At 44.0% G+C, this 121896-nt stretch overlaps 2 protein-coding genes across 3 annotated transcripts; one reads left to right on the top strand and one right to left on the bottom strand.

The window, feature by feature from the left end:
• The first annotated feature begins 587 nt into the window (after positions 1 to 587).
• On the top strand, positions 588 to 21091 carry TTC9B (tetratricopeptide repeat domain 9B). Its single transcript, XM_089659113.1, has 3 exons — positions 588 to 1039; positions 11323 to 11505; positions 20108 to 21091. Exons 1-3 carry the CDS (start codon positions 679 to 681, stop codon positions 20200 to 20202), a joined length of 639 nt encoding a protein of 212 aa, XP_089515239.1. The 5' UTR covers positions 588 to 678; the 3' UTR covers positions 20203 to 21091.
• Positions 21092 to 34201: 13110 nt separating this feature from the next.
• MAP3K10 (mitogen-activated protein kinase kinase kinase 10) lies at positions 34202 to 121546 on the bottom strand. 2 transcript variants are annotated; one of them, XM_089659111.1, is made up of 12 exons: positions 121465 to 121546; positions 121241 to 121325; positions 118249 to 119324; positions 79066 to 79246; positions 72273 to 72421; positions 66766 to 66941; positions 64802 to 65042; positions 56135 to 56257; positions 52564 to 52702; positions 41702 to 41814; positions 39648 to 40367; positions 34202 to 35123 (listed from the first exon to the last, which is right to left on the bottom strand). In XM_089659111.1, the coding sequence occupies exons 3-12, from the start codon at positions 118988 to 118990 to the stop codon at positions 34729 to 34731; spliced, it is 2979 nt and encodes a 992-aa protein (XP_089515237.1). In that variant the 5' UTR covers positions 118991 to 119324; positions 121241 to 121325; positions 121465 to 121546; the 3' UTR covers positions 34202 to 34728. The 2 variants fall into 2 exon arrangements, with proteins under 2 accessions (XP_089515237.1, XP_089515238.1); XM_089659112.1 differs by lacking the exon at positions 121465 to 121546 and adding an exon at positions 121419 to 121437.
• Positions 121547 to 121896: the final 350 nt, after the last annotated feature.

Below are 121896 nucleotides of genomic sequence, written 5' to 3'. Positions count from 1 at the left end.
AATGTTCATCTTCAAAATGCTTGTCAGAATGTCCCATAGTTAAAGGGGTCAAAACAACAAAGGAATGAGGAAAATAATTAAAGGAGAAGGATGGAATTTTCTTCTTGAATGGACAGAATTCATCTGGTTGTTCCCCATCCATTCTCCTATACTGCCCTGGGAAAATGGCATCTGAATGGTCACTAGGGGCAACAGAGACAAGTCGGTTCTTTTCTCAGACACTTTGATAAATAGTGTTGCCCTTTTTATATGGCTTTTTCTATATTAACAATAAAAAAGATTTTGGACTCTTTTATCTGATTTTGGTCTGGCGCTCCTTTCTGTATTTTTATACTTTGATAAATGAGGCGGGTCGTGTTTTTGGTGAAATAAAATCGCATCATTCCCTATTGGACTATAAAGCTGTTACCAGACGATTCTCTTTATCAATTGGTAATGAGTTTTTACCGCTGCCAGGAAATGTTAATTGGCGCCGGATCCCTCTCTGTGGACCGATCACCTTCACCATGACACTTGCCTGCTGGAAATCCCTGACTTGGAGCAATGCTCAAGGGGTTAAGGAGACTAAACTGGGGCTGTGTGGTACCCAGAATGCAGCGGGGGATGGACTGATGCTCTCGCTCGTCTCTCCTCCTCCTCCTCCTCCAGCATCCTCAGCATCTCTGCCATTCATCCCTTATGCACAGAACGTACATCCAGAGAGAACAGGCGCTGGGATACCCCCAGCATGGGCCAGCAGTGAGGGCCATGGGGGACCAAAGCACCGTAGGTGGGGGGAGACAGCCGGCCGCCCCTGAACCCGAGGTGGAGGCCAGGATCCAGAAAGCGGTGGAGTTCAAGACGGAGGGGAACCGCTGCTACAAGGACAAAAAATTCCGGGATGCCATAGGCAAGTATCACCGGGCCCTGCTGGTGCTGAAGGGTGTCCACGAAGACGGGGAAGAGAGGAAGGCCAACGGCGGAGCCGGCAGCAGGTTGACGGAGGCTCAGAAGGTGCGGGTGGAGGCCACGGAGATCGAGTGTTATGACAGCCTGACTGGTAGGTGGTGGAGGCATGGAAGAGGGATGCAGCTGTGGACAGGCGGGCGGGGGAGGAGGGCTCATTGATGTGGAAGTGACAAGAGATTAACCCTGTGCATTGTTCTGGGGGTCCTACACCCTCGTTAACCCTCCGTGTTCCAAAAATGTCACCGCCTGCTGATCCGTGCGGCCGGAGGGTGTAGCACCCTGCAGCGGGACAGGCAGACCCATCACGGGTCATAACCCCCCCAGCCTGACCGGCCCCCTGAGCGGTTCTGGGACGGCGGTACAAATCACGCGTCCCTAGGGTCTTACTATGTGGCCCTGCAGAGGGAGGGGCCCATCCCGCGTTCACAGCTGCCATCTGTCTGGATCACCCTGCAGTGGGCGGAGAAATCATTCTGTAGAAGCGCCCCCAGCCAGCCATGACATTTAGCTTCCCAAAATTTAGGACAATGGAAGATCATTTCTGATTGGCCGCTGCGGGTTATTGCGTTTCTCCTAAAAAAAAAAAAAAATTCAGTATACGTCTCGTCGCATTTTTCTGTCTGTAGCTCACCCCACACGTTACAATCTGATTGCACCGATATCTGTTTTGGGCCACATTCACAATTTAGTGTGTATGAAAAAAAAAACACTTGCGTCACCATTCATTGTTAGGTTGCTTTCACATCGCTTCGTTGTACGCTGTAAAAACGCATATGCATTTTTGACGCTTTTTTGGTTGCCTGACGTCAGCACCTGTGAAAAAAGGACGTTGCTCCAAAATATGCACCAAAAAAACACAACCGCCGGTGCATTTTTAATGCATTTCAGAGGAGAGGTGCGTCTTTGGTGCGGTTTTAGGCCTGGTTGTGTTGCAATCTGCTGGAGGGAAAAAAAAGTCCCTGACCCTTTCCAAAAACGCATAGATGTGAACGGGAACCATAGGAAACCATGTTATATGGACTGTAGTGAGTTTCTGCAAAACGCAGGAAGTACTAAAAACGCATGTGAACCAGGTTTTCAACAAACACCAAACGCACCAAAAATGCAGCATTTTTTAGCCTGGTTCCTACTGTGCGGGATGGCTGTGGGTGCGGGAGTCGCATCTGTTTCTGCATCCACTAGCACTGCAGCCAAATCGCACTGCTATTACGAGATGTGTGTGGCTGACATTCATTCTGAATCGCATCGCAGCGCATTTTGCGGGTGATGGAACCACAGGGAAATCGCAAGGTCAAAAATGCTATTCTATTTACCCTGTGGCACCCCTTTTTTTGGGAGAAAAACGCAGGCACTGCAGCCCATTCAAATGAGGTGGCTTTTGAGCATGCGCAAATGCGGTCCATTCTAGTGTGAAACAAGGCCTAAGTCCCCGGTCACACTGGATGCAGTGTGCCATGCATGCAATGTGCAAATCGCATGCCAAGTCGCAGCCTATTGTCCACAATTACAGCAGTCACATCAGTGCGGTGCGACTTGGTTGGAGCCTCACCGATTTCTAAAGTACATGCACTACTTTTGGTGCGATTTGCATTGATATCTGTGTCAGATGTCTTGCAAATCGCACCTGAAATCAGCATGTCATCTGACATTGAAACTGTGCAACTTCACTGTAAGTCGCATTATTTCAAAGTCGGGTTTGGTGTGATCGGGGTGTAATGCCGGCCATAGACAGTTAGAAAATTGGCCAATTTTCGCGCTGTTAGTGGGTTAATTGGTCGGCCGTTTTTTGGGTTTTTTGCAGTTTTTTTTCTGGTCATGTTGGAAAATTCACGGAGGATTTTGACGATCGCCCGATTTTCCCGGCAATGATGGGCAAATCGGCCGATCGTTTTACCGATAAAAAATCACCGCATGAACCGTGACCTGCAAGAGACAGAAGTTATGGGGTGAACTTTATGATTTAGTCCGCCGATTTTTTTATCATTGGTGGTAATGTCGGTCGAACGAACGAACAATTTATTTTTTTTCCGAATAATTGGCCGATGTTCAACCCGTCTATGGCCTGCATAAGGCTTCATTCACACTTGAACGTTTTGTAGCTTGAAGCTCCAAGAAAAACGCAAACTGTAAAAACCAATTGTTCTCTATGGTGCCTGTTCACATCTGATCGCATGAACAGGCGCCAGAGAGAATTATTGATTTTTGAAGTTTGAGCGTTTTTGGAGCTTCGAGCTCCAAAAACGCACTAGAATGCGCCAAAAACGCATAAAAAATGCGCATACAAAAAATGCATCCGGAACGTGTCTGGACTGCGTTTCTATAGTATGAACCGGCCCTTACCTAGTCACTTCAAGCCGACTGACAGTGAAGTCGCACGATTTCAAAGTCGAGTAACATGCTGATTTCAGGTGCGATTTTTAAGACATCTGACACAGAAGTCTATGTAAATCGCACCAAAAGCCGTGCAAGTACTAATTTAGAAATCTGTGCGACTCCGACCAAGTCGGAACCGCACCAATATGACCGCTCTAATTGTGGACAATAGGGTGCAGCTTGGCATGCGATTTGCAAGTTGCATGGCATGCAAACCACATGCCAATATGCATCCAGTGTGACCGGGGACTTAGGCCTTGGGACAATAGGGTGCAGCCTGGCATGCGATTTTCAAGTCATATGGCATGCCAAGTCGCACCCAGTGCAACCGGGGTCTTAATGAATGAATAACATTCGGCCTGGAGCTAGAGCGAGTGTGTGAATAGGAACTGAGATGCAAATAAAAAAAAAATATTTGAACCATAAGGTTCCATTCACACTTAGCGATTTGGAATCGCTGGCAGAATCGGCACAATTCCACCCGCAATTCCAAAACATGGTGACCTGCATTTGGATGCCATTATACTTAACGATATGCCAAACGCGGTGCGATTTTGCCGTGTTTGTCACTCCAGAGAATCGCGTGGAAATCGCTGCACAACGTGCCTTAAAACGCTCGTCGTTCAAAAAAGGAGCACGAGCCTCTTTTTGAGGGAGAAATGTCCACGGGGCAGCATTGATGTCAATGGGTGACAAACGCATGTAAATCGCAGTTCAAAAATCGTGAGAGCGAACGCTCGTTCCTGCTGTGTGAGATCTAAACTGGACCTTAAAAAGAGGGTTTCATGTAAAAAAAAAAAAAAACAGCAAAGGTTGTCCATTGCGTACAAAAAGCAGCACGAATGCGTTTTTATGCAGCGCAACGCACATCACTGAGTGTCACACCAGCAAACAGAGCAATGTATTGTAAGATCGCATCACACCAAACCCACACAGTGCACAACCAGGCCGTCCAGCATGGCAGGAGGCCCGATCTCTCTGCTGCAGTTCAGTAACAGCCAGCCTGTGACTGGACAATGACAGGAGAAGCAGCGCAGTGATGAGCTCATCTCCCTGTCACTCTGCTCTCTCCTCCTATCAGCATGCTCCTCCTTAGCCTATAAGCACTACAGCACAGCTGATTGGCTGCCTGTGCTGCTTTTCCCTCCCCTAGTTTGAGCTCTGCTATAAAAGGCATAGCTAGATGGAAAAAGTTCCAATTTGATTTAATCCCTAACGTAGACCCCCAAATTACCCCCCCAGCACAACCACCACCATCACCACAACCACCATCACCAACACCACAACCACCACAACCACCATCACAACCATCACCACCACCACAACCACCATCACCACCACAACCACCATCACAACCATCACCACTACCACAACCACCATCACCACCACAACCACCATCACAACCACCATCACAACCATAACCACCACCACAACCACCATCACCACCACAACCACCATCACAACCACCAACACCACAACCACCACAACCACCATCACAACCATCACCACCACCACAACCACCATCACCACCACAACCACCATCACAACCATCACCACCACCACAACCACCATCACAACCATCACCACTACCACAACCACCATCACCACCACAACCACCATCACAACCACCATCACAACCATAACCACCACCACAACCACCATCACCACCACAACCACCATCACAACCACCACCATCACCACAGCCACCACCATCACCACCACCACAACCACCGTCACCACCACAACCACCACCACCACAACCACCATCATCACAACCACCATCACAGCCACCACCACCACAACCACCAGCACAACCACCATAACCACCACAACCACCATCACAACCACCATCACCACCACCACCACAACAACCATCACCACCACAACCACCATTACAACCACCACCACCACAACCACCAACACAGCCACCACCATCACCACCACAACAACCATCACCACCACCACAACCACCATCACCACCATCACCACAACCACCACTACCACCACCACCACAACCACCATAACCACCACCATCACAACCACAACCACCATCACAACCACAACCACTACCACAACCACCATCACCACCACCACTAACACCACCACACCCACCACAACCACTAACACCACCACACCCACCATCACCACCACAACCACTAACACCACAACCACCATCACCACCACAACCACTAACACCACCACAACTACAACCACCATCACCACAACCTCCACCACCACAACCTCCACCACCACAACCACCATCACCACAACCTCCACCACCACAACCTCCATCACCACAACCACCATCACCACCACCACAACCTCCACCACCACAACCACCACAACCTCCACCACCACAACCACCATCACCACCACCACAACCACCACAACCTCCACCACCACAACCTCCACCACCAGCCTTCACAAATTCCAATGTGTAATGTGTTGATTCCATTGATTTCCTATCATTCTCAGCTCCATCTAGTGTTCATAATGCGGTATTTGTCTGATTGAGGTATTTCAGGAAAAGATGTATGCTATAGCCACTAGGTGGCGCTGATAACCATAGGAAAGCAGCATATTGAGTAAAATGACCAGAATGCATGAGGACTTGTGACATCTGTCCAACTAATTCATCCCTAAGAGCCCATTCACACTTGTGTGACTTGTCACGCAACTTTGGGGTCCAAATTCGCATGACAAGTCGCACCCCATGTTTCCCAAGGAGTGCCATTCATCTCTGTGTGACTTCAAGTCACAGCGACTTGAAAGTAGTTCCTCAGACTTCACTGTAAACGCTCTAAAGTCACCTGAAAGTCGCACCTGAATTATATTTATGCAACTTTGTAGGGCACAAACAATCATCCTTGGTCAAAGCCAAAGTCGCAACAAAGTCGCACTCAACCCGGGTTCACACCAATGCAGTGCGGGAAGCGCTACGAATCCTGTGCGTTTGCCGCACCGCACCGCATTGCAATCACCTCACGTTTGTGCGATCTGGTGCAATAATAAATTAATGATACCCTGAAACATCGCTAAACGCAATGTGATTGTTGGAAATCGCATCGCATGAGAACACCCATCCATGTGATTCAGGTGCGGATTTAAAAAAGGGTCCTGCACCTTTTTGGTGAGGATGTGATTTGACCCATACAAAACATATGCCCCAAACGCACCGCACAGACATTGGCATGTAATTCGCACAGGAATGCGGTGCGATTGCTGTGTGACTTACATATGGTGTCCCGCACCGCAGAGTGTGAACCCGGGATCAAAGTCGCATCAAAGTTGAGTCAAAGTCCTGTAAAGTGGCAATGAAAGTCGCATGATCTTGAAGTCGCACAAGTCTGAATGGAGCCTTAAGCTGATGATTTGATTATAATTTACATTTGTGGTTAATGTGATTGGAGGGGGGAAACACTAAGCCACGTTTTTACTGTACCCTTAAGCTGCACAGGCAGTGGCCGTGGACGTACATTTCCCACAATTTATTGTTCCACTGCTCAGCAAAATGTATCCCCACCAGGGGCGGACTGACAACTCATGGGGCCCCCGGGTATTACGGGATCATGGGGCCCTTGTGTCCTTGCCCACACTCAAAAAAGCCTATAAAAAAGGTACCAGGGGCATCTCATGGGGCCCCCTACTGACCCCGGGCCCTCGGGCAGTGCCGAGTTTCCAAATGGTTAGTCCGCCCCTGATCCCCACTTTAGTGCTCAGCCGGCATTGCCGCCCACAGAACATGACCCATTCAACTGCATGAGGTTGTGCTGCAACCGCCCCACAGCAGAGTGCGATGCATTTGTGTCTCGGTGGTGCAAGATAAGGCACAAACACCCTCTGAAGAGCAATCCACTGTAGATCACTCTTCAGAGTGCAACACAAGTGTAAATGAGCTATAAGGGACCTGGGGGGGACAAATCAATATCTCCAGAGCATTAGCAGGTAAGAATCTGCAGAAATCCTTGCAGAGTATATAGATGACCTGGAGGAGATTTTATTTCGACACAACTTTCAGATACGATGATCAGAGCGCTCCGGGGTGTGTGAGGGCTTCACTTCTTTGTTTTGTTTCGTGTTGGACCCAGGGGTGGACTGACAACTTATGGGGCCCCCGGGCAATAGAGGACCATGGGGCCCATGTGCCCTTGCCCAAACTAAAAAAAAACTATGAAAAAGGTACCAGGGGCATCTCATGGGGCCCCCTACTGACCCCGGGCCCTCGGGCAATGCCCGAGTTTCCAAATGGTCAGTCCGCCCCTGGTTGGACCCGTCTGCTGATTTCTGCATATTAGAACATCCATGGGACTGGTAGGGGGCAGCTTCTGGACGTTTTCAGGGTTAAAAGAGGTAAGAACATAAGGCGCCTCCTCCTGTCAAACGCCCTCTGAAGAGCAATCAACAGCAGATAGCTCTTCAAAGGGCAACTCAAGTGTAAATGAGCCATAAGGGACCTGAAAAGGCACACATCAATATCTCCAGAACAACTGCAGGTGAGAATCGGTAGAAATCCTTCCAGGGTATATAGTTGATCTGGAGATTTTTTTTCCCTGTCTCCAGACCATTAGCAGGTGAGAATCTGCAGAAACCCTTGCAGGGTATAAAGTAGACCTGGAGGAAATTTGTTTCTGTATCTCCAGACCATTAGCAGGTGAGAATCTGCACAAATCTAATAGACACAATGGACTTCAGCCCAATTATACGAGTGAAGGGATCTCTCCTCCAATATTATGCTGCTGCTGACACTATATGATTCCCCACATACACAGAGAAAACGTTAACAATCTGCAGAAATCCTTGTAATGTACAGTTGTGTCCAAAATTATTCAACCCCCAATGCTGTAAAGGGGTTTAGGGACTATAGTGTACATTTGGAATTGTATTCAGAATCAAATCCTACAAGGACGTTGTAACTACCCAAATGCAACTAAAATGACATCAATTGTTTATGTAATACAGTAGTAAATGGTTCTTATGTGGTTTCTTCATTGCCACAATTATTCAACCCCTTAAAGACTACCACTCTGAAGAACAGAGGTTCATACAGGTGCTTTCCATCAGGTATTGAAAACACCTGTGGATGTCACCGAGCAGCAATCAAGCATAATAAGCACCAATTAGGCAGCTTTAAAATGACTGTGATACTCAGCTCCTTCTAGACATTTACTGGTGTGGTTACAAACATGGTGAAGGCAAGAGAATGGTCCAGGAAGACAAGAGAAGAGGTGATTTCTCTTCACAGGAAGGGCAATGGCTATAAGAAGATTGCAAAGATGTTAAACATACCAAGAGACACCTTAGGAAGCATCATTCGCAAATTCAAGGCAAAGGGCACTGTTGAAACGCTACCTGGTCGTGGCAGAAAGAAGATGCTGACTTCGACTGCTGTGCGCTACCTGAAGCGTAGAGTGGAGAGAAGTCCCCGTGTGACTGCTGAGGAACTGAGAAAAGATTTGTCAGATGTGGGTACAGAAGTTTCAGCCCAGACAATAAGACGCACACTGCGTAATGAAGGCCTCCGTGCCAGAACTCCCAGGCGTACCCCCTTGCTGTCTCCAAAGAATAAGAAGAGTCGACTGCAGTATGCCAAAAGCCATGTGGACAAACCACAAAAGTTGTGGGATAGTGTTCTGTGGACTGATGAAACAAAATTAGAACTGTTTGGGCCCATGGATCAACGCTATGTTTGGAGGAGGAAGAACAAGGCCTATGATGAAAAGAACACCTTGCCTACTGTGAAGCATGGTGGAGGGTCAATCATGCTTTGGGGCTGTTTTGCTTCTGCAGGTACAGGGAAGCTTCAGCGTGTGCAAGGTACCATGAATTCTCTTCAGTACCAGGAGATATTGGATGGAAACGTGATGCAGTCCGTCACACACCTGAGGCTTGGGAGACGTTGGACCTTTCAACAGGACAATGATCCCAAGCATACCTCCAAGTCCACTAGAGCATGGTTGCAGAGGAAAGGCTGGAACATTTTGGAGTGGCCATCGCAGTCACCAGACTTAAATCCGATTGAGAACCTCTGGTGGGACTTAAAGAAAGCAGTTGCAGTGCGCAAGCCTAAGAATGTGACTGAACTGGAGGCCTTTGCCCATGAAGAATGGGCGAAGATACCCGTAGATCGCTGCAAGACACTTGTGTCAAGCTATGCTTCACGTTTAAAAGCTGTTATAACTGTAAAAGGATGCTGTACTAAGTACTAAGATTGAATGTCACTTGGGGGTTGAATAAAACTGATAATGCTGTGAGCACAGAAAAGACATTTGTGGTTATTTCATTATAACTGTTATGTTATATTTGTCTGACCTACAAGTGCCTCTTTAATGTAAATGTAAGCAAGATGACTGAATGATCAAAAGCAATGTCAAACTGGCCAAAACACTCAATTTCAGTGGGGGTTGAATAATTTTGGACACAACTGTATATAGTAGACCTGGAGGAGATTTTTTTTTCTGTATCTCCAGACCATTAGCAGGTAAGAACCTGCAGAAATCCTTTCAATATAAATAGTAGACCTGGAGGATTTTTTCTTTACCTCCAGAACATTAGCAGGTGAGGCTCTGCAGAAATCCTTGCAATGTATATAGTTGAGCTGGAGATTTTTTTCTGTATCTCCAGACCATTAGCAGGTAAGAATCTGCAGAAATCCTTGCAGGGTAAATAGTAGACCTGGAGGAGATCTGTTTCCTCATCTCCAGACCATTAGCAGGTGAGAATCGGCAGAAATCCTTTCAATATAAATAGTAGACCTGGAGATTTTTTTCTTTACCTCCAGAACATTAGCAGGTGAGAATCTGCAGAAATCCTTGCAGGCAGGGGTGGACTGACCATTCGGAAAGTCTGGTACTGCCCGAGGGCCCGGGGTCAGTAAGGGGGCCTCATGAGATGCCCCTGGTACCTTTTTTATAGGCTTTTTTGGGTATGGTTTGAGTGTGGGCGAGGACACAGGGGCCCCATGATCCCCTATTGCCCAGGGGCCCCATGAGTTGTCAGTCCACCCCTGCTTGCAGGGTATATAGTAGACCTGGAGGAGATTTTTTTCTGTATCTCCAGACCATTAGCAGGTGAGTATCTGTAGAAATCCTTTCAGGCAGAGGCAGACTGAGCATTCAGAAACTCAGGCACTGCCCAAGGGCCGGGGTCAGTAAGGGGCCCCATGAGATGCCCCTGGTATCTTTCATAGGCTTTTTTGGGTATGGTTTGAGTGTGGGCGAGGACACAGGGGCCCCATGATCCCCTATTGCCCGGGGGCCCCATGAGTTGTCAGTCCACCCCTGCTTGCAGGGTATATAGTAGACCTGGAGGAGATTTTTTTCTGTATCTCCAGACCATTAGCAGGTGAGAATCTGCAGAAATCCTTTCAATATATATAGTAGACCTGGAGGAGATGTTTTTCTTTACCTCCAGAATATTAGCAGGTGCGAATCTGCAGAAATCCTTGCAGGGCAGGGGCGGACTGACCATTTGAGCACTCGTGCACTGCCCGAGGGCCCGGGGTCAGTAGGGGGCCCCATGAGATGCCCCTGGTACCTTTTTTATAGGCTTATTTGAGTGTGGGCAAGGACACAGGGGCCCCATGATCCCCTATTGCCCTGGGGCCCCATGAGTTGTCAGACCGCCCCTGTTGCAGGGTATATAGTAGACCTGGAGGAGACTTTTTTCTGTATCTCCAGACCATTAGCAGGTGAGAATCTGCAGAAATCCTTGCAGGGTATATTTTATTTCCGATATGGGGATGATAGCGCTCAGGGGAATGCGGTGGGATGGATTCTTTGTTCTCTGTTCCGTTGGGCCCGTCTGCTGATTTGTGCATGTTCCGATGTGCCTGGGAGTGGTGGTGGGGGGGGGGGGGTGTTTATGACATCACATCATATAAATATCTCTTTGTCTCCGCCGCGCGTCACCTGGCGGTGGGGGGTGCTGGTTCTCCTTTGTGTTTGTTCCATGATGAAGCTGTGGCTTGGTCTCATTCTCCCCTGACAATTGCTGTCTCCTCAGCCTGTTTACTGCAGTCAGAGTTGGTGAATTATGAGCGAGTCAAAGAATACTGCCTGAAGGTGCTGGAGAAACAGAACAGCAACTTCAAAGCCACGTACCGGGCCGGCATCGCCTTCTACCACCTGGGGGACTACGGCAATGCCCTGCTCTATCTCAAAGAAGCACGCAGCCGAGAGCCAACAGGTAAGACACCTGATAGTACCGCCCCCCAATGAATATCTGGGAGGGAGAAGGGCAATTAATCTTGAATCCTGAAAATAAAGCATGTGCTTCAATAATCAGCATACTGTGACTTACCGCCCTACATAGCACCTTATTACCCATACAAGAGTGCTGGGACATGCCGCAGTTCACCAATGACAGCATAGGCTGGGATTCTGGAACAATGTGGCTGTATTTATAAGACATTTATAAAGCCTTAAAGCAACATCTACATTTGTTCTGTGCAAATGGGGGCAAAAACGAATGTTATGAGGCTTTTTTCTCTTCGGGTCGAATGTTTTATAAAGAATAGAATAAATCGGGATAATACCGCCTTGTGGCCACTAGATGGAGCGTGATGGGAGTACAAATATCCTCATCTGCAGCGCCATCTAGCAGCCATAAGCTGTATTTTCTTGCATCATTTTTTCAGATAATGGAGCTGATATTAGGGGGAAAAAACTGAAAACTGTGTCAAATACTTACTTATAAAATAATTTTCTTTTCCTGGCGCCAATTCATGGCAGCATAAATGTGGTAGTACGTTGCCATGTTGGAGCCAGGAAAAACTACTTATTTCCTATGATTGTCAGCTCCATCTAGTGGCCATAAGCAGTATTTTCTCGATTCATGGCAGGATACTACCACATGTATGCTGCCATGTTGGCGCCAGGAAAAAATACTCATTTCCTATGATTGTCAGCTCCATCTAGTGGCCATAAGCAGTATTTTCTTAATTCATTTTTTTTTAGATTATTCTCAGCAGATGGTGGAGCTGAAATTAGGGGAAAAAAACTGAAAATTGTATCAAATATTTATTTATCAGATAATTTTATTTTCCTGGCACCAATGCATGGCAGCGTAGTACCATATGTACGCTGCCATGTTGGCGCCAGGAAAAACTACTTATTTCCTATTATTGTCAGCTCCATCTAGTGGCCATAAGCAGTATTTTCTTGATTCATGGCAGGATACTACCACATGTACGCTGCCATGTTGGCGCCAGGAAAAACTACTTATTTCCTATGATTGTCAGCTCCATCTAGTGGCCATAAGCAGTATTTTCTCAATTCATGGCAGGATACTGCCACATGCATGCTGCCATGTTGGCGCCAAGAAAAACTACTCATTTCCTATGATTGTCAGCTCCATCTAGTGGCCATAAGCAGTATTTTCTTGATTCCTGGCAGGATACTACCACATGTATGCTGCCATGTTGGCGCCAGGAAAAACTACTCATTTCCTATGATTGTCAGCTCCATCTAGCGGCCATAAGCAGTATTTTCTTAATTCTTTTTTTTTTTAGATTATTCTCAGCAGATGGTGGGGCTGAAATTAGGGGGCAAAACAGAAAATTGTATCAAATATTTATTTATCAGATAATTTTATTTTCCTGGCACCAATCTATGGCAGCGTAGTACCACATGTACGCTGCCATGTTGGCGCCAGGAAAATCTACTTATTTCCTATGATTGTCAGCTCCATCTAGTGGCCATAAGCAGTATTTTCTCGATTCATGGCAGGATACTACCACATGTATGCTGCCATGTTGGCGCCAAGAAAAACTACTTATTTCCTATGATTGTCAGCTCCATCTAGCGGCCATAAGCAGTATTTTCTTAATTCATTTTTTTTTAGATTATTCTCATCAGATGGTGGAGCTGAAATTAGGGGAAAAAACAGAAAATTGTATCAAATATTTATGAATCAGATAATTTTCTTTTCCTGGCACCAATCCATGGCAGTGTAGTACCACATGTATGCTGCCATGTTGGCGCCAGGAAAAACTACTTATTTCCTATGATTGTCAGCTCCATCTAGTGGCCATAATGCAGTATTTCCTTGAATCATTTTTTCAGATTATCCTCAGCAGATAATGGAGCTGATATTAGGGGGAAAAAATCAGAAGATTGTATGAAATACTTACGGTAATTTTCTTTTCCTGGTGCCAACCCATGGCAGCATAAATGTGGTAGTATGCTGATATGTTGGTGCCCAGGAAACAGAAAATTGTATTAAATACCTACCGTCACTTTTTTTCCTGATGTCAATTCATGGCAGGATACTACCACATGTATGCTGCCATGTTGGTGCCAGGAAAAAAATCTTATTTCCTATGATTGCCAGCTCCATCTAGTGGCCATAATGCATTATTTTCTGGATTCATTTTTTTCTATGATCTGTGGGTGACGGGGGGGGGGGGGGGGGCAGTGAACCAGGTAAGTATAAATCCTTTTCTTTAGGGCCTGGCTTTAACTAAAAAGAAATTGTGATCTAGTGACCGTGTTAGGGCTCATTCACACTGGCAGTAAAAACAAGCAGTTGAGCCATGTTTTTTTTTCCTCGACTCTCAACTTAACCCAACATCGTGGCCGGGGAGGGGGTTGTACATTTGCCCCAGCCCTGATGCTTTTCACAAAAAATAGGACCCCCTGGAGATGATCGCCACACGCGACCCATTCCTGCAGCTTGCACTGTGTGGTGGCGGTGAGGGCTTTTCAGGGATTAAATGGGAGGTGAGGAAAACAGCCTCCCTGCTACATGTCAACTGCCCTCTGAAAAGTCATCCACCATGATCACTGTTCAGAGGGGTGGCAAGTTCTGCTGCTAATGTAAACGAACCCTTAAAAAAAACCTAACTACAATATATAATATTTAGGGCCCATTTAGGGCTGTGTTTTTACATGTTTTGCAGCAGGCTTAGACGCATGTATCCAACATCCCCATAATAAAACCATTATCTGTTCCGATGTCAGCATTGAAGTGCATTTTTAGGAATATGACATGTCCGCTGCATTTTTCTGTGTTTTGTTGGGAGGTAAATTGAAGTGAACAGCAGCACATCATAAATGCATATAACAAGGGCTGCTGTTAGAAACCATGGGGCCCCATACAGTCAACCTGACAGCCCCCCCCCTTAAAAATAAAAAAAGGGGGGGAAAAGCTATGAATGAACACAATGTGCGATCAGTACTGATCACTCATTGTGTTCATTCAGGTAAGGAAGGGGCTGGTAAATGTGACATCTTTAAAGGACCCTTCCCCCACTCTCGCTGTGAGGATGTGTTAACCATTTCTGTGGGCACCACGAATGTCTGCCATATTGTTTGTAATATTATTATCTCCCGTGATTGTCAACTCCATAGAGTGGCCATAATGCAGTGTTTTTATTGTGGCGTTTCAGAACAATACAGCATTATAGCCAGTAGATGGAGCTGACGATCATAGGAGACAAATTACAAACAATGTGGCATTAATTTATTGCGTCTGTGCGAATGATGAAAGTGACACTAAAAGACATCTTTGTTCTTCAAAAAAAAAACATCTATACACATCACTTACTTACATAGTTACATAGTTAGTCTGGCTGAAAAAAGACAAAAGTCCATCCAGTTCAACTATTTATAAAAAAAAAAAAGTTATAATCCTACACCCACAGTTGATCCAGAGGAAAACAAAAAACCCAGCAAAGCATGATCCAATTTACTCCTGCACAGGGGCGGACTGACCATTCGAGCACTCGGGCACTGCCCGAGGGCCCGGGGTCAATAGGGGGCCCCATGAAATGCCCCTGTTACCTTTTTCATAGGCTTTTTTGAGTCTGTGCAAGGACACAGGGGCCCCATGATCCCCTATTGCCCAGGGGCCCCATGAGTTGTCAGTCTGCCCCTGCTCCTGCAGGGAAAAATTCCTTCCTGATCCCCCGAGAGGCAATCAGATATTCCCTGGATCAACTTTACCTATAAATGTTAGTATCCAGTGATATTCTGTGTATCCAAGAAAGAATCCAGGCCTACTTAAAGTGATTCTTAAAGTTTTATTTTTTTTTAAGGAAAAAATAACAAACATGTCTATACTCACCCGCTGTGTGCAGTGGTTTTGCAGAGCAGCCCAGATCCTCCTCTTCTCAGATTCCCCGTAGGCTCTCCTGGCCCCTCCCTCATGTCGGGTGCCCCCACAGCAAGCAGATTGCTATGGGGGCACCAGCTGCTCCTATGTCCATTCGCACACAGAGCCACGGCTCGGCCCCACTTTCTTTTCTCATTGGCTCACTGGCTGTGATTGACAGCAGTGGAAGCCAATGGCTCCCACTTCCGTCTCAGTCAATGAGAAGAGGGAGTCCCGGGATAACCAAGACTCCAGTGCACATCGCTGGATCGAGAGGGGGGGGTTAGATGGCTATTGGGGGGGGGGAGGGGGGCTGGGGGGATGCTGCTCACAGAAGATTTTTTACCTTCATGCATAGAATACATGAAGGTAAAAAAACTTGAGCCTTTAGAAGCACTTTAAAGTACAATGTAAAAATGATCCCTTGCAGTCGGGCTGTGCACACACTTCGAGGGATATTTGCTCATTCAGGTCTAGGGGACTTGTTAAAGATTTACTTACCCAATCCTCTACTCCTCCTGCTAGCCTGGTCTCTGCAGTGCCTTCTCCCCAACGCCCCAGTGGTTTGAGGTCCAGATATGTAGCCCGACTGCATAGGATCATTTTCAAATTTCCCGGAGTTGGGTTTGAGCTCCCTAACCTCTCCTTATCCCCCTCACTTGTGGCTGCTTGGAATGAGCAGTGCATATTAGTAGCAGACATGTGTACTGCTCAATGCACACTACAAATCTCATAGTCTGTAATCCATAGTACATGTCAGGAGCGAGCAAGAGAGGGTGGCTATTATCCTACATACAATGGGTCTACAGGGAATGAAGGTTGTCAACTTACAAGGTGTGGGGAACCTCAACTTGTGGTCCTTGACAGCTCCAAAAGGCCATGCATAATATTCAGTATACGAGGGAAGGCTATCAGAGACTGCAGACATACTAGAGGAGACAGTCAGAGACCTCAGACGTCCTAGAGGAGATGATCAGAGACCTCAGCTATCCTAGAAGAGACGATCAGAGACTGCAGACATCCTAGAGGAGATGATCAGAAACTGCAGACATCCTAGAGGAGACGATCAGAGACCTCAGATATCCTAGAAGAGATGATCAGAGACCTCAAACATCCTAGAGGAGATGATCAGAAACTGCAGACATCCTAGAGGAGACGATCAGAGATTGCAGACATCCTAGAAGAGATGATCAGAGACATCAGACATAGTAGAGGAGATGATCAGAGACCTCAGACATACAGTCAGGTCCATAAATATTGGGACATGGACACAATTCTAACATTTTTGGCTCTATACACCACCACAATGGATTTAAAATGAAACAAACAAGATGTGCTTTAACTGCAGACTGTCAGCTTTAATTTCAGGGTATTTACATCCAAATCAGGTGAACGGTGTAGGAATTACAACACTTTGCATATGTGCCTCCCACTTGTTAAGGGACCAGAAGTAATGGGACAATTGGCTTCTCAGCTGTTCCATGGCCAGGTGTGTGTTATCCCTCATTATCCCAATTACAATGAGCAGATAAAAGGTCCAGAGTTCATTTCAAGTGTGCTATTTGCATTTGGAATTTGTTGCTGTCAACTCTCAAGATGAGATCCAAAGAGCTGTCACTATCAGTGAAGCAAGCCATCATTAGGCTGAAAAAACAAAAGAAACCCATCAGAGAGATAGCAAAAACATTAGTCGTGGCCAAAACAACTATTTGGAACATTCTTAAAAAGAAGGAACGCACCGGTGAGCTCAGCAACACCAAAAGACCCGGAAGACCACGGAAAACAACTGTTGTGGATGACCGAAGAATTCTTTCCCTGGTGAAGAAAACACCCTTCACAACAGTTGGCCAGATCAAGAACACTCTCCAGGAGGTAGGTGTATGTGTGTCAAAGTCAACAATCAAGAGAAGACTTCACCAGAGTGAATACAGAGGGTTCACCACAAGATGGAAACCATTGGTGAGCCTCAAAAACAGGAAGACCAGATTTTGAGTTTGCCAAACGACATGTAAAAAAGCCTTCACAGTTCTGGAACAACATCCTATGGACAGATGAGACCAAGATCAACTTGTACCAGAGTGATGGGAAGAGAAGAGTATGGAGAAGGAAAAGAACTGCTCATGATCCTAAGCATACCACCTCATCAGTGAAGCATGGTGGTGGTAGTGTCATGGCGTGGGCATGTATGGCTGCCAATGGAACTGGTTCTCTTGTATTTATTGATGATGTGACTGCTGACAAAAGCAGCAGGATGAATTCTGAAGTGTTTCGAGAATATTATCTGCTCATATTCAGCCAAATGCTTCAGAACTCATTGGATGCCGCTTCACAGTGCAGATGGACAATGACCCAAAGCATACTGCAAAAGCAACCAAAGAGCTTTTTAAGGGAAAGAAGTGGAATGTTATGCAATGGCCAAGTCAATCACCTGACCTGAATCCGATTGAGCATTTCACTTGCTGAAGACAAAACTGAAGGGAAAATGCCCCAAGAACAAGCAGGAACTGTAGACAGTTGCAGTAGAGGCCTGGCAGAACATCACCAGGGATGAAACCCAGCGTCTGGTGATGTCTATGCGTTCCAGACTTCAGGCTGTAATTGACTGCAAAGGATTTGCAACCAAGTATTAAAAAGTGAAAGTTTGATGTATGATTATTATTCTGTCCCATTACTTTTGGTCCCTTACCAAGTGGGAGGCACATATGCAAACTGTTGTAATTCCTACACCGTTCACCTGATTTGGATGTAAATACTCTCAAATTAAAGCTGACAGTCTGCAGTTAAAGCACATCTTGTTTGTTTCATTTCAAATCCATTGTGGTGGTGAATAGAGCCAAAAATGTTAGAATTGTGTCGATATCCTATATTTATGGACCTGACTGTACTAGAGGAGATGATCAGAGACCTCAGACATCCTAGAGGAGATGATCAGAGACCTCTGACATACTAGAGGAGACAATCAGATACCTCCAACATACTAGAAGAGATGATCAGAGACTGCAGACATACTAGAGAAGACAATCAGAGACCTAAAAATCACTAAAGGAGATGATCAGAGACCTAAAAATCACTAAAGGAAATGATCAGAGACCTCTGACATACTAGAGGAGACAATCAGAGACCTCTGACATCCTAGAGGAGATGACCAGAGACCTCTGACATCCTAAAGGAGACGATCAGAGACCTCAGACATCCTATAGGAGAGGATCAGAGACCTCAGACATCCTATAGGAGAGGATCAGAGACTGCAGACATAATAGAGGAGATGATCAGAGACCTCAGACATATTAGAGGAGACTATCAGAGACTTCAGACGTCCTGGAGGAGACGATCAGAGACTGCAGACATACTAGAGGAGATGATCAGAGACCTCAGACACACTAGAGATGATCAGAGACCTCAGACATACTAGAGGAGATGATCACAAACTGCAGACACACTAGAGGAGATGATCAGAGACCTCAGACTCACTAAAGGAGATGATCAGAGACCTATGACATACTAGAGGAGATTATCAGAGACCTCTGACATACTAGAGGAGATGATCAGAGACCTCAGACATACTAGAGGAGACGATCAGAGATCTCAGATATCCTAGAGGAGATAATCAGAGACTGCGGACATACTAGAGGAGATGATCAGAGACCTCTGACATACTAGAGGAGATAATCAGAGACCTCAGAGACATACTAGATGAGATGATCAGAAACCTCAGACATCCTAGCGGATATGATCAGAGACCTAAGACTCACTAAAGGAGATGATCAGAGACCTATGACATAAGACCTCTGACATACTAGATGAGATGATCAGAAACCTCAGACATCCTAGAGGAGATGATCAGAGACTGCAGACATCCTAGGGGAGACTATCAGAGACCTCAAACATCCCAGAGGAGATGTTGAGAGACTGCAGACACACTAGAGGAGATGACCAGAGACTGCAGACACACTAGAGGAGATGACCAGGGACCTCAGACACACTAGAGATGATCAGAGACTGCAGACACACTAGAGGAGATGACCAGAGACCTCAGACACACTAGAGATGATCAGAGACTGCAGACATACTAGAGGAGATGATCAGAGACCTCAGACACACTAGAGGAGATGACCAGAGACCTCAGACACACTAGAGATGATCAGAGACTGCAGACATACCAGAAGAGACGATCAGAGACTGCAGACATACTAGAGGAGAAGATCAGAGATCTCAGACACACTAGAGGAGAAGATCAGAGACTTCAGACATACTAGAGGAGACGATCAGTGATTGCAGACATGAAACAAGGGTGGTTGGAGTCAGAGGACACACTGCAGGTGACAGTCAGAGACTGTAGACATGCTACATGAGATTGCTGGTGATCATTATCATTATAGTCTCTTTCCAAAGGAGTGCTTCCACTATTGGCTGATGGGGTTGGCAAAGGGCCACATGTGGCCCTCGGGCCTCGCGGGTGCCAAAGTCTTAGAGGGTGATTTTTTGAGATGGAGTTGGGGTATAGGAGGGAAACTCCCACACTCCCAAAATATACAGTACATTATCCATAATGAACTCCATCCTGAGATTTTCCATATATACACAACACAACTACATCTCCACTTAGGGATTGGCTTGTGTGTGTCCATCCTAACTAATGGAATTTTTACTCCTTTTTTTTATTATACCTAAAACCAATACTTTCCTTTTCCCCCAGATACCAATGTTCTCCGATACATCCAGCTGACAGAGATGAAAGTGCAGCGGTCATGCCAACGGGAGAGGAAAGGATTGAAGGAGGTGATTGGATAGCTCATCCCGGCACCCAATCTCGACCTCCACCAGACTCGTATCTCACGATCCTGTGAGCCAAGGGATGGTGGCTGATACTGAGCATCGCCCGGCACAAACCTCACCAGTCTCCCTCCTACAAGGAGACGGCAATATAGAAAAAGAATAAAAATGCAGCTCTGGCACTTTATATAAATTATATGAATCATTTTATATATTTGCCTCTCGACTACCTATAATGTGTCAATGCATGCAGCACACGTATGTGTATATATGTATCTAGAACATCGATAAATATATATATATATATATATATATATATAGACATACTCATGACTGGAGAGAACGGGTCATGCTCAGTATTGCTCTGGATGCAGCATGTTGATTTTAAGAATGCCCCAACTTTACGCTGTCATTCTTCCTATCAGCCTATGAGAAAAATGAACCTCCCCACGGTGACACATCGACCCCTGCTGGTCGCTGCCATAATAGCATCATGGATGCCAATGAGTTACTCAATCCAATAACCTGACCTGGAGAGTGTACTACCAACACTAAACCCCTCTACAATCTAATGATTCAGAATCCATCATACATACCCACACGTACGCTCGGAGAACCCCTCAATACGAAATATCGCATCGTCTTCAATTTCAAGGTTTCGCATAGGAATGATGAAGACCTTTGCAGAAAAGTGGATGTACATGTGATGCCTGATCCAATATATCGCCTCCGCACCTTACGACTGCCGCATCGAACGCTCTGCACTTTCAGCATCAGCAGGAACCATATCCAAGACAGACATGCTCCCCCATGCCATACTAAGTGAAATCCTAGCTCGTTCTTCGGTCTCAGAATTATAAGGATGTTGTGTAGGACTTTCTTTTTTGTAAATAAAGAATAAACAAAGCCTGTGTCTGCATTTGATTCGTTACCAGCCAAAAAAAAATCAAGTGATGGCCGATTGCCACAAAACATTACAGCTCAACTCCAGGATAAGCAAATATTATTGAAATACATTCATTATATGCATTGTTCCTGGAATCCTGGTGTGCTTTGTGCATTTCCTCCAGATCTGTCCAGTGTGAACCTTTTCCTTCCTGTAATAAAGACCGCTCACTGCTACTCTCTCTTTTTGTGCAGAGTGGCTGGTCTTTTCTCCGCCCCTTCCTATAGTTTTCTGCATGTAGCTGTTAGTGGGTGTGTCTGCTAGGCCCCTCCCACAGCTCTGCTCTATGCACAGCCTACCATGTGTACAGTACAGTGAGGATGTCACTGCTACTTTTACAAGGTAATAAATAGGTTTGCAAAGGGGTTCTAACATTACAGTCTGATAGGGCTGTATACATGCTATGGCCGTGATACTTTACATTGTGTCGTCAGCATTTTTAACTTGGGCTGCAGAGTTTGACAGACGGCAACACTTGTAAAACTAGCCCATTGAGATCAGTGAGGCCACGCCACAACCGCAAGCCAAACGCTTGGATCGCAGTTGCGGCATGGTCCTACTATGTAAAATTGCCTGAGATCACTTTTCAGAGGGCAGTAAGCACTGCTGTCTGTCTGTCTGAAAGATACCGAAAGGTTATTTCTTGTTTAAATGAATTCTAACCTCAATCCTCAACTCTCATACAGTAAGCTCTATTTTAATGCAGTTATAATAGTTATCAAACCTTTGAAATCTGTAGCTTACAATGGAGGTTCTTGTTCAAGCACTTTCTGTTGTGGAGTGACAACAATCTTCCAGTTGTGCTCCTACATTGCCATCCTCTCACATGAGTGCTTGGTGTCAACATGCATTGCAAAGGAATGGCCCACCGCTGTCACCATAATGAAGCTGATGTCCAGCCAGCACTGTAGTTGGGATTTTTGGGAAAGAAGCTAAGTGAGATTAGCAGCACTGAGATGCAAAAAAAAAAAAAGATTAAAAAACATGGGGTTTGTTTAATGCACAGTTACATAGTTAGTCTGGCTGAAAAAGACAAAAGTCCATCCAGTTCAACCATTAAAAAAAAGAAAAAAGTTATAATCCTATACCCACGGTTGATCCAGAGGAGGCAAAAAAACCCAGCAAAGAACGATCCAATTTGCTCCTGCAGGGGAAAAAAATTCCTTCCTGATTCCCCGAGAGGCAATCGGATATTCCCTGGATCAACCTCACCTATAAATGTTATATCCAGTTATATTCTGTGTATCTAGGAAAGAATCCAGGACTTTTTTAAAGCAATCCACTGAGCTGGCCAGAACCAACTCTTGAGGGAGTCTATTCCACATTTTCACAGCTCTTACTCTGAAGAAACCTTTCCGTGTTTGGAGATTAAATTTCTTTTCCTCTAGACATAAAGAGTGCCCCCTTGTCCTCTGTGATGACCTCAGGGTGAATAACTCTACACTGTGTTCACTATATGAACCACTGATGTATTTATACATGGTGATCATATCCCCCCTTATGTATTATACATGGAGATCATATCCCCCCCTTATGTATTATACATGGAGATCATATCCCCCCTTATGTATTATACATGGAGATCATATCCCCCCTTATGTATTATACATGGAGATCATATCCCCCCCTTATGTATTATACATGGAGATCATATCCCCCCTTATGTATTATACATGGAGATCATATCCCCCCTTATGTATTATACATGGAGATCATATCCCCCCTTATGTATTATACATGGAGATCATATCCCCCTTATGTATTATACATGGAGATCATATCCCCCCTTATGTATTATACATGATGATCATATCCCCCCTTATGTATTATACATGGAGATCATATCCCCCCTTATGTATTATACATGGTGATCATATCCCCCTTATGTATTATACATGGTGATCATATCCCCCCTTATGTATTATACATGGAGATCATATCCCCCCTTATGTAATATACATGGAGATCATATCCCCCCTTATGTATTATACATGGAGATCATATCCCCCCTTATGTATTATACATGGAGATCATATCCCCCCTTATGTATTATACATGGTGATCATATCCCCCTTATGTATTATACATGGTGATCATATCCCCCCTTATGTATTATACATGGAGATCATATCCCCCCTTATGTAATATACATGGAGATCATATCCCCCCTTATGTATTATACATGGAGATCATATCCCCCCTTATGTATTATACATGGAGATCATATCCCCCCTTATGTATTATACATGGAGATCATATCCCTCCTTATGTATTATACATGTTGATCATATCCCCCCTTAATCTCCTCTTCTCAAGAGAGAATAAATTCAGTTCCTCTAATCTTTCCTCATAGCTGAGCTCCTCCATGCCTCTTATCAGTTTGGTTGCCCTTCTCTGTACTTTCTCCAGTTCCCCAATGTTCTTTTTTTTGAATTGGTGTCCAAAACTGAACTGCATATTCCAGATGAGGTCTTACTAATGATTTGTACCGGGGGAAATTATATCTCTCTCTTTCTGGAGTCTATACCTCTTTTAATACAAGAGAGGATTTTGCTCGATTTAGAAACCGAAGCTTGGCATTGCATGCCATTATTAAGCTTGTGACCTACCAGAACTCCCAGATCCTTCCCCACCATTGATTCCCCCAGTTGTACCCCCCCCTAGTATGTATGATGCATGCATATTCTTAGCCCCCAAGTGCAGAACCTTTCATTTATCAACATTAAACCTCATTAGCCACATAGTTGCCCAATTACACAGAGCATTGATGTCGGCTTGTAAATTGGAGACATCCTGTAAGGACGTTATTCCACTGCACAGCTTGGTGTCATCTGCAAAGACTGAAATGGGATTTTTAATCCCAGGCCCTGGACAGTCCCAGACAGTGCTTTAGCAAACTAGATGTCATGCAGTCAGTGGCGGCTCCTGGAGAGGGTGCTTTGGTGTGCAATTCCAAAATTTCCTTACGCACTCTTATAGCACCTATTGTGCCAACATTGGGCTCAGACATGGCAAAAAGGACCAGGAACACTGTGCATTCCAGAACACTTGCCTCCAGTTGTGCTGCCTTGTTCCTCTGTTTGGCAGAGTGATCTCCTTTCCAACAGTTGGATTATATTTCCGGCCAGGGGCGGACTGACCATTTGGAAACTCGGCCACTGCCCGAGGGCCCGGGGTCAGTAGGGGGCCCCATGAGATGCCCCTGGTACCTTTTTCATAGGCATTTTTGAGTTTTGGCAAGGACACAGGGGCCCCATGATCCCCTATTGCCTGGGGGCCCCATGAGTTGTCAGTCTGCCCGTTTCCGGCAACAGCTCATAAAGAGGCAGCTTTGCTGGATCAGATGGTCAAGGAAGTTAAACTATTGAACGCCAATGCTGGGGGTAATTATTATTGCTGGGGGTTATTGCCTTCCCTGACACTTGATGGAGGTTATTGCTTGCCCTGAAACATGCTAGGTATTATTATTGCTGGCACAGACACCAAAAATGGGACTTATTTTACTCCCACAATCTTTTCAGTGTATCCTCAGGTTCTGTTTTGTCTGAAGAATAGCAAAGCAAAGAAGGAAAGGTGGCGCACTACAAGTCACACATTGTGAACAAGACCTTCTTAATTGGACACGAGTGCACCACATTTTTCTATGTCTCTTCTGTAATAAAACAAACTTACCTGCCTGGAAAGAGGAAGAAGGCCACTGCGCACCAATATTGTCACAATAATCAAAGTTTATTTCAAATGCAACCATGATGACAATCCCTGCCTATTGGACCTCCCCTCTAATGCATTTTACCTGACAGGGCTTAGACTACATAGAAATGTTTTCTGTTCCATAGGGACCATGTCAGATCAAGAAGCCAATTTGGCACTCTCTTGCTATAGTAGACGTAGTATACACACCTCTCTGATGGCCCATGTCTCTGACCTCCAATCTGTTCCAGTGCTGCAGTCAACATTCAATTCCTCTTTGTCCAATGCCATGCACCATGATTATATCCGCTGACCTCTTTGTCAGTACAGGCATTGGAGGAAGGATCCACAATCCTCCTTTGATCCACAATGCATGGTAGGAGACAAATGAGTCCTCTGAACGTCTCACACTACAGGACTCAGTAGTGACGTAGGGGAGAGGAGAATGGAACCATAATGTGTAATGTGTGAGGAAAGACAAAGGTTCTACCCAATCCTTTTTTACTACAGGACTCAGCAGGGGTGTATTGGAAGAAGGAACCACAACTTTTGGCAGGAAACAAAGGTGTTCTCCAAACCTTTTGTCACTACAGGACTCAGCAGAGATGTAGGGGTCGAAGAATGGAATCACAATGTGTGGCAAGAGAGAAAGGTGTCCTATGAACCCTTTATCACTACAGGACTCCGCAGTGATGTAGGAGTCAGAGGAAGGATCCACAAACAATTGGCTGGAGACAAAGGTGTCCAACATTACCAGGTAACTTGTAAATGCTGAAGAGATAGACAGTAGTAGTAGTAGTATGCTACCTCTTTATTGCAGGGGAATGATAGTTTGATTTGTTCAGAGATCTGACAGGGTCTCTTTAGCAAGACTTAAGCTCCTTTCACACAGGTCAAAAACAAATAAAAATTCCCAGCTCACTTACCAGCCAGCCTACAACAAACTAAGTTGGCCTTTTGTAACGGTACACATTAAAACCAAGGAGTTTAGTTTGCATACATTTGGAAATACTGTACATGTGCTTCTTGCTGCAAAGGGCAATTATAGGTTGGGGTGGTTGCCATTTGTTTGTACTGTTGGAAAATTGGTGAGGAAACGCACTGGATACCTTCGCTGCAGGGGCGGATTGACAACTCATGGGGCCCCCGGGCAGTGAGAGATAATGGGGCCCCCTGTGTCTCCGCCTACACTCAAGCCAAAGCCATGCCCACACAACACCCCACCTACATATTGCAGCTCAGCTGCATAGAAAGGGCATTAAAAATAATTAAAAGAATAATAAAACAACGTTGTGAGGTCCCCCCTCCATTCATACCAAGCCCTTCGGGTTTTGAGAGGAACCCCATGCCAAAATTAAAAGAAAATGGCGTGAGGTCCCCCCAAGATCCATACGAGACCCTTATCTGAGCATGCAGCCCGGCAGGTCAGGAAAGAAGGGGGACGAGCGAGCGCCCCCCTCCTGAACCATACCAGGCCACATGCCCTCAACATGGGGGGTGCTTTGTGGGTCCCCCCCCCAAAGCACCTTGTTCCTATGTTGATGGAGACAAGGGCCTCTTTACCACAACCCTGACCTCTGGTGGTGGGGGTCTGTAGGCAGGGGCTTATCGGAATCTGGAAGCCCCCTTTAGCAAGGGGGCCCCCAGATCCAGCCCCCCCATGTGAATGAGTATGGATTACATGGTACCACTACCCATTCACAAAAAAAACTATAGTGTGAAAAAAGACAGTAGACAGTCTTTGACAAGTTTTTTATTAAAAGAAGAAAAATAAAAGGATGTCCCCCGAAGCTGATCCAACATCAATCACAATGCCCGCTGCCACAGCCGCTACCAAGGAAAAAAAAGAAAAGAAAAAAAGGTTCCACTCCTGATGCCGGCTCCCGGCCATCTTACTGCTCTGCTGGCTTAACAGTTCTTAAATGTGTAATGACGGGGCCACCCAGTGACATCATGTGTGTGGCCCCACCTCCTTGTGATATCATTGACCTAGCATGCCCTGGTTGGCATGCCACAAGGTGCGGGGTCACACACGTGATGTCCCTAGGTGGCCCCTCCCCTTACATATTTAAGAACTGTCAAGCCAGTAGAGCAGTCAGATGATCGGGAGCCAGCGTAGGGAGCGGAGCCTTTTTCTTCTCTTGTTGGGTAGCGGCTGCGACAGCGGGCATCGTGATTGACGCTGGATCTACTTCAGGGGACATTCTTTTCTTTTTTTTTTTTTTAATAAAGGACTTGTCAAAGCCTGTCTCCTGCCTTTTTTTTCACGCTACACCTTTTTTTTGTTAATGGGTAACGGTACCATGTACCTCATACTCATTCACATGGGGGGCAGGATCTGGGCCCCCCTTGCTAAAGGGGGCTTCCAGATTCCAATAAGCCCCCACCCGCAGATCCCCACAACCACTGGCCAGGGTTGTGGGGAAGAGACCCTTGTCCCCATCAACATGGGGACAAGGTGCTAAGCATACCTGCCCTCAATCCATTCGTTATTATATACTGTATGTGCTTCAACTCAGGAAACTATGACATTTAGAGTAAAGGACTGCAGTAAACTGGGGTGCAATGATGTGGCAGCTGCAGCTTATACATGTATTTGCCAATGTGTGCAAACTAAACCCCTTGGTTTTAAAGTGAACCGTTAGACATGATCAGTTTGGTTTGTTGCAGGCTGGCTGGTAAGTAAGTCCATAAAAGTATTAGCATCTGTTCATCTCTCAAATGTAATCACATTTTGACTATTATATAATGTACACTATATTGCCAAAAGTATTGGGACGCCTGGCTTTACACGTACATGACCTTTAATGGCATCCCAGTCTTAGTCTGTAGGGTTCAATATTGAGTTGGCCCACCCTTTGCAGATATAACAGCTTCAACTCTTCTGGGAAGGCCGTCCACAAGGTTTAGGAGGGCGTCTATGGGAAGGTTTGACCATTGTTCCAGAAGCACATTTGTGAGGTCAGACACTAATGTCAAACAAGAAGGCCTGGCTCGCAGTCTCCGCTCTAATTCATCCCAAAGGTGTTCTATGGGGTTGAGGTCAGGACTCTGTGCAGGCCAGTCAAGTTCCTCCACCCCAAACTCGCTCATCCATGTCTTTGTGGACCTTGCTTTGTGCACTGGTGTGCAGTCATGTTGGAAAAGGAAGGGGCCATCCCCAAACTGTTTCCACAAACTTGGGAGCATAAAATGAAATGTCCAAAATGTCTTGGTATGCTGACACCTTAAGCCCTGGTTCACACTGATGCGGTTTCTGTGCAAATTCTGCAACGCATCAGAATCGCACCCCGTTCATGCGAACTGCTGTGGGTGTGTATGCTGTACGAGGGGCAGAATCAGATCGCATAGGTGTGAATACCCATGCAATCCGATTTTAGCGAGGACTTAAAAAAGGGTCCTGCACCTTTCTGGTGTGGTTGCTGTGCGATTAGAGCCATACAAAATGTATGGCTGCAATCGCACCGAACACAAATCACATGTGATTTGCACAGGAATGCAGTGCGGTTCCTGTGTGAATCACATGCGATATACCGCACCGCATATATGTGAACCCAAGCTAAGAGTTCCCTTCATTGGCACTAAGGGGCCAAGTCCAACCCCTGAAAAATAACACCATAATTCCTCCTCCACCAAACTTTACACTTGGCACAATGTAGTTAGGCAAGTACCGTTCTCCTGGCAATCCACCAAGCTTGTCCATCAGATTGCCCAGCAGAGAAGCGTGATTTGTCCCTGCAGAGAACATGTCTCCTCTGCTCTAGAGTCCACTGGCGGCGTGCTTTACACCACTGCATCCGACACTTTGCATTGCACTTGGTGATGTAAGGCTTGGATGCAGCTGTTCGGCCATGGAAACCCATTCCATGAAGCTCTCTACACACTGTTGTTGTGCTAATCTGAAGACAACACCAAGTTTGGAGGTCTTTAGCTATTGACTCTGCAGACAGTTGGCAACTTCTGCGCACTGTGAGTTTCAGCATGCGCTGACCCCCGCTCTGTCATGTTACGTGGCCTACCACTTGGTGGCTGAGTTGCTGTTGTTCCCAGTTGCTTCCACTTTGTTATAATCCCACTAACAGTTGACCATGGAATATTTAATAGCCAGGAAATGTCACGGATGGACTTATTGCACAGGGGGCAACCTATCACGGGACCACGCTTGGAGTCACTGAGCTCCTGAGAGTGACCCATTCTTTCACAAATGTTTGTAGAAGCAGTCTGCATGCCTAGGTGATTGATTATATACACCTGTGACCATGGAGGTGATTGGAACACCTGAATCCAATGAATTGGAGGGCTGGCCCAATACGTTTGGCAATATAGTGTATAAGCTCCCAGGATCAGGGCCCTCCTATCCCTTTTGTATTGAACTGTATTGTTGCTGTATTGTCTCCCTTTATATTGTCAAGCGCTGAGCAAACTGTTGGTGCTATATAAATCCTGTATAATAATAATAATAATATGTGCCATATCTGCTCTCAGGTTTCCAGTTGAAGCTAAAAATCATTGCAGTAGTCACTGCTACTCTGATGAACTCCACTTGCTTCCAGGACCTGTACTGAGTGGCTGCCCTGCTGCTTAATGAACACAGACGGTTGACCGCTTGGCCTGGGCATGATTCAGGAAACACTTTTGTATTTTCTCTATGAATGCAAAATGTTCTCTGATTGGACCAGGTGGAGATTGTGACATCACCACCCCACCTTATCCAATCAGAAAATGCTTTGCGTTCAGTGAGAAAATGCAACATTTTCCCTGAATGGATCCCATGCTGAGCAAGTGACCTCCTGCACTCACAAAGCAGCAGGGCAGCCACTCGTCATGGCACACGGAAGCTAGTGGAGATCACTGTAGTAGCAGTGCCTACTACAATGATTCTCAACTTCCATGGGGATCCCACAGGAATTGTATATACAAGGTATTATCAAAAGGTTTCGAGACTAGTTTTTAACAAGCCAACAGATGGCAGCAAAAGGTTACACGCACTGTCACAGGGAGCACTGACCTTCATAAGTTAGTGTAGCAAAAGACATTGTCCTTTGTACATCGGGAGCTGTGCGACTGGTGTTTTTCTGACCATGTGCGTTACCACATCTACTATTTCATCATGGACAGTAAGTTAGAACAAAGAGCAAACATGAAATTCTGCAGAGAAACTGAGCAAATCTGCCACAGAGACCTTTGACATGATTCAGAAAGTTTATGGCCATGCTGCAATGAGTCCTTCAAGGTGTTTTGAGTGGCAAGCGTGGTTCAAAAGTGGAAGAATAACACTGGAAGACGATGAGAGATAGGAAGACCTTCAATGAGCTCAACCCCCGAGAATGCCCTCTTCCTGAAGATGAAGATCCAGCTCACAGGTCACAGTTTTGACAACATTGCAGAGATCCAGAAATTTGCCAGTTTCAAGCAGAATTTAAAATAGCAAATTCTGGGCAAGTCGCTGAATCTCTGCAATGTTGTCAAAACCGCCACCTTTGAGCTGCATTTTGGAAAAATAGCCATACCTGGAATTCAGCTTTAAGCACTCGTGTGCAAAGAATGTTGAATCAAACAAATAAAATGCAGCGCTTCATACAAGTGCTAAATAGTCTAAACAACACTGTCAATACCACATACAAACATCATGTGCAAACATGGGTACTGCTAACTCCCAGGCTTCCTGATGACATCCGGTGACGAAACACGTAGAGGTGGGCATTCCGTTTGCTTACATCACATCTGCTGACATCACTTGCTCTGCATGGAACATATGCTGGATCCCGTTTCTAAGGGAGCAGCGGCAGTTCCTGCAGCTAGTTTGGCTGGTCATACCAGTGCCGGAAAAGGCAGTTAAATATGTGAGTGCAATCGCATTTTGTATTTTATTTTATGCATATATCATACATTTTTAACACAATAAACTTTGTTGCGCAATATTTTCTGTGGATCTTTACCCCTCTAAGCAACATAGTAAGGTGAAAATACATATTTCCCCATGACCTCCCTGAAGTGGCGGAACCTTGGAAAGAATATCTCGGTGTTACACAAGGCGCATATTGACCTACTTATTATAAGGTGTCTGCAGCTGGTGAGTGAGCACTTCTTGAGAGGGTATTCAGGACCATGGGAGTTATGTGAAGGCTAGATGGGGGGGGATTGGGGAGGAAGGACCCTTCAGAATTCAGGTGGATTTACTAGTACCGCATCCTTTCGGAACATATTACAAGAAAGAACAAAATAGGATTTTCACAGTACCACACCAAAAATTCTGTACAAAGAATTTTAAATTTTATTTATACATTAAAAAGTCATCAATGTCCTGTCTCCAGGGTATCACCATTTGTAATATGTTAAATAGGGTGTTGATTGCTTACATTTGTTCAACGTGTTTCACGGGACAAGAGCCTGCTTCCTCAAGAAGAAAGCAATAGATACATCTTTGTTGAGCAAAGCATATAGAAACCATAAAGGAAAAACGATCTCCCACTATTTATTACAGCTACTCACACTAGACAAGATGACTGCAGATATGATGGAGAACTTACTGGATCTCTTTACATAGCACACCCATTCTCTTTAGCATCAACAGTCTACTGTATATACTTCTCCCACAAACACTAGTAAAAGGGAATCCTCCTAGAGAGAAATGCTGGATCACCGATCCTCAAACACCGTTTGAGCATGGCAGGTATGTGTTTGAGAATCGGTGATCCAGTATTTCTCTCTAGGAGGATTCCCCCTTTCGGTTTGAAGTTTTACTAGTGTTTTTTGGAGAAGTCCGGTCTGCACATATGGGTCTTTGAGATCTTCATCTATGGGATCAGCATAAATGCTACCATACCAGTAGCTTTCTGGTGAGTGCATATCCATTAGAGGTGGTGGATTCCTTCACTAGATTAAGAGCACTATTTTGAGCATCCAACACTGGTATTGCTGTGCCTTGTAGTACCACGGACACTCTTTATACTCCGTTTGAATATTGGATGGACGTATATGTATCACATTAATACTGTTTTACACGTTTTATTATAATTAGGTGTTCACATTATTTACCTTAATACTTATTGATGACGTTTAATGTTTAGCGCTGCAGTCTACTCTATATAACTGGACTTTTGAAGAACACTATTTTTTTCTGCTATTAGAACATAGCGGTGTTGGAGTCCGGCTTTTTCCACCGTCATCATCCATTGCAGATCGTTTTTTCTTTAAGGTTTCTATGTGCTTTGGTCAGTATTCACAACAGAGATGTACCTATTGCTTTCTTCCTGAGGAAGCGGCTCTTGTCCCGTGAAACGCGTTGAAGAAATTTTAAGCAATCAACACTTTATTTAACATATTACAATTGGGGAAGATAATATGTGTTGTCATTTTCTGATGCTGTACCATGTAATGTATGTACTAGTACCATGTTAAGATGTATTCTTATCCAAGTACCAAGTATCTTATCCAAATATCCAAGTACCGCCCAGCACGCACACTCCGCTCCTCACAAGACCTCCTTCTCTTTAGTTCCCTGGTCTCCTCCTCCCATGCCCACCTCCAGGACTTCTCCAGGGTGTCACCCATCCTCTGGAACTCCCTGCCCCAACCCATCAGATTATCACCTACTCTCCTCTCCTTTAGGCGCACCCTGAAAACCCATCTCTTCAGGGAAGCCTACCCCACCTCCTGCTAACTTGCCAAACTCCTCCACTCTTCCTACCACTCCATCCCCCACAGCTATCTCCTCCTGTACCACTATCCCGTCCCTTCTAGATTGTAAGCTCGAAAGAGCAGGGCCCTCGATCCCCTCATGTTTTGCATTGTATTGGTATTGTTCTGTCACATGTTCTGTCCCCCTTTGTTATGTACAGCGCTGAGCGAACCATTGGCGCTTTATAAATACTGTATAATAATAATTCTTGATACCCGAAGACAGGACATTTTTAATGTCTATATGACTTTATACATGTATAAATAAAATTTAAATAGTGTTACACATCATTTTTGGTGTGGTACTGTAAAAATCCTATTTAGTTTCTTCTTTCTTTGAGGGTGGATTTTCTAGGAATACATTGATTTGAAGGGTGGATTACAGCGGCACATCATTAATTATGGAGCACGTTCACAGGCTGCTTGGAGCACTATTTATTGGATTACAAGTATATGGTTTTATGGTTTTGTGTGTTACTCACTTGCATTGACATTTGAAGGCAGTTGCCCACGGACTGTTAATAAAAAAAAAAAAAAAGGTTGACAGTTAATCCCAGAACTTTTTGCGCTTTGGGATTTAGCAGTATCCATGTTTGCATGTTTTTATATGGTATTGGCAGTGTAGTTTAGACTATATACCACATATTTGAACTGCTGCTGTTTTGTTTGATTTTTGCATTATTCTGTATAATTGAGGCAGCACAGTGGCTAAATGGTTTCCACTACTGCCGCCTAGCAGTACTAGGATAGTTGGTTCAATTCCCGACCACGGCACCACCTGCCTGTAGTTTGCATGTTCTCCCTGTGCCTGGATTGGTTTCCTCCAGGTACTCCAGTTTCCTCCCACACTCCAAAGACATGCTGGTAGATTAATTGGATCCTGCTAAATTGGCCCTAGTATGTGTATGTATGAATGTAAGTTAGGGACCTTAGATTGTACGCCCCTTGAGGGTTAGGGACTGATGTGAATGCACAATATATATGTAAAGCGTTGTGTAAAATTGATGGTGCTATATAAGTACATGTGATAAATAAATAAATAATAATTGGGGAGCACAATAAAGAAGCAGCAGGGAATCTCACACTAGAACACCAAGAAGTGCAGGTACCACCAGATGATTCACTAGTGCACAGCATGTGAACCTGCTGAAGAGAGGGTGACTCTTGCCAGCGAAGTCCTGGACAGCAATAAAACTGCAATAAAGTTCCAACACTTTTGCATTCTATCCAAGACTAGAAAAAAAGTTTGGCTAGAGATACATTTTAAAGACCCTCTAGGTAATCCATGGTGAACTGTTTACAGGCCAACACAAAAATCATCAACGGCAGTTAAAAGTCATAAGAGCTCAGGAGCTAATGTGTGGGAAGCACCAACATAGGAGACGTGGGGGTTGAATTACTAAAACTGGAGAGTGCAAAATCTGGTGCCGCTCTGCATAGAAACCAAACAACTTCTGATTTCAGCCTGTTCAATCAAACTTGACAATAAAACTTGGAAGCTGATTGGTTTCCATACAGAATTGCACCAGCTTTACACTCTCCAGTTTTAGTAAATCAACCCCATGGTGTTTTTTTTTTCTTTTGCACATCGGCACCTGGATTTCGGCATATTTTGAAACCTTCTAACTAGCAAATTCTTGAACCTGTAAAATAACCACATAGCACTGTTGGACATGCATTTATGCCACATACACTGCAAAGTAGAGTGGTCAAATTCTTTATTAATACTTCGATCACCATTAAGACAATGATGGAGCAAGTTATGGCGGGTCTGTCACCCTTTAAGTTACTAGAACAAGACCCTTGCCTATTGCCATTGCTATACGCAGATTAAACCAGTGACATCCCAGGGTCCAGCAGGATCTACCAAGCTCCCCCTCCCCCCTTTCCCCAACAGGGCAGGTGGTAAGGATAAGCTGTAAACACAGGTGAGGCAAGCGGAGGCTCAGTCGTTTTCACGGAAATAAAAATCAAATCCTCATTTACAGAGGGGCCCATACAATAACCATGAGGAACATAGCCGTAAGACGAGTTGGTTGGTTCTTAAGCCTGCAGTTGAGTATTCGCTTACTGACACCTTCAGTTGTAACTGACTATAGCGGGGGTACCCCACTTCATTTAATCAGTGAAGAATATCACGTTGTACCCGTTGTTTTACAACTTCATAATACATTCATAAGGGTTGCTTCTTTCCTTCAGATAATGCTCTGATCCAGCAGACTATAATATTAAGAAACATCTGCCCCCAAATTATAATAAGGGTCAATCTGTGGCCGGATGCCTCCCCCACACAGCGGGACAGTGTTGTCCAATCTTTGTCCTTCCACCTCCATGTCCAGAAGGGTCTCCTCCGCACCTCCCACCTGAACACCATCTGCAGATCCACTCGAGCTGGCATCCCCTCCGCTGCCGGGTGGAGATGAGCTGTGAGTCCGAGAAAGGGACACAAATTTCCAAGGGTCTAGTCTCGGGCGGCCAGCAGAAGGACGAGGCCTGGGGGCAAATTCTAGGGTGGTGGGTCTTTCAACGGCAGAATCCTTGTCTTGAAGTTTACGTCGCGCTGGAGGGGGGAATACAAAGCGAGGGTCTGGCAAAAGTGGGAACGGAGTGTGTTCTTTGGAACCTATGGGAGAAAAACCAAAACAAGTTATTCCTACTAAACCAGCACAGATTGGGACAAGTAGATCAAACGCACGGCCAGGGGCGGACTGACCATTTGGAAACTCGGGCACTGCCCGAGGGCCCGGGGTCAGTAGGGGGCCCCATGAGATGCCCCTGGTACCTTTTTCATAGGCTTTTTTGAGTTTGGGCAAGGGCACAGGGGCCCCATGATCCCCTATTGCTCGGGGGCCCCATGAGTTGTCAGTCCGCCCCTGCGCACGGCTCATAGTGGACCCCTCAGTGATTTTAGATGGTCTAAGGGCTCACTTACACTTGCCTCGACTTTGACACACATTAATGCACCTACTGCTTTTTTTATGTGTTCTTGATGCTCCTGTGATGCTTTTTTGAAGCTTTAATGAAGCTTGGCAAATGCTCTGTGTGTGTTGACTTTTTATTTGTTTTAAAGGGGCCCAGTAGAACCCTGGTTCAGTAGTACCCCTACTCATCAGATCTCCAGCTCATTAGTACTCCTGTTCAACAGATCTCCAGCTCATTGGTACCCTCATTCAGCAAATCACCTGCTCAGTAGTACCCCCAGCTCTGCTGATCCCCTGCTCAGTAGTCTCCCAGCTTTGCTGATCCTCTGCTCAGTAGTAACCCCCAGCACTGCTAGTCAACCACGTAGTACTAATCCCCAGCTCTGCTGATCCTCCTCTCTCTCCGGTTCCCGCTATATTGCTCCCACGTGTGACATTGCTAATTTCCCTTGCTCTGGTCTGCCAGCTCTACTGATCCTCTATCACTCAGTCCTCTCTCTCCCATCCCCGCTCACCCTCTTGCTATAGCGTTCCCATGTTGCACACCACGTGTGTCATCTGCTAGTTGCTCCACTCCACTCCGGACCCCACTCACCTTCCTGCTGCTCCACGCTGCACACCAGATGTGATGTCTGCAGCAAAATATATACACATGAACCAGAAGTGACTGCTCATGACATCTTTCCAGTTTGCTTGTTGGTTTCCCAGTGCATCCTGGGATATCTCATGCCTTCAATACCTCTGAAACAAAGTGACGCTAACTCTGAATAAAAGCCCCTCAAAAGCTGCAGGTGCTGTAAGCAAGCTTTGTCCTAGACTTCTATGGAGGCTTTGGACACACTTTGAAGCACCAAGAAAGCAACATGGGGTATAATTTTTGAAGAGAAGCAAAGCACAGCAAACACAATGTGTGAACAGGACTGTAAGCTTACCATTTTAATTAGTGACAGGGGCTTTGATTGGCATTCAGAGGGCTTTAAAAAAAGTGTGTCCAATGCCACATTTTGAAGCATGTGTAAACGAGCCCTAAATTAATACATTTCTGACATGTCGCAGTTTAGTGCAACAATACACTTTTTCAAAGAGGCTTTAGAGTGTTACTAACCACACAACAGTAAAATCAGTCTGTATATGCAGTAAAGCATGCTTGTTATACTCACTGTGGAACCTAAGGGGTTAATCCTCTGCATTGTGTAAAATGGCTGTGTGATCCTCACTTCTCTGATCCTCCCCTTCTACCAGTGTCTCCCTCTTATCTCCTGATAAGGCATATCGTTTGGAGACACTCTGCACATGCTCAGTTTAGTGTGTATTGCTACAGAGTGTTTGTTTTACTTGGGAAAGTGCATGTGATCAGCACAGGACCAATCAGCACTGTCCAGACAGAGGTAAGGTTTTTCATCCTCCTAGAGCAAAATGAAAACTCCTCCAACAAGCTGTAACCAGTGCTCTTCTGGACGCTGATAGAAGTCACAAGACTGCTCTAACTGCTGATGAGAAAAGGAATTTATCAGTTTATATTTACTAAAATAATTGCATTTCCATGTTGTGTGTACTGTGGGAGACCAGATATAGTGAATGCAGGGTCCAGGGAGACCAGATATAGTGAATGCAGGGTCCGGGGAGACCAGATATAGTGAATGCAGGGTCTGGGGAGACCAGATATAGTGAATGCAGGGTCCAGGGAGACCAGCTATATAGTGAATGCGGGGTCCGGGGAGACCAGATATAGTGACTGAAGGGTCCGGGGAGACCAGATATAGTGAATGCAGGGTCTGGGGAGACCAGATATAGTGAATGCAGGGTCCGGGGAGACCGGATATAGTGAATGCAGGGTGCGGGGAGACCAGATATAGTGAATGCAGGGTCCTGGGAGACTAGATATAGTGAATGCGGGCTCCAGGGAGACCAGATATAGTGAATGCAGGGTGCGGGGAGACCAGATATAATGAATGCGGGGTCCTGGGAGACCAGATATAATGAATGCGGGGTCCTGGGAGACCAGATATAGTGAATGCAGGGTCCTGGGAGACTGGATATAGTGAATGCAGGGTCCGGGGAGACCAGATATAGTGAATGCGGGGTCCAGGGAGACCAGATATAGTGAATGCAGGGTCCGGGGAGACCGGATATAGTGAATGCAGGGTGCGGGGAGACCAGATATAATGAATGCAGGGCCCGGGGTTTAGTAACACTTTAAAGCTTGACTCTTTTACCACTATAAAGCCATCCTTGAGCTTTAGTCAAGTAACTTTGCCTAGGCTGAGATGGTGTCATCAGTCTGCTGCAGGTAGGGGGAGGAATTTTCTAAGTCTCCTCTCCCCCAGTCATCAGACTGTAACACAAACTTTGCAGCAAGCTGCAAGGTGAGAGGCTGCAGCAGGGGCTGATCTGTAGCAGACATTTTTGGACACAGCCAAGAATTGAACAGGAACCAGCATTTACATGATCATGTCATCCATGAGCCAGCATCTCTATCCAGGAAGTAAATCATGACCCTGGATAATGCCTTCGCAAAGATGGCACCATCCTTCTGGAGATTTAAGCATTTAAAGGCACTGTCAGGAGCAGTACTGTGATCAGTGAGAATTATTCAGTTAAACCTACACAATACTTACCATACATCCACTTAACATATAAAATATATCTGATGTTAGGTCCATTTTAAGCACATGCCTTTTTTGTGGGGCATAGATTTCTACTTGGGTTCTGTTGCTGTAGTAATATAGAACTATGAGGTATAGTAAATATATCTAGATCTAGTAATAGTGGTGCAGGAATATTCTTCATAACTCACCACTGAGGTTTACTGAACCATATAGGGAGCCTAACATTAGCATAACCATCGTGCCGCCAAGCAGAGGCAAGGCTGCTTAATGGATATGTGTACGTTCTCCTCCCTTTCTTCTTGCTGACCCATAAGCGACATGTATGACATCACTTTCGGGTTCCCCTTTTACTTTCCCTGGCCTGTATGGCTGAGGAAGAATCTAATGCAATGCAATATGCACTGCATTAGTTTCACTGGAGGACAGGTGAGACATCACGGCTCTTTTACACCCCTGGTGTCTATTTAAGAGAACCTGTCACCAAAATAAAAAGTTAAGTAAAAAAAATAATTTACACCCAAGTACATAAAATCACCCTTTAAAAATTTGTTTAAGGCCCCACTCACACATACATGCAAGCATGAATGCAAATGCACGCATCAGATGCACCTATGCACGAAAACATTGATAGGAATACACATCACCATACACACTGTATATAATCCTGGCAGCAGAGCTCCTGTGTAGCTTTAAATTGATGACTTGTAAGGGTTTTTAAAACATGCCCATGGAAAATATAGGGTATTAAAAGTTTTTGCCATTTCATAGGTGCACGCAATTTAAAGTTTGACATGCTGGGTGTCCATTTACTTGGTGCAACCTCATCTTTTATATTTTAACAAAAAATCAGTTAATATATTGTTCTTGTGTGCCCTAAAATTAACTATATTGTATTTTTTTACTGAAATTTGGGGTTTCCTAGACCTTTGCGCTAACATCATGTAACATAAAAAATTGGAACTACCATCATTTTATTCTCTAGGGTATCTGCTTTCAAAAAATATGTAAAATATGTATGTTTGGGGGGGAGGGGGTTATGCAATTTTGGGGGCTAAAATTATTTTTTAAAACGTATAAAAAAAAAAATGCAAAATGGCTCTGGCAGCGAAAGGGTCAAAGCTATATTCCATGCAAACTTCAAACAATGATTTTCTTTGAAAAAAAATCTGTTATTCTGTCCAGCCTGCCTTGTGCTCTAGGCACCACTTCTAGACCACACAGCCAGCATGCAGACCACACTTTTCTCCCCTGCTCTTAAGCAATACTTCATGGTCAAAAACCTGCCCCTGTCCTGTGATTGGACACTGCTCTTTCCACCAATATAAATGTGCAAACTGCTGACTGACAGTACCGTGCAAAGGAGTGGAGCTGTGATTGGCTCATAATGCTGCCCCAACTTCTGCTAGTATCAATGCTGCTGTGAATATGATAACTGTAAGTTTGATATCAGATTTAGGCATTTTCACTAATTGTATATAAAATACATAGAGAGGATTTAAAATGAATTAACAAACTACAAAATTAAGTTCAACTGTGTACCAGTATTGCCAACATAACAGAAAGAACAAATTACAGTGGCAATCGCCTAACCTTGGTGTGGCAGGATTTCATACTGACCGGTGTCACTTAGCTGTGGCGGTGTGCTGCCATCTGAAGGTGAACGCCGATGACCCGGTGTCACCTGCCGTATGGCCCCATCGGATGGCGTCCTTCTGTGACCCCTGGTTGCGGTGGCGTTAGCTCTGGTGGCTGTGACGTGAGTGGGAGTCAAGGACTGTCGGGGGTCCCTTTTAAAACTTTCCACTTTGTAGTCCACTAGCGGGTTTCGGCCAGGGGCAGCCTCCCTACTAGGCTCCTCGTCTGTGAGTTGCCCTCGGGGCACGTGATCATTGGTCAGTCCAGTGTCATCACTATCTGAGCATATAAGGGACCTGGTGGAGTTACAGTCTGAGATGGAAGACAATGAGATGAGCGTGACTGAACTGGTGGGGATGACTGACTCCTCTTTAGACAAGGAGTGACTGGGAGAATTACCGCTACGCTTCATGCCCCTTGCTGCCCATTGGAAAATGCCCTTTCTTTTCTCCTCTTGGGGCACTAACTCTGCTAGATCACTGCCGAGTGCAACAGCTGCCAGAAGAGATGCGCATCCCAGTAACACCAGTTCACTCTTTCTGCGGGACTGGGAGTTGCGCTTGGGACTGTCCGAAGATGATGCTGCAGAAAGGCTGGAGTCTTCATTATTACTCCTGGCATCGGACTGGAGAGGCAGAGAGAGGTAGGACTGAGTGGAGTACGGGGATTGGGGAACTGAGCCTTCATTATCCGCATATTCCTCTGGAATGAGAAAACAAAAAGGTTAAAATGAACTGGTCATGGCAGATGTATGGGTGCTAATAGCACATATCAGAAGAGAAAGAAGGCGCTTCTAAGTGCAGTACATTCACTTGTTTATTGGTAAAAATGGTTAAAGAGCTGGGAACATGATCCATCACTTCCCCTTGTACCAGCACCACTCAGTGTACACCAAGCACATAGCTAGGCACACAATTAACCCTTTGATCACCCTAGATGTTTAACCCCTTCCCAACCAGTGTCATTAGTACAGCGATCAGTGTATATTTTTAATAAAATATATATAATATATAAACAGCACAAATCAACCTACTTACCATATAAACAAAATTATATTCTAAAAATTGTGATAAATTATATAGTGATAATAATGTCCAAAAAAATATATATAAATTTGTGCAAGAAATTATGTATATCACATAAATAAAAGACTGCCGTCCATATGCAGAGCCATACAAAGCAGTGTGCAGGAGCTGACAGGGGAGTGATCTGTGTGACTGACTGCCGAGCCCGCAAATGGCGGCACGGGTAGGGCGCGTGCACGCCCCCTACCCGGGACTGCAAGATCACGTATATATACACATAATTTTGCACACCCGTCCTACCCTGTAGCAGTATTTCTGCTATAGGGCAGCACGGATCCAGTTAAGAACAGGCTGAACTTCACTCAGCAAAATGGCCAGCTTTAGACATGACTATATGCAAAACTAAGTCTGACCACTAGAGGGGGAACTTATTACAGAAACTGCAAGCTATTAGTCTGATTGTAAAGTCCCGCCCACAGGACGAGAATATTGGATGACGAGAATATTGGATGACGAGAATATTGGATGGTGAGAATATTGGATGACGAGAATATTGGATGGTGAGAATATTGGATGACGAGAATATTGGATGACGAGAATATTGGATGAATGATCATCCTTTACTTTTGCATGCCAGTCTCATATCAAAACTGAAGAGGTTACTAAAGTTACGAAAATTCTTGTATGACAGAAAGAAAATTCGGAAGTGATGTATTGTATTGTATTTTCGGATGAAAACTGTTCTGATTAAATGAAAATCGTACAATCTAATATCCTACGAGAAAAAGGTTTTGTGCTTGTCCCTTCAAATAATTCCAAATGTTGTGCACTAAAAATCAGATTATCGCACGATTGCGCTATTTTTCATACGATTTTCTGATCGTGTGTACTAGGCTTAAGACAGATCCACGCACAGCACCTGTTCTGCATGGTGCAATATTTTACATACACAAGTCATTCCTTAAATCTGCTTAATGGATATCTGTCCTTCATTTAGTGTATGAATCTTACCCATTTCTGTTAGACTTGCAAAACCCACACTAATAGGCGTGTGCTTAGGTGACTTCCCGAGGTTGGGGGCGCTGCTAGACCATTGCTTGCTGCCTTCTCCAAGTGCCTTCAGCCTGTATGGAGGACAAAGAATGATTTAATGTACAGGATAGAAGCAGGTGACCATATCATAAAGACACAGAATTCTACTTGTTGTCAACTCATAGGAAGACTCCCCTTTCCCATCATGGGGTCTTTTGGTAAATAATGGTGATGGTCTAGGGCAGCCTTTCTCAACCTTTTCAACACAGAGGAACCCTCAATATAACTTTCTGGACTCCCATTTTTTCCAGTCTCCCTGCTATTCATGATACATTAGTGTGATGGTCAGTGGGAAGAATGTACCTTACACTTGTGGTCAGTGGGAAGAATGTTCCTTACACTTGTGGTCATTGGGGAGAATTGCCCCCTTATAAATAGATAAAAAGATCAATGAGGTCTGTGGGAATTTGTCTGAGAGGCAGAAATTGCTCATTGCTTACAGAAATCTGTTTTGGAACCATGCAGTGGGGCTGTGCCTGCACTGCATGGGCTAACTGCTTGTTTTTGTCCAGGGGTGATAGCAGTGAAGATATACTTACCGAAATCGTCATTCCTTGGAGCTCAAGACCGGTCCCTGACGCTTTTGCCAACTGCACACTAGCAGTCTTGTGAATGGACTGTTCCTGACGTCATCACGCCCATAGAACGACTCTGGGCATGAGGATGGCAGGAACAGTCCACCGCTGGGCATGGGGTAGCGCAGTTTTCTGGAGGATCAAAGGATGGGGTATAGCTCTTCCCTAAACCCCCGGACAAAACGAGCAGCTATCCCATGCAGTGCGGGCACAGCCCCACTGCATGGTTCCAAGACGGATTTCTGTAAGCAATGAGCAATTTCTGCCTCTCAGACAAATTCCCACAGACCTCATTGATCTTTTTATCTATTTATAAGGGGGCAATTCTCCCCAATGACCACAAGTGTAAATGGGAAAATAAAAAAATTGACATCGAGTTCTGCTTTAAAGTGGAACTATAGTCAAAAAATTAAGTCCTGTTAGATCTTTTCAGGCTGACCCTTTTTGCAGGCTGACCCCTTTTCAGGCTGACCTCTTTGCTATGTAAAACATTAAAAATAAGTGTCTATATTGTTTAAAATCCAGTAATACACAGTCACACCCTGCTCTGCACATGCTCAGTTGCTCTTCTTTTTTAGGCATTTTTTGGCACTGTAGAATGTGTAGAGGCTGATATGCTGACAGCCTTAAAGCAGAAATAAACCCTCCTATCCTTTACATCCAAGGCAGCTGCTTCTGTTTGATCTGCAACTGCCATGGTGCTGCATGTGATCAGTTATGACACCAGCCTTTTGATAGTTTGACAGTTTAGTTGAGGACACCAGCAATTGTGACAGTTAGCAATTCCGTCATTCCAGGAATTTATTTTTTTTGTTAAACCATTAAATTGATGGGTTTAGTTTCGCTTTATGATTTACTGCTGCTCAGGAGCTCTGGGCTTCATTAAAATGGCAGCCTCCAGCAAGAAGAAACAGGAGCAATGCTGGAGGCAATTCACAGCACACACTAATTGGTGGCATAAATATTAATGTGGAATACATGTTCCTTGCTAAAGAACATTATTTTTTTTTTATCAAATTGTTCTGGGTAAGGGTTCACATAAGGGAACCCCTAACAAACTCTGGAGGAACTATGGTTGAGAAACTCAGCTCTAGGTTGTCATTAGTTCCCTAAAGCGTCCTCTTTTATTCTTAAAAACGTGGCTGCCTCACCACAGCTATTGTGTAAATCCCCGCTTCACACTTGTTACAACCATGCCCATTGGTGGGTGACAACAAACAAATATAGCGCCATCACATTTATGCAAGAAATCCCAGACACCAGCACTCCATTCATCTCCACAACTCATGATAAATCTTCAGAAAGATTCACCCAAGGTATTCTTCTTGTCTTTACACTACTGTATTAGATTGAGGAATCAGCACCCTCTGATTCCTCTTGCACAAAATTGTATTGTAATTGTACTGTCTACCTTCATGTTGTAAAGTGCTGAGCAAACTGTCGGCGCTATATAAATCCTGTATAATAATAATAGATTTAAATACATTGCAGGACTGCAGATATGATTGGCAAGCTGGTGATATAGATTTTTAAGCAACATATGTACGGACAGCTTCCATTAAGATATATTCATATTATATATAAATATATCATGACATAATTTGGATCGCTTCTGTGCTTGGGTACCTGCAGTTGGTATGAATACATTTGTCTCGTGTACAGGGTGGAGTGAAAAAAAAAAAATTATATATATATATATATATATACACACACACACACATCTATATACACAGTATATACACTGCTCAAAAAAAAGAGAGGAACACTTTGAAAACACATCAGATCTCAATTGGGGAAAATCTCATGCTGGATATCTATACTGATATGGACTGGGTAATGTGTTAGGAACGTAAGGATGCCCCATCGTTTGATGGAAATGAAAATGATCGACCTACAGAGGACTGAATTCAAAGACACCCCGAAAATCAAAGTGAAAAAATGATGCAGCAGGTTATTCCATTTTGCTGAAATTTCATTGAAGCAACTCAAACTGGTCCTCAGTAGTTTGTATGGCCCCCATGTGCTTGTATGCATGCCTGACAATGTTGGGGCATGCTCTTTATGAGACGACGGATGGTGTCCTGGGATATTTCCTCCCAGATCTGGACCAGGGCATCACTGAGCTCCTGGACAATCTGAGGTGCAACCTGGAGGCGTCAGATGGACCGAAACATGATATCCCAGAGGTGTTCTATTGGATTTAGGTCAGGCAAGCGTAGGGGCCATTCAATGGTATCAATTCCTTCATCCTCCAGGAACTGCCTGCACACTGTCGCCACATGAGGCCGGGCATTGGTGTGCACCAGGAGGAACCCAGGACCCACTGCACCAGCATAGGGTCTGACAATGGGTCCAAGGATTTCATCCCGATACCTAATGGCAGTCAGGGGGCCATTGTCTAGCCTGTAGAGGTCTGTGCGTCCCTCCATGGATATGCCTCCCCAGACCATGACTGACCCACCACCAAAACGGTCATGCTGAACGATGTTACAGGCAGCATAACGTTCTCCACAGCTTCTGCAGACCTTTTCACATCTGTCACATGTGCTCAGGGTGAACCTGCTCTCATCTGTGAAAAGCACAGGGCGCCAGTGGCAGACCTGCCAATTCTGGTGTTCAATGGCAAATGCCAACCGAGCTCTATGGTGCTGGGCAGTGAGCACAGGGCCCACTAGAGGACGTCGGGCCCTCAGGCCACCCTCATGAAGTCTGTTTCTGATTGTTTGGTCAGAGACATTCACATCAGTGGCCTGCTGGAGGTCATTTTGTTGGACTCTGGCAGTGTTCATCCTGTTCCTCCGTACATAAAGGAGCAGATACCGGCCCTGCTGATTGGTTATGGACCTTCTACGGCCCTGTTCAGCTCTCCTAGAGTAATTGCCTGCCTCCTGGAATCTCCTTCATGCTCTTGAGACTGTGTTGGGAGACACAGAAACCTTTTGGCAATGGCACATATTAATGTGCCATCCTGGAGGAGTTGGAGTGCCTGTGCAACCTCTGTAGGGTCCAGGTATTGCCTCATGCTTTGACCCTAGCCAAATGCAAAACTAGTGAAAAACAGTAAGAAAAGATGAGTAGGGAAACAAAATGTCAGTGGCCTCCACCTGTAAATCCATTCCTGTTTTGGGGGTCGTCTCATTGTTACCCATCTAGTGCACCTTTTGCTAATTTAATTAATGCCAAAGCATCTGAAACGGATTAACAACCCCTCTGCTACTTAACTGACCAGATCAACAGCCCAGGAGTTTAACCCCTTGACGTCGATGTCACACAAATATGCGGCCTCACAGAACTGGGCTTTTTTCCATATTTGCATGCCTGTCCTTGTGCTGGGAGCGCACCGCACAGCGCACTCCCAGCACAAAGACCGGGGTGTCACTGAGAGGCCTAACGATCAGGACCCGGGACTCCCGCTTCTAACGATTGGGACCCCGGGACTCCCGATTCCGGGTCACATGATCACTGTGATAGCCTTTGATTGGCTATCACAGTGATCAGTCACTGTACAGCCCGCCCCCCTTGTTTTTTTTCTCTCTATGAATGGAGTAGAGAGATACATTGTACCTCTAACTCCTGGCATAGAGGGGGAAAAAAAGTTTAAGAAAAAAAAAAAGATAAATATATATTAAAAAATAAAATAAAAAAAAAAGGAAAAAATATGTAGATCAAGGTTTGATCTAGTTCAGTGCCAGGGTAAGTGTTTGGGTCAAGGTCAGGGTCAAAGGTCAGGATTTTTTTTTTATTATTATTATTGTAAATGTACATAAGGATTAATAATGGAAACACGGTTTCAGCACTTAATCTTCTTTTATTAAATCCATGAAAATTATCAACGCATATCTGTGAAATGGCATTTTGTGGCTATGCTTTGATGACATAATGCAAGAAAAAAAAAGAAGAAAAGAGTGCTGCAACCCCACTGTCATGACTACTATATATTAGGGGTTTTAGATTTATTCCTGTCACTGGACAAAGGGTGATAAGGCTATAAAATGTCTACACACCCCTGTTAATAATGTCAGGTTTCTGTGATGTAAAAAAATTAGATAAAGATAAATCATTTCAGAACTTTTTCCACCTTTAAATGTGACCTATAAACTGTACAATTCAGTTTAACAACAAACTGATCTTTTAGATAGAGGGACGTTAAAATAAAAAACTAAAATAATATGGTTGCATAAGTGTGCACACGCTTAAACTAATACTTTGTTGAAGCACCTTTTGATGTGATTTCAGCACTCTGTCTTTTTGGTATGAGTCTATCAGCATGGCACATCCTGACTTGGCAATATTTGCCCACTCTTCCTTGCAAAAATACACTCCAAATCTGTCAGACTGCGATGACATCTCCTGTGCACAGCCCTCTTCAGATCACCCCACAGATTTGCAATCAGATTCAGGTCTGGGCTCTGGCTGGGCCATTCCAAAACTTTAATCTTCTTCTGGTGAAGCCATTCCTTTGTTGATTTGGATGTATGCTTTGGGTCATTGTCATGCTGAAAGATGAACTTCCTCTTCATGTTCAGCTTTCTAGCAGAAGCCTGAAGGTTTTGTGCCAATATTGACTGGTATTTGGAACTGTTCATAATTCCCTCCACCTTGACTAAGACCCCAGTTCCAGCTGAAGAAAAACAGCCCCAAAGCATGATGCTGCCACCACCATGCTTCACGGTGGGTATGGTGTTCTTTTGGTGATGTGCAGTGTTGTTTTTGTGTCAAACATATCTTTTGGAATTATGGCCAAAAAGTTCAACCTTGGTTTCATCAGACTATAACACATTTTCCCACATGCTTTTGGGAGACTTCAGATCTGTTTTTGCAAAATTTATCCACGCTGGGATGTTTTTTCTTTGTAAGAAAAGGCTTCCGTCTTGCCACTCTACCCCATAGTCCAGACATATGAAGAATACGGGAGATTGTTGTCACATGTACAACACAGCCAGTACTTGCCAGATATTCCTGCTGCTCCTTTAATGTTGCTGTAGGCCTCTTGGTAGCCTCCCAAAACAGTTTTCTTCTCGTCTTTTCATCAATTTTGGAGGGACGTCCAGTTCTTGGTAATGTCACTGTTGCCCCATATTTTCTCCACTTGATGATGACTGTCTTCACTGTGTTCCATGGTATATCTAATGCCTTGGAAATTCTTTTGCAGCCTTCTCCTGACTGATACCTTTTAACAATGAGCTCCCTCTGATGCTTTGGAAGCTCTCTGTGGACCATGGCTTTTGCTGTAGGATGCGACTAAGAAAATGTCAGGAAAGACCTACTAGAACGGCTAAACTTTATTTGGGGTTAACCAGAGGCACATTAAATGATGGTGGGTGTGCAGTGACTCCAATTTAAACATGATTTTAAATGTGATTGCTTAATTCTGAACACAGCTACATCCCCAGTTATAAGAGGGTGTGAGTATGAGTTGTACAGTTTATAGGTTACATTAAAAGGTGGAAAAGGTTCTAAAATGATTTCTCCCTTTTTTTACAGGGATGTGTAGACTTTTTATATCCACTGTGTATATATGTGTGTGTGTATATATATATATATATAGATAGATAGATAGATAGATAGATAGATAGAGAGAGAGAGAGAGAGAGAGAGAGAGAGAGAGAGAGAGAGAGAGAGAGAGAGAGAGAGAGAAAATAAAGGCTGTACAACAAATATTTCACCTGTAGCACATATGAAGAAGGTAAAGTTGAGCTCTAAGAGTATTTGCATTATACAGTGTGAAGGTATTATATTTCCTTTTCCATTTATTTTATTAGTACAAATATAGAGCATACAAGTTATTTTTTGAACTTGTCATAAAGTCCATCCTTTCCTGCGGCCATCCTTGGTGGATATATATATATATATATATATATATATATATATATATATAGTTACCTCCCAGTATGTTCTTAGAGAATGCAGAACAAGTAAAAGTCATAATTACAATTCCACCCGACCGCAGCTGCAGGTTTGTGAAAAGAGGAAAAATTCCCCCCACCTCCCACTGCTTCCTGCATGTCCTAAAAGGGCTCAATTTTCTCCGTGTGAAGTGATAGCTGATTGGACGGGGGCCACACACACCCCCACACCAGACAACACTGGGTTTAAAACGGGAGCCAGTAATTCGAGGGATGCTCCAGAGTGTGAAGGCAGATGCAGAGGACATTTTTCCGCTCATTGTCGTTGCATCACAGGGACCTTTCTAGGCCGTGTTCTGAGCAACAAAGGGCAAAGCTGGCTGATTAAATTATTTTTGGGGGGTGAAAAGTGTATTTTTAGGACTCCAGTGACCAATCAGGATACAGTTTTATTGTAAGATGCTTTTGATTAGCTACTAAACTCTTAAAATAGGACTATTTAATGCTTTACCCCCCCGCCCCCCCAGTCCTGTTATCTTGTATCGCCTCCTCTAGCTTTCGTCTCATGCTAACCACATCAGATGTCATAGATAAACAACGCAAGCTGGCGCAGGGGGCGGAGGGGCTAAAAGAGACATATTACTGTACTGTAGGTATACACTATTCCAACAACAAAGAAAACACAACAAGCTGGGTGGCAATATAGAACTGTTGGGGCTCCTTCACACTAGTTGCTCTGATTGGTCGTTTTTCTGCATCGGATCAATGCCAGTGACCGCAAGACTGCATCTGCGACATGTCTGCATTTTTTTTCCATCATGAGCCGTGGCTCATCCGCAGCTCAGTTTCTGCCTGCGTTTCCGCGTGCATAGAAACAAATGAAATGTCACAATGCACAAACTGGCAAGAACGCCAGCATCAACACCATCTGCATTGTGAAATTCAGCGTTTTGCTGTGCACATACCGTGTAGATAACATGAACCAACTCATCAGTTTTGCCCCTGGGTGCCAAGCAGTGCGGTGTGGAAAAATGCAGACAGTATGCAATTTTCGGCAATGGGCCAGAGCTCACCTGAAGGCTCAGCATAACATATATTTCTACACACCGCAGCTTCCTCATTTTGACATTGCAATAAAGTCTATAGAATTAAAAAAAAAAAAAAAAAAAAAAGGAAAAGTACACGGCGAGATGCACCTAAACACACATTGCGCTGTTCCTGCCCGGACCTTCACCTGATGGGCCCTCATGGGCTGATTCACACTAAATACAGGGTAAAATGTTGTGATAGTGTTGGTTCTGGCATTCAGCTTGTGCCTTGTGAAATTTCATTATTATCTATGCAGCCAGAAATGTAGACAGGAACGCAAGTGCGGATGAGGATGCAGTATGGACAAGCTGCAGATTTCCGCACTGCACCGCAGCTCACCCAAAGATGGCACTTAAAGTGGTTGTAAATCCTTACATATACCCAATGAAGTAACTGCCACAGGTGATACACAGAGATGATAAAAATCCTCCTACATAAGTTGTACTTGTTAATCTACAGTCATCTTTCCCCTACATCCATTCAAAGTGCGGAATTTACACAGAATATCTCAGCTCTGAAAAAGCAGGGGGCAGGGAGTTGAGGTTATGCTCAGTGAGGAGAGCTCTGAGATCTGATTGGAGGGATGGGCCACACCTCCTCACCACACAGCACACAGGAACAGAGCAGAGGCCGTCACTCACAGGTTGTGCCCTCCCCGTCACCATTTTTATGTTGGTGTCAGGAAAATTTGTCAGAAGCGACTCACCACTAAGTAACTTATTCACTCTCATGTCATATCGACTATTGTAACTCTCTCCTCATTGGCCTACCTCATCGCAGGCTATCCCTACTCCAGTCTACCATGAACGCTGCTGCCAGACTCATCCACCTCACTAACCGTTCTGCATCTGCCACCCCTCTCTGCCAATCCCTCCACTGGCTCCCAGTTGCCAAACGGATAAAATTCAAAACACTAACACTGACATATAAAGCCATCCACAACACTGAACCAACTTACATAACCGATCTTATCTCTAAATATCACCCAAACCGTACTCTCCGCTCCTCGCAAGACCTCCTACTCTCTAGCTCCCTTATCTCCTCCTCCCATGCTCATCTCCAAGACTTCTCCAGGGTGTCACCATCCTCTGGAACTCCCTACCCCAATCTATCAGACTATCACCTACTCTACCTACTTTTAGGCAATCACTGAAAACCTATCTCTACAGGGAAGCCTATCCTGCCCTCTGCTAATACTGGAATCCTCTACTGTTCCAACCACTCCATCCCCCACAGTTACTACCTTTTGTACCACTCACCCCTCCCTCCTAGATTGTAAACTCCAAGGAGCAGGGCCCTCAAATCCCTCTTGTATTGAACTGTAATGTTACTGTATTGCCTACCGCTATAATGTAATGCGCTGAGCAAACTGTTGGCGCTATATAAATCCTGTATAATAATAATAATAATGCTGATAGCAGAGGAACGAGGCAGTGGACAGAAATGACACTTAGTGCTCTGGATTGAGAAGTACACACTATAGATTAATATGCTTTGCTCATATTTCATGTCTGAGGTTTACAACCACTCCAGGCCATTTCTGACACTTTTGTTTACATTTTAAAATCAGTATTTTTTGCTAGAAAAGGTCTTCAAAAAATTATATCTTTTTTAAAGCAGACCCTAGAAAATAAATTGGTGGGTTTTGCATTTTTTATGTCAAATGGTATTTGCGCAGTGGTTTTTCGAGCGCAATTTTTGGGAAAAAATACTCTTTTTAAAATTTTATTGCAAAAACAACACAAAATACATAGCCCAATTTTTTTGCAAAATAAAAAAGATGATGTCACACCGAGTAAATAGATACCAAACATGTCACGTTTTAAAATTGCACACACCCATGCAATAGCAACAAACTGTATAAATGTTACTATTTATTTATAGGGGACACTTTAAAAGCCTTTACAGGTTACCACTTTAGATTTACAGAGGTGGTCTAGTGCTAGAATTACTGCCCCTGATCTGCCGATTACAGTGATACCTTGCATGTGTAGAACAATCACTGTTTGCATGCGTGACCAAAGTGTGCGTTCACCTTTGTGCGTGAGCACGGGGGTGGGGGCACTTTAATTGTTTGTTTTTTTTTAATTATTCATTTTTTTTTATTACTTTTATTGCTGTCACAGGGAATGTAAACATCTTCTGTGACAGCAATAGACATGTGACAGGTACTCTTTATGTGGGGGCTCTGGGATCTATGGGACCCAAAACCCTTGCTCTGCACTTGAAAGTATTCAAAAGACCAAGATTGGTGTTTTTGGATGCTTTAAAATTTTTGAAAATGGCGCCGAACGTTTCTGAGTAAACCGGAAGTGATGTCAGGACATCGCTTCCAACTTACAAAAGGAAAAAGGAGAGCTGATCATAGCCAATTTTGGCTTTGTTCAGCTGTCTGGCAAGCCGTAAGACATGCCGGCTGGTTGCTTGGGAGATCGCAAGATAGCGGCGGAAGGGGGGACACGCACATACCCTCTGGCTGCTTGTACAAGCAATCAAGTGGCTAGTAGCCATTCCAATTGCTTGTATAAGAGAGCCAACCATCGGCTCTACAAAATGGTACATGGTGCTGTCTGCAACTGCAGGCACCACTCCAGTACAAGCACTGAAAGTCCAGCAATGTACGAGTACATCACTGGTCCAGGAGTGGTTAAGTGTGAACAGCGCACATAGAAAACAATTATTGTCTGAGTGCCCTTGCGGAGACCAGTGCTTTTCTAGGGCAGAAAACGACTAATCTCCACTTGTGTAAATGGGTGCTTAAGGCTCGCTGAAACTCGGGGCAGAGTTCTGCAGTATCCTGAGGTATTCTATGTGCCCCAAACGCTGGTGTCATGTGCGGTGTGGAGCTGTGCACTAATATGCAGCACATCTGGATTTTTTTCACATTGCAACACAAACAAAATGTATGTAAAACGCACATAAATGCGCATAAACCCAACCCACAAAGGGGAAAAGGAAAGGATGACACGGGATATAGGCTAAGCATACACCATATATTATATGTTCTATATTTGTATTAATAAAATAAATGGAAACCTAATGAAAACAAATTCATGTCAACCAATGTTCTAAAAGGTGCATGAAATCTGATGTGAATACGCCTTTAGCAAGAAAACACACAGCTTTCATGAACATAGTGAAACGTTTTTTAACATGACCTTAATGCCCACAAAAGTGTGCAAATGCTTTACGGAATCGCCCCCAATATACAGTACATAGAGCGGACCCTCTATGAATTCAGCAATGTAGGTGGATTGTGTTGGATGGTCACCTTTCCTCCCCGCCGACTCTCTCCTTTGGCTGTGTAGAACTGGGGCCCCATGTCCTCCCTTTCTTCTTGGTTGAAGCCACCTCCTCTTTTTTCAGCACGGAGCTCCGCCCCCAGGTCTTACTGCCATCCACAGGGGTCACTGAATAGAAGACAAAGAAAAGCTCATTGTTTGGATCTAGAAGCCATACATTTATGACAACAGAATAGAGGACTAGTGTCAATAAACCATAAACATAAACCCTGGACTTACAACACAAAAAAGGGGGAAAAAAATCTTATGGAGACAAATTTTCCTTACAGTTGATCATAAAACAGGAAACTTGGAGTTTATCCTGGTGGAGGCTGTGTCCGGCTGGTCCAGACACACATGACATGGCTCAGTCTTTACAACACTTTTATATTATGTGCCAGGGGCAATCATTTTAGACCTCATTCATATGGGACATATCTATGCGTACCCCATGCAGGGGCTGCACTGCACTGGGGTTGCATGCATCCCCATGCAGGCAGTCCCATTCTAGTGTATTGTGACTCAGCGGCTGCATGGACACAACCATTGCTCCCAATCTGACATCCGTGTGGGTGCACAGCTCCAAACTCACACCGTCTCCAATCAGGGCTGTGCACCCACATGTCAAATTGGGAGCAGAGGCTGTGTCCGTGTAGCTGCTGCATCCGTGACATCAATGGGTATGCATTGATGCAACCCCATGTGAACAAGGCCTTAAAGTAATACTAAAACTTTGTTTTTAATAAACAAACATGTTATAATTATTTGCTCTGTGTAATGGTTTTGCCCTGATCCGCTTCATCTCTGGTCCTGGCTCCTCCCCTTTGACTAGTTCCCCCAATAGCAAACCACTTGCTATGGGGGCACAGTTGCATGCTCGCTCCTGATCCCCCCTCTATGTGTCCATAAGACACAGAGAGCTGCAGCTTGGCCCCACCCCTGCTATATCATGGCTCACTGGTTGTGATTGACAGCAGTGGAGCCGATGGCTCCCTCTGCTGTGTCTAAGCCAATGAGCAGAGAGAGATCCGGGACAGCGGAGGCTCCTGTGCACATTACTAGATTGAGAGGGGGCTCAGGTGAGTATAAGGGAGGGGCTGTGGGGGAAGCAGCACACAGAAGGTTTTTTTTAGCCTCACAATAAAACTATTGTAATAGCATTTACATGTTATACCCCTTTTAAAGGGATATTTTAAAGTGGTTCTAAAGTCAGAAGGTTTTTTTCCTCCAAGCATTGTAAAAAACTGTCTGTGTACAGCTGCCCTCCCCCAGTCCTCTTACACTTACCTAGCCGAGGTCACTCCAACAATGTGCCTCTCTATCTCCTCACTGGCTACCAGGCAGCAGCGGAAGCCATTGAATGGGGTGCCTCAAGCCTGTCCATAATTTTATAGGGTACCTCGGGACTGTCTATAATTTCAAAGGGTGCCTTGACTAAAAAAAGGTTGAGAAACACTGGGTTAAAGTGTTACTAAACCCAGGACCCTGCATTCACTATATCTGGTCTCTCACAGTATTCAGAACATGGAAATGCAATTATTTTAGTAAATATAAACTGCTAAATACCTTTTCTAATCAGCAGTATATAGCAGTTTTGTGACATCCATCAGTGTTCAACCAAGCACATGTTAAAGCTTGTAGGATGAGTTTTCATTCTGCTCTAGGAGGATGCAGAACCCCTGACCTCTGTCTGGACAGTGCTGATGGGCCCTGTGCTGATCACATACACTCCCAAGAAAAAAAAAAAACTCTCTAGCAATACATACCAAACTGAGCATGTGCAGAGTGACTCCACACAATATGCCTTATCAGGAGATAAGAGGGGGGCACTGGAAGAAGGGGAGGATCAGAGAAGACATGATCAAACAGCTTTTATACACAATGCAGAGGATTAACCCCTTAGGTACCACAGTAAGTATAACAAGCATACCTTACTGCATATACAGATTGAATTTACTGTTGTGGGTTTAGTAACACTTTAAGCCTAGCACAATGTAAGTGTGCATGTATCATACCTGAGTGAGCGCTGGGGAAGCGGACAATCATTGTAGTAGTCAGCACTACTATAGCGATTACTACACTCTTTCAAGTCACTCACTCGGCACTACTGCCATTCACAGAACAACTTATATTTTTTTTTAATAAATACAAGGCTGCTGGTGTGCACTGTGAAGGAAGCGGTACTGATGGACTGTAAATTCAACTTTACTGATAAATAAATTCAACTTTTAGCTACCGCAGCAGGTTGCGATGTGGTGTACTGCGCTGCAATCAGAAAAGTAGAACACATCCTACTTTTTTTCAGCATACGAAACTGCAACTAGTTGAAAATTGTCTTTATACATTGGGATTGATTTACTTTTGTTGAGCCAATCTGTAACCATTGGTACCATTTATTTGCATTTTCCCTCTAGCATTCTCTGGAATTGATGCACTGCACTCCTTGCTGCAAAAACATATATATTACTTCTGCTTCTTGTCTCCACAAGGCGATATTTTATACTAAAACAACATTCGTTTAGAAGAGAAAATAGCCTAAACAACATTTGTTTTTACCCAGTTCACACAAAATGAATGTACATGCAGATTCACTGGACAAATGACTATGTACATTCTTTTTATAAATAGGCTCCTTAACCTCCCTAGCGGTCTGATTATGGTCCATATTTCTGTGCTCAAAGCGGTACATTTTTTTGCATGGAAATATGTATTTTTTTTAATGTAGGCCTGTAATTTTTAGGAATAACTCACTGAAATCTGTCCGAACAAGAGTCTATTAAACATCCCGGGTATGTTAAAATTTGAAACACAAAATCATAAATTATAATTTAGTAAATAATCATAAAAAATAATAATATAATAATTAATTTAATTCAATAATATAATCAAACCAAAAACACTGAAATTTGAAATATAGCGCCAAGTTTGCACATCACTGAGCAAAGTTGCAAAATAGTTTTTACTGTCTGATGACGAATTTCCCCCACGAATCATTATCACTCAATTCCACAAGTGGTTCTGATTTACTATCGCTGTTCTCTAGCTGGTCTAAAACCGCTTTTGACCTAAAGGGACGCTTTTTGGACGCCATGGACGTTTCTCAGTTTCCAGGCAGAAAGAACAGTAAAAATGAAGGCAGGACACAGGACAAAGCACTCGGGACAAAATGTATGTGAAATGGTTTGATACAGGAATGTTCTACTATGTGATTTTAGTGTATTTAGTGAATGTCACTTTTTGTCATTTTCAAATTTCCCACCGTTCCGTCCCCGTACATCCTGACGTTGCAGGGGACGGAACCCAGATGACGGCATCCGCCGGAGGACATTGCCGGGGACACTGCAGGAGGGACATCGCGGGAGCGCAGGACAAGGTAAGTGAAGAACAAATCCCTATGCAACGCTGCAGTGTATTCCCGAGTGTAGCTCGGGGTTACCGCTTGTGGTACTGAAACTTTACCCCGAGCTACACTCGGGAATACCTCCAGGGAGGTTACAGGCTTACATATAATGTGTAGAAATTCATTTATACATATCTTTCTGCATATGGTTGAAAACTCACATCGAATGGCTCGGAGTCTTGGGATAATCAGAGGGCTCCCAGGGGGGCTGTAGCTGCTCGACCCCTGACCTTTGCACTTGTCTAGAGTCGGCGATGCCTGTACGGTGATCTTGTGTTCAAATCCTGCAGGCAGAACCAGAAAAAGTAAGGCACTTAAAAAAAATACATATGTTTTATAATACAAATTGTTACTTGCAATGTCCACACTGTTATTTTTTATACCCATACTAGGGTGGTTTTGGTGTTGCGGTCACATTAGTAGTAGTCTTTCATCTCTTCTCCATTCAGTGTTCATTTACAGAGATAGAGCTCTGTGATCTCTTATTCGCACATCCCTGATGGACAGAGAGGCATGCCCATGTGTCAGCCTCAGAAGCTGTATATGTCTTTCAGTTATGTGCATGGAGATCAATTATCTCAATTATCTATATAAATCCTGTATAATAATTATCTCTACACTCGTTCAGAGTCTCTGTTAGGCCCCATGCACACTGGGCATTTAGCCACAATGCATGGAGCTCCGGCGTTTAGTTGCAGGTGGAAGGCACCGGTGTCCCGTCTAGCCCCGCTGATGGCAGCCTGTCAAACTCTATGAGACTATTACCGCCAAAGCGGAATACACAACACCAGTTGTTAAAGCAATATAAATTCAAATGCAAATAAAAAAAATAAATATATTTAAATATATAGAATATAATACATGATAATCCAGAGAGAGAGATATAATTTCCCCCGGCACAAACCATTAGTAACACCTCATCTGGAATATGCAGTTCAGTTTTGGGCACCAATTCACAAAAAGAACATTGGGGAACTGGAGAAAGTACAGAGAAGGGCAACCAAACTGATAAGAGGCATGGAGGAGCTCAGCTATGAGGAAAGATTAGAGGAACTGAATTTATTCTCTCATGAGAAGAGGAGATTAAGGGGGGATATGATCTCCATGTATAATACATAAGGGGGGATATGATCACCATGTATAATACATAAGGGGGGATATGATCACCATGTATAATACATAAGGGGGGATATGATCTCCATGTATATTACATAAGGGGGATATGATCTCCATGTATAATACATAAGGGGGGATATGATCTCCATGTATAATACATAAGGGGGATATGATCTCCATGTATAATACATAAGGGGGATATGATGTCCATGTATAATACATAAGGGGGGATATGATCTCCATGTATAATACATAAGGGGGGATATGATCTCCATGTATAATACATAAGGGGGGATATGATCTCCATGTATAATACATAAGGGGGATATGATCACCATGTATAATACATAAGGGGGGGATATGATCTCCATGTATAATACATAAGGGGGATATGATCTCCATGTATAATACATAAGGGGGGATATGATCACCATGTATAATACATAAGGGGGGATATGATCACCATGTATAATACATAAGGGGGGATATGATCACCATGTATAATACATAAGGGGGATATGATCTCCATGTATAATACATAAGGGGGGATATGATCACCATGTATAATACATAAGGGGGATATGATCTCCATGTATAATACATAAGGGGGGATATGATCTCCATGTATAATACATAAGGGGGGATATGATCTCCATGTATAATACATAAGGGGGGATATGATCTCCATGTATAAATACATTAGTGGTTCATATAGTGAACTCGGTGTAGAGCTATTCACCCTGAGCTCATCACAGAGGACAAGGGGGCACTCTTTACATCTGGAGGAAAAGAAACGTAATCTCCAAACACGGAAAGGTTTCTTCACAGTAAGAGCTGTGAAAATGTGGAATAGACTCCCTCAAGAGTTGGTTCTGGCCAGCTCAGTGGATTGCTTTAAAAAAGTCTTGGATACTTAGATACACAGAACATAACTGGACACTAACATTTATAGGTAAAGTTGGTCCAGGGAATATCTGATTGCCTCTCAGGGGATCATGGGGCCCCTGTGTCTTTGCGCAAACTCAAAAAAGCCTATGAAAGAGGTACCAGGGGCATCTCATGGCGCCCCCTACTGACCCCGGGCCCTCGGGCAGTGCCCGAGTTTCCAAATGGTCAGTCTTCCCCTGGATGGGAATGAGATGTGACACAGTCCGAGGGATAAGAGCCCCTGCCTCAGGATGTCGGGACCACTAAAATATCTTTGCATGCTGAGGCAGCGGCTCTTATCCATCAGAATGTGCCACAGCTCACTTCAATCTTCTTGCCAAAGGCTGGGGTGTAGGGCCATTATTCTGTTAACGGTCCACATTAGACCTATGGTTGCTCGCCTAAGCCACGTCACTTTTGTGAGTGCATTTTTACGTCAGTAAGTGTTTAAATGAGCACAGGCCAATCTAGCGCATATACTACAGTTCAGGGGGCTGGAGAGGGGCCAATAAAACTGTGTCTCAGCTGCCCATTTTTACCACCAGCAAGTCTCCAGCAAAATGAGACAAACCATTTAACACTGACAGGGGTGTTTATAATGATCAGCTTTCATTTATTCATGTAAAACCTTTATCCAACAATGAACAAAACGATTTGCTGTAACTATAATATCAATGTGCAGCGCTAATAAAAATTCCGCTCTGGGTTTGCTTGGTACTTACTTCTGGTGAGTGCATTATGGTGGAGGTGCAGTGCGGAAGTCACTACATTTTGTTGATTTGATCATATCACTATTTTTGGGACTATTATGATATTTGGAGAACTTATTTTTTTTCATTTATTTGTTATATCGTATATTTTGTTTCTACATTGGAGTATTCACTATTCTTTATTGCTTTTTTGATGTTTTCTTTCTCTTTTACGATCACACTGGTCATTATTATTATTATTATACATGATTTATATAGCGCCAACAGTTTGCTCAGCGCTTTACAATATAACGGGAGACAACACAGCAACAATACAGTTCAATACAAGAGGGAATTGAGGGTCCTGCTCCTTGGAGCTTACAATTATGGAGGGAGGGGCTAGTGGTACAAAAGGTAGTAATTGTGGGTGATGGACTGGTTGGAAGAGTAGAAGATTCCAGTATTAGCTGAGGGCAGGATAGGCTTCCCTGAAGAGATAGGTTTTCAGAGAACGCCTAAAAGTGAGCAGAGTAGGCGATAGTCTGATAAATTGGGGTAGAGAGTTCCAGAGGAGGGGGGAGGCTCTGGAGAAGTCCTGGAGACGAGCATGGGAGGAGGAGACAAGGGAGCTAGAGAGCAGGTCATCGTGCGAGGAGCGGAGAGTACGGTTTGGGTGATATTTAGAGACAAGATCGGTGATGTAATTTGGGGCAGAGTTATAAATGGCTTTATACGTTGTCATCATTGATTATAACACACATTTTTATTAGCGCTGCACATTGATATTATAGTGTTTTGTTTTGGTGAAGACAGTGGATTTGCCACGTTGTGCTAGCTGCTTTATTTTTTCCTTCTTTTTGTCTTGTGCTCACCATTTATTCTTTGATTATAGGTTTGCTGTAACTGCTTAGAAAGTGTTAGATGTACTAGCAGATTTAGATACGCTAAAAAACTGAAGCCAAACTCCAGCTAACACTTCCCCCTCCTCTAGACTAACTAGACTTTGCTGCTGTCCAAATGTGCCCCCGGTGCTCCTTCATCCAAAGTGAGGGCACTCTAATACAGGAGGTGTGTTACACTGTTCAACAAATTTTTATTTTTTGCCAGTTTTGGAAACAAAAGGATCCATTTCTTAATGAATTTCACATTCTGAGTTCAAATATAACAATGAAATTTGTCAATTGGCTCTAGTTTTTCTGTAAACGGAAAGTTTTCTACTATAGGCGTAATGACTACATAATGCACAATAATTATATAGATAGATGTCTTTCCACAAATATAAAGCAAGTGATATTGACTACATAACAAAGCCTAAATGGCATAATATATTGCATAGGATTACCAAGAAAAATTATAGCCATAAGCTAAGTTGAATCATTTTAATACTTAGGATTCTCACTAGTTTTGTCTTCAGTTTGTGTCGGTTTTGCTTCTCTTGGCTTTTCTCTTGTATTCGAGGAAAGGGCTATCTCTTACAACTGCACGTGACTACACGCTTCAGGTTCTTCCTCACTTGACTCAACCATGAAGGATTCTGGTGCTTTAGGAATTGGTAGCCCCTCTCCATGAGGAACTGGACGTATTGTCGATGGAATATTTGGATAGTGCACAGATAACTTTTTCTTCTTATTTAGCCCTTTTACAATTGGAGGCACCATACAAAAGTAACAATTACTAACATGATCTGTTGGCTCTCTCCAAATCATTGGCACAGCTAAAGGCATAGATGCCTTTTTTCCATTCAACCATTGCTCCAGTGCCGTCCCACAAGAATTGCAGCATATATGTGGTGCCCAGCTCTTGTCCTGGTCTCCTATCTTGCAGCCAAAATACAAGTTGTAGGCTTTCTTAATCATTCCTGTTATCCTCCTTTTTTGTGAGACAAGTTATTTCACCGCAGATTAGCAGAAATTATCTGCTTTATTCACACAAGTTCGAGGCATTACTGAGTAGCCTATATAAGCATAAAATGAAATGTAAAGACGCTGTCGAACTACAATCAGCTACAGATACTGCAGCTTTTATGCAGTGAAGTGATGCAATTAAAGGCTAATATTGCATCATCTCAGTATACATGCAATTTTCTATTGGTCACCAGTATCAATTGCGCAATATGCAGCTGAAGTTGCATCATAATTTTGAATGGCTTACGTCATTAGATGGGTGAATATATCATAAAAACTAGAGCCAATCAACATTTTTTAGGGTCATTTTCGTTTTCAGCACCCCAAAATTATGTAAGATTAGCTAATTTTATGCCCAAAACTTTTTACCTGTTGAACAGTGTTATTGGCCAGATCACCAAGTGGAAACAGAGGGGGAAAAAAAAATAAATGAAAAAAGAAACCTAATGCAGCCACCACATCTAATGATTGGTAAGCTTCAATAGATTACATTTTTGAGTTTGGGTTTAATACTGCTTTATAAATCTATTAAGAACTGGACCAGCATCTCTGTGACCAAGGCTCAGCAAGTGTCAGTGTTGTGAGATCTGATCTCTATGCTATTTAATATCCTTCATATAGTTCTATTGTTAGGAGTTTGCATTATTTTGTCCACACAGCTTTTCTATGTACGCTGGTGGAGGTTTCTTCTTAAAGATAATGCATGAATGGCATTTAAGGCTGCTATTGTTACTTCATGTAAATTCTTACAGAGCCCCGTAAATAGATCGATGGCGCCTGCTCCAGGTACATCGATAATTATAAAGTTGGCTGTGGCCCAAGGGGACCTGTCAATCTCATGTAATAGTTCAAAGCAGTTAATCCCATTCTTTTACGCACTGTAAGAATACGAGGCAATCACCCCTGGGCGAGACTTGGTATAGAAACTATTATATCAGCTGTCAACTGATAAGGTATTCAAGCCTTTTACTCTTCTTCTGTATTCTTCATATCAATTTATCTCATTATGTCTCTTCAATGCTTTTTTAGATAAATGTCAAAAGAGGTCAAGTTGATGCTAATAATTCTATGTGCGTTAATGTCTTACTAAACCCAGGACCCTGCATTCACTATATCTGGTCTCCCTGGACCCTGCATTCACTATATCTGGTCTCCCAGGACCCTGCATTCACTATATTCGGTCTCCCTGGACCCTGCATTCACTATATCTGGTCTCCCAGGACCCTGCATTCACTATATCTGGTCTCCCAGGACCCTGCATTCTCTATATCTGGTCTCCCCGGACCCTGCATTCACTATATCTGGTCTCCCCGGACCCTGCATTCACTAAATCTGGTCTCCCCGGACCCTGCATTCACTATATCCGGTCTCCCCGGACCCTGCATTCACTATATCCGGTCTCCCCGGGCCCTGCATTCACTATATCCGGTCTCCCCGGGCCCTGCATTCACTATATCCGGTCTCCCCGGACCCTGCATTCACTATATCCGGTCTCCCCGGGCCCTGCATTCACAATATCCGGTCTCCCGGGACCCTGCATTCACAATATCTGGTCTCCCGGGACCCTGCATTCACAATATCTGGTCTCCCGGGACCCTGCATTCACAATATCTGGTCTCCCGGGACCCTGCATTCACTATATCCGGTCTCCCGGGACCCTGCATTCACTATATCCGGTCTCCCGGGACCCTGCATTCACTATATCCGGTCTCCCCGGACCCTGCATTCACTATATCCGGTTTCCCGGGACCCTGCATTCACTATATCCGGTCTCCCGGGACCCTGCATTCACAATATCCGGTCTCCCGGGACCCTGCATTCACTATATCCGGTCTCCCGGGACCCTGCATTCACTATATCCGGTCTCCCGGGACCCTGCATTCACTATATCCAGTCTCCCGGGACCCTGCATTCACTATATCTGGTCTCCCCGGACCCTGCATTCACTATATCCGGTCTCCCCGAACCCCGCATTCACTATATCTGGTCTCCCCGGACCCCGCATTCACTATATCTGGCCTCCCCGGACCCCGCATTCACTATATCTGGCCTCCCCGGACCCTGCATTCACTATATCTGGTCTCCCCGGACCCTGCATTCACTATATCTGGCCTCCCCGGACCCCGCATTCACTATATCTGGCCTCCCCGGACCCTGCATTCACTATATCTGGTCTCCCCGGACCCTGCATTCACTATATCTGGTTTCCCCGGACCCTGCATTCACTATATCTAGTCTCCCACAGTACACAGAACATGGAAATGCAATTATTTTAGGAAATGTAAATTTCTAAATACCTTTTCTCATCAGCAGAATATAGCAGTCTTGTGACATCTATCACTGTTCAGCAGAGCACTGGTTTAAACTTGTAGGAGGAGTTTTCATTCTCCTCTGACTGTCCTATGAAGCTGCATGACCTCTGACCCTTGCCTGGACAGCACTGATTGGCCCTGTGCTGATCAAATGCACTCTCCCAAGAAAAAAAAAAACAATTTCTAGCAATACACACCAAACTGAGCATGTGCAGTTTGCCCTCAAGGCTCTGTTTGGTCAGCAGATGGAATGGGGACAGCAGAAGAAGGGGAGAATCAGAGAAGACAGGATCAAGCATGATTTTTACACAATGCAGAGGATTAACTCCTTAGGTTCCACAGTAAGTATACCAAGCATGCTTTACTGCATATACAGACTGATTTTACTGTTGGGGTTTAGTAAAACTTTAACCAGTGCTCTGCTGGATACTGACAAAAGTTACAAGACTACTCTAACTGTTGATGAGAAAAGGTATTTTTATGTTGTAAACCACTGTGTAAACTATTGGCGCTATATAAATCCTGTATAATAATAATTATAACTTAGCAGTTTATATTCACTAAAATAATTCCATTTCCATGTTGTGTGTACTGTGGGAGACCAAATATAGTGAATGCAGGGTCCACGGAGAGCAGATATAGTGAATGCAGGGTCCGGTGAGACCGGATATAGTGAATGCAGGGTCCTGGGAGACCAGATATAGTGACTGCAGGGTCCGGGGAGACCAGATATAGTGACTGCAGGGTCCGGGGAGACCAGATATAGTGAATGCAGGGTCTGGGGAGACCAGATATAGTGAATGCAGGGTTCGGGGAGATCGAATATAGTGAATGCAGGGTCCAGGGAGGCCAGAGATAGTGAATGCAGGGTCCGGGGAGGCCAGATATAGTGAATGCAGGGCCCGGGGAGACCAGATATAGTGAATGCAGGGTCCGGGGAGACCAGATATAGTGAATGCAGGGTCCGGGGAGACCAGATATAGGGAATGCAGGGTCCGGGGAGACCAGATATAGGGAATGCAGGGTCCGGGGAGACCAGATATAGGGAATGCAGGGTCCGGGGAGACCAGATATAGGGAATGCAGGGTCCGTCGAGACCAGATATAGTGAATGCAGGGTCCGGGGAGACCAGATATAGTGAATGCAGGGTCTGGGGAGACCAGATATAGTGAATGCAGGGTCTGGGGAGACCGGATATAGTGAATGTAGGATCTGGGGAGACTGGATATAGTGAATGCAGGGTCTGGGGAGACTGGATATAGTGAGTGCAGGGTCGGGGGAGACCGGATATAGTGAATGTAGGGTCCTGGGAGACCAGATAGTGAATTCAGGGTCCGGGGAGACCAGATATAGTGAATGTAGGGTCCTGGGAGACCAGATATAGTGAATGTAGGGTCCTGGGAGACCAGATATAGTGAATGCAGGGTCCGGGGAGGCCAGATATAGTGAATGCAGGGTCCTGGGTTTAGTAACACTCTAAGAATATACTGTACATGCCTCTTGTACTGAGAAAATATTTGCTTCCCCCCCTCTCAGCTTACAGTGCACTTTTCCCCCGTTTTACAAAGGCTGAGAAATAAGTACCTATCTTGACCACAAACTAAACTTGGGTATAAAAAACACACTTTATTCCGTATTTGAATTCATCTCTACTTACATTGGTCCAGCGCTATCACACCCCTACAGTATCAGACCACAGGGGACACAGCATAGCCCTTCCTTACCCCATCAAATATCAAGAGGAAAGGTTTTGGCCTTGATGGGAACACTGACTGAATGTGAAGTGAAGAAGACCTGCTCTTGTTGCCTAAAGCAAGCAGTCACATACACCTTCATCTCCAGAGTAATCAGAACGGTCACATCACTCCTCTTTGGTCTACCTGAGGGTAAGCTGATCCGATTGCCATCCTTGTGCTTCAGACGGCTCTTCTTGAAGTTGCCCTTCCGTTTTTTCACCTTGGGTTTCTCCTGGTACATTTGGTACATGATGATATTCAGCTCCCGCTCCACAATGTCGAATTCCCTCTCTGCCAGCTCTTGCTCCCTCCTGCGGAGCATTTCCTCCAGGTTCCTCTGCTCCTCGGCGGCACGCACCAGCTCCTCCTCCCGGCTACGCAACTCCTAAGAGGATGCAAGGTTAGCAAGTTTAAAAAGCAATTTAATGCAACAAGCCACAGTATTCTGTGACCTGGCAATGCAATTCATTTAACACAATTGTTCCAAAGTCTGAATGTTTAATCAGTTTTAGGTCATCCTCTGCAGAATACAGGGTGACGTGTATGCAATGGATGTGGAGAGGAGTCACATAACATATTATAGATCAGGGGTCTCCAAACCTTCTAAACAAAGGGCCAGTGTATGGCCCTTTAGACTTTAGGAGGGCCAGAGTGTGTCCAGTGGGAGTAGAAATGGTCCAGTATCAGTGAGAGTAGACAATGTCTCAGGCTTTGGGGTTAGCTGGAGTAAAAAAATAAGAAATACATAACTCCTGTGTTCAGTAGGAGGAGGAATAGTGGCCCATCATTGGTACTTGGGTGAGAAATAGTGCCCAATTGTTTATGTCAGTGGAAGGAATAGTGCTGCATCGTTTGAGTCAGTGGGAGGAATGGTGCCCTACCATTGGTGTCAGTGGGAGGAATGGTGCCCTACCATTGGTGCCAGTGGGAGAAATGGTGCCCTGCCATTGGTGCCAGTGGGAGGAATGGTGCCCTGCCATTGGTGTCAGTGGGAGGAATGGTGCCCTGCCATTGGTGTCAGTGGGAGGAATGGTGCCCTGCCATTGGTGTCAGTGGGAGGAATGGTGCCCTGCCATTGGTGTCAGTGGGAGGAATGGTGCCCTGCCATTGGTGTCAGTGGGAGGAATGGTGCCCTGCCATTGGTGTCAGTGGGAGGAATGGTGCCCTGCCATTGGTGTCAGTGGGAGGAATGATGCCCTATCATTGGTGTCAGTGGGAGGAATGGTGCCCTATCATTGGTGTCAGTGGGAGGAATGGTGCCCTATCATTGGTGTCAGTGGGAGGAATGGTGCCCTATCATTGAGTGTCAGTGGGAGGAAAGGTGCCCTATCATTGGTGTCAGTGGGAGGAATGGTGCCCTATCATTGGTGTCAGTGGGAGGAATTAAGCTCCATCATTGGTGTCAGTGGAAGAATGGTGCCATATCATTGGTGTCAGTGGAAGAATGGTGCCATGTCATTGGTGTCAGTGGAAGGAATGGTGCCGTATCATTGGTGTCAGTGGGAGGAATGGTGCCGTATCATTGGTGTCAGTGGGAGGGATGGTGCTATATCATTGGGGTCAGTGAGAGGAATGGTGCTCTATCATTGGTGTCAGTGGAAGGAATAGTTTCTCATATGAGTGGAAGGGACAATGCCCCAAAGGCCAAATAAATGCAAGCAAAGGGCCGCATCTGGCCTGCAGTTTGGAGATCACAGTTATAGATAAGGAAACACTGAATGATCTATCCTTTTGTTGGATGAGCTGTACAGTTAAAAGGAAGCAGTGATGATCAAGAACACAGCATGGAAAAACCAGCAATGCATTTTACTAATTAGACATCAATATAATAACTGCATAATCAATACAAGAGGTGAGACTTGTACAAATTGAGCATTATAATTCAGGTGTGCCTAGAAGGGCAATATACATAAATAGCAAGAACAGCTATAAATCTTTCCTTGATGAAAATAATGCACTTTCTTACTGAGAAACTGAAAACAGAAATGACGCAAGCACAAAATCATGCATGCCTCAGGTTGTCCATGTCATTACACACCCAAATAACTAAACTATATACTCAAACCAAAAATCTCTACTATATTTTCACAATATACATCTCCAATCACCTTCTCTTTGGTTCTGAGTTCATCAAACATCTGTTGAATTTCCAGTCTCCAGTCTTCCTGCAGGGAATGGAAGGATTCCAAGGGCATCTGAAACATGGCTGATTGCTCTATAGTGGTCAGCAAATCCAGAATGGTTGAGAAGGAAGGGCGGCTATGAGGATCAGGGTCCCAACAGGCTGTAACCAAAATAACAGACCTTAACATTGTTCAATTTTAGAACATAAATGTCTGAATATTTGCAGGTAAGTTACAAATGACAATAAATGAAAAAAAATGCTAATGGTATTTTATAACAAAAGCATACTATATACAGCATAAATGTAAAAAGAACACAATAAAGGTATCCTAAATAGACCATCAGATCTTTAAAGGAATTTCAAATAGAAGCTCTCGGTGAAAGAAGAGATAGTTTGTGGTTTGTGTGTCCTACCTCCACTTCAATCCAGCCATGTAGCCTCCATCTTTGGCATTCAATACATCTGAGAATGTTGGATATCTGTGTACCCCCACACTTCCAGTTCAGTCCTTTGACCCCCTACACCACTGCTAACTTCTAGAATGGTGGAGGGTTTGAAGGAAGAAATCACAGGGCTTGGTGGTGGACCAAGGCATCTGACACTCCCGAAACAGCCAAATGCCAAAAAGACTTTTGAGGCCGCCAGACAGATAAGTATTCTGTTCTATTGCAGGAAGCTAATGGTTTTTAAACTTTAGAGAGCTGAGAGGGACTCTTCAAAGTGACTCTGGGCTCCATTCACTGATTGACTGCAGATTGCATGCAGTATTTAAGTCAGCCTTTCTCAACCAGGGTACCCAGGCACCCTGGGGTGCCTTCAGGCTTCTTCAGGGGTGCCTTGACAAAATGCCCAAAAACTGTATACAAGCCAGCAGGTGGATCAATCCTGCCTTTTAGTACAGAAAGCCACAGGTTTTAATTGCGCACTTTTATGACCTAGCTGCCAGCATCCTAACAACCAATGACATCATCAGTTGATAAGGAGTATGTCAGGTGCATGCACATCATCTTTGTTTGGCCCTCCCCTACCTCTCTCTGTCAACACTGGGGTAACATTAGCAGAGTGATGGAGAGAAAAAAGGAGAGAGACACTAGTCAGTACCAGTGTGCAAAGGTGTATGTGCTTTGGAAGAATAAATCACCTCTAACGTTGGGTGTACTGGATGTGTGTGGAATAGTTTTTTTACATTTTAGATTGGGGTGACTTGAGATTTTGTAGAATTTTAAAGGGTGCCTTGAGATTATCCGTAAATTTAAAGGGTGCCTTGAGATTATCCATAATTTTAAAGGGTGCCTTGACTGAAAAAAGGTTGAGAAACACTGATTTAGGTGATCTGACACATGCTGAAAATGTCAATTCGCTATTCCTTTATGGGGGTATTTACCTCAAAAATCAAGTGCTTGGTAAATACGGCATAAAATGGCGTTAAAGTCAATTGACTAAAATAAATAAATTTAAAAATGCATGCGTTAAGTAGTGGTCCAGGCACGCAATAGTTAAGGATTTGGTTTTATTTTAGCTGGCTGTTAAGGAGCCGGCAACCGCCACGTCCTTAACAACCATGACTTGGCACCCACTGGCTCCTTAGCAACCAGTTATTCAACGCCGGGGTTAAAATAGCTCTAGCTTTCACTAATAAAATACTGCATCGCTTCATTAAATAGCTCATGCTATATTTTATTAGCATTTTTTAGTGAATTGAAAAAATATTTTTTAATAACAGGTATATTACCACGGATCTTAATGTGGTAGATACTAGTTTGTGAATGAAGCCCTCTGTCACTAAAAATAAATATTAAAGGTGCACCCTGTAAAAAATTGAATACATACCGGTCCTGTTGCCTACACTACTCTTCACTCCTTTGAAGAGCTATGCTTGCTAAAGAAGCTGCAGTATACAACATGTCTAATGCCTGTTTCCCCATTGTATGCTGTGGCTCCTTCCTCCAACCCCTACGATACTGCACTGTGGGGGTACAGGCATCCGACACTCCTAGAAGTGTGCATGGGAATGATAGGGCACATGGCCACTGGAGCGGAGGATATCCTACCTCTTCTCTTCTACCATCCAGCTTATATTCCTTTCCTTGATTGCAGAATTGCTAACATTGGTTGATAAGATGTATTAGGATTGGGCAGTGCCATCAATGTTTACAAGCCAATTGTTCTGGCCCTCTTAAAGTCTAAAGCAGTGGTTCTCAACCTTCCTAATGCCGCGACCCTTTAATACAGTTCCTCATGTTGTGGTGACCCCCAACCATAAAATTATTTACCCAGTAATTATAATTCATGAGTGTCATTTTACCTCCAATACTGCTGCTTTCAACACAGTAGCTGCTTTTAACAGGAGTAGCTGCTTTCAACACAGCAGCTGCTTTCTACACAGTAGCTGCTCTTTACACATCGGAAATATGTGTTTTCTGATGGTCTTAGGGGACCCCTGTGAAAGGGTCGTTCGACCCCCAAAGGGGTCACGACCCACAGGTTGAGAACCACTGGTCTAAAGGGCCATACACTGGCCCTTTGTTTAGGAGATCCCTGATCTATTGATCTATAGTATGTTATGTGACTCCTCTAAACATCCATTGCACACACTTATCCCTATATCCTGCAGAGGTTGACATAAAATGGACTTTGGAACAGTACATGGGGTCTGATTCCCAGGACCTAGATTTATTAAGTAGAAGTGCTAGCAAATAGTGAACAGCTTAACTTTATAAAAGGTATCCACTTCCATGTAGTGGAGATCCGACACGCTCCATTCCCTATCCAATGTGATATTGCCCGAGGCTGCACCCAATCAGCAGGCCCTGACTTTACTCGCATGGGGCTGGGGGGGCATGCCGAGGCTTAACAAAGCAGACATAAAAAGTCTAACCCTGACGTCAGCTGTGACCCCCATGCTTAATAGATTTAAGAGGAAAGGACTGAGAACCAAAATAATTCTCAGTGTAAGGCAGCATTGGCTCCATGCTGCACCAAAGGCAGAGGCATTTCAATTTACTTTTTTCAGTTTAGGTTTGAGTTATAGTTAGTGCTGACCAGGGGTGTATTTACCACAAGGCAAACAAGGCACTTGCCTAGGCGGCATTTTTCAGGGGGGCAGCACCTTTCCCCCAGAAGAAGGGATGAAAGAAGGGACACGTGTGCCATAAGAACCAGGTGGGATCCGAGAGAGGCTGCTTGATGGTCTATGTAGAGCCTGATTCTCATTCCCGGGCAGTAGCGGACTGACAACTCATGGGGCCCCCAGGCAATAGGGGATCATTGGGCCCCCCGTGTCCTCGCCCACACTCAAACCACACCCAAAAAACCCTATGAAAGGTACCAGGGGCATCTCATGGGGCCCCCTACTGACCCAGGGCCCTGGGGCAGTGCCTGAATGGTTAGTCCTCCCCTGTTCCCGGGGGGGGGGGGGGTAGTGGAAGGCTCTCCCAGGTAGGGGGCAGGGATGTTGTTGGTCAATGTTCGGCTCTCTGGGGATGGTGTTGGTCGGTGCCCATGAGGGCAGACGATTTTTGTGTTGCCTAGGGCAGCACAAAACCTAATTACACCACTGGTGCTGACCCCTACAAAGTCAAAGCCATGACCACCTTTTATAATTTATCTCTGCACTACCAGCACAATGCCATATACTTGTAGGTCATCCACCCCCCTACTACCTCAAAGTTCATCACAGTCCAATAGAGTTGATTCTATTACTCACAAAATCTACAGGGCATGTGTACATGATATATACAATAATATTAATAATAATAATATAATTTTTGGTTTTAAAATATATATTTATAAATTCTTTATGGAAGAGAAAAATGGTGAGGACATTAAACACGTATAGAATGATGTTTGTGTGGTTCATATGTGGACTATGGCGAATATAGAAATTTTACGACTGTCATTTCCCTTAGTTTATTTTTTCTTTAGAAGTTGTATAACACTTAGGGGTAAAAGGACAAAGGAAAAATATGAAGAAAAGTGTTGAAATACTTAAAAAGTGAATGAAAAAGAAATGGGGAGGCGTTAACGTACAGAAGCATTGAGATGATATACAGATGAAAAAGATGAGTAAGGCTGTGGAGGGGGAGAGGTCTATATCCTTGTCCTCTCTCAGCATCCTAGATGAGTTCTTTGGTATTGATATAAGTCAAGGGCCCAGGGTGCACCTCTCTACAAAGATGCTAAAGGAGATATATCTTTATAGACAAACAATGGTGTCCATATTGGTCAATATGTCTCATCTTGATTATTCGGGGCCATTGTGATGTTTTAAATCTGTTGGATCTTTGTGATTCTGATTACCCATTGTGTATAGCAGGAGACACATTTTGTTTCCACATGACGGGGACCATATGGTCTTTTTAAGTTTGGGAGAAATTAATTCCCAGGTTTAGAAACCACTATAGTTTGTGCTGGTACACTGTATCAGTCAAGGAGGAGTAAGAAAGTTGCAAGGAGTGTCTTATGGGCTGTCCAGACCAAGTTGCTCAAAGGAAGAGGGAACATGTATAGTAGTACAAGCCTCCAAGAGACCCTAGAGACAGATGCTCATGTAGTTTATATGAGCAGAAGTTTGCGAATTGGTGTGGGGGATGTGGCAGGATGGAAAGCCATGGAAGTCCAGTTATTGGAGGTTCAGTCACATCCTGTTTGACCCATGGTTTGTAATCGGCTTGAGGTCACCAGTCAGTCTAGTCTGGGGAGTTGCCTCATGATATTTGATCAGGACAGGGAAGCCCATTTCTTTGATAGAGAAGCTTTTCTATTGCATGCTGGGTGCAGCAATGCCGTGCTTCAAAGATTTCTGGATTGTTAATTCTATACAGGTTTTACCATTCAAATTTTAGAAATATAGTTCTCAAGTATTTTATACATCCTGTTGTAAATTTCATTGGAAGGGCCTGCATTAAATATAATAAAAGTGGTAAAATATTAATTTTAATGATGCTGTTACGGCTGAACCAGGTACACACTTCTCTGGACCACCTTTGTAGGTCCTGTTTTATTGATTTGGCTAGTAGACAAGTTTAGTTCCAAATACATATTTAGTTTATGACAAAGGAGTCTCAGAGGAATATGAGTTAACAGCAGAAATAATCTGCTTTGAGGCTTAGTTTGACCAACTAAAACCTAAAGACTGAGCCATCTTAGCAAGTGAACAAAGGATGAGGCATCACTGTGACTTATTAACCTGTAACTAATTTCAGCTTGAGCAACTGAGCTCTGTATATAACAAGCTTTTTACAACAAGTGGCATTAAACAACTGGACAACATGCAAAAACACTTACTAAAATAAATACAGTGCTACATAATAATAAGTTATATTTCACTTTTATCGTACTACACATAGAATGTCCTGAACAACATAAATAACAATGTTTTAAGAACGCTTTAATAAACACATAACTGGATTAAATAGAAGTTGTTTATAGTTGCTTACAGTTCAGTCCTAAATCCCTGTGATACAATCAAAGGTGAAAAAATTTGATTACCTTCCAGGATCCGAACAAATGGGTCCGGACAAGTTGATGGAATTGGAAGTGTCAGTTTGTTCATTGCAACCCCATAGGCAACAGCCAGAGCATCAATTTCCCGATATGGAACTTCTCCGGTCAGCAGTTCCCAGAGGAGAACACCAAAGCTGAAAGCCAAAAAGAAAAACTAAGTATGACCTGTCATATAACAGACAGCAAATTTCACAGTTTCAAGAGAAGCTATATTTTACATTCCTTGCAATAATGGGGGCTACTGTGCAACATGAATACATGGCTCCATATTCTGCCCTGCTTCACTTCTATACCATATGCTTAAAAGTTTGTGGATGCCCGACCATCACACCTGAGCTTGTTGGACATCCCATTCCAAAACTCTGAGCATTAAAGGATTAGTTCACCTTTGGGAACATGTTACATGTTACATGTTTCCAATGCTGCCTCCCCCTCCCTGTTACAGCAGTACTGGGAGAAGTTCCCCGTACCAGCTGCCACTTTTTAAAAACAGCGTGGCCATGCGGGGCTTCGCTCACACAGCCACGTAAATTATTCACAGAGTTCTGTTATTGAATGAACTGCAGGTCCCAAAAGCCTTAGCGGCTGTCTGCTTATAGTTCTCAATGCACTACCACGGTGCTGTGGAGCGCTGTGGTAGTTCATCGAGTCTTCCTGTCAGTATATCTGCTTGCTCATACATCCCGTACATGCAAGCAGATATCCCGACAGATCTGCAGGAGACCTGCATGGCACCAGCGATCGGCTGCTCCCTGGTGCAATGTTTTACAGACTGCTGCAACAAAAAATAACAAATGCACATTTTTTTACCTGCTTTTGTCAAAGGTGAACTTATCCTTTAAGTAGTTGCCCCCCCAAACCCCCCCCCCCCCCAGGCCTTTCCCTTACAATTATAACATCCTTGACTCTTCTGGGAGGGCTGTCCACAAGATTTTCTGTACATGAGAATTTGTGCCTTTTCCGCCAAAAGAGCACTTGTGAGGCTTACATTTGAATTCACCAACCAGGTGTTGAGTGGTTTTGAGGTCAGGATTCTGTTCAGGCCACTAAACATTCAGGTACTGATCTTGGTCGAAAAGACCTGGCTTGCCATTTTCATTCCAATTCATCAACCAGAAGGTGTCGAGGTCAGGATTCTGTTTAGGCCACTAAAGATTCCTCCAAGAAACCATGAAGGGCCCCCCTGACCTCTGGCTGGGACCCTTCCCTCTGAGCCCTATGGCAGAACGCCATGGCCTGGTTGCAAGTGTGACCTTTGCAACCCTGGTAGTTCCATCACTGTTGTCAGTAGTTTTTTAAAATTATTTTTTACTATTTTTTTTTTACATTTTTAGGAGCCCAGTTGGGGGGCTTAAGGTAAGATATCAGGGGTCTAAACCTCTGTATGTTTCACCTTTGAGACAGAGAAAGGAGATTGAAGATACAGCCCTCAACCTCCATCTCTGCAGCCTCAGCAGCACAGAATGAATGGACAGGAAAAGGTCTGTACAGAGCTTCCAGTCTGTTCACAAACTGAAGCATGATAAACATAGTTTACCACATCAAACCTATTAAACCATGTCTTTATGGTGCTGATTTTGTGCACAGGAGCACAGAACAGAACAGAAAGATGCCTTCTCCAAACTATTACCATATGGTTAGAAGAGCACAATTGTCTAAAATTTCTTTGTATGCTGCAGCATTAACAGTACCCTTCACTGGAAACACCTGAACTCAGTTTGGAGGGATGTCCGCATACATTTAGCCAGATAGTGTAGGTGTGAATGTCCACAAACTTTTAGCCATATAGCACATACACTTATACAGTGGGGCAAAAAAGTATTTAGTCAGCCACCAATTGTGCAAGTTCTTGCACTTAAAAAGATGAGAGAGGCCTGTAATTGGCATCATAGGTAGACCTCAACTATGAGAGACAAAATGAGAAAAAAAAATTCAGACAATCACATTAGCTGATTTGGAAAGAATTTATTTGCAAATTATGGTGGAAAATAAGTATTTGGTCAATATCAAAAGTTCATCTCAATACTTTGTTATATATCCTTTGTTGGCAATGACAGAGGTCAAACGTTTCCTGTAAGTCTTCACAAGGTTGGCACACACTGTTGCTGGTATGTTGGCCCATTCCTCCATGCAGATCTCCTCTAGAGCAGTGATGTTTTGGGGCTGTCGCTGGGCAACACGGACTTTCAACTCCCTCCAAAGGTTTTCTATGGGGTTGAAATCTGGAGACTGGCTAGGCCACTCCAGAACCTTGAAATGCTTCTTACGAAGCCACTCCTTCGTTGCCCGGGTGGTATGTTTTGGATCATTGTCATGTTGGAAGACCCAGCTATGTTTAATCTTCAATGCCCTTGCTGATGGACGGAGGTTTGCACTCAAAATCTCACGATACATGGCCCCATTCATTCTGTCCTGTCCATGGATCAGTCGTTCTGGTCCCTTTGCGGAGAAACAGCCCCAAAGCATGATGTTGCCACCCCCACGCTTCACAGTAGTTATGGTGTTCTTTGGATGCAACTCAGCATTCTCTCTCCTCCAAACACGAGTTGTGTTTCTACCAAACAGTTCTATTTAGGTTTCATCAGACCATATGACATTCTCCCAATCCTCTTCTGGATCATCCAAATGCTCTCTAGCAAACTTCAGATGGGCCCGGACATGTACTGGCTTAAGCAGGGGGACACGTCTGGCACTGCAGGATCTGAGTCCCTGGCGGCGTAGTGTGTTACTGATGGTAGCCTTTGTTACGTTGGTCCCAGCTCTCTGCAGGTCATTCGCTAGGTCCCCCCGTGTGATCCTGGGACTTTTGCTCACCGTTCTTGTGATCATTTTGACCCCACGGGGTGAGATCTTGCGTGGAGCCCCAGATCGAAGGAGATTATCAGTGGTCTTGTATGTCTTCCGTTTTCTAATTATTGCTCCCACAGTTGATTTGTTCACACCAAGCTGCTTGCCTATTGCAGATTCAGTCTTCCCAGCCTGGTGCAGGTCTACAATTTTGTTTCTGGTGTCCTTCGGCAGCTCTTTGGTCTTCACCATAGTGGAGTTTGGAGTGTGACCGTTTGAGGTTGTGGACAGGTGTCTTTTATACTGATAACAAGTTCAAACAGGTGCCATTGATACAGGTAATGAGTGCAGGACAGAGGAGCCTCTTAAAGAAGAAGGAACAGGTCTGTGAGAGCCAGAAATCTTGCTTGTTTGTAGGTGACCAAATACTTATTTTCACCATAATTTGCAAATAAATTCTTTCCAAATCAGCCAATGTGATTGTCTGGATTTGTTTTCTCATTTTGTCTCTCATAGTTGAGGTCTACCTATGATGCCAATTACAGGCCTCTCTCATCTTTTTAAGTGGGAGAACTTGCACAATTGGTGGCCGACTAAATATTTTTTGCCCCACTGGACATCTAGATGAACAGCAAAATGACTCCGCTCACTACTCAAAAATAAAGCCTATTTTTGGGGTGGAAATGTGAAAATGTAAATGTGTTCTGTCTCAACAAGGAAATGCTATTTTCCAGGGTGAATGCTATTTTCAACTTTACGGTCATATGCAAAATTCAAGGTTTCATTTGCAAGCTTGAAAAACATCCAAGTGAAGGACAGAAACTTTGAGTGCTTTGTATATCTGATAATCAATAAACGTCTACTCAGCATAAAGACTGGAGTGCTTCATACTTCTTTCCATGACCTTAAAGCAAACCGATTAGCCATTTATAAACTTTAAAAGAGAAAACTTGCCTAACTGCCGGTGCTTTTACCTATCATTTGTGTCAGTCTGACTCTGGGTGTACTTGGTTACTCAGTGCCCAGCTTTATCGACTTCATTGAGAAGTCTTGTCCACCCATGGCCAACTTGACTACAGGATCTCAGTTTTATTGCAGGGTTGAGTGATCAAGTCCTTGGTGACAAAGTCAAATTAGGTCACAGGGACACAGGAAAAAAAGGATATATCCTTGTGGTGCCTTCTGTTATGCAGGACTTAAAGGTTTAAAAAGGCTGATGGCTCTGGTTTAGGAAACATGAAAGAGTTACTGGTGTAACATATATCACGATGAACTCTAAATAAGTGGTACCATGCAAAGAGAAATTAAATATCAGTGGTAATGCATTTAAATATTAGATATATGGTATATGTTTTTAAACTGTAGGCAAGGAATTTTTTATGTACTTTATATGGCAGAGCATTGAGTCTCTGGTATCCTGCCCCCTTCCCCAGATAATGAATCTCAGAGAAGTATATCCTCGGTATGTTCAGTCGATCCACTAGAAAACAGCACTCCCCCATGGCCCAGCGGTGGACTGTTCCTAGTCTATGGAGCCTACTCTGGGCTTGATGACATCAGGAACAGTCCACTACTAAAGACCACTGGAGCGCAGGGAGTGTTGGAACAGTCTCGTGCTGGGAAGATCTGAGGATTAGGTAAGTATATATCCATTCTCCTCTCTCCTAGAAAAAAACTAGCAGTTAAGCCGTGTAGTGCAAGCACAGCCCCACTGTATAGGAAAACTTTTTTTGCCCGGAGTTTGGCATTAAGCTTTGGAAAGGCTTTGGAAGAATAAATACTTCTTCCAAGGTTTTATTGATGACCCTGTTGAGGAGATTTCATCTTACTTCCTGTGTTTGTGATTGTCTGTGATAGCAGGGTTTCTCAACCAGGGTTCCATGGAATCCAAGGGTTCCTCCAGAGGTTACTAGGGGTTCCTTGAGCAATTAATATTTTCTGCTTCTCAGATAAGTTCCCATTGACACCACTGATCCTTTTAACTATCCATATGGGAAGGGGGGGTAATTCTTTCCAGTGACCACAAGTGTAAGGAGCATTCTTCCCACTGTCCATCACACTAATGTATCATGAGTTGCAGAAACAGTAATTTTTGGCAGGGGTTCCCTGAGACCGGAAAGTTATTTTAGGGGTTTCTCTGTTTTTAAAAGGTTGAGAAAGGCTGGCAGGGCATAACTAGGAATGGTAATTTGGCCTAAGTTCTACCCTGAATGATGTTCCTTTTGTCTGGAATATCTCCTGAAGAAAACTTGCACTTATGCACTTCCTGGTACGTGAGTGTGTCTAGGCACTCCTGTGCCTTCAGCCTCGTAGCTGTATATCAGCAGTGTGAGACCTGAGGCAACACTGCCTCTGACTACTAGTCTCAGCAGATCTGGAGTGAAATTTGGAGATGTCACTACTATGCCACTCACAGTTCTCCTTCCTGGAGACTCTGACATGAGGAAGCAAAGCCCTGCCTCTACCAAGATGGTTGCCTCAAAACAGAGTCACAGTGCAGAACAAGGCATGGTTAGTCAGTAATGGGGAAACATCAGCTGCAAGGAGACCGCAGGCAATACTGGTGACTAGTCATTTGTCCTGTACCTGCTTTTTTGAGGGGCACAGCTTCCAAAGTTCATTTCCCCTTTAAAGCAACCTCATCTCAGTAAGTGCAGGAATAATAATTCTAATACAATGTATAACTGTATTTCATAAATGTTTGTACTAATGATTAAAGATCCACGAAGTTCTGGCGATATACACTATATTGCCAAAAATATTGGGACGCCTGCCTTTACATGCACATGAAATTTAATAGCATCCCAGCTACTGACTCTGTCGGCAGTTGGCAACTTCTGCGCACTGTGCGTTTCAACGCGCTGACCCCGCTCTGTCATTTTACGTGGCCTACCACTTTCTGGCTGAGTTGCTGTTGTTCCCAGTTGCTTCCACTTTGATATAACACCACTAAGTCACCAGTCACACTGCTGTGATTTGAAATCGAGCGATTTGCGTGCAATTTCATATGCGATTTCTGAAGACTTTGTTGCTACTTGTGAAGCTTTTCAATGATTTCTTGCAATTTGCAGTGCGATTTCTATTATATATATTCTATCTATGTGAAATCGCAACAAAACTGCAGAAAAAATAATGCAAGAACTACTTTAGAAATCGCACTACAGCAAATCACAAATGTTAAGACACTGACATTCACATTCGTTAGATTTGAATGCAGATGCGATATCAATTCCCAAATTGCACCTGAAATCACACCGGTATGACCGGGCACTTACAGTAGACCACAGAATATTTCGTAGCAAGGAAATTTCAAGGATGGACTTATTGCAACAGGTGACAACCTATCATGGTACCATGCTTGAATTCACTGAGCTCCTGAGAGCGACCCATTCTTTCACAAATGTTTGTAGAAGCAGTCTGCATGCCTAGGTGCTTGATTTTATACACCTGTGGCCATGAAGGGGATTGGAATACCGGAATCCAATGATTTGGAGGTGTTTCCCAAAACGTTTGGCAATCTAGTGTATAATCATGTCCTTGCTGATACTTTTCAACCTACTGGCAGTTGCTGCAACACCATCTTACTTCAGGTCTTGACCAGGACCATGTGCAATGAAAATAATTGAAAAATATATATAAACCGTGTATAGTGGTATATTGTATGTATAATACTGGTGGAGCCGCTCCTTCAATTTCTGGAGCCAGCGTGTGTTCAGCAACCAGGAAGTGTTGTAACTGAAAGTCAGTAATGTCCCGCCTCTAACGTGTTTTCGCCACTCTGACTTCATCAGGAAGCAGGCGGGACATCTGGCTGTTGACTTCCGGTTACGATACTTCCTGGTTGCTCCATCGTTGCTGATGTCTCTGAACCTTCAAATATTGAGAAGCGCATGAGAATTGGCAAGACAATACATACAGTCAATGATGTTGACTTTATGGTAAAGTTTTAGAAAGTTCAAAATATATTGGTATCAATGAAAAGCCCCATTACCTCCAGACATCGCTACTCTTGGAAAAGAGAGACAGACGAATCACTTCTGGGGCCATCCAAGCGTAGGTACCCGCAGCACTCATCTTTGTGGTCTTCTGCCATTCCCTGGCTAGACCAAAGTCCGTGATCTTCAAGGTTTTATTAAATAAGTCATTGTTCTCGATCTTCTCAAGTATTAGGACTGCAAAAGGAAAAAACATGTGAGGAGAGAAATGAAACAAAAAAAGGGCACTCATTAAAAAATACTTATCCTACATCCACCTTTCTCAACCAGGGTTCCTTGAGCATTTTCTGACTCTGGGATGAGTAAATACTAAACACCAATCATCTTTTTAGCTATCTCTAGAGGGGCATTCTTCCCAATGATCACCAATGAAAGGAGCAGCTTACCCACTGGCTACCAATATAAGGAGCATTCTTCCCACTGTTCAATAATGTAAGGGGCATTCTTTCCACTAAAGACCATTATAAGGAGAATTCCTCCCACTGACAACCAATGTAAGGGATATTCTTCCCACTGAAGACCAATATAAGGAACATTCTTCGCATCGACCACCAATGTAAGGGACATTCTTCCCAATGCAGACCAATATAAGAAACATTTTTCCCACTGACCAATGTAAGGGACATTCTTCCCACTGAAAACCAATATAAGGGGCATTCTTCCCACTGTCCAATAATGTAAGGGGCATTCTTCCCACTAAAGACCAGTATAAGGAGAATTCTTCCTAATGACCACCAATGTAAGAGACATTCTTCCCACTAACCATCATGCTAATGTACTATTATTTGCAGTAATTTTTAGCAGGGTTTCCCCAAGACCAGAAAAATGTAGAGTTCCTCCATGTTAAAAAGTGCAAGGCTGCTTTAGATCCTGGCTTCCAGTTGCTTTACCCAAGCAAAAGTGAGGTCACTCAGACTTCCTATGGGATCCTGGAAAACTGAGTATCTCAAGTCTCATAAAGAATGGACTCTAGCACTATCCAGGAGTGCATTCTCACTAAATTTAAGATCCTTAAAATTCCTTGAAATGCCTTGAGAATGCAGAGCGATGTGACCTCCACCTAGGTGAAAGACCCAGAACCCGGATCTAAGGTACATTTTTTTTTTTTGTATCGCATCACATGTCAACAATAATAAATAAAATAAGAGTTGTGTTACAGACAATATTCAAACAGGAAAAGCTGGGTAAACAAAGATATGGCTTTGTTCCAAGCCCTGTAAATTCTCCTTGGTCTCTGCTCATCAGGTGCCAGCCAAACAGAGCCCGTTGGTGCTCCATTTTTCCTATGGAAACAAACAGGCAGCAAGCACACTGATAGTTTCCACCTCCAGACCTCCCCTGTAGCATATTTCACTTTTATGGACTTAGTCCTAGTGATGACACCTCTACAACTAAGTCCATAAGGGTAACACATGGCAGAGGTGACATCTCTACAAGTCCATAATGGTAACAGGCGGCAATGATGGCATTTCTGCTACTATGTCCATAAGAGTGAAAGGTGTCAGTGATGGCATCTCTGTACTAAGTCCATAAGGGTGACAGGTGGCAGAGATGGCATCTCTATGAGTAAGTCCATAAGAGTGAAATGCAGCAGTGGTAGTATCTTTAAAAGTAGGTCCATAAGGGTGAAACGCAGAAGAGATGGCATCTCTATGACTAAGTCCATAAGGGTGATAGGTGGCAGAGATGGCATCTCTATGAGTAGGTCCATAAAGGTGACAGGTGGCAGAGATGGCATCTCTAGGAGTAAGTCCATAAGAGTGAAATGCAGCAGAGGTAGTATCTTTACAAGTAGGTCCATAGGGGTGAAATGCAGAAGAGATGGCATCTCTATGACTATGTCCATAAGGGTGACATACAGCAGAGGTGGCATCTTTACAACTAAGTCCATAAGGGTGACAGGTGACAGAGATAACATTTCTACAAGTAAGTCCAAGTGAAACGCAGAAGAGATGGCATCTCTATGACTTAGTCCGTAAGGGTAAAACAGAACAGAGAGGGGTGGTCTGTAGCTGGGGACTCTCAGTGTGCTTGTACTGGCTCAGTAAAGACTTACTACAAGTGAGGTCATTGGAGTGCTGCTGCCTATTTGTTTCAAAACAAAGTTGGGTAAACTTTAAAGAGTAATTCCAGCTAACTCACTAAAGAAGAAAACTAATGAAGCCACCACATGTAAGGTCTAGTAAGCAGTAAAATATTACATGTTGGGGGGAGTTAGATTGAATTCAACATTATGGCACCCACATAACACATACTGTAAAAGTTAAAGCCATTACACAAGATTGTACGCCCCTCAAGGGTTAAGGACTGATGTGAATATTCAATATATAAGTAAAGCGCTGCCTAAATTGACGGCACTGTATAAGTACCTGAAATAAATGAAAAAATGATGGCTTTAAACACACTGCACAAATGTACCCATGGGTGGTAGAGTTTTCTGTGCTAAGAGCATGGCCAAGCTGTCAAAAACTCTGCCAATGATCAGGAGCCGGTGGGCCCAGCTCCTAATCATGTGATCACTGCAACAGCCAATTAAGATGATCAGTTCCTCCCCTCATGCCAGGGTACTAGGTGTAATCCTAGACTCCCATCTGTCCTTTCAGCCCCAAAACCAATCACTGTCCAAATCTTGTAGACTTCACCTCCACAACATCTCCAAGATACGATCGTTCTTAACCTCTGAAACCACTAAGCAACTCGATCACTCCCTTGGTATCTCTGGCCTTGACTATTGTAACTCCCTCCTCATTGGCCGACCTCATCGCAGGCTATCCCCTCTTCAGTCTATCATGAATGCTGCTGCCAGACTCATCCACCTTACTAACTTGAAGGTACGACGCGTCGGGGAGATTGACTTCATTCCATATCTGCCATCCTTCTCTGTCAATCACTACACCTTGACGTGAGACTATTGCGTCCTGACTGGGACCGGCCATAGACGTCAAATGTGAAAGACGAACTTCTGAACATATCTATTAACCACTTGAGCTCCTGAGGATTTACCCCCCTTAATGACCAGGCCTTTTTTTGCTGTTTGGCGCTGCACTAATTCAAATGATAATTGCGCGGTCATGCAATGCTGCACCCAAACAAAATTTACGTCCTTTTTTTCACACAAATAGAGCTTTCTTTTGATGGTATTTTATCATCTGTGTGCTTTTTATTTTTTGCGCTATAAACAAAAAAACACATGAACATTTTGAAAAAAAAACCAATATTTTCTACTATCAGCTATAAAAAATATATCATAAACTCAAAGTTAGTCATAAATTTAAGCCAAAATGTATTCTGCTACATGTTTTTGGTAAAAAAAATCCCGTGCATTAGCAGGCAAACTGGCGCTATCTGGGAGGGGAGCTAACACTATCGGAAGTCGCCAGCGACACTGATACAGTGATCAGTAAAAATCGATTCACTGATCAGTGACACTGGTGACAGGGCAGTGAAGGGGTTAACTGGGGAGGGGCGATCAAGGGGTTAAACGGGATTACTGGTGTACTGGCGCGCAAACTGGCGCTATCTTGGAGGGGCGCTGACACTATCGGAAGTCGCCAGCGACACTGATACAGTGATCAGTAAAAATCGATTCACTGATCAGTGACACTGGTGACAGGGCAGTGAAGGGGTTAACTGGGGGGGGGGCGATCAGGGGGTTAAATGTGTCCTAGGTGTGTTCTAACTGTGGGTATGTGCTGTTTTACTCACTTTTTGTATGTCTTCTTCTCTGTCTGGAATGGAATGTGTCCAGGCAGAGAAGAATGACATCATATCCTGTCCTGTGTAAATGTCAACACAGGACAGGATAGGACAGGGACCGATCATCTGATTTCAGCCAGACATCACTGGCTGAAATCGAATGATTGATCCCTCCGGGATCAAATGGTGTCACCCGTGGGTTGGCGGGAGTGCGCGCGCGCGCGCCCCCTGCCGGCGAAAACGTCGGGAGTGCGGAACCCGTTTTAAAACGTGGTTTTGCGTCCTCATTGGCCGACCTCATTGCAGGCTATCCCCTCTTCAGTCTATCATGAATGCTGCTGCCAGACTCATCCACCTTACTAACTTGAAGGTACGACACGTCGGGGAGATTGACTTCATTCCATATCTGCCATCCTTCTCTGTCAATCCCGCCACTGGCTTCCCATTCCATATCTGCCATCCCTCTCTGCCAATCCCTCCACTGGCTTCCCATTGCCCAATGAATAAAATTCAACACATTAACAATAACCTATAAAGCCATTTGTAACTCTGCCCTAAATGGCATCACCAATCTTGTCTCCAAATAGCACCCAAACTGTCCTCTCCGCTCCTCCCACGACCTCCTGCTCTCTAGCTCCCTTGTCTCCTCCCATGTTTGTCTCCAGGACTTCTCCAGAGCTTCCCCCATCCTCTGGAACGCTCTACCCCAATCTATCAGACTATCGCCTACTCTGCCCACTTTTAGGCGATCTCTGAACACCTATCTCTTCAGGGAAACCTATCCTGCCTTCAGTGAATAACGGAATCTTCTATTCCTCCTATCAGTCCATCCCCCCACAGTTATTACCTTTTGTACCACCAGCCCCTCCCTGTTAGATTGTAAGCTCCTAGGATCAGGCCCTCCTAACCCTCTTGTATTGATCTGTATTGTTGCTGTATTGTCTCCCTTTATATTGTAAAGCGCTGAGCAAACTGTTGGCGCTATATAAATCCTGTATAATAATAATAATGATTGGACTTTAAAACAGTGTCTGCCAACCCCCATGTTTTGCTATTTCATGATGCAAGCCGAAATCGGATTGGTTGCTAGGTGGAATTACACCCTGCAAATCTTTGTTTACTAATTAGGCCAAGTTTTGTTTTAGTTGGCTTTTCTCTGGCCTTTTCTGACAGTTGAAAACAAACTCTTCCAATTTTAGCCAAGCAATTCCCATCCAGATATTCAGGTTGTTCAGGCTACACCGACACACTCAGCTGTGTGGAACATTCATGCAAAATACTGGATGGATCCACACAAATGACAGGAAGGCCATTAACCCTTGTCGGCAGCCTGTTAAAAATCAGCGATTCTGTTTCTGTACCGGCTTCCACTTCTCCCGGGCACTGATCAAACAACCAGCCTCCAATTTGTTTGCACACTCCGGCAGGATGAAGAAAGCCGCCATGCAGAGTGCCAATAAAAGAAGGAACGCTGCGGCAGGGAAGGGGTTAATGCCGGGACAGACTACAAAGGAGAAAGTCAAACAGGTTTCAGTAGAGAGGAGTGTGTGAAAGGTCAGCTTGTACTGATACTAGAACAGGCCGGAGGACACACCTCCCCCGCACGCCACTACACCTTGACGTGAGACTATTGCGTCCTGACTGGGACCGGCCATAGACGTCAAATGTGAAAGACGAACTTCTGAACATATCTATTAACCACTTGAGCTCCTGAGGATTTACCCCCCTTAATGACCAGGCCTTTTTTTGCTGTTTGGCGCTGCACTAATTCAAATGATAATTGCGCGGTCATGCAATGCTGTACCCAAACAAAATTTACGTCCTTTTTTTCACACAAATAGAGCTTTCTTTTGATGGTATTTTATCATCTGTGTGCTTTTTATTTTTTGCGCTATAAACAAAAAAAAACATGAACATTTTGAAAAAAAAACAATATTTTCTACTATCAGCTATAAAAAATATATCATAAACTCAAAGTTAGTCATAAATTTAAGCCAAAATGTATTCTGCTACATGTTTTTGGTAAAAAAAATCCTGTGCATTAGCAGGCAAACTGGCGCTATCTGGGAGGGGCGCTAACACTATCGGAAGTCGCCAGCGACACTGATACAGTGATCAGTAAAAATCGATTCACTGATCAGTGACACTGGTGACAGGGCAGTGAAGGGGTTAACTGGGGGGGGGGGGGCGATCAGGGGGTTAAATGTGTCCTAGGTGTGTTCTAACTGTGGGTATGTGCTGTTTTACTCACTTTTTGTATGTCTTCTTCTCTGTCTGGAACGGAATGTGTCCAGGAAGAGAAGAATGACATCATATCCTGACCTGTGTAAATGTCAACACAGGACAGGATAGGACAGGGACCGATCATCTGATTTCAGCCAGACATCACTGGCTGAAATCGAATGATTGATCCCTCCGGGATCAAATGGTGTCACCCGCGGGTTGGCGGGAGCGCATGCGCGCGCTCCCTGCCGGCGAAAACGTCGGGAGCGCGGAACCCGTTTTAAAACGTGGTTTTGCGCCCCAGTGCCGCCCTGCACATGTATATATACAGTGGCAGGGCGGCAAGTGGTTAAAATTCAGACATAAACCCTTATGGCGGCCATACGTGGAACAATTTTCTATAAGCGCAATAATTATATAGTCGCAATCGTATTTTTTTTTTTTCTGCAAAAAAAAAAAAAAGACTGGAAGATCGATTAGGCACCAATGCACTAATTAAAATCATTTGAAAAGATCAGACTATATATTAGAAATCTAGTTTGGTATAGAAAATTAAGGAGCCATTCCCTCTGTGATGTAGTATACAAAGAGAGATGTCTCCCATGAAACTTTAATAACATCAATATATAAAAAAGACATTTTTATTGATACAAAATTTTTGGATAAAATGATAACGAAAATCAATTAAAAAAATAAAAATTACTTTGTTAGGGCTCATGTACACGGGGCATTTGGAAAACTCTTCTGAACGATGAAAACGGACTGCTGGAAAACGTAGGTTAAAAAAAATGTTAGTTTAGCCGCATTTGCATACCGCGTTAATGCGGGTTTATGTGCGTTTGCATTTAGAAGAATTTTTAAAAGATAACCTCAGAAGACCTACTTAAATGCCCAGAATGCACTGAGAAACAGTAAAAAATGAACTATTTCAGACATTTTGAGAGAAATAGAGAGAGCAGAAGCAGAGAGAGCAAATGAGCTGTCTTTTCTGGTTGTATTCGCTATGGATCCCATGGAGCATTATGCAGCACGTTTTTTTCCTTCACGCAAAACCTGGAACTGACTGCGCTGGTGTAACAGGTCCATTTGAATACATGGAAACCACTTTGCATGCATTTCTGATGATGAAAAAAGGCTCTGGACAGCAGCTGGATATGAAACAGTTAAAAAACGCTTCTAAACGCAAACGCCTATAAACGCGGTTAGCCGCATTTACACACATTTACAAGCGTTTGGCCTTTGAAACGATGATAAAATCTAATCCTGAACGCAAGTTTGATGCGTTAAAAAAACGACTGTAAACGACGATGTGTACATGGACACATAGGAAAACATTAGGGCGAGTTCAGGGGCTGCTGAAAAAAAACGCAGAAAAGCTCCTGAATGTCAGTTTATCAGCTGCAGTGTACATGAGTCCTAATGCAGCCACAACAACATCAATATATAAAAAAGACATTTTTATTGTTACAAAAATATTTGGATAAAATGATAACGAAAATCAATAAAAAATAAATAAAATGACTTGTTACACATTGATGTTGTGGCTGCATAAAAGTCCCATGGGAGTCAAGGGATGTAACAGCCTTTGACTCATGATAATTCATCTACCTCTAAAAATTATTGAAAAGGTATCTTCATAATGATCTACATCAGGGGCAGGGGCGGACTGACCATTTGGAAACTCGGGCCCTGTCCGAGGGCCCGGGGTCAGTAGGGGGCCCCATGAGATGCCCCTGGTAGCTTTTTCATAGGCTTTTTTGAGTTTGGGCAAGGACATAGGGGCCCCATGATCCCCTATTGCCCGGGGGCCCCTTGAGTTGTCAGTCCTCCCCTGATCAGGGGTCTCCAAACTTTTTAAACAAAGGGCCAGTTTATTGTCCTTCGAACTTCAGGGGGGCCGAACTGTGGCCAGCAGGAGTGGAAATTTTCCTGGCATCAGTGGGACTAAACATTTCCACATTTGGTATTAAAAGGAGGAAAAGTGTCCGATCATTGGGAGGAAGAGATCCCCATTACTGCTGTCATTGAGAGAAATGGTGCCCCTTTGTTGGTGTCAGTTGGTAGAACAGTGTCTTGTAACAGTGGAAGGAACAGCACCCCAAGGGCCAGATAAAAGCAAGCAAAGGGCCACATCCTGCCCTAGGGCCACAGTTTGGAGACCACTGATCTACATGTACACCGGGACTTTATTTCAGTAAAAATTAAGTGTTCTTCACACAGGCGTGCTTAAGGCTCCATTCACACCAATGTGTTTTTTTAGTGCTTTTTGCAGAAACGCACTACAGTCCATTTAACATGGTTTGCTATGGAACACGTTCACATCTATGCTTTTTTGAGCTTCTGCATTTTTGGAAAGGGTCAAGGACTTTTTTAAAAGCAAAAAGCAGCGTTTTTGCTACAATAGAGTTCAACGGAGAATCTACTGAAATACACGGTAGTGCGTTTTTGCAGCATTTTGCATTTTTTATTCTGGCCAGCAACAAAAAAAATTCCACTTATAACAAAAAAGAGCTGAACAAAAACGCAAAAATGTGGTAAAAACACGTGTATAAAAATGCAAAAGTAACTGTGAAAAGCACTGCAAAGTGGACAAAAGGCAAACTGCATAAGTGTGAGCAGAGCCTTAAGCCTCCGCACAGGATCAGACGAATGATCATCCATGTTTTTTTGCATGCTAGTCTCATATCAATTATGAAAAGGACACTAAAGTTACGAAAATTCTCATAGGACAGAATAAAAATCTGAAAGTGATGTCATGTATTCGTATTGTATTTTTGAACAAAAACTGTGCTGATTAAAACGAAAATCATACGATCTGGTATTGTATGAGAAAACTTTTCGCGCTTGTCTCTTCGAATAATTTCGGACGAAAATTGTGTGCTAACGATCGTATTAGCGTACGATCGCTTCGAAAGCGGTATTTTTTTGTTCAATTTTCTGATCCTGTGTACTAGGCTTAAATCTATGCTTGTGTGCAGGCCGTGTTTTGCTTGCATGGGATGCACAGGTGTTCTGTGCGTTTGCATAAGCAGAGCCCCTGCTCCTAATTTGACATCCGTGTGGCTGCGGGTCCCTGAACGCAGATCGTGTACATTTGGGGACACGCACCCACACAGATGTTAGGCTGGGAATTGGAAGCACCAATGGTGTCCATGCAGCTGCTACATCCCAACTGACGTGAATAGGACTGCCTACACACAGATGCATGAAACACCTGTGCATCCCACGCAGGCAAAACACAGCTCTGACACTGGTGTACGCCAGTATGAACATGTGAAGGATTCTTTAGGCAATACACATTTTTAAATTTTCGACATACAAAGACATATTTTATGGTGGAATGCAAGATATGTGGCGAGCGCTAAGTATTTGGAGCTGTTAGCACAAAAATAGGGAAAAGGTAATAAAACCCACAAGAACTAGCAGAAGTGGAAGTGCAGCACTAAATGTTAAATTCCATCATAAAGTGTTAGGCTCCATGTACACAGGATACTTCTGAACGATGGAAACTGACAGCTGGAAAACGTAGGTTAAAAAACGTCTGTTTAGCCGCGTTTGCATAACGTGTTTATGCGCGTTTAAAAGCGTTTTTTAAAAGATAAGCACAGGAGACCTTCCCAAATGCCCAGAATGCACTGAAAAGTGGGAAAATGTTAACTATTTTAGACTGTTTCAGAGAAATACAGAGAGCAGAAGCAGAGACAGCAGTATGTGTTGAGATTAGCTTAGGTGTGAGTTGCTCATTAACATTTCTTTTGCTTCCAAGGGTGGGAAAGGTGTCTGGTGGAGGGAGGCATTAAGGTCACCTGGCAGGGGGTCTTCATGAGGAATTTGAGGTGTGAATGGTCATTAACATATCTTTTGTTTCAAAGGGTGGGAGAGGTCTGAGGTGTGAATTGGTCATTACAATGTGTGACAAGCTTGGTAGGAACATCCTGTGGTCAGTGTTTTGTCCATCTGAGTACCTTGAAAATGCTTTGCATGCATTTTTCATGATGAAAAAAGGCTCTGGACAGCATTGGGAACTGTAAGAGTTAAAAAAAAAAAATTTCAAACGCAAATGCTTATAAATGCGATTTGACGCATTTACAAGCATTTTGCGTTTGAAACACTGATAAAATCAACTGCTGAACGCAAGTTTTCTGCATTCAAAAAAACGACTGTAAACTCAAATGCCTGTAAACGACGATGTGTACATGGACACATAGGAAAACATTAGGGAGAGTTCAGAGGCTGCTGAAAAAAATGCTGAACAGCTCCTAAATGTCAGTTTATCAGCTGCAGTGTACATGGAGCCCTAATGGTGAAAAATGTGAACACCTTATAGTATTAAACCATGTGACAAAGTCTCAATGTATTGTACATATAACCAATCAAATATTTAAACAAAGTATAATATATATAAATTGTCCGTGGTACTACAAATCTCAGCAATACCCATGTGATACATTCATAAAATGTCCATGGTACTACAAATCTCAGCAATACCCATGTGATACATTCATAAAATGTCCATGGTACTACAAATCTCACCAATACCCATGTGATAGATACAATCATAATATCATACAATCATATATTTCATCAGGTGAGATATTCAAAAAAGGTGTACATAATCCAATGTGGGAATCCACTACCTCTTATGGATAAGCACTCATCTATGTTCCATCACTAGAGCCAAGGAGGAGTCCCCTGTCAGTTTTCTAAAGTCTATTTACTGGAGAAGTCCGCTCTGTATATATGGCTCTCTGAGATCCTCTATGGGATCAGCACAAATGCTACTATGCCATGTGTGTTCTGGTGAGTGCATATCCATAAGAGGTGGTGGATTCCCACATTGGATTATGAGCACCTTTTGAATATCTCACCTGGTATTGCTGTACCTTGTAGTACCACGGATTCCTTCACTGGATGATGAGCACTATTACATTTATCACTTTGGTATTGCTGAGATTTGTAGTACCATGGACATTTTATTTATATTATACTTTGTTTAAATATTAGATGGGTTATATGTGCAATACATTGAGACTTTGTCACATGGTTTATTAATATCAGGTGTTCACGTTTCACCATACACTTTATGACGGAATTTAACATTTAGCACTGCACTTCCACTTATACATATTTTATGGTATTGACAATATTAAGGCAACATGCACATAGGTGGTTTGGCCCGTCAGCATGGAATCTGGGTGTTTTTGAGTACCCAGGACACACAGATGCAGCATCCAGCCCTGCTGCCAGCAACCTACCAAAATCTAGACACTGAAATACACGATGGCTGGATACAGCACTTGTGTTTAGGCTGTGTGCGTTCATGGACATATAACCAGAGTACAGAATTCCTGCTACATTACTGCTGGAAGTTGTACCTGTGCCTCCTGGGAGACTGAAAACATGAGGATTAAAGTGTTACTAAACCCAGAACCCTGCATTCCCTATATCCGCTCTCCCCACACCCTGCATTCCCAATATCCGCTCTCCCTGGACGCTACATTCACTATATCCGGTCTCCCAGGACCCTCCATTCACTATATCTGGTCTCCCCGGACCCTGCATTCACTATATCTGGTCTCTCCGGACCCTGCATTCACTATGTCTGGTCTCCCCGGACCCTGCATTCACTATGTCTGGTCTCCCCGGACCCTGCATTCACTATATCTGGTCTCCCCGGACCCTGCATTCACTATATCTGGTCTCCCCGGACCCTGCATTCATGATATCTGGTCTCCCACAGTACACAGAACATGGAAATGCAACTATTTTAGTAAATATAAACTGCTAAATACCTTTTCTCATCAACAGTATATAGCAGTCTTTTGACTCCTATCAGTGTCCAGCTGAGAACTGGTAAAGCTTGTAGGAGGAGGTTTCGTTCTCCTCTGACTGTCCTATAAGGCTGCAAAATCCCTGACCCTCTGGACAGTGCTGCTTGGCCCTGGGCTGATCACATGCACTCTCCCAAAGAAAAAAAAACAAAAAAACTCTCCAGCCATACACACTAAAATGAGCATGTGCAGAGTGGTTCCTAGATCTCTGTACTGTTAGTAGATGAATTTGGGACTGTGGAAGAAGGGGAGGATCAGAGAAGACCCGATTAAACAGCCTTTTTACACAATACGGAGGATTAACTCCTTAGGTTCCACAGTGAATATAACAAGCATGCCTTACTGCAGGGGTAGGCATCCTTAAAAAGGTGGAGAAGTCGAAAGACACAGTGTTGCCTCCTCACACCCAATTTAAACCTCCAATTGCTGAACTACCGTGTCGCAATTGTGTGCACTGCACAGCAATCATGGGTTTAAATAAAATATCACCTCCGCACCACCTGTCAAACACACTTGGATCACTTTTCAGTGGAGCAGCAGTGTGCACATGTGAATGAGCCCTTCGTTGCATTTGGTAGCGGCACCCTTAGGGCTCGTTCACACATAAAGTTGGGAGGGGTAAACCACAGCGCATCAGTGTGAAAGCAGCCCTTTACTATGCCCAGTGAATTGCTTCACACTGACTTGAAGATCTCTTTTTTTATGCTGCTGGCACCTCCCTGGAGACTGCTAGTCGGGATAAGAGGTGGAGTGCATCGGCTTATGCGGCTCTCACTCCCTACTACAGGTCCAACTTTACAAGTAGCCCGTCTGCACTCTATTTGATGTTCCGGGATGGCGGGTCAGCAAGCCCATTCTGCGATCTACCAATCACCTGGCTGTGATCTACTGGTTGCTGACCCTAGGGGTGGACTGACCATTTGGAAACTCGGGCACTGCCCGAGGGCCCGGGGTCAGTAGGGGGCCCCATGAGATGCCCCTGGTACCTTTTTCATAGGCTTTTTTGAGTTTGGGCAAGGACACAGGGGCCCCATGATCCCCTATTGCCCGGGGGTCCCATGAGTTGTCAGTCCGCTCCTGGCTGACCCCCACTTTATTGCATATACAGACTGATTTTACTGTTGTGGGTTTAGTAACACTTTAAACCCGGTTCACAGGGATTTGCACAAGAATGTACTGTGTGTTCCTGTGCAATTCACATGCAGTTCTGTGCAGTGGAATGGGCTGAAATCGCACTGTACTGCATCACACCAAAAGTAGTGTATGCACTATATTTGGAAACTCATTACAACCGGATCCCATGGTACTTTTGTACCATGTAATCCAGTGCGGACAAACGTACTGTGTTTGGGACCTGCGTTTGAAGTGTCATTACATTTTTTATGACACCCGCTGCAGATCGCAAATAGAGTGCATTTTGAACATGGTATGGGACAACATGCGTGGAATTCAGGTTTCCAGCACCGCGTTCTGATATGAACTGGCACTGAATGCAGATGGGCCAAATCAGCCGTATGTAAAAGGCCTAATTCATTACATTAAAATCAAAACAAAAGTAACTCTAAGGCCCCGTGTACGTGGGACACTTCTGAACAATGGAAATTGACTGCTGGAAAACGTAGGTTAAAAAACATCTGTTTAGCCGCGTTTGCATAACGCGTTTATGTGTGTTTGCATTCAGAAGCGTTTTTTAAAGATAAGCACAGGAGAACCTCCCAAATGCCCAGAATGCACTGAAAAGTGGTAAATTATGAACTATTTCAGACTGTTTCAGAGAAATACAGAGAGTAGAAGCAGAGACAGCAGTATGTGTTGTCATTAGCTAGGTGTGAGTTGCTCATTAACATTTCTTTTGTTTCCAAGGGTGGGAAAGGTGACTGGTGGAGGGAGTCATTAAGGCCACCTGGAAGGGGGTCTTCAGGAGGAATTTGAGGTGTGAATGGTCATTAACATATCTTTTGTTTCCAAGGGTGGGAGGGGTCTGAGGTGTGAATTGGTCATTACAATGTGTGACAAGCTTGGTAGGAACATCCTGTGTTCAGTGTTTTGTCCATCTGAGTACCTTGAAAACACTTTGCATGCATTTTTCATGATGAAAAAAGGCTCTGGACAGCATCGGGAACAGAAAGAGTTTAAAAAAGTTTCAGACGCAAACGCTTATAAACTCGATTTTCCGCATTTACAAGCGTTTTGCATTTGAAACTCTGATAAAATCGACTGCTGAACGCAAGTTTTCTGCGTTCCAAAAAATGACTGTAAACTCAAATGCCTGTAAACGAAGATGTGTACATGGACACATAGGAAAACATTAGGGTGAGTTCAGGGGCTGCTGAAAAAACTGCTGAACAGCTCCTAAATGTGAGTTTATCTGCTGCAGTGTACACGAGCCCTAAACCTGTAAAGGCTTTTTAAAACATCACCTATGAAGATTTTTAGGTACCACAGTTTGGCGCCGTTCCACAGGCATATGCAATTTCAAAGTGTGACATGTTAGGTATCTATTTACTTAAACATTGGGTATTAAAATGTGTTTGTGCTCACTGAAACTCATTAAAGTGTATTTTTTTCCTGAAACTTTACGTTTGACAAAACGCTGTGCAAATATCTTGCGACATAAAAAATTGCAACAACCATTTTATTCTCTAGGGTCTCTGCTTAAAAAAAAATATATATATAATGCTAATTTCTCCATGAGTGAAAGAAATGTCAGAATTGGCCCAGACTGGAACTAGTTAAAGTAATCATACCATAACAGTAAAGGGGCAATGTTTTAGGTCCACGCAGGACCCCTTTGTCAGGCATATGGTGTGATCACCAGTACGTTTTATAAATGTTTGGACATTATCTTGAAGATCCATGGTGTGTTGGTGACTCAAAACTCAGAAGTGCATGCTTCTGATGGGAAAAGAAGTAATGTTACAGTACAATGCTTTGATGTTAGACTTTTTTCAATGAAACAACAAATTGCATGGTAGTGTACCCCTAATGATCTGCCAGAACACAGCTAGTACATACCTGGTTCTAGTAAAATAAATTGTAATTGGTTACTTTAGTGTAGTGCCCTCTAGTGTAGTTTTTGCAAGCCTGGGTGTGAGTCAGTAAGGTTACTTTAGGTCAGGGCTGGAGGTTTCTACAGGTCAGTCCTCTCGTACCTCCCCCTGTTCTAGAGGCTTGGAGAAGTTTCTAAAAGCCAGTAGGCACAGGTGAGGAGGGGCTGATCTACATATTTATGGAAGTCTGACCAATCCCAGGCAGGAGGCCTGGCAGTGTGGGAGATCAACCCATAAATATGACAGAGCATGGCCAGCAAGGGAGTTGGGTGGAAGATGGAATGAGGAAGGTGCTGCTGGTGTGGAGCCTGAGAGGGGGCCTTGGAGAAGGGGAGTCTACCTAAAGGCTGGGAGCCTAAAAGAGGGACCTCCACTGTTCTACAGTCTACCGGGGAGGACAGCCTGTCAGCAGGGGAAGAAGCCAGCCCAGTGTAGGGCCTGAAAGCAGTTTCACCCTTACAACTACAGGAACAGGGCGTGAGTACTTCTACACCCCCCGGGACTACAAGGAAGAGGGCAGTAAGGTGCCATACGGAGCTAGATCTCCCTGGGAAAGTGTACTTATGCGTCTCATAATCCCTTGCTATGGGAAACTTTTCATGATAGCCAGGTGGATGAGGAGATTTTCATCTGGAGTTTGAAGAGGTTCATCTAAAGGGGACTGAGTATTCCTAGTAAGGACTATGAGCTGATCCACCTATAGACAAAATCCACTCTAGAGGGAGTAGAAAGGCCACAATCTATGTTTGCTTTTTTTGTACATAGGAAGTTTTGTCCTCCAAGTTGTTTCAGTTTCATTGGGCATCCCATATATCTCTAGACCCCATCAAAGTTGTTTAACCCTTAATAAAACAAACAAAACCAAGCTCATGAACTGATCACTGACTTTGGATGCAAGACTGGAAAATGTGTGTTGCCTGGTTGTGCAGAGTATGGGGGACCCAAAACTCAGTGGCTCTCAAGAGGGTAGCACTATATTAGGTTACCGTGTTTTGCATCAATAATTGCAAATAACTTTCATAGTGTACCGGGGCCCATGGCGGAACAATTCCTGCTCACACTAGTGCATGTGACACATGTGTACGGTGAACCGAAAGTAGATCAATATCATAAAGGTCACACCTGAGAGCTGGCACAGGGCCTTCTGCCATAATAAACACTAAATCAACGCAGTCCAAATGTTTACTGGAAACGGGACGCAGGAATGTAATTATTACACAGGGACAGGCCAAGTACAACTGAAAATGGTCACCAGCTGAATCTACAGCAACTTTTCTCAACCTTTTAAACACTGAGGAACACTTGAAATACCTTTCCGGTCTCAGGGAACTCCTGCTAATAATTACTATATCTACAGCTCGCGGTACATTAGTGTCATGGTCAGTGAGAACGCTCCTTACATTTGTAGTCATTTTCTTTTTAATGGATGTCACTTTAAACATTTCCATATAAAAATTAAACTGGAAAGATCTGCTAGGGTAGGAAATTAGAGGAATAATGCTACATCAACTTCTGTCACACACCAACTTTGACCATCAGACCCCTCTTGCCCCACTAAAGCAAATGGGGGAGGCATCCTGGACATAAGGGGCTCTTCTTGTGGATACCATGTACCACGTTCTAATCAACTTCAATAATGGAAGTATTTATGTAAACTGGAAGGATCTGCTTGGTTAGCAAATTACAGGAATAATACTACATCAACTGCTGTCACACACCAAATTTGACAATAAGCCCCTCTTTCCCCCATAAAACAAATGGGGGAGGCATCCTTGACATAAGGGGCTCTTCTTGTGGATACCATGTACCATGTTCTAATCACCTTCAATAATGGAAGTATTTTTGTAAACTGGAAGGATTTGCAAAGATAGGAAATTACAGGAATAATACTACATCAACTGCTGTCACACACCAAATTTGACAATAAGACCCCTCTTTCCCCCATAAAGCAAATGGGGGAGGCATCCTGGACATAAGGGGCTATTCTTGTGGATACCATGTACCACGTTATAATCACCTTCAATAATGGAAGTATTTATGTAGGACTTGGACGCGTTAAGAGCCAGCTTATTCCATTCATTGAGGTCTAGGTCTTCATCTAAGTCTTATTCCCATTTGACAGAAGCTTTCCAATTGGAAAGGTAGTCTTAGCCTTTAAAGCCCAACATCGGACTCCACCTTTTTTGATGGGCTCCATCATTTTTTATAGATATGGAGGGTTTTGGAGTGGTTTATAGGAGTATTTAAAGAATAACTTTCCCTGTCTACTGAAAATTCAAGTCCCTACTGTATGAAATTAAAAGCAGAATACTCACCAGTCAATGGAGTCCAGAAATGTCTTCAAGTCCTTCCTGCACTGCTCTTCTCTTGTGTTACCATCTTGAGATGCCGCTGTGCCCTCCAAATTCTCTACCAGTCTATGGAACCCAGCAGAGAGTTGTACCGACATACTGCTCACTCTCGCACATGTGCAGACCACCACAGGCTTCTACAGGTCTCAGACTGGCAGAGAACTGCAGCGGTCTGAGCAGGCACACAAATGGGATTGGCATGGCCGCATCTGTGCAGCCACTGGGAGTCTCTGCTAGGTTCCATAGACTCTTTCTGGTTTGGAGAGATGAACCCTATGGAGATACGTTATAATGCAATGGATGGCTTACAATCCTAGAGGCTCCTCACCAGCAACTGTAGGATGTTGCTGGACCCCCAGAGAAGTTTACTAAAATTTTGAAATGATGGGAGCGCCACACCAGCTTAAATGATTTTAATTTTGTAACAGCCAACATGTTTCGGGGGCTCAGCAATTCCCCTTCATCAGGGCTAAAACACAGGTAATGTAGGCACCTGGATCAGAAAAGCTTTTCCAATCCAGATGCCTACATTATCTGGTTTTTAGCCCTGACGAAGGGGGAGTGCTGAGCCCCCAAAACGTGTTGGCTCTTACAAAATACATAAACATATTTTGAAGGACTATACAAGCAGATGTGCACTCCCATCATTTCAAAACTTTAGGTTCCTTAGACTTGCAGAGAACTGCGTTAATCTGCGCATGCGACATACATACATCATTCCCACCTAGGCAAGGATTTCGGAGGCGACAACAAGAAAAAAAAAAAAAAAAAAGGATTTAAGAATAAAATTGTTTTCAGCAATTGTGTTAAAGGGAAGGGTCAGAACAAAATAATTTTTTTTAAAAATTCTTTATTTTTAGTTTTTTAAAAGTGTTTTTGCACATTACAGAAAACAACAAAAAACAAGATACGCTAGTCAGTGCATATGGTCAAATTGACCATAAAAAGATAAAAAAAAAATCTTAAGATAGTATCCAGAAAACAATACAGGACTCATACAACATAACTGATGGGGATTGGAAACCCAACTCCCTGGGCACCAGAGATCTAATAGGAGCTTTCCAATAGTGATGAAGGAGAACACATTTCAGAATAGTTTAAGGTCCACTTTAATTATCGTTTTCTAACTACAGCTTAAAAAAAGATTGCTTTCAGTTCCTCCACATAGTACAGTTCCTGCTGCTGTACTTCCCATCCCCCACCGACACTAGTCTGCAAGTACTGGAAGCCAGCAGCACAGGCGTCATGTTCCTACCCCCATCCCCATTGACCAATCACAAAGCAGATGGCCACAGAGTCATCACAGGCTGTGTTTTGTGAATGGCTACACATAGATGGGGGCGGAGACATGACACTACCACTGCGGTCCAACATACATGCACCACTGATGTGGGCAGGGTGGCAGGAGTTGTAGAGGGAGCAAAACTGAAAGCAAACTTTTCAGGCTGTTGGAAAACAAAAAAGAAACATGAAATAAATACAAAGCAAATATAAACCGCTCCTAAGCCCACATTACCCACCAAAGGGAAGTCGCCCGGGGTTGGGCATTAAATAAAGTAGCTATAGAAGTAAGCACTGCAGTGAATATATCTGACACCGTATGATGAACACATAGCTTCAAGCAAGCCAACAGGTCCATCTGTCATTCCTGCACAGTGTGGGCGGCCATTTTGAAAAGTCGGTTAGTCTTCCTGAGAAAGCAGCCTATCAGCTGATGAGGAATGTCACAGATGTACTAATAAATAAACGTACCAAGCGTACAGTACGCAGATAGGAAAAGAACACAACGCATACGGATCAGAGACACACGGTCAGGGCTCCTTCACATAGGCCGCCAGGGAGGGGCAATAACAGTAGGTGGTTGAGCCGCAGTTTTACATGTCTTTACCATTCTCCTAAAGAAAGCAACACAGCCACTCAAAACCATAGCTATATCGTGCCCATGGCATATATTAAACGGCATGTTGGTTCAAATCCCAGACACGGCACCACCTGCCTGGTGTTTGCTTTTCTCCCTGTGCCTACGTGGGTTTCCTCCGGGTGCTCCGGTTTCCTCCCACACTCCAAAGACATGCTGGTAGGTGAATTGGATCCAGTCTAAATTGGCCCTAGTATGTGTATGTTAGGGACCTTAGATTGTACACCCCTTGAGGGTTAGGGACTGATGTGAATGTACAATATATATGTAAAGAGCTGTGTAAATTGACGGCGCTATATAAGTACCTGAAATAAATAAATGTTGCATTCATCAGACGCAACAACGCAACCCATACGAGCGAACAGGGCAAAGCCACAACCATCACGCAACCGCATCCCACGCCGCAGGCAGTTGCAGCGTGGTGGGTCAGCTTTGTTTTTTGTAAAATTCTTTTGTTTTTTTTAGAAAAATTGTACATACAAAATTAAACATCTTACATAAAAAAACCAAAAACAAAGAAAACGTCCGCCACAAGGCAGATGAGTCAGCATTCTGAGGGATCGCTTTTCAGAGGGGCGGGAGTATAGATGCACATATGAACCTTAGGGGTCATCTATACTTGAAGTGGGGGGGGGAAATTACAGTAAAAACAGGTGGTTGAGCTGCGTTTCTTCCAGCCCTGTCCCCAACCGCTTTCCCTTTAAGTGGCTGTAAGCCCTTAAATATATGCTGTGAAGTGACTGGCCTGAAGTGATACATGGAGGTGAAACAAATCCTCCTACATAAGTTGTACCTGTTTATCTGAAGTCTTCTCTCCTCTACAGCCATTTGAAATACTAAACTTATATAGCTTAAAAAAAATCTTTTTTTTTTTTTTTTTAACTGTGCCACAGAACTCAATAAAAAACAAAAAATGTGTGTTTGAATCAAAATACTGTGTCTAAAAATGTGACACTTTATTTTGTAAGTCAATGGCTGCGCTGCCACTCTCCTGTTGGAATATAGCTTGTCTGAGAGCACAGGAAAAAAGGGGTTGGGAAGCTGAAATTACACACTGCAGAGCTCAGTGAGAAGCTCAGTGAGAAGAGCACTGAGAGCTGATTGGAGGGAAGAGACACACTCCCCCTTCAAACAGCACACAGGAAAGAGGCAGAGGCTGTCAATCACAGGCTGTGTGCTGGAGGTCTCTCCCCTGTCACTATTTTTCTCTTGGTGTCAGGAAAACATGTCAGAAGTGATTCATACAGATAGAAAAGGAATGAGGCGTCAGACAGAAAAGACACTTAGTGCTCTGGATTGAGACAAGTACACACTATAGAGCAGGGGTCTCCAAAGTTTTGAAACAAAGGGCGAGTTTACTGCACCTCAAACTTTAAGGGGGCCGGACTTTGGCCAGTGGGAGTACAAAATTCGCTGGCATCAATGGGAGCAAACAGTGCCATAGGCTTGGTGGTCAGTGGGAGTAGAAAAATTACATCATTGATGCCAGTAGGAGGAAGAGTGCCCCATCATTGGTGTCAGTGGGAGGAACAGTGCCCCATCAGTGGTGTCAGTGGGAGGAACAGTGTCCCATCAGTGGTGTCAGTGGGAGGAACAGTGCCCCATCAGTGGTGTCAGTGGGAGGAATAGTGCGTGGGAGGAACAGTGTCCCATCATTGGTGTCAGTGAGAGCAGTAATGCCCTATCATTGGTGTCAGTGGGTGGAACAGTACCCAGCATTGGTGTCATTTGGAGGAACAGTGCCCTATCACTGGGAGGAATAGTGCTCCATCAGTGGTGCCACTGGAGGGAATAGTGTTCCATCACTGGTGTCACTGGGAGGAACAGTGCCCTATCACTGGTATCATTGGGAGGAATAGTGCACCATCATTGGTGTCAGTGGGAGGAACAGAGCCCCATCATTGGTGTCAGTGGGAGGAACAGTGCCCCATCATTGGTGTCAGTGGAAGGAACAGTGCCCCATCATTGGTGTCAGTGGAAGGAACAGTGCCCCATCATTGGTGTCAGTGGAAGGAACAGTGTCCCATCAGTGGTGTCAGTGGGAGGAACAGTGCCCCATCAGTGGTGTCAGTGGGAGGAATAGTGTGTGGGAGGAACAGTGTCCCATCATTGGTGTCAGTGAGAGCAGTAATGCCCTATCATTGGTGTCAGTGGGTGGAACAGTGCCCTATCATTGGTGTCATTGGGAGGAACAGTACCCAGCATTGGTGTCATTTGGAGGAACAGTGCCCTATCACTGGGAGGAATAGTGCTCCATCAGTGGTGCCACTGGAGGGAATAGTGTTCCATCACTGGTGTCACTGGGAGGAACAGTGCCCTATCACTGGTATCATTGGGAGGAATAGTGCACCATCATTGGTGTCAGAGGGAGGAACAGAGCCCCATCATTGGTGTCAGTGGGAGGAACAGTGCCCCATCATTGGTGTCAGTGGGAGGAACAGTGCCCCATCATTGGTGTCAGTGGGAGGAACAGTGCCCCATCATTGGTGTCAGTGGAAGGAACAGTGCCCCATCATTGGTGTCAGTAGAAGGAACAGTGCCCCATCATTGGTGTCAGTGGGAGGAATAGTGCCCCATCATTGGTGTCAGTGGGAGGAATAGTGCCCCATCATTGATGTCAGTGGGTGGAATAGTGCCCCATCATTGGTGTCAGTGGGAGGAATAGTGCCTCATCATTGGTGTCAGCGGGAGGAATAGTGCCCCATCATTGGTGTCAGTGGGAGGAATAGTGCCTCATCATTGGTGTCAGCGGGAGGAATAGTGCCCCATCATTGGTGTCAGTGGGAGGAATAGTGCCCCATCATAGGTGTCAGTGGGAGGAATAGTGCCCCATCATAGGTGTCAGTGGGAGGAATAGTGCCCCATCATTGGTGTCAGTGGGAGGAATAGTGCCCCATCATTGGTGTCATTGGGAGGAATAGTGTCCCATCATTGGTGTCAGTGGGAGGAATAGTGCCCCATCATTGGTGTCATTGGGAGGAATAGTGCCCCATCATTGGTATCAGTGGGAGGAATAGTGCCCCATCATTGGTGTCAGTGGGAGGAATAGTGTCCCATCATTGGTGTCAGTGGGAGGAATAGTGCCCCATCATTGGGAGGAATAGTGCCCCATCATTGGTATCAGTGGGAGGAACAGTGCCCCATCACTGGTGTCATTGGGAGGAATAGTGCCCCATCATTGGTATCAGTGGGAGGAATAGTGCCCCATCATTGGTGTCAGTGGGAGGAATAGTGCCCCATCATTGGTGTCAGTGGGAGGAATAGTGCCCCATCATAGGTGTCAGTGGGAGGAATAGTGCCCCATCATTGGGAGGAATAGTGCCCCATCATTGGTATCAGTGGGAGGAACGGTGCCCCATCACTGGTGTCATTGGGAGGAATAGTGCCCCGTCATTGGTATCAGTGGGAGGAATAGTGCCCCATCATTGGTGTCAGTGGGAGGAATAGTGCCCCATCATAGGTGTCAGTGGGAGGAATAGTGCCCCATCATTGGTGTCAGTGGGAGGAATAGTGCCCCATCATTGGTGTCATTGGGAGGAATAGTGTCCCACCATTGGTGTCAGTGGGAGGAATAGTGCCCCATCATTGGTGTCAGTGGGAGGAATAGTGCCCCATCATTGGGAGGAATAGTGCCCCATCATTGGTGTCATTGGGAGGAATAGTGCCCCATCATTGGTATCAGTAGGAGGAACAGTGCCCTATCACTGGTGTCATTGGGAGGAATAGTGCCCCATCATTGGTATCAGTGGGAGGAACAGTGCCAAAGGAATAGTGCAGAAGGTATTGCATCATGGTGCAGTAAACATTATCCTCCCAGGCAGTATGGCCAATAACATGGCCCATTCACCTCAGTAGGGCTGTGCCACAACCATGCATGCAGTGCAGGTATGCAGGTTTTGGGGGGCTGAAACAGGCGGTGAGGAGGCCACCTAAGGCCTCTCTCAAATGTCCTCTAAAAAGCAATTCACCACAATTTGCTCTTCATATGTAACCCAGCACCTATAGTACAACACCTACACTAAGTAGTGATCACAAGCAGGTTATACCATGCTCTGTATCCATTGTCAATACACTGATACATTCTAAAACTACAGCTCTTCCTATAGTGGAGCTCCAGACAAGCACTATGTATGAGGCCTGTATGACATGGACTGGTATTTTGGAAGTATTATGTATTAGGCCTTGTGTAGTGTTGTAGGCCTCTACTGTTTGACTGTTTCCATGGCAGCACAGTGAGGAGAAGATGTGGGAGTGATAGGTGTGAGAGGCTCAGCTGTTATTTAGGATCTCGGAATCCAAACTCTTCCGCAGCCAGACCTCGTCATAGCGCCATTACGGGGGCGGAATGACGTAGGGTCAGACCGCCAGTATCGGTGGGGTGGCTCTCTCAGTCCAATACAGGCACAATGAATAGACAAAGCAGAAAAGGAATAGGGCATGTTCACCCCATACGTTGGTATAAATCATCTTATCACAGCACGCTGCAGTGCCAGTGACCTTTGTCATTTTGTGGAACTTCATATAAAGTTAGAAAAAAAAACAAAAACAAGGCGATGTGCTGTAACAGACACCAGTGGTCATGCGTGGTGCAGGTTTGAACCCGCCTGTGGTAGATGGAAATCTATTTTCTTTGCTAAAGTGCTGTGTGTGGTAAATAAGTGATATTCGTTTTTACTTTTTTTCTTCATTGATTGCAGCCTGTGTGGAGGATCTCCTACATCCTGTTTGTAGCCATTTCCTGTCTACATGCAGACACTCCCGCGATGGATTCCTCAGGGTGACTTTCCTGATGGTGACTGTAGCAATTGTGCATACAAAGATGGACGCGGTCCTCCATCTTGCTAAGGACCCTCCATCTTGTAACCCTCTCTCTCTCCTCCAAATCCCCCCTCCCTCTCTGTTGAGGGACATGTGGTCTGTATGATGCAGAGATCACAGGCAGCAAACACATTGGGAGGGAATCATGGTTATAAATCCCAATTAGCCTGCCCCCCCCCCCCCCATGTCTGTGAGACTCTTGCTTGGAAAAGGATCGTAAAACCATAAACCAGTCCTTCGCTGGGCTTCAAAGACATTCCAGATAAGCCATAAAACAGACATCACATTCAAAATCCATTTTCCCCTATGATTTCATATCTTGAAATATGGAAGACTTACAAGGAGACCACACATATATTCAGATCGGTCACTTTAATACAAGTTGCCTGATATATTACACCCCCTAGATGACATCTACAGGAGAGCAGAAAATGATATCTCCTTAACCGTCTCAGCAGGTATGTCATATTTCATATCTAGACGTTCAGCGTTCAGCAGAAGCTTCTGCATATTAATCTACTAGTGGCTAGGCGGCTACATGCCCCGAGGGTAAGTTATGGACCATGATATAAACTGCAAGGGATTTTGGTTCTACCTTGGGTCTCCGCCCCAACACTCTCCCCAAATGAGGCGATTGGTTCCCTGCTTCAAGGAGACACCCTGCTGAGTTGCTAGAAAAGCTGTTATGCTTGGAGCTAAGCTAAGCTGAGTTGAGTTGAAGTTGAAGAAACTCCCTTTTAACATCGGAACTAACTTTGGGAGATAAGACCCTTTTGCTCAGAAAACTTGAAAGCTGCTTAACCCAGGACTTTTGGCAAGTACTTTATCTCTCTAAACTTCTGTTATCTCTTTGCTGTGCTATTGTTCTCTGTATATTTATATATATATTGGCTACATCTTTTTCTGTAAATGTTTTTATGGCACCCTTTTGACCTTTTAGTAATAAATCTTACTTTCTGAAAGTGTTGAACTCTTTAATGCAAACTAAGAATCCCTGCCTCTGAAGAGCACTACTGTGTGTGTTTAAACCTCTATACATCCCTGCCTGCGGTGACAGTGGTATACAGACGATAAATCAAACATCATAGTGTTATTTCTAATTTTGCAGAGTTTCCTCTTTCTCTGTCCAAAAAGATGGTGGTGGCAGTGTGAAAGGTTAATTGCGTAATTAACCTGACCAAGTAACAATCGCTCTCAGGCTGCAGGTACATAGATTGTGGTCCATTAGCTGGAAAATCTCTGTGCAGGGTGCAGCTGGGCGTGGCATTGTTACGAACCTGACAGCACGGTTTTAGATTGGCTAGTCCTTCGGTCACGAGTTTTTGGAGAAGGGCTGGGGTCTGACGCCGCGATCGTCACAGTGACAACAGTGGACCAGGCCAGTATAATGTTATTGAAACAGCGATTTGCTTTCCTCAGTAGCCTGCGGGACAGGGACAACGCAGGAGCACATCTGGGAGACAGGGATAAACGTTGTCACCAGACATTTTTTTTACTGAGAGGTCCCTTTCACCAAATCGGGTTCGGCTGTCTGTTTTTCAGGCAGACCTGATTGTACCATCCATTGTCCTCTATGGAGCGGCAGATGAAAATGGACAGGCAGTCCATTTCCATCCGACCGCCCATAGAGGAAAGCAGGCTGTCATCTGCCTGCTCAATGGAAATCAGCACACTGACACAACACTGAGCAGGCGGATCCGCTGTCACAGTCCACCTGTGTGAAAGGGGCCTTAGGGCTGGGTTACACAATGTGCATTGGACGGTGTTGCACAATACCAATGCATAGACAAGGCATTTCTAAAATGTTTTTATTTATAACAGGTATTTATATAATGACAACAATTTATGAAGTACTTTGCATACTGTACATTCAGTCTCTGCCAGGACAAGGGGTGGTCAGGAGGGGCAGCTGCCCTGGCCACAGTGGGGAGCTGGGGGTTGTGCTAGAAGGGCTGATTTGTACTAGAAGGGTGGATTTCTGTTAGGAAGGGGGATGGGTTGGGGGGGGGGTGTTGTGCTAGTAGGAATGATTGGTGGGATTTGTGCTAGCAGGGGATCTGTGCTGGGAGAGGGGGATTTGGGGTGGAGGGAGGTTTTATGCTCAATAGGGAACTTTGAGGGGCAGATGATTTGTACTAACAAGGGGGGATTTCTGTTAGGAAGGGGGATGGGTTGGGGGGGGGGTGCTAGTAGGAATGATTGGGGGGGATTTGTGCTAGGAGGGGATCTGTGCTGGGAGAGGGGGATTTGGGGTGGAGAGAGGTTTTATGCTCAGTAGGGAACTTGGAGGGGCAGATGATTTGTACTAACAGAGGGGGTTTTCTGTTAGGAAGGGGGATGGGTCGGGGGGAGGGGGTGTGCTAGTAGGAATGATTGGGGGGATTTGTGCTAGGAGGGGATCTGCGCTAGGAGAGGAAGATTTGGAGGTGGAGAGAGGTTTTATGCTCAGAAGAATTCAAGGGGCAGATAATTTGTACTGGGGGAGGGGGGATTTGGGGAGGGAGAGGATATGAGCTGGGAGGAAGGATATGTACTGGAAGGGGGGGGGGCTTGTTTGGGGAGAATGTTTGGTCTGCAAAAGAGAATTTATGCTTGTGGGTATGTGGAAAGAGTAGTGCTTGATCTTTTGGGGGGGGGGGGGTGGAGCGGAAGTGGCTGACGCATAATGGCACTTTTTTTTTTTTGGGGGGGGGGGCGCCATTCGGCATTTTCACCCTGCGAGCTAGATGATCTTGTCCTGGCACTGGTCTCTGCCCCCAAGTGTGGGAGAAAATTGGAGAACTTGGAGGAAACCCACACAAGCACACAAGGAGAATTTACATCCCACTATTTATCGCTTTTTTTCCCCCCTTTACTTTACTGAAAAGTCACAAAATGACATTTCATTCCTGGTTGGGACTTGAACAAAGGACCCCAGCGCTGCAAAGTAGGAGAGCTAACCAGTAAGCCCCTGAGCTGCCCCGTGTCCTATTGTTTCAGTTCACACCAACCTGCTTTGATGGTGTACGCCAAAAAAAATGGAGGACGGAATGCATTTTTATGGAGCAGAGTACAGAATGCACAGTGATGTATAAAGTTGAAGGAAGGGTCTTTCTTGACATTTCAATAAAGTGAAAAAAAGATAAATGGTGCAACGCTTTTAGGGCTTTTTTTTTTTTTAAAGCTCAAAAAACGTTGGGAAAAAAGTATGGATACAAAAACGCTGTTAATAGCGTTTTTTTTTTAGGAGCATTTTAGGAGTGTTTAGTGTTTTGTTCTGTTGGACAAACACTCCAAAAAACTCTACAAAAACAATTTTTTTTCTGCTCCTTGACGTCGAAGCTCAAAAAATGCTAACAGCCTAAAGCAGTAATCATGGACACATAGGATAACAGTATTTAGCTTCTAGGAGCTTAAAAAAATGCTAGTGTGAATGGAGCCTTACAATACACCACCCCTACACAACACACAGCAGCAGGCACGTGTTATGCAGATTATTATTATTATTATACAGTATTTATAAAGCGCCAATAGTTCGCTCAGCGCTGTACATTACAAAGGGAGACAATACATGAGACAGAACAATACCAATACAATGCAAAACATGAGGGGATCGAGGACCCTGCTCTTTCGAGCTTACAATCTAGGAGGGAGGGGATGGTGGTACAGGAGGAGATAGCTGTGGGGGATGGAGTGGTAGGAAGAGTGGAGGAGCTCGGCAAGTTAGCAGGGGGTAGGGTAGGCTTCCCTGAAGAGGTGGGTTTTCAGGGTGCGCCTAAAGGAGAGGAGAGTAGGTGATAATCTGATGGGTTGGGGCAGGGAGTTCCAGAGGATGGGTGACACCCTGGAGAAGTCCTGGAGGCAGGCATGGGAGGAGGAGACCAGGGAACTAGAGAGAAGGAGGTCTTGTGAGGAGCGGAGTGTGCGTGCTGGGCGGTACTTGGATATTAGGTCAGTGATGTAGTTTGGGGCAGTATGGTGGACAGCTTTGTACGTCAGTGTTAGGATTTTGAATTTGATCCGTTGCGCAATCGGAAGCCAGTGGAGGGATTGGCAGAGGGGGGTGGCGGAGATGGAGCGGTTGGAAAGGTGAATGAGTCTGGCAGCCGTATTCAGGGTGGACTGAAGCGGGGATAGCCAGCGGCGAGGCAGGCCAGTGAGGAGGGAGTTGCAGTAGTCAAGTCGTGATATGATGAGGGAGAGGATTAGCTGTTACTGGTTTCTGGGGTTAGGAACGTGCGGATTTTGGCGATGTTGCGGAGGTGGAGTCTGCATGAGTTTGTTAAAGATTGAGCATACAGATCATAAGGCACAGTCACTGGTGTCAATACGCCAACAAAAATATTTTAAATTAATTTTGAAAGGACATGACTATGTGAACACTTGGAGATTTTAGTGACTAGGTTTACTTGGTTCACACCAGTGCGACTTCAGGTGCGACATGCGATTTACAAACTGCACCTGAAGTCACATCTAATATATTTCTATGGCACTGTTTTAATCAGTGCGATTTGATGTAGCGCAATTTCTAAAATAGTTCCTGCGCTACTTTTTTTCTGACTTTAGGAGGGACTCGCAAGGACTTCAGTTAAATGAAGTTACAAGCCGCAGTGAAATCGGAGGTACAAATCGCTCTGATCTGTGGCTTTGAATTCGCGCTACTTCAAGTGAAGTAGTGCGATTTCAAAGTTGCATTCAGTGTGAACCAGGGCTGATTTGGATGAAGGGACGGGGTTAAGCTTGAGACAAAGTGATTGAACTCTCTTCCATATTGGGATATGTAAAGTGCTGAGTGGTGGGTATAGAGGGTGCCTTTTGTGGATAATTGCTAAGCCCCTTTTCCATATATAGAAGTCCAGGGGTAAAATAGGTATTGAACACGTCACCATTTTTCTCAGTAAATATATTTCTAAAGTTGTGTAATAAAATGGAATGACACAGGGAAAAAGTATTGAACACATGAAGAAAGGGAGGTGCAAAAATGCATGGAAAGCCAAGACACCAGCTGAAATCTATCAGTAATTAGAAAGCAAGCCTGCCCCTTGTCAGTGCAAATTCATATCAGCTGGTTCAGTCTCAACTGATGGCCTATAAAAAGATGTCTCATTACCAAGGTGTCACACAAGAAACATCTCATGATGGGTTAAAGCAAAGCGCTCTCTCAAGATCTTCACAACCTTATTGTTGCAAAATATACTGATGGCATTGGTTACAAAAGGATTTCTAAGCTTCTGAATGTTCAAGTGAAAGAACTGTGAAAGTGGAAAGAACATAATTTCACCATAAACCGGCCACAATCAGTTGCTCCTCACAAGATTTCTGACAGCGGAGTGAAAAGAATTATCAGAAGAGTTGTCCAAAAGCCAAGGACCACTTGTGGGGAGCTTCAGAAAGACCTGGAATTAGGAGGTACAATTGTTTCAAAGAAAACAATAAGTAATGCACTCAACTGCCATGGCCTGTATGCACGCTCACCACGCAAGACTCCATTACTGAAGAAAAAGCATGTTGAAGCACGTTTAAAGTTTGCTGCACAACATTTAGACAAGCCTGTGAAATATTGGGAGAATATAGCCTGGTTAGATGAGACCAAAATTTAACTCTTTGGATGTCATAGTGCACACCATGTTTGGAGATCAAATGCACATTACCCCAAAAACACCATACCAACTGTGAAGCATGGAGGTGGGAATATCATGGTGTGGGGCTGTTTTTCCGCAAATGATACTGGTAAACTTCATGTCATTGAAGGAAGCATGAATGGAAAAATGTACCAAGACATTCTTGATAAAAATCTGCTGCCATCTACCAGGATGATGAAGATGAAACAAGGGTGGACATTTTAACAAGACAATGATCCCAAACACAAAGCCAAGGAAACTCTTAATTGGTTTCAAAGGAAGAAAATTAAGCGGAGTTCCACCTGAAAAAAAACTGTAGCTGCTGACTTTTAAAATACAGACACTTACCTGTCCCTCGGTCCAGCGGTGTCCTCACCACAGCTGGTTTCACTGGCCGTCTTTTCTCCCTGGTGCCGGCATCTTCAGTGTAGGCACCCGGCTGTGACAGCTTGCGGCTTCACAGCCGGGTGCCCACTGCGCATGAAGCGCTGCGCTTTCTGAATGGCCCCCTAGTCTTCTGGGACCTGTCACGTGTCCCAGAAGACCACGGGGAGGGAGGGGCGAAGACGCTTCCGTTCGCCTAGGTGATCACAGTGGCTAATTTGACAGGTACCCGCTCGCCTAAAGTGACAATCCATAATGGGGAGCGGGGGACAAAGGTTTAAAGCGGAACTTCCCCTTTTGGGTAGAGCTCCGCTTTAAGGTGAGTAGCGCTACATCAAGTTTACTATATGAACCACTGATGTATTTATATATGGAGATCATATCCCCCTTATGTATTATACATGGAGATCATATCCCCCTTATGTATTATACATGGAGATCATATCCCCCTTATGTATTATACATGGAGATCATATCCCCCTTATGTATTATACATGGAGATCATATCCCCCCTTATGTATTATACATGGAGATCATATCCCCTTATGTATTATACATGGTGATCATATCCCCCCTTATGTATTATACATGGAGATCATATCCCCCCTTATGTATTATACATTGAGATCATATCCCCCCTTATGTATTATACATGGTGATCATATCCCCCCCTTATGTATTATACATGGAGATCATATCCCCCTTTATGTATTATACATGGTGATCATATCCCCCATTATGTATTATACGTGTTGATCATATCCCCCCCTTATGTATTATACATGGAGATCATATCCCCCTTTATGTATTATACATGGTGATCATATCCCCCCCTTATGTATTATACATGGAGATCATATCCCCCTTTATGTATTATACATGGTGATCATATCCCCCATTATGTATTATACATGGAGATCATATCCCCCCCTATGTATTATACGTGTTGATCATATCCCCCCCTTATGTATTATACATGGAGATCATATCCCCCCTTATGTATTATACATGGAGATCATATCCCCCCTTATGTATTATACATGGAGATCATATCCCCCCTTATGTATTATACATGGAGATCATATCCCCCCTTATGTACTATACATGGTGATCATATCCCCCCTTATGTATTATACATGGTGATTATATCCCCCCCTTATGTATTATACATGGAGATCATATCCCCCCTTATGTATTACACATGGAGATCATGTCCCCCCTTATGTATTATACATGGAGATCATATCCCCCCTTATGTATTATATATGGTGATCATATCCCCCCTTATGTATTATACATGGAGATCATATCCCCCCCTTATGTATTATACATGGTGATCATATCCCCCCTTATGTATTATACATGGTGATTATATCCCCCCTTATGTATTATACATGGAGATCATATCCCCCCTTATGTATTACACATGGAGATCATGTCCCCCCTTATGTATTATACATGGAGATCATATCCCCCCTTATGTATTATATATGGTGATCATATCCCCCCTTATGTATTATACATGGAGATCATATCCCCCCCTTATGTATTATACATGGTGATCATATCCCCCCTTATTTATTATACATGGTGGTTATATCCCCCCCGTTATGTATTATACACGGTGATCATATCCCCCCTTATGTATTATACATGGTAATCATAATCCCCCTTATGTATTATACATGGTGATCATATCCCCCCTTATGTATTATACATGGAGATCATATCCCCCTTTATGTATTATACATGGAGATCATATCCCCCCCTATGTATTATACGTGTTGATCATATCCCCCCCTTATGTATTATACATGGAGATCATATCCCCCCTTATGTATTATACATGGAGATCATATCCCCCATTATGTATTATACATGGAGATCATATCCCCCTTATGTATTATACATGGAGATCATATCCCCCCTTATGTATTATACATGGAGATCATATCCCCCCTTATGTATTATACATGGTGATCATATCCCCCCTTATGTATTATACATGGTGATCATATCCCCCCTTATGTATTATACATGGAGATCATATCCCCCCTTATGTATTATACATGGAGATCATATCCCCCCTTATGTATTATATATGGTGATCATATCCCCCCTTATGTATTATACATGGAGATCATATCCCCCCCTTATGTATTATACATGGTGATCATATCCCCCCTTATGTATTATACATGGTGATTATATCCCCCCTTATGTATTATACATGGAGATCATATCCCCCCTTATGTATTACACATGGAGATCATGTCCCCCCTTATGTATTATACATGGAGATCATATCCCCCCTTATGTATTATACATGGAGATCATATCCCCCCCTTATGTATTATATATGGTGATCATATCCCCCCTTATGTATTATACATGGAGATCATATCCCCCCCTTATGTATTATACATGGCGATCATATCCCCCCTTATTTATTATACATGGTGGTTATATCCCCCCCGTTATGTATTATACACGGTGATCATATCCCCCCTTATGTATTATACATGGTAATCATAATCCCCCTTATGTATTATACATGGTGATCATATCCCCCCTTATGTATTATACATGGAGATCATATCCCCCCTTATGTATTATACATGGAGATCATATCCCCCCTTCTGTATTATACATGGAGATCATATCCCCCCTTATGTATTATACATGGTGATCATATCCCCCCTTATGTATTATACATGGTGATCATATCCCCCCTTATGTATTATACATGGTGATCATATCCCCCCTTATGTATTATACATGGAGATCATATCCCCCCTTAATCTCCTCTTCTCAAGAGAGAATAAATTCAGTTCCTCTAATCTTTCCTCATAGCTGAGCTCCTCCATGCCTCTTATCAGTTTGGTTGCCCTTCTCTGTACTTTCTCCAGGTCCCCAATGTTCTTTTTGTGAATTGGTGCCCAAAACCGAACTGCATATTCCAGATGAGGTCTTACTAATGATGTGTACCGGGGGAAATGATATCTCTCTCTCTGGAGTCTATACCTCTTTTAATACAATAGAGGATTTTGCTCGCTTTAGAACCCGCAGCTTGGCATTGCATGCCATTATTAACCATTTCGCGCTGGCGCCTTCTGGCCGTTTAAGAGTTTCAGAAGCCAGGAGGCGGGCAGGGTTTCATTGTCATGTGACCTCCGTGACACACCATCACATGATCGGGAAAGGAGATCGGGACCTTTCCGTGAGTACTGGACATGTGTGCTGGGAGCACGCAGGGCGCGCGCTCTCAGCACATATGTTCTTTTTTATTAGAACGCAAATGTGCGGCCGCTTGGCGTCTAGGCCCAGACGTCGGGAGGCCGCACATTTGCGTTTGGCCGGCATGAAGAGGTTAAGTTTGTGATCTACCAGAACCCCCAGATCCTTCTCCACCATTGATTCCCCCAGTTCTACCCCCCCCCCCCAGTATGTATGATGCATGCATATTCTTAGCCCCCAAGTGCAGAACCTTACATTTATCAACATTAAACCTCATTTGCCACATAGTTGCCCAATTACACAGAGCATTGAGGTCGTCTTGTAAGTTGGAGACATTCTGTAAGGACGTTATTCCACCCTTATGCTTCATTCATACTGGATTTTAGTATCAACTGCTGAAAGAATCCAGCGGATTCCTGTGGCTGGATTCACAGGTGGATGCACATAACTATACAGAACAATGACAGGCTGACAACTGGCTGGTTTCCAAGGGTGATCATCTGCCCCTACCACGGTTTATCTTTAGCTGTGCCATTACATGTGAACACTCGAGGACAGTTGGGGCCACTGGCAGCCCGTCATTGCTCTGTGCAGGTCGCAACTATTTGGATCCACGTATAAAACCAATTACAGGAATACCCTGGATTCTCCCTACAACTGGCACTAAAAACCCATGTGAATGAGACCTTAAATTAAAGCAGAACTAAACCTGGTTTCCCAAAACTAGTGTGAATGATTAACGTCACAGTTGCTTGTGCTCTTAACTGAACTATCAAGCCATCAACAGAGGTGTCCAAATTGATCACATGTGCAGCACCATGGCAACTACAAATCAAACAGGAAAAGAAGGCAGCCTCCTTGGCCGTTAAAGATTGAAGGCTTTAGGTCTGCTTTAGAGAATACAGGGATGTCAGCTCCCCTTCTGCAGCCTGGTGATGAAGAAGAAACAACACGCTGAAGAGTCATCATTTCCACTCGCTCTGATCTCTCCTTCTGTCAGCATGTTTGCCAATCAGCATAGCTGCATGCTACTGAGTCTGACTGGCTCTTAGAGCTACTGAAAGAGCTAAAGATTCGCTCCAGGTGAGTGTCGAATCTGCATAACCCCTCCACAGACACGCATGTGCTGGCCCGATCCGTGATCATAGATGCAATGGAAAAACAGAATGGTTGGCTGCAGTTACTGCTCCTCTGTCCTGTCTTGGAGTTGTCATGTTCTTATCATATTGCATGTAAAGGATTCCAATAAGGGATTTCATCCACCACATTGCTGTTTGTGCGGCAAACCATTCTGTTTTTCCATTGGCTCTTAGAGCTGCCCCTCCCTCTCCAGGTCTGAGTGCTGCTGTACAGGAGAAGACAGGAAGGAAGCATAACATAGTTATGATAATTGTATGTAAAATAGGTTTTATTATTTTCAAAGGATCAACAAACTGCATTAAGGCATGTTTTATCTATCATCAGCCTGGAGTTCACATTTATCAGGCTGGAATTCTGAGAATGTCATTCCATGATGGCTGACCTAACTTCTATCTCTATTGCTAATAAAAAATCTATGCAGTAGTGTGTTTCTTTATTACAATTAAACCAACATTGTATACATTCCAAGCTATAATAAACTCCATGTAAAAGACAAGAAAAGTCCAAAGTCACACCAATGTCGGTAAATAATCTCAGGAATTGTCAGTGTGTGCATAGTCCATGGCAGAGGACCATATCTGTACAGGAAAATATAAAGGGCCAGTGCTGTCCCTGGTAATAAAAGGACTCCGGCACACAAAGTTCCAGATAAGAAAAAGATGCAGCAATGGTAAAGTCTTTCTCTGGCCCAGTCTAGGAGTCTGTCAGTAACACATCTGGGATCAGATGTCATACTATAAAAAAAAAAAAAATTTAAAATGGATGTTTGGGGAGATACAGCAAGCAGGGAGGTTTTTATTTGCAGAAGAGACAATCTCAGTGGCAGGATGACGGCCTTCACATGAAAGACATCATCCTCTGCCAGCCAATGAACAGGCCTTAAAACCAGCACTCAGAAGAAGATGGTGGTGCAGGACTGTTGGAAAGGTGAGTATTCAGCGTTCTGTTTAATTCGTACTGGCAGGTAAGGTGAAAGAATATCAGTTCTAAGATACAAGAAAATCAGGCAAACGATTGTCTGGTTTTCCTCGATGTTTCACAGCAAATCAAACCAGAGGATGATACTAACTGTATGAAAATCCTTGAAGGACAAAGGCTTTTTATTGTTTGATGTAGAAACGTTGTAGGGTAGATTATTGTTGTTTATTAATTATGTGCAGTCTATTATACCCAATTTGTCTTATACAAAAACAGTCCACATTAAATGAAAATCGCTAGTTGGGCAGCACAGTGGCTAAATGGTTAGCACTTCCACCTGGCAGTACTAGGGTTGTTGGTTCGAATCCCAACCATGGCACCACCGTGCAGCAAATCAAACCAGAGGATGGTACTAACTGTTTGAAAATTCTCGAAGGACAAAGGCTTTTTATTGTTTGATGTAGAAATGTTGTAGAGTAGATTATTGTTGTTTATTGATCACGTGCAGTCTTTTGTACCCAATTTTTCTTATACAAAAACAGTCCACATTAAATGAAAAACACTAGTTGGGCAGCACAGTGGCTAAATGGTTAGCACTTCTACCTCGCAGTACTAGGGTCGTTGGTTCAAATCCCAACCACAGCACCACCTGCCTGGAGTTTGCATGCTCTCCCTGTGCCTGCGTGGGTTTCCTCAGGGTACTCCGGTTTCCTCCCACACTCCAAAGACATGCTGGTAGGTGAATTTGGATCCTGTCTAAAATTGGCCCTAGTAACCTTTACGTCTTGATGGTAATGGCACTCTCTGTGTGTATCCTTATTGCGATTGTTAGTCAAATGTTTTTGCGTGCCTATCAGTGTTGTGATTGTGATTCTATATATCGTCCCACCATGTAGGTGGACCCCCTTTTTTTGCCATCCTGTTTTATGCTATTATATGTCTGATTCTCAATAAAAAATATTGAAATATAAAATTGTCCCTAGTATGTGTATGTATGAATGTGAGTTAGGGACCTTAGATTGTACGTCCCTTGAGGGTTAGGGACTGATGTGAATGTACAATATACCGTATTTGCCGGCGTATAAGACGACTGGGCGTATAAGACGACCCCCCTACTTTTCCTGCTAAAATGTAGTGTTTGGGCTATACTCGCCGTATAAGACTACCCCTCTTCCAATGCACACCAGTGGGAGGAGTAGTGCCCCATCATTGATGTCAGTGGGAGGAATAGTGCCCCATCATTGGTATTAGTGGCAGGAATAGTGCCCCATCATTGGCATTAGTGGCAGGAATAGTGCCTTATCATTAGTATCAGTGGAGGAATAGTGCTCCATCATTGGTGTCAGTGGGAGGAACAGTGCCCTATCATTGGTGTCAGTGGGAGGAATAGTGCCCCATCATTGGTATCAGTGGGAGGAATAGTGCCCCATCATTGGTATCAGTGGCAGGAATGGTGCCCCATCATTGGTATCAGTGGCAGGAATGGTGCCCCATCATTGGTATCAGTGGCAGGAATAGTGCCCCATCATTGGTGTCAGTGGGAGGAATGGTGTCCCATCATTGATGTCAGTGGGAGGAATGGTGTCCCATCATTGGTGTCAGTGAGGGGTGGAATAGTGCCCCATCATTGGTGTCAGTGGGGGGTGGAATAGTGCCCCATCGTTGGTGTCAGTGGGGGGGGAATAGTGCCCCATCATTGGTGTCAGTGGGGGGGAGGAATAGTGCCCCATCGTTGGTGTCAGTGGGAGGAATAGTGCACCATCATTGGTATCAGTGACACCAATGATGGGGCACTATTCCTCCCACTGAGACTTGCTGACCCTGTTCTCGTATGGTGCTCCTGCAGCCAGCATATGTGGTTGCAGCAGCACCTCTACACAGAACACTTACCTGCTGCTCCGGCACTCAATTTTCGCGGGGCCGCTCGGCTCCGCCCCCTCGCTGGTGATTGGCCGCCTGTGTGCCTTTCCTGAGCTACAGTTCTGGCGGCCAATCACCGGTGAGGAGGCGGAGCCGAGCAGCCGCACGAACATCCAGTGGCCGAACTGAAGGAGACGCCGCGCTTCCTGGACCGGATCGTCGTGGGACTGGATCCAGGTAAGAGACATCAGCCCCTGCAAACCCCTGTACTTAATGCCGCAGCCCCCCTAAACATGTGTACCGGCGTATAAGACGACCCCCGACTTTTGAGAAGATTTTCAAGGGTCAAAAAGTCGTCTTATACGCCGGCAAATACGGTATATGTAAAGTGCTCCATAAATTGATGGAGCTATATAAGTACCTGAAGTAAATAAATAAATAATAGTTCTGTTCACGAACGAGAAAAATTTGGGAGTTTTTCCCTTCAGAAATTTTCATTTGGAAAGTCTGAATCGAATGTCGAAAATTGTATACACACTATGCGAAAATCGAATGATCAGTCCTTGTACGGGATTTTTCTTCCAGTTTTCTCATAGCGTATATCTCACTTAAGTTCACAAGGATAACACATCAGGATAAAGATCCTTATTTTCAAAAAAGTGAGATATTTTTAGCTGAGTTCAGTGAGGTTTGTATGGCTAAAAATAAAGATCCCTTTCCTAGTGTTAACAATTCTGAATTAAGTCCTATGATACGAAAAGCCAACTACGGTCACTAAAAGTCTGCACCAGGGCCCAATAACAGTACTGAGTTTGCAGCAGTGCCAACAAGTGCACCAGCAGGCTTGGTAAGGGTTGATCAGGCACATATTGGCTGCTGTTTTACATAACAAGGCTACATTTTACCCCGTCCTGCTCTCTTCTCACTTAATGCATTGCTTGAATCCAGCCTCTCTCAACCTTTATACTCCACAGGAACCCTTGAAGTAATTTTCAGCTGTCAGGTAACCCTCGTTAAAACTAAATCAAGGGATCAAGGGTCAGTAGGAAGATGCCCATCTTACATTGTAGTCAGAATGCCACCCTTACATATAGCTAAAAAGGATCATTGGTATAATGCCTCTGATGTTACCAAGTGGTGTTGGCCCTGGAACTAGGCAGGCATCATCAAATGGAAGGTCAATCAATCACAACTCAAGGAACCCCTAACAACCTCTAGAGCAGTGGTTCTCAACCTTCCTAATGCCGTGACCCTTTAATACAGTTCCTCATGTTGTGGTGACCCCCAACCATAAAATTATTTACCAAGTAATTATAATTCATGAAGTGTTGTTTTACCTCCAATACTGCTACTTTCAACACAATAGCTCCTTTTAACAGAGTAGCTGCTTTCAACACAGCAGCTGCTTTCTACACAGTAGCTGCTCTTTACACATCGGAAATATGTGTTTTCTGATGGTCTTAGGGGACCCCTGTGAAAGGGTCGTTCGACCCCCAAAGGGGTCGCGACCCACAGGTTGAGAACCACTGCTCTAGAGGAACCTTGGTTGAGAATGGCTGCTTTAATCCTTAGCATGTTTATGCAAACTGTGTTAAAGCAATCCATTCACTCTAAAAAGGTTTCTAACATAACGCATCATTGCGCATAAAGCATTCACATCAATATGTTGTAGTGCAGGTGTGTTTGTTATTACTGTATACATGCATTGGGGTGAAGGACAAGCACACATGTTGCTTGTTACCGTATGTTGTAGTAACACACATAAAAGCTCAGGTTTTTATGAACGTTAACACAAAGGTGCTGAGCCAAGCTCACTGAAGACTACAGTAACAGTAAGTCCTCTCTCACTGCACTAGGTAAGCATATATTGAAAATTATTTACCAAAAAGGACAATTGTTGTGTTGACCAAGTAAATGCTAAATGTATAACTTTGAAGCAGGCAGAATTGATGGACCACTTGGTATTTTTTCTGTTATCACTCTATCGTGTTTCTTAATTTTTTGGGCAATGAAATTAACTTGACCTACAGCCTAAACCATTTGAATAGGAATAGTTTAACTGGGCGTCTTTGAGCACAGGGAGTAGCAGTATTCACCCCAAAGTAAAATACCATTTAAGACAGCAATAAACATCGCTCTTAATGACTACTTACTGTTGCTGGACTTCAAGTCTCTGTGGATGATAGGTACGATTGCTTCGTCGTGGAGATACTTCATGCCTCGAGCAATCTGCACTGCCCAGTTGACCAATACATGAGCTGGAACCTTTTTTCCTGCCAAAGCCCGGTGTAATGGTCCCCCTCGGGCATACTCCATGACTAGGCATAGATGAGGGGGTGTCAAGCACACTCCTTTCAAAGCTATAATGTTGGGGTGTCGTAGCATGCAAAACAGCTTGGCCTCTTGCCTGACATTTTCAGCTGTGACATTGATGTCTTCATCAGGGTCGTGACGTACCGCTTTTACTGCCACCTCCTCTTCTCTCCATATTCCCTTGTAGACCTTCCCAAAACCCCCTACACCAATGATCTCCTCGAATTCCAGCTCTTCAAATTTTATTTGAAGTGGGTGTGGGAAGTCCGTTGGGGCATTTCTCAAAGTGGTATACTTAAGATCACTGACCACATAGTTACTGGGAAATATGCCCACTTTGTCTCTAACCTTTCCTGTCCACCAACCCTCATCTCCAGAGACTGTAGAGTCCTTGGAGAGGATCTCCACCAGGTCCCCTTTCCGCAACGTCAATTCCTCTTCTGCTGTGGCCTCGTAGTCAAAAACGGCTGTCCACAAAGGGTTGGACACCCCGTAACTCTGTACCTCATGCCACATCCCATTTTCTTTTGGGTCTGAAGGGTTTTGCCACAACATAGGCTCAGGTTTTGGAAGGCCATCCATACCTGCTTTTCAAGGTAGGATACTAGTTCACTTCATGGTAATCCCAAGCATAGACAAGAACCATGTATCCATCATAAAAACATTTAAAGACGTCCAAGACCAGAAGTCCATAAAATGGTTCCCGAATAATCCATGAATCGTCTCCATCGGTCATTTTACCATCCGCTGTCAAACAGAGACATTCTGCTTAGCAAATTAGTTTCATAGTTGAGAAAGACCAGGTCACGTTGTCCAAACTTTTTAGGTGCGTCAGCGTAGAAAGAGAACTTTAAAAAAAGGTGGCTCAAACTGTCTATAAATCCTGGAGCAGCAAGCCTTGAGCTTCAAACAGAAACTGTAAGGGATTAAGAAAATCATAAAGTAAATCCTCAGCACAACTGTCAGAGACAACTCCAAATGAACAGATGAACACTTTTTTTGTGTGTGTCCACACTCAAGTCACACAGAGTGTTTGTGTTTACCTGTATGTTTTTCGGTACACAGCATCTTCAATTGTGACATCAACCTTGGGAAAGAGTTAACTCCATGTCTTTGTTTATTTGATCTAAAGAAATACGATGCTAGTGTGACACTGGCAGGTCTACCTGTCACACAGCTTTGAGTTAAGGATTAAGGTTACATTTGTGACATACCGAACATACACAGATCTTCAGGATGTCTCAAATATTACTATATAGATATACAGAACTACAAGTCCTCCTGGAGTGTAGGTAAAAAGTCAAAAACAGGATCAGCCAGAACATGGAAAAGCTTCTAACTAATCATTAACAAGAGTGGATTATTCAGAACATTGAAGAACTTATAAGTAATCATCATTAACAAGACTGGATCATGCCGGATATGAAAGAACTAACCATCATTTAACAAAACCGAATCAGCCATAAAATGGAAGAACCTCTAACTATCATTAACAAGACTGGATCAGCCAGAAGGACTTCTAACTAACCATCATCAACAAGATCGAGTCAGATAGAACATGGCACAACCTCTAAATAACCATCATTAAAGACCAGATCAGCCAGAACAAGGAAGAACTTCTAACTAACCATTATTAACAAGCCCGGATCTGTCAGAACAAGAAAGGACTTCTAACTAACCATCATTAACGAGACTGGTTCAGTTAGAACATGGAAGAATTTCAAACTAACCATCATTAACAAGCCCGGATCAGCCAGAACTTGGAAGAACCTCTAACTAACCATCATTAACGAGACTGGTTCAGTTAGAACATGGAAGAATTTCAAACTAACCATCATTAACAAGCCCAGATCAGCCAGAACTTGGAAGAACCTCTAACTAACCATCATTAACGAGACTGGTTCAGTTAGAACATGGAAGAAGTTCAAACTAACCATCATTAACAAGCCCAGATCAGCCAGAACTTGGAAGAACCTCTAACTAACCATCATTAACAAGACTGGTTCAGTTAGAACATGGAAGAATTTCAAACTAACCATCATTAACAAGCCCGGATCAGCCAGAATTTAGAAGAACCTCTAACAATCATTAACAAGACTAAACCAGCCAGAACATGGAAGAACATCTAACTAATCATCATTCAGATCATCCAGAACATGGAAGAAATTCTAACCATCATTACCTAGAGTGGATCAACCAAAACACGGAAAAACGTCTAACCAACCATCATTAACAAGAACGGGTCAACTAGAACATGGCAGAACCTTTAGCTAATCACCATAATCAAGACCAGATTAGCCAGAACATGGAAGAACTTCTAACTAATCATCAACAAGACTGGATCAGCCAGAACATGGAAGAACTTCTAACTAACCATCATTAACCAGCAGGATCATTCGGGGCTGGTTCCGGTATCTAATAGAAATGTTCTAACTGGACGGTTTTAGCACGACCAGATCTGACAGCTTGTACATCTAATAAACATATCTGCTGACTGGATATTATCAGGACAGTACTGCTTCATACCTTTAACACTCAGAGATCTGCTGGCTAGATATTATTGATCTGGCTTTTCAGAGATCTCCAGAGTAGATATTATTACCCAGACAGGATCTGGGATGGATATTGTATCTAATATAGAGAGATAGCCTCTGGACTGTCCTATTATAACCAAGACAAAATAAGATAGTGCAGGTTTCTGTAGCCAATACAGACAGATCTCCAGTGAGATAGTATGATTAGATTACAATACGAATACAGAAGACTTTCATTCCTGCTCTTTACTATAAATAAAAGGTAACATTAATATACAGGATTGTGATGAATGCTCACCTGCTAGGTCCATTCTGAGAGCCTTGCACCCAGCCTACAGAGAGATGCAGCATGGAAGGATCAGCAACAGCAGCCGGTATCTTTCCTGTGAAAACATCATTACAGTTATCATCTGCACCCATCATGGTGTGCCCCCCCTCCAAGACAAGGTGCAGATGGGAGACATCCCACCCATCACCTGCAGGAATTCAGCCCCTTTTCCCAGGGTAATGGTTTCCATTCACCTTACACAGGCTGTCAGCTGTTCCAGGCAGAAGAGATACACAGCCACCCCCCTCACCTCCCTGCCTCTGCCGCACTGCATTGTGGGAGTTGTAGTTTTGTCTGTGCTGCAACCAGACAATTGCACATTGTGACCAGCAGGCTGTGCCACACGCTCTCTGTGAGCCCAGGAAGCATTAAAAAAAAACCCAGCACTGTCAATGTGACATGTCAGTTCATTTCCCAACGTATTGTCATTTGTTCTACAACGCAATATCCTGGGCGTCCCTGCAATCAGTCATTATTATACACGTATATAAATATTACAGCTTACATGGATACAATATACTTTGTTTAGTATACTTTATACTGAAATAGATTATTATATTTTAATATATTTATTTAGTATACTTTATACTTCATATTTATATATATTTATGAATTCTACTTTATAT

This window comes from Staurois parvus, unplaced genomic scaffold, assembly GCF_062004578.1.
Source record: "Staurois parvus isolate SC_StPar_1 unplaced genomic scaffold, SC_StPar_1.0 ptg001133l, whole genome shotgun sequence".
NCBI classification, from domain to species: domain Eukaryota; kingdom Metazoa; phylum Chordata; class Amphibia; order Anura; family Ranidae; genus Staurois; species Staurois parvus.
This window is presented reverse-complemented; position numbering and strand designations above follow the sequence as displayed.

What these genes read in the sequence shown, in the direction of transcription:
- TTC9B (XM_089659113.1), top strand. Translation starts at nt 679, where the DNA reads ATGCACAGAACGTACATCCAGAGAGAACAGGCGCTGGGATACCCCCAG. An exon ending in GTGTTATGACAGCCTGACTG is followed by an intron (nt 1,040 to 11,322) that starts GTAGGTGGTGGA and finishes CTGTCTCCTCAG; the next exon opens with CCTGTTTACTGCAGTCAGAG. An exon ending in ACGCAGCCGAGAGCCAACAG is followed by an intron (nt 11,506 to 20,107) that starts GTAAGACACCTG and finishes CTTTTCCCCCAG; the next exon opens with ATACCAATGTTCTCCGATAC.
- MAP3K10 (XM_089659111.1), bottom strand. Translation starts at nt 118,990, where the DNA reads ATGGATGGCCTTCCAAAACCTGAGCCTATGTTGTGGCAAAACCCTTCA. An exon ending in AGACTTGAAGTCCAGCAACA is followed by an intron (nt 79,247 to 118,248) that starts GTAAGTAGTCAT and finishes TTCCTTTTGCAG; the next exon opens with TCCTAATACTTGAGAAGATC. An exon ending in TGCAAGTCTAACAGAAATGG is followed by an intron (nt 40,368 to 41,701) that starts GTAAGATTCATA and finishes TTCTCATTCCAG; the next exon opens with AGGAATATGCGGATAATGAA.